General features: G+C 37.3%; 3 protein-coding genes across 3 annotated transcripts; all 3 read left to right on the top strand.

Moving 5' to 3' along the window:
* Positions 1-514: 514 nt before the first annotated feature.
* Positions 515-8124, top strand: TIPRL (TOR signaling pathway regulator). Its single transcript, XM_032220157.1, has 7 exons — positions 515-805; positions 2265-2444; positions 3179-3278; positions 3440-3571; positions 4114-4209; positions 4855-4917; positions 5868-8124. The coding sequence occupies exons 1-7, from the start codon at positions 705-707 to the stop codon at positions 6000-6002; spliced, it is 807 nt and encodes a 268-aa protein (XP_032076048.1). The 5' UTR covers positions 515-704; the 3' UTR covers positions 6003-8124.
* Positions 8125-11627: 3503 nt separating this feature from the next.
* On the top strand, positions 11628-26755 carry SFT2D2 (SFT2 domain containing 2). Its single transcript, XM_032219962.1, has 9 exons — positions 11628-11819; positions 13851-13937; positions 15429-15514; positions 15697-15778; positions 18699-18734; positions 18824-18882; positions 21856-21885; positions 22551-22593; positions 24155-26755. The coding sequence occupies exons 1-8, from the start codon at positions 11757-11759 to the stop codon at positions 22588-22590; spliced, it is 483 nt and encodes a 160-aa protein (XP_032075853.1). The 5' UTR covers positions 11628-11756; the 3' UTR covers positions 22591-22593; positions 24155-26755.
* A 7055-nt stretch (positions 26756-33810) lies between these two features.
* On the top strand, positions 33811-52755 carry TBX19 (T-box transcription factor 19). Its single transcript, XM_032220007.1, has 8 exons — positions 33811-34007; positions 39534-39798; positions 41857-41991; positions 43466-43527; positions 44068-44129; positions 46953-47138; positions 50220-50355; positions 51409-52755. The coding sequence occupies exons 1-8, from the start codon at positions 33811-33813 to the stop codon at positions 51635-51637; spliced, it is 1272 nt and encodes a 423-aa protein (XP_032075898.1). The 3' UTR covers positions 51638-52755.
* The last annotated feature ends 69141 nt before the right edge of the window (positions 52756-121896 follow it).

Here is a 121896-nt window from a genome sequence, read left to right as displayed (position 1 = left end):
TTTTTAAAAAGACACAGAAACCAATTTTTCCATTCTCTTAAGAAAAAAAAACACCCCAAATCTTTTCAAACCCTTATATGACTTATTATCTACAGAAGGTATCATTAAAGCTCGTTTTAACGTTAGGGATGCATATAGATTACACTCTTGATTTCAGCACTAGATAACGCAGGGTTTGGTCCCCTATCATTTCTGAAGTTTCCCCCCTTTTTTAAGTTTAATTTTTCTTTCTTTCTGGGTTTTGATGACCACAGACCAGCAACGTTTTCTTTTACAATATCTTCAGAAAACGTGCTGGAGAAATAACCTAATTGCCCTTTCGCTGCATAGATGCTTGCAGTTTTTCCTGCGGAGGGGCCTTAATTATTTCAATGCCCTGCAACAAGTACAATAAGGGGGAAAAACTGACGAATTCTTTTGAGTCAACTTTTAAACACGTGCTCCGCTCCTGAAAAGCGCCCCCTACAGAGACCAGGAACCGGAAGGCGAGTTTCTGAAGCCTTTTCATTTCAAACGGAGGCCTGAAAACCCGGCAGCGGAAGCGGCATGCTTGACTGGGGCGGTACCGCTGCTGCTGCTGCGTGTGGAAGAGGCGCTTGAGGTCGTTTGTTTGCGAGGTTCCTATCCGGGGCTTTATTCTTGTCATTTGCCGAAGGAAGCTTTCCCGTCTCTATGCTGGCCGCCTTGGGATTGACGCCGCCATTATGATGCCCGTCTTCAAAAGCAGCCGCCGCGACTTTGCCTTCGGGCCGTGGAAGCTAACGGCCGCTCGGACCCACATCATCAAGTCGGCCGACGCCGAGAGGTGCGATTGGGCGTGATTATTGGGGGTGGGGAGGGGGAGGTGGCGGCCCCTGTAAGAGAAAGGGGTGGGCGGTGGGCGCTTGCCTTGTGCTCGGCAAGCGTCACAAGAAAGCCGCTTGCTGCTTTTAGCCTGGTACAGATAGTCCTCGATTTACAACAGTTCTCTTCGTGACCGTCCAAAGTTGCAACAGGGCACTGAAAAAAGTGACTTATGGCCGTTTTTCACGACCGTTGGAGCCTCCCCATGGACACGTCATCAACATTTCACATGCTTGGCTACTGATTCACATTTATGACAGTTGCGGTATCCCTGGGTTATGGGGTTGCCCCCTTTTGCAACCTTCTGACAAACAAAGTCAATGAGGAAATCAGATTCACTTAACAACTGCGGTGTTTCACCTAACAATTCTGCAAGAAAAGTTGTAAAATGGAACAAAACTCAGCAAGTTTCTCACAGCAACGTAAATTTTCTGGCTCTGTGCTGTCAGTTAAGGGTGCTGAAGTTTGGAATTGTGCAGTCCAGGTTTGTAGTCATAGTTGCAGGAATAGTTTGGGTTGTTAAAGTAGCAGCTTCCCAAATATGAGGTGTACCACCCTTAAGGAGGTATAGGCAGAGTGCAGGGGAGCTGTGAAGAACCTTTGAGTTTCATAAATCTACCTCTGTCAAGATGTCATTGCTTCCCCCCCTCCACTTATTATTCATCTGTGTATATTTTGGTCTTTGATTTTTAGGAGAAGTGTGTACCTTAAGATTATACAAAAAAGAAGTGTGATGGTAAAATGTTGAAGAATCCCTGCTACAAATGCATGGCAATTCCCCTCCCCCATTGTAATTCTGCCAAAGATTTGTAATAATATGCAGTAAATGGAAAGTTGAGACATGGCGAGTGCAGTCTACCACTAAGATATTGATCCCCCCCCCCTGCTTCTTATCTACAGAGTTAGCAGTGAAGTATTTAGTATGATTAGTGGTTCCTTTGTAGAATACTTTTCAAACTTTTAAAATTAAGCTGTTTTGTTAGACAATTCTATAAAATCACAGTTTCTCTTAACTGATATCCCCATATCAATCTATTTTCAATATACTGTACTTTTCACTCTGTAGCGATGCTCTTTCTAAATATATGAATAACATTGTATATATGTTTTTGTGTCTATTTCCTCTTAAGCTGTTATTGACTTGTATTTGACAAACCGTATTAGATTGCTGTTTTGATTTTATATTTGTTATTAGAATTACGTACTAAATACACAGAATTTTTACCTTCCATCATCCCTAAGAGTGACTCACAGCTGTCTAGGATTTGGGGAGAAAAGAGGGAAGCCATCCATCTGCTAATTTCAAATATGCAATAAATGTATACTAAAATAGTCTATGGTAAAATAGACATCTTTATTTTAAATTGTAAAATTAAATTATAAAATCAGCTCCAAAATAATCTAATCTTGTGTCTGTGTAGGTTAGCTGAAGAACTGCACATGCCATGCGTTCCAGAAATGATGTTTGGTGACAATATCCTAAGAATTCAGCATGAACTGCTCTTTGGCATAGAGTTCAATGCAACTGATGCTTTAAAATGTGTAAATAACACCCAAGGAATGGTTAAAGTTGCTTGTGCAGAAGAGTGGCAAGAAAGCAGGTAATAGCATATTTATTTGTGGGTTTTTTAAAATAGTATAGCTTGATGGGCACTAAGGAATGATTTTGGAAGCTGTGTAATCCTTCAGATCTGATTCTCCAAACTGCTTCAGTTCTTATACTTATCTGAAATTCTTTTAAAGCAATTATTTGTATTTATGTTGTTCATTTGATATGTGATCTTGACAGTTATTTAGCCTTCCTGTTTTCCTATGTATTCTATGAATGGTACTTGTACTTTTAAAAATTAATCTTTAATCTTTACCTTTAAATATTTTGAAATTATGGTTAATCTGTTAACTCTGAAGCACATGTAGTCTTGCACAAATATAATTGTATAAATATATCAGATTGTCTGATGAAGAATCCTGATGAAATATCCAATATTTTGCTTCATCTTTGAACAGCTACCATATGATCCTATACATGTTATTTCTGGGTGATTGAAACTGAATTTACTTCCAGGTCACAATGCACATAATTATAAGAATAAGCATGAAAGCAGGAAGAAGTGAAGGGGGCTACGTTGTTTCTGTAGTAAAGATTTTTTTTAATAGTATTAAAAAATACTGCAATGTCTTTACCACATTTTCTCTCTTAGCACATTAAATCTATCAGTTTACAGATGCATATTGATTTATAGAATCATCTTTGATGTATTTTGTAAAATAGATGTGTAGCAATACTTTTTGCCTGGTCCTGTATCTAATATGCTATATTTGTCTTTTCCTGTAGGTCGGAGCCCGAACACACAAAGGAAGTTGTTAAACCATATGATTGGACTTACACAACAGACTATAAAGGAACTCTGCTTGGTGAAACACTAAAGTTAAAAGTATGATTGTGATGGTCAACTATTTGCAAGAATGAATTTTAAATCTTTTTAAATCTTTTTTTTGAAATAATATTTTATTTACTTGGAATTATATAATTGTTGAACAGTTGGGGAATCAATTATATAAGAAAGAACATTTAATTTTTACTGTATTGTTCTAGGTTTCTTCCACAACAGAACATATAGATACAGAAAAGTTAAAAGCCAAAGAACAGATAATGTTTTTTGAAGAAGTGCTCTTGTTTGAAGATGAACTTCACGATCATGGGGTTTCAAGTCTGAGTGTCAAAATTGTGAGTCCAGTAATCTTTTACATGCTTCTTCCATAATTGTATAAAATGCAGAAAAATACAGAATTGAGAGATTCACAAAGTTAATATTCCTTAAATTTGTTTCTTTGGGCCGTTTTCCTGTTTAAATTTCAAATAATCTTTTATTTACTTGGAATTATATAATTAAATAATTAATTAAATGATATGAGGATATAAATGAGTCATTGCCAACATGCAAAATATTGATTTTAAGATGATGCAGGAAACACTTTCTATACAAAAATTTATATAATACACACACTACCTGTATACTAAAAGTAATATCATCGTTGCTGACATTTTCCCAGACTTATAAAAATACAAAACTGATAAATTTTCCTGATCATGTATTTATGCCTGCAGGAAATTAAGATCTATTAAGATTATCTTCTTAAAAGTTATTGGAAATGTAATACTATTGACTAATGTAGGCTTTTAAGACATTTATCATGTTTTTAATTACCTGTTAGAGTAATCTATTTTAAATGTGTGCAAGTGCAAATTATTCTTGCTATGTTTGACAGAGAGTAATGCCTTCCAGTTTTTTTGTGCTGTTGAGGTTTTTCCTGCGAGTTGATGGAGTTCTTATTAGGATGAATGATACAAGAGTTTATCATGAGGTAAGAAAATCTTAATGTGAACATTTGGTTGAAAAAGTCATAAAAACGGGGTACACCTTGATGTGAACTGACATTTTATTTGCTAATACACGTACACTATTGTCTCTAATTTTAGAAATATGATAGTTGCAGCTTTGTTAGCCGTTTTTTGTATAACCAGTTGAATAGACTTCTATAAATCCCAAAGATCTCTCTGCCTTGTTCTCTGTACCTGGCTTTTGTTGAGTAGGCCTAAAAATATTAGGAATGAGATATGCAGCTATTAGTTTTTTAATTTATATAGTGTCTGTAGTACAATTATTGTAATACTGTGTACATTCCATCTGTACAGTATATTTTAAAATACAAATATTCAGTATATAGAAATATACTACCCAAGTACATCCTGTATGGATCTTACCAGATTTAAGATGGCATGTGGATCCACATATGTTATTTCCAGCATGAATGTAGTTGGCTTATTAGTATCTGTAAATAATACTAGATTTACAGCATCTTTATTGGATATCATAACAGGATTCTTTGTTAGTGTTGCAATAGATTACTTTTGTACTACAGAAATGTCATTTTATTTGAAACAATATGTACATATTAAATCTGTTTCACTGTTATGAAAATACAATTTATCTGCTTTCTTTTTAATAGGCCAACAAATCATACATATTGCGGGAATATACTTCTAGGGAAAGCAAAGTATCAAATCTAAAGGTATTAATATTTTTGAAAAATAGAAATATATATTCTACCTGATATCTTAAAACTTCTAGTTATATTCTATTGAGATTACTGAGTGGGTCCATTTGTATGACTTGAACAATTCAACCATTTCCTCTTCCAGTTTGTTTGCTTTTGTGTAGCAACTGGCATGCCACATGGCCTCCTGCCCCATTGTGGCTGCGAGCAAGCAGAAGTGGGTCTCCTGTACATGAGAGAAAAATAAGGCATCCTCCCCCCAATAAACCTTAGTGCTTATTTTGGAGTAAAATATATATAAGACTGGGTCTTATTTTTGGGGAAACACTGGTAGTAGCTCTTCATTCTTGTGACCACTCAAGTGTATTTGTGTGTGCAGGGCTAGTATTTATTCAAAAGATTCAACTTTATTTCCTGTTGTAATTATTTATTCCATTATTTAATCTCAGGCACACAGCTGAACCTCTAAAATTATATAACATGGGAAAAGATTTGGTAAACAAATTCTTACAATTCATATGATTCTGTTTCTAGTCAGTGGTGTACATTGCTATTGTGACATTAATACTAAATGTCTATTGCCATCACTGTTCCTTTGGTCTACTGGCTGTGGAACAGTGCATGCTAGGTATTGAGGCTCATTTCTGCTCTCAATCACCTCACAAAATTCCAGAAATTCCTGTTCTAGCACACCACTGTCCCTAGTGTAATAATTTGTTATGTAGCACAATTTCATTCCGAGTTGTAAATGCAAATTGGGAGACTATATAAATAAGTAAGCAATTTCATTTCACTTTTCTGTAGCTGTCCGGTTTTCAGAATAGAAGAGGAAACATTGGAAAACAAAAATCTGTAATTAAAACAATATTTGCCAAACATGTTAATGTAACATTAACCTACATTTATATTTATATATACTTTCTCTTTTGTTGCTCTCTAAATACTGATCTCTCTCCTATTTCAAGCACATTCCCCCAACACTGTTCACGGAACCTAATGAGATTGCTCAGTATTTGCCTGTCAAGGAACATATTTGTGAGAAGCTGGAATTTCCTGAGAACTCATGCCGTGAATCTGCAGCTGCACCAGAAGGCACTTAATGAGATCGGCATAATCTGATGAACTTGATATAGATCCTGTTCTTATCTTCTTGGCCCTTAGCAGTGAAGATGATGGGTAAAGAGGCCTGGCTAAAATGTCTGTAGCCTTGGGAGTTTTTCCTGTACCTTCATTGTGTCTCTGTTTTGAAAATGCTCTGATGTAATAGCAAACTGCCGTTTCTGATATTGGAGATTAAGATCCCAAATCAGGATCAGTTATATTAAAGTATGCAACATTTCAAGAAACTGCAGAGATGTTCAAAAATCAAAACAACACAATAGTCCTTCATAAGCGCAGTAACTTTTAAGGATGTTGTTTTAACATAGTCTTTTGTTATAAAAGGACTTGTGTTTCATATAGTGTGAAAGAAAATAATTATGTTTCTTCTCTAGGTTAAATTTGATTACTTTGTTGAAGATCATTGATGCTTGAAATTTCAATTCATTACATTTAATGTATGTAGAATGGTATTAATAATCCTCATTTGCTTGCTGCCTGTCTTATCAGATATGAGCTTTGTTACCTTCTAAACAAAGCTAAACCATTCATTAATTGTGAAACAAACAAGCTACATAATAAGTTGACTAAGTACAGATCACAATAGGATCCATTTTTGCCTGATTCCTACCATTTGGTCATAAATTAGATGTTAATATGGTATCATAGATTAAAATTGTTAATGCTCCTTCTTGTCAACCTGAAGTTACCTCCTTTTTAAAAAATTGCAAGTTTATATTGATTACATTGTTAACAAAAAGTAAACTCATAATATTTGTAACAATATAAAATACTAGTATTGGCTATTGCAACTCTGACAGACATGCATACTTTCAGTTATCAGTATTTTTGATAAAAATTATTGCACATATATTTATAAAATAGTTATCAAACTGCACCATTCATATATTTCTTATAGAAGATAAACTGAACTGTTGTAGAGAAGTTGTTTCATCAGTTTATTTCTAAAACTCATTTTCAATTCCTACATTTTGGTATATCCATCCTCTTATATTTGACACAGGGAAAATAATATTTGAGATTTGGTAATAACAGAATAATAAATTTTAGGTTTGTTTTCATATAGTCTCATACAAATTCTCAGTCTGATACAGTGTAAATACATACATTTCTCTGATATGATTTTTCTTATCTATTGCCTCAAGAGAGAAGAATTTGAAAATCAATAAGACTGCTTGTTTCATCCTTTTTTATTCTGTGTTTCAATTTTCTTACTTGAAAAAGCCAAATAACTAACCCTTTCAGAAGTACTAATATAAGGCAGTCTAATTCAGTGTCCATTAAATTAGCAACAAATTGCATTGGGCCTTATGCAGTCAGTGTGTTAAGATATTGGTTAGCTTCTAGGTTTTTAAACTTTACTAAGCCTTACCTGAAACATTGGATGTTCACTACTTTAACATAGATGCATAGCTAAGAAATCAGCCAGGCAGGGATTTGTTTTGTTTTGAAAAAGAGTATTTTTCCCAAATACATATGTTGACTACATAATTTATTAAGAAAAATACATCAATCCTATATTTTGAGAGAGCTTTAACTGTTTATACTTCATAGCTAGTCATGCTTGTTGTCATATAACAAAACAGAACTGATGATTAGACTACAAAAGTGATTGGGATAAAATAGAAGAAGAAACAAGCAAAAAGATTTCAAAAACAAGGGCAAACAACACTTAACAAATATAAAATTAGTCATATTTTAAAATTTTTCAAGAAGCTAAATTTATTCTATTTGTCCTACAACAATAGTTGCATATAACAGACCAGAGAGGGAGAGAAAACTGGATCCTTATCCCTGGATCCTTATCATGCATGTTCTACTTGACATTTAACAGTAGTGAAATCTCCTGTGTGGGATTTGTTCTTGTAAACATTTCTTTGTGAAATTAACCAAATTCATACCTTCAAAAGGTACAATATACCATCAATATTTACAACTTTAAAGTTAATGGAAGCTATATTGTATATCCCTTCATTTCAATAGCACTTGTGCAGAACTATTGGCTAAAGTTGTACTCTTGTAAGCATGAAAAAGGCTTATATTGTTTAGTCAGAAACATGTAATGGGTTTGTGTTCAGTCACAAAATAAAAAAGTTGCATTTAGCATCTCACTTTCATTTTAGATATTACCATAAGAAAGGGGTTTTTTAACTTAAAAAAATATTTTCTTCAGATTTGTTGGCATGTAATTCCTGTAATAGAGAACCAGTTTGGTGTAATGGTTAAAGTATCAGGCTAGAAATTGGGAGACATGAATTCTGGTTCCAGCTGGGTGACCTTAAGCTGGTCACTTTCTGTCCATGCTAGGAAGGAAGCAATGGTAAACCACTTTTGAAAAACTGCCAAGGAAGCTACAGGGACATCTCCAGCCAGTCTCAGAATTGGACACAATGGAATGGAAGAAAAAATTGTTTTAAGAGTCAGGTTGATCTTTAAGCTTTAGTTGACTTGCTCCTCGGCTGTCCATGGAGAAGAAACTTTTAACTCACGAACTTCTAAGTGAGTTAAGATGATCAATATTATTTTGCTTACTGGATGTTCTCAACAAGCCTAGACAACTTGGTGAAGAGTCATTGATGGGGAAGGCCTTATGTTACTGCCAACCTATGCCTTAATTCCAGAATGGTATTCCATTCCCTGGTTTGTCTCATTTTACCCTGCTGGCTAGAGTAGAATTAAGTTTAATATCCTCTGGAGAACTCTTGCTTAATTGTAGCTAACCTAGTTCTACAATATTCAAATAGTTATTGATAAGAATTTATACAATATGTGAAGGTAGGTTACACTAAGTATGGAAAATCACCATACTTGTTTCTCCCATACACGTCATTAATATATAATTATGCTAGAACTATTGATTACATCAAGAGGAAAACTCACACCATCATTGATGGGTGTTGAAGAGACTCAATGGGATTTCAGCTACAGTGTTGCATTTGAACATTGAAAGTACTGAATGTTTTTCCGGTAGGACTGGTCTATCAGGGCAGCCTGATCTACCCAATTATGGGGCGGAGCATACTGCTTCAGCTTTCACCTTTCACCCCCAATCCAGAACCCTTCACAGGCAGTCGCTTTCGCGCTAAACTATTTTTGTGTTGAATTTAAGTTTACCGACAAACGTGGCGCAGTGGTTAAATGCAGCACTGCAGGCTACTGCTAGATCAGCAGGTCAGCGGTTCAAATCTCACCGGCTCAGGGTTGACTCAGCCTTCCATCCTTCCAAGGTGGGTAAAATGAGGACCCAGATTGTTGGGGGCAATATGCTGACTCTCTGTAAACCGCTTAGAGAGGCCTGAAAGGCCTATGAAGCGGTATATAAGTCTACTGCTATTTCGGTTCGCATCTCAGAAGGGTACACAGCTAGCTGATGATAGCTAAAAAGCTTGAAATAGTTCTATACTAGTCACCCTTTATTTCTTTGTCAGTAAACATAAATTCAACATTGAAAGTACTGCACACATTTTATCTATTTTCCTTGGACTCTGCTTCAATTTTCAGATAAAATTGAAGATAAAAACAGATTAAAAATATGAAGGGACTCCATAGGAAAAATCCATTCAGCGTGGGAATAGAGTATTACAGTATATTAAAGCTAACCATGGCTTAGTGACCCTGTGTTCTTTCCTTCAGTATGACATAATAAATCATGAATATGTAAAATGAACAATAATTTTGTCTTGGAGTATAACCTTATTATAATTTGTTGGATAATCCATCCGTTATTGTGATTGTCACCAATGGAGAAAATTTTTATATTACAGCAGTAATGGTGTAAATTTTTGATGCTAGTAGTCTCACTAAAGAATATAGAGGTGTCCATCACATTATTCCCTTCAGGGTAAATAATTTTAAGCAAAGCACAGAAAAAGGAAAAAAAAATAGCAAGTTTCTGTAGTCCTCTCCCCTAATGTTCTATCCCATTGCCTCTCCAGCAGTATCTGCTGCCAAACCTAGAAGAAAAGCCCTTTTCCATATACCTGCTGACGTATTTTTAATACTGTACTTTAATTCCACCAAATCTATGTAACAGCTTGCTTATGATTCTTTAAGGAGTTCAAACTTTTTATTTTTTGCTGTAATTGTCTATATGCCTAAACTGAGCACGTAGTCAGACCATCAAGAAAAAAAGCATCCTTGACTTTGCACATAAAAATCTCATGTCACTTTGTCCTTCCACAATGTAGTAAGAAAAAAAAGTTAACACTAGGTTATACAAACATATGGTTTTGAACAATGCAGAGTCCTCTTGAATAAAAGAGTTTATAAATTCATAAGTATCACTTCGTAAATGTTTATCTTTACAGATCCTTATTTTATCATAGCTGCTTCTACCATAACTTAATCACTGTTTATTGTTTCAAATCTAATGGAATATTGAAAATAAATGATATACAGTAAAGTACATTTGGAACTCTGTCAGTGGGGTAAGTCTCCCAAAACAGAATGGGAGCAAATTTGGTTCAGGGGGAGAAACTGATAAAAAGTATGAATATGAATATATCCCAATAAATAATGCAACATACAGAAATAATACATCAACCTTTTGCTCTCATTTCATAACATTCCAAGTCAAAATCAGTGTAATAATTGAAACCTAAAACCAATGTTTCATTTTCTTAAATTTTGAGAAAAGTCAAAAAAAGTTTCTAATTAGAAATAAAAACTAAAACAGTCAATTTTGCCATCCCTCCTAACTCCATCACCTTTACCATCCATTGTGAGAAGTGTGTCTCTCTTCATTTTTGTAGTAATATAAGATTCTTCCTGCTCTAAAAATAGATAATAACAACATTCCAAATTTCCTTTCTAGTTGTTTATCCATCAAATAAAAAAGGAAATCTGGGCTCGCCTTTATATTTATTTATTTCTTCTGAATTAAAGATTCAGTAACAGATTCAGTATAACAGTATTGGATGGGACCTTGAAGATCTTCTAGTCCAACCCCATACTCAACCCTATACCATTCCAAACAAATGGCTTTCCAATCTCATTTTAAAAAAAATCCAGTGATGGAGCATCCACAACTTTTGGAGGCAGGTGCTAAAAAATTGATCCCAGGATATTTTTAGTTTATCACAAGTCCATCAGAGGTTATCAAATCTATTCTTTTTACAGTTGTACTTCCAATATTCCCTTATACATTTTTGACAATTTATTCTTCCATATATAGCTCTCACAGCATTCTGCAATTAACCTTCAATTCATATAAAACATTAATCTTATTCTCTTTATCATAAACTTTGTCTAACCAAAGCAGTCAAAATAAATGCGCTCAATTATAGTCCAGAACATATACAGTACAGTGTACCCATTTCCTCTTACAAGCAAAGCCGCGTCAGACAAACCAGTGTTTGTCAACCTCAGCAACTTTAAAGTGCAGATTCCGGCACTTAAAATTCACCTGTTAGCATGCTGGGAGTTGAAGTCCACACATCTTACAGTTGCTGACGTTGAGAAACACCGCGCTAAACGTCTGAAGAAAAGAGCATTGTCTTCAGGACTAAAACTTCTACGTGCATAAGTGGGAAACACCCCAACTACATTTCCCGACCTGCATCGCAGCGGCGGGACGGGAGCTCTGAAAGGCACCGGGCGGAAGACGGAAGCTTAAGGAATATCTGAACGTTCTGTCTGCTGGGAGCTGTAGTCTTGCGAAGCTGGAGAAGGTGGTTTGGTGTGCGTAGAATCGACATCGGAACTGGCGAAACTCGGGAGTGCCTGGATCAGGAAGAATGGATAAATTAAAGCGAGTTCTCGGTGGACAGGACGCGGAGGACCCGGGACCTCTGGCAGAGGTAAGCTTCTCTTTATTTCAACAGGTTAAGGCGATGCCAAGTTACCACCTGAGTCGTCGTCTTCTTCCGTTTAGGTTGTGTTGTCTTTTGGACTGTCTCCTTTGTCTGTTTCATCGTGTTTTGCTGCTTCTGCCCACCGCCAGTGCTCCGTGTAGTCTCCCAAGTGAACTCTTTCTTTCCGTCCGCCTCCTCCTTTACTTTTCCCAGAGCTTTTTCTGAGTCTGTTTCTTACTGCTTGATACTGACAGCTTTTCTAACTAGGCTGGCAGGATATATGATTTACATCATTCCAGCTGATATGGTGAAAGTTGTAATCGAAAACCTATTTGCAGGTGTCATTCACTTCCTTCTGAAAGTTCTCATGCTTTTAACTCTAGTGTGATCATCCTAATTTTAAATAAAGCCATTGTGCTCCCACACATCATGGGTGTATTACCAGGATGTATTTGAACCATTAATAGTCCACCTTTTAGCCTAGCATGCTGAGTAAACACTTCCTCCAGTTAGTTTAAGGTACTGAATGTACTGTATTTCCAGAAAAAATGTGAAGGGATCGTGATTAGTGATTAGGGTAAACGTGGGTGAGTCGTATATGCACACATTTCTGTCAATGCTTTTACTTGTTTCTTTATTACACTTCCAACGTTTTTAGTTTTTCTCATTACAGTATAGGTTTTTTTTTTTTAAAGACAAGAATTGTTGCTCCTTAGTCTTAGAAAATATGCCATTTCTCCTTTAATACTTTATTTTGGTGAAATGAATGTCTTTATAGTTTTACAAGCACTGAAAAAGTGCAAAGTCCCATTTTGATAGATGTGACTAGAGAATTAAAAAAGGGTTTTTAATTTTTACCAAATTTAAAATATGTCTCTGGTATACTGAAGAGGTATCTGAAGCACTGAAAACAGGATAGGATCTCAGGGGAAGAAATTATGAAAAGGTTGTACCAGTAACAAGCAAATCACTCTGAGCAGTATTTGCAAAGCACAAGCACATAGGAACAAACAAACAACGAAAGGCTTCACAACTTAAATTGATTATGAAAGTTATGGCTAAATTTGTGGTTTAATTACTCAGGGGAGTTGTTTAAAAATTAGAGCCTATGTATAGCAATGATTAACCAGTTTGACTAGCATCTGGAAAACCCAGATTTGAATTAGCTTTCAGCTTTGGAAACATAATGGCTTTGGTCAATCTTATATGATGGGCCACAGATCTTTTCATGCCAGGAATTAGAAATGAATAGTATTAAACACACAGACACACACACACCAACCTTACTTTGGACTACTTTAAATACTGTACATTTATTTACTACATTGTTAGATGTAGTATTTGTACAATTCAAAGTGGTGTACACTGCTGCCTCATGTTTTCCCCATTTCTCTATCTGGAAGATATTTTATTTTTTCAATTAAAAATTAGAAACTCCAAAAATGTATTTAGCAGGTAGCTTCTAGCATTATAAAAAGCATCATTTTAAATTTAAGCTAAACATTAAAACCAGCAGTGGTTGGGCATAGCATATAAGCAGTAAAATAGCAGAAAGAGAGTAATTTAATTAATGTTGGTAGTTTGTAAGTGTTAAAGTGTTAATCTTATTAGCCTAGCGGGAAAGAAAATCCAGGCAACAATTGAGAGTATTTTAGAACTGAGAAAGTCACTAGTAAAACAACTCAGTCCAGTGTTACTACCCCTTAGCATGGATGGAACTTAAAATGGAACCATTTTATTTTTAAAACTTTTTAAAGATGTTTGATACTTCCTTCTGTTACTAAACTGCTAGGAAGAAAATAGAAAGCAACAGCTACTGTGTTGCTTGACCCTGATCTTTGCTTATTACAAAACTAAACAGAATCTCCTTGGTAATGCATGGGAGACCTAGGACACTTGGCTATACTGGAAAATTGAAAAACAATCCTGGAAGAAGAAGACAGTGGCAAAACTCTGCCAAGAAAGTTTCATAGATGCATTCATCAAGAACTGAATTGATTTTTTTATCATCGTTATTTTACCTTGTAATATTTCCAGATAGCTGATGCCACTTCCTTAAGCTGGAGTACCAGACTGAAAGCCTTCATAGCTTGTTTTGCAATAGGAGTTGTGTGTTCTATTCTGGTAAGTATTTAATTTCTTCTATTCTTATCATAAAATTCTGCTCTTTTGGGATATTTGTCACATGCAGTGCAAAATATTGTGCTGACACTTATTCTCAACTGCTTGTTACTGTACATCATGGGTGTCAAACTTGCGACAACATGTTGTCATCACATGAGGTATCATAACTTTTCCCCCTTTGCTAAAATGGGGGAGGGCATGGCCGCATGATGCATCCGGCCCGCGAGTTTGACACCTCTGCTGTACATGGATATACCCTAACTGAAGTAACACCTGTGTTTTGGTGAGTGAGTTTTGATTTATTCCCCATATAATTTTATATTAGTTAAACAGTTGCAAACTTATGCATGTACATTGAGAATTGATATATTTTCAACTTTTATAATTTAACTCAGAATAGCACAATTTCCAGATTTAGGACTACCTGCAATCTCTTAAAGTAAGAATTCATCGAAAGGGTGCTGTGAAATCAGTTTAATCTAACAAAAGATAAAAATAAGGATTGGATAACATTGATACACAGACCCTACACACACACACACACACACACACAAACACACACACAGACTCCTATAACTTTTAGCCTTTTTTAAAATTCATCCTGCACCCTAGCTTCTATGCATTTATTCATGAGTTCCACTATACAAAAGCAGACCACATCAAATATATCCTTGATGTTTTTCTTATTTTTAATGCCAAATATCTTTTTTCTTTCTTTTCACATTCTTTTTACTATTTTCTACATTCTAAACTGCAGTTATCATATAAAATAGTCCAAATAAAACTTGCTTATTGAACATTAAAAGACTTTAAAGTTTAATGCCCTGGAATTAGGATTCTCTGTACTGAAGGGACGATAAAGCACATGCTATGCTTATTTGCTGTGTACTGAAAGGTCAACAAACAAAAAAATTATAAGCAAACAAAAAATAAATTGTATTTCAGTGAGTGCACTCCCAAGTAAGTATACTCTGCAGTATATCATCTTAGCATATTTTTTCCTAGCCAAACCATACCTCTTTGTTTCTTGAAGAAAACTAAATTAATTGCCAAATAATTAACTGAAGGCATGAATCAGAGGTGCCTGCAGAATACTTTTTTTCAGCCTTCTAGAGACTCTTTTCTATTAACTCCCTGTTTGTGATTGCTGATCAGGGCATCTTCGGTGTCCACAAGGTGTAATTAAAACCAAGTTCCCTCTCCACCCACTTGTACATGGATTATGCTATTTTGGCTAACCAAGGATTAGCATTCAACAAGTTTGAGTTTGTTATTATATGACATTATATGAAACTATATTATATTAAAACAAGACTGTGCATTATACATAGTAATGTTGTCTTAAGTTGCTTTATTTGAATATTTAGTGCTATAACAAACAGACTCTGATAATTAATAAGAGAATCTGAATTTAATAGCCCCTTATACTTTTATCTACAGGACAATATATACATTTTTTACAGTCTCCTTATTTCGTTTTCTCTTTTTTAGGGTTCATGTCTACTATGGGTTCCCAGGAAAGGAGCTATCTTGTTTGGAGTATTTTACACCCTGGGAAATATCTCCTCCCTTGGAAGGTAAAAGATTCTTATTTTGAACTTGTAGATGATAAAAGACTTTCAAATGTGTTAATGAGATTAGCATTAGTAATACTTGAAATACATAACTCTGTTAATTTCTGCTGCTATGTGATTAAGTCAAAATATTTTTATTCTATATATTTGTGGAAGGTTATGTTAATCCTTTTCTTCTTCTGTAGTACCGTCTTTCTTATGGGACCAATGAAACAGTTAAAAAGAATGTTTGAACCCACTCGTTTGATAGCTACAATTGTTATGCTTGTAAGTCATTTCTCTTTTTTATTTCTTAATGACTAATAAGAATGTTCAGTTCAATATTGTTTGTACAGAGGGATATACATGGCTTCAAAGCTACTTTTTTCTGGTCTTTAAAATCTCCATTTCCAATAGCACTGCATAAATTAAAAATTTAAAAAAAGAAGAGCTTTTGCAGAAAAAAAAATCAAAATTGTAGTATTCAGTCTTTAAGAGGTTTATATATTTGGCATATCATTTCCTTAAAATGACAGAAAATCCCACCACCCTATGATGCCAGCACCATAGTTCTCAGAGACAGGTTTTTTTTTAAGTTCATCTCTTTGCCCAAAAAGTTGTCCCACATTTTTTAAAAGAAGTTTAGATAAACACCATTTTGCTTTTTAAAAATTGCTTTTGCTCATAACTATAAACGGATATAGATTATTGTAATTGTCTATGGCTCTTCAGGGTTTTATAATACATGAGGCTTAATATAGGAAACTGTCTTTTTTGTTGTTGTTGTTTGAAAGAAATATACAAGATTTAGATACAGAATACACTCTAAACCATGGGAATCCAGTTATTAAGAATAATTGGGATCTTTTATTTAGAAGCTGAATTTGGGAAAAACAATCTCTTTTTAGTTCCATCTAGATTTCAGATGAAAAGTTATTCTAAGAACAAGTGGGGGCAGTATAAAATCTTTTACCTGGGGGAACAACCAGGAATGGGCTTCAAAAATTTCAGCAATGGGTTTCCAGCCTCCAAGTAGCAGTGTTATTGTTGTAATTTTCTTTGTTTCTTTTTGTATCTTTTTTGTATTTCAAGTTAAAAAAAGTCCGATTCTTGAATGAGTTAGAAGAATACCCACAGTAATGAAAGAGGAGAATTTTAGTCCATAGGTTACAAAGAATAATAAAAGAAAAAATAGAAGAAAACTTAATCCATTCGTTTTAAAAGGCTTGCATAAATTCCATCCATAAAGATAGCATTTAAAAAGTAAGATAACCCACTGTCCAAAACCATTCCAAACGTAATTCCTCCACTTATTTCTTCTGTTCTCCAATTTAAATTAATTTTAAGTTTTTTATAGTCTCTTTTAAAACGGTAAAAATTCTTCACCAGCTGGAAACACTTTCTCTTTCCGTATCCTTCCATTTTGGAGCCGCCCCGACTTCATCAGCCTAATGGTTGGATTTTTTGTTGCCAGCTTGAAGAACTTTTCTTGGATCGATCAGGGACTTTGCGATGTCCCTGAGATCAGCAAGACATATTCTTCCTGTTCACCGTCTCTGCAGGACGGTTTAGGTCCGATTGGACCACCAAGCGCCAAAAGTATCGGCTGTGGTCTCGGAGCATCGAGACCGCACGTGCGTATCATCGCAATGTTGGCTCCTCCTGAACCCGGGCGAACCCATAGCAACCCACCCTTGGGAACAACTATATCAATACACTTTAGGACCATGGAAAGAGGAGGAATATATATTTTATTACAAAGATTTATATGACTACTAAATTCAAATAATGTGACTCTTGAGTAACATACATCAAAATTAGACAACCTGTAAGAAAAAAAGGAATCAAAACTATAGAGCTTTAAAAAATAACCCATATATTACATAGCTAACAATACACTTCCTCTAAAGAACAAAGAAATTTAATTTTGCCACCTATGTTTTAGCAAGCAGCATGCATGTTTTAACATGCAGCAGCTGCTATGAAGCAAATAGGGAATCTGCAAATAAGATATGTACTATATCAAAACGTTACAGAAGAACATAGTTGAAAGGGACATTGGAGGTCTTCTAGCCCAACCCTTTGCTCAGACAGGAACCCCTAGAGCCATGAGAAGGCCTAGAAAACCTCCAGAAAAAAACAACAATTTTTTTCTGTATTTCCCATTTGGGGACAAAAATGGAAAAAAACCCTATTTTCCCCCAATTTTTCTGAATTTTTTTCCAGGCGTTTCCATCTCTATTAACGGGGATAGAATCAAGATCATGTGAAGTATTAATACCACTTTATAATGACTTGCTAAGACCACACCAATGCTGCATCCAACTTTGGTCACTACAATGTAAAAAAGACTTTTAGACTCTAGAAAGAGTGCAGAGAAGAGTAACAAAGATGATTAGTAAACTGGAGGCTAAAATATATGAAGAATGGTTGATGGAATTGGGTATGTCTAGTTCAGGGGTGTGAAACTCGATTTCATTGCGCGCCGCATCAGGGTTGTGTTTGATCTCAGGTTGGGTGGGTTTATCCAGGGTAGGCATGGCCAGCTTGGTGTCACTCGTGTTGGGGCGCCTTTGGTGACCTGAGTGCTCTGCCAGCAAAAACAGGCTCCTGAGCTCAATTTCTGGCTATGATGGCCTCCTGCATCCTTCTGCCAGGGAAAATAGAGCCTGGGAGGGCCATATGTGGCCCTCCCAAGCTCCGTTTTTCCTGGCAGGGGCACCGTAGGGTGGTCCGCTGTTTCCAGGGCAGCCCCACAGGCCAGATCTAAGCACCCCATGGGCTGGATCCAGCCCCTGGGCCTTGAGTTTGACACCCCTGTTCTAGTTTAATGAAAAAAAGGACTATGAGTGACATGATAGCAGTGTTCCAATATCTTGGGTTGCCATGAAGAAGAGGGGGGTCAACCTATTTTCTAAAGGCAAATGGGAGGTTTTAGGTTAACCCTAATTAATTTAGAACTTAGAAAGAACGTATTTGCAAAAAAAGAAAAGTTAGATTTGGCCTGATCCAGAGACTTTTATGTTGTATGGGGGTAAAGAACAATTACAAACACACTTGCTTTGTAATTGTTTACTTCAAAATTAACTATTACTATTAAAGCAATGCTTATACACTTACTTAAATAAATTAAATTTATTTATTTCCAGCTATTAGGTTAGATAGCATTTCTTATTCAAAGACTTTCTCTCTGTATATTTTTTTTTAGTTATGCCTCATATTAACTCTGTGTGCAGCTTTCTGGGTAAGTAAACAAATTTACAATGTCACTGATATGTCTTAATAAAATCTTTTGTAAATAATTATTGTCTAAGTCTATTTTTTTCTTTTCAGTGGCATAATAAGGGGCTTACCATCCTCTTTTGCCTTTTACAATTCTTTGCCTTGGCATGGTATGTATACCTCATTTTTCTTGGCTTGTTTTTCATAGATCTTTGGCAATAATTTGAAGTTCTTGTGCATCTAGGAAGAAAAGCCTTTCTTATATCTTCATAGACATTGAATCCTTTTCACATAAAGGGTATTATAATGAAGCCAAATTATTTTCTCCTAATTGCTAGGAATTTTGAAGGCATTGCCCTAAGTAGCTGTTTTCATTGGATTTCACATGAGAAACCATGCCCACATTTGCATATAATGCAAAATGATTTGCAGGATAGCATGAACATTTGATCTCTTACCTGATGAGATATGACTCATTCTACATGTGAACTCCTGGTTATTCCGGGCATATGAACCTTAGTTCTAAAGTTTTATTAAAGAGTCAGTTTGTGGCAATACTTGTGCTCAATCCTGATAAGACTGAGTGGCTTTGGATGTTGCTCCCGAAGGACTGCTTGGACAGTCCATCCTTAACCCTGGGGGGTGAAAATTTATGCCCCTCAGAGAGGGCTCGGAATTTGGGAGTCCTCCTGGATTCACAGCTGAAACTGGAATATCTGTCGGCTGTGACCAGGGGGGCCTTTGCCCAAGTTTGTCTGGTGCACCAATTGAGGCACTTCAAACGGTCACTCACGCACTTGTCCCCTCGAGGCTGGATTATTGCAACACGCTCTACATGGGACTATCCTTGAAAAGCGTTCGGAGACTGCAGTTAGTTCAGAATGCGGCCGCGCGAGCGATATTGGGTGTGCCATTACATCTGTCCTCCGTGAGCTGCACTGGCTACCAATTGGTCTCCGGACTCAATTCAAGGTGTTGGTTATCACCTTTAAAGCCCTACATGGCTTAGGGTCAGGGTATCTTCGAGACTGCCTGCTGCCACATACCTCCCAGCGGCCAGTAAGATCCCACAGATTGGGCCTCCTTCAGATGCCATCAGCCAAACAGAGTCAGCTGACGGGCCCTCGGAGGAGAGCCTTCTCTGTGGCTGTTCCGACTCTCTGGAACCAGCTACCCCCGGAGATCCGGACCATACCCACTCTCATGGCCTTCAGGAAAGCTGTAAAAACTTGGCTGTTCCGGCAGGCCTGGGGCTGTTGACCTCACTGTTGAGGTCCAGCCCGGATTAGAATGAATGTATGAGGGTGTTGCTGTTTTTAAACTGTTTTCTTTCATCGTTATGTGTTTTTTTTTCTTATATTTTTTGTAAGCCGCCCGGAGTCCTTCGGGATTGGGCGGCATATAAATATATTTAATAAAATAAATAAAAAATAAAAATTTAAATGCAACAGCTTAGAAACTAGAAGACTACTCAGCCTTAGTTATAAAACCAGCTGGATGACTTTGGGAAAGTCACTCTCTCTGACATTCTCTACAACCCTAGAAAAAAGGCACTTCCAGAATCTTGAAGAAGAAAAACCCCTACATGGATTAGACCATAGTTTATTAATTTAAAATCTTTAGTGTTTTCCAGTAAAACAAATAGTTTGTGGGATTCAGAAGGGGAAAAACTGAATAGTAAAGCAGATTTCAAATAAATATATAAGCCATTTCCAAATACTTCTTGTAGTAGTTAAAAAGGCAATAACCTAGTTTAAGGTACTAAACCCATTTGCGCCTATGTTCATTAAAAAAAATCTGTTATAATCTTTACGTTACACTCATCCAAAGTATGAGTTTTTCTTGTAAACAGGTCTCAGAATTAAACTTCTACCCTAAATCCTCCAAATATGTTTAGTAGACTACTAGGATAAAAGGAACTCAGTCCTAGCTAAAAGAGAAATCAAAATCCAACCAAGATTTTATGAAGATCAAATAATTTTTCTATTATAGTCAAACTTTTTTATTTAAAAAACCACTTGAATACTAAAACTATTCCCAGTGATAGCAAGGAAAATCCAGGAGATTAAAATTTCCTTTTTCATATGAAGATGGTAATTCAGTTAAAGAAAACAGTGAATCTTCTAATCCCATTAAAACTTTCTCAATGGCTTATCAAGCTTCTTAAAAAACTGAAAATGAATTAACATTGGATTTCATACACCTGCATATGCATGTATGAAAATCAGTTTAGAGGCTGCATTCATTTTAACATTTTTCTTTTCTGTAAACTCATTAGGATATGCAGCTATCCATACAAATATGATGACTCAAACATTTAATAATGTTCAGCTCACCAAAGCAGTTTTTATTAGAATTAATATTTGAATATATTTAAGAACATATGAATAATAAATCCATTCTTATAGATTTCTTAAAACAATTTGGATTTGAATGAAAACATATTACTTATTTCTTTGAATAACCTACTAATTTAGCAATGTTGAACCAAATATACATTAGTAACCTGTGTTTAATTCCAGTCACATTGATACCCCAGATCTTCTTTGATTATCTAATAAATAGGCCATGGTTCCACTATCAAATTTTATGTGAATGGAGATGAATTACTTTCTTGAGATAGTTTCTCATTCCCACTCACTCTCTTCATCCAATATAATGAAAAATTCACATCATCTCTATAGAATGAAAATCTATGGAAGAAATAGTTGCGTATAACACTTACATTTCTGCTTACATATCCTCCCACTTGCAGTGATATATGATATTACAAATGTTCTGACCAAGTTCATTTCTTGAATGCACAACATTTATCTTGTTGATCAGCCATGGCCAAAGTGATACAGAAAAAGTTATGTTGCCCTTGTTCCCTGGAATTTCCCCTGTCCCTGTGGTCAGTCATTGCTACCCTAGAAGTCATCCATATGTAAATTGATTTTAAAATTAAAGCAATGCTTAGTCTAAGTCTAAGTGTATTTCAGCATGGCCTAACTTGGCGCAATACAGTGTGTGTGTGTGTATTTGTTGCCCGGCATCTGTGTTTAGCCATGTCTAATGTAGAGTGTTAACAATGTTGAATTGTGAGAGGAAAGTGATTTTGTTTGTTCTTGCTAATAAAGGAATTTGTGCTATTCCTTTTCTAGGTACAGCATTTCCTACATACCATTTGCAAGGTAATCTTGATTGCCCGCATTTTGTTCATGGGACAAACACATTTCCTCTGTGATCCATATGAGTTGGAAAGTCAAACTAATTTTAATGAAAACCTGTTCTGTGTGCCAGAAATCCAAGAATTACTTATAAAAACTATATACTTTCTGGCAGGAATGACAGGCACATGATTGTTTTAGTGAAATACTGCCATCAGTATAGAGTTGCTTTACAAGTGAATGCTGAGAAGTTTTAATGTGAATGCCAAAAAGTTTTAATCTATATTATGACAAGGGAAGTTGAAGAAAGGAAAGAATATTGAGACCTATAAATATGTGATTGGTATGTATAGGTAGCATTGGACAATTCTAGTTTGAATAAGAAAAGAATTGACAAATATACAGTTATGATACTAATGACTTTCGGGATAATAAATATCTTCTTGTCAGGATTTCATGGAAGATATGAGTTTTGAGATATGATTAAAAGGAAATATAGAGAGAGTTTGTTTAGTGTGGTTGGCTTAAATGATGCAGTTCCTAGGTTCATATACTGCCTTAAGTCATAATATGGATCATTGTGCTTAGCATAACTTATCAGTTGTGACTTTGCTAATAAACTGTGTCTAAATATTTTGGTCTTGTCTAAATCTAGTCACTCTTAGCTTCATCAGCATTTCTTTCCACAGGGATGCTGTGAAAAAATGTTTTGCTGCATGCCTCACATAACAGGTAAACAAACAACCTAATAACGTCCAGAAAATACAGTGACTGGTATGTTAGAGTAAAATGGTTATATCCTTATTTTTAGCTGTGTTCATCTTCATTTATAGTAAAGAAAAGGACTCTACAAACATTTGGAAGGGCCTTGAAGAGATGTTTTGACATAACATGCAGCATTTTTAAGGTAGTTTGAAGATGTTATGGAAAATTCAGAAGTACAGAACAAAACCATATGTATTGCAATATCCTAGGGCAGTGATGGCTAAGCTTTTCTGGACTGAGTGCCCAAAGCACATGCCCAAACCCCCAAAATTCAATGTGTGCAGCCCTCCTTGCATGCGCTCTGCCTGCCCGCACCCGTCCCCTGCACATGTGTCCCCTGCATGCATGTGTGACCCTCACATGCCCCCCACAAATATGTGGCAGAGACCCGAAGACCAGCTGGCCAGCAGGAGGAATGCATACATGCCCTGTGGAGCTGAACTGGGATGACGCCCCACATGCCATCAGAAAGGGCACTGCGTGCCACGTCTGGCACACGTGTCATAGGTTCACCTTTGATACGTGTCATAGGGATCTGATTTGCTGTCCAGGTTGGGGAAGATGGGAAAGTCCTCATCAATGTTCCTTGGATAAGTTCTATTAGGCAAAGTGGCCCTTTCAGGAGAGCAGCAGATTTGGGGAAGTCCATTGTAAAGGAGATAGAATATTGAAGTGATCAGATAGCAAGCAGATGGAAGGTTGGGGTGTTTTAGTTTCTTACTATGTTATGTTCCTTTATTAGGACTGGTCTTGGGCTGTTCTGTTAGCTGGCAAGGAGACTTCTGCCCTCTGTTTTAGGTGGGAGCTTTGGGGCCAGAGAGGGTCAATTTGAGTCTGATGGAATTAGGCAAATTCTGGTAATGTTCAAATTCAGGAATTTAAAGGATGCATCCTCCATTTTGTTAGTTATATTTTCTCCACTCCAGAGAACATGGAGTTTAGGATATGTTTAAAAAAATAGTTGGGAAATACTCCCCAATTCACTGTGAGGATTAAAATGATATCTTGAAGTAAAACAGGTTTATTAAGGTGTAGATTCCTTTAATTAACCTCTACTGAAATAAAGCAGTTTTAAGGATGTTATAATACCTGTCTAAATGTTCCCATTTTCTTCATTTAATGCTATGGAATAAGCAATTGAAGATATGATGTGGATATTTTACACTCATATTATGGGGGACAGTAAAAGCTAAGATATTTCTAATTAGTAAACTTTTTTTTTTCATTTTCAAAAGCTTTTCTACATGTGAGTTCCAGTCTGAGGACTTGTAACAACAGCTGAATTACAAACTAAAGAACAGATTGTTGGAGGGATGCATTTTTTAAAAAAAAATGACTATGCATTTCTGCTTATTCCCAAAAAGAATGCCTTCTGTTACTGCAATTAATATATTCTACCACCAACAGTATTCCCATTTGAAACTGCAATATACTTTTTAGAAAAACAATTTTCTGCCTTTCATAAGATAAACCAGATAATTAATGGAGAAATTACTTACAAAACTTTTGGTTTGGTTACTTTTTGCAGGCTAAATTGGCTATCTTCTTACACTGAGAACTACAACACCTGCACAACCAAATGATTCTTGAAACAGCACACAGCTGCCTAAGAACAAAGCATTAACGTGTTAGGTTAACATGTGACTCAGAAGACAAAGCTACCATATATTCTCCTGAAGATAACACATTTTATGAAACTTTCAAGATAAATTATGTCTCGTCTTCACTTGCAAAACTAATACTTAATGTATGCCACAAAAAAAATCTTTTTTTCAGATGATTTTATTTTGGAAGTAAAATTGATATTCTAGTAGGGATGGGATTTCTATTAACAGGTTTCTATCAAAAAGTCCATAGGACAGATTATATTTTTGGAAATATTTGCTAAGCATGTAGTAAATTCTTTCATTCTTTTAGTTACTTGCTACCAAAAGACCATTTCTAAATGTCTCTTTTTCCATTCTAAAAATCATGATTGCAAATTGTATGAGGAAAGTTCCTGGAATTAATTTGTTGTCTTAACAGGATACCAATTATAATTCCTTTCTTTAAATTACATGATTTAGTGTCTGATAAGCAAGAGAATCAGTAACTGGAGAAAAGTAGGAATCATAAAATTAGATAAGATGATTTCTCCAAGCATTTCTATTTATGGACTTCTACTCATGTGGCCTTGGAATGAAATAAAATCTAGACTTCTGCCTTTATTGGTAACTTATATTCTGAAAAAAATTCTCCTTATTGATGCCACTGCAGTGCCTCTCTCATTTTTATTTTCATGTTGGTCAGATATGGCTTGAATAACTCAAAAGTGTACCATAATCTAACTGGGGAGACAAACATCTAAGATTTTGAGTATCTTCTTTTCTCATCCTATCTTTTCTTTCAATATGTTTCCTTGTATAATCACTGTGTCTAATCTTATTATGTTTCATGCTTTGATTTCCCAATTTACGGATGCTAGCATATTGGCATTTTTTGTTGCATTCCTTTTTTCTCCTATTTGCATTGGCATATTCCTTGGTTATTTTTCATAAGAAGTAAAATTAGTGTGTGCACATGTTAAGAATTATTTGAGAGTTTTTGCAGTTGGTTATCTTGATATTGTGCTATGCTTATTTAAAAAAAAATCCAATAATTTTGCCTTTGGTGGAATTCATGAACTGTAAGCACTTATTGCTAAAAGAAAAAAATATTTACTATCTATGTTCATTATACTGCCTGTTCTGCTCTCTTTTGCCTTTTGAAAGAGACTAATACAGGATATCAGAGCACAGAAATTTTCCAGTGAGAAGTAGCCAAATTAACTCTTATTTTTTACACAATGGAACCAATGTTTGTATCTAACTAGTTTAGTATAGCTAAATTGTTGGTTGTTTTACTCCAGAGATCTTGGAAAGTTAATTGTATTGCACTGCTTACCAAACAAACATATTTATAGATTTGTAAACTTGGCATTTGTGAAATAATTCACTTTTATTATAACTCTCATTATGAATGAAGCACAGAATTGTATACACTGATTTTAAATGAATACAGGTCACTCTAAGTAATGTATTAAAATTAGGTCTGCAAGACCTTGGTTTTAAGAAATGAACAGATATGATTTTTTCCTACATCTGCTTTTTGAGGGAGCATTTAAAATTATCACTGCTTAAAATATAAAACTGCCCAGATTATAAATTTTGAATATATTCTATAGATATTTAAGTATATATATATTTAATAGGTTTTTATAGTGAAGCAATGTGTAGTGCTTAATGATAGTGGTAATTGCAGACTCTCTCTTATAGTGGACAGTTGTGACACAAGGAGGCTTCTGAAATACAAAAGTCAAAATTTTAAACTTGATGGAGTCTCTTCCTGATGTATTTCTGAAGCATTGAAAAAGACAGTGGGGACAACATTCTAAAAGATACAAATCTCTTACTTGTTTCAGGCATAAATTGTGACGAAAAATTTAAATATAAGCATCATACATTCTGTCTTAGTTTTAAGGTCACTTGAATATAAAGTGGTGAGAAATTATTGTATAAACTTAAAGGATTTGGTGAAGCTTCCTTGATTCCACCCTTGTGCTCCCCCCTCCCGATTTCCTAACTATGTGACTTCTTTCTTTTGAATACCAGCTGAGATAATCTTACAATTTTCCTTGTTGATGTCTTCAGAGAATTGAGTTTAAGGTAACATGCATTGCTGCTACTGATGTGCAATCCATCTTACGTCTATTTCTGTTAGAGTAACAGAAGGGTAATCATATAAATGCTGGAAGATGCAGACATCCACATTAAGAAATTTATAACTCTATGCCAACTACTGAATTGAATCCCACTGAGTCATACAGCTCTCAGTTCCTGCCTTTACATCTTGCTGCTTCATGTTAGCCTTTTCCAACTTGATGGTCTCCAAGTTGAAACAAAATTTCCTAAGTTCTTAATCAGCATAAAGTCCTCATGGAGTTGTCAAATTGGGAAACAGTGCTTAAGAAATGTAGCAAATGAGAAACCCAGCTTTTTAAATCTTGGAAGAAATAACCTTTTGTTACAATATGTCTGTCTGAAGTAGGAGGCTTATTTTGGGGAGAGACTAAAATAATTCTCACAAATTCCAGTTGCAATTATCTCCTTGCTTACAGAATGTGAACCCTGCTAGGCCAATAGCAAGATCTTGCATTTTAGACAAACAAATGTTCTATCTTGTCTGACTCTTAAATTATTACAGTACATATCCAACACTAATTGAGTAACTTCCAAGTTTTGATCTTGTTGAATTCTTGTTAGGGATATTTTTTATGTTTAATAAATGAGCCGAGGTGGCGCAGTGGTTAGGGTGCAGTACTGCAGGCCACTTTAGCTGACTGTTATCTGCAGTTCAGCGGTTCTAATCTCACCGGCTCAAGGTTGACTTAGCCTTCCATCCTTCCGAGGTGGGTGAAATGAGGACCCAGACTGTGGGGGCGATATGCTGACTCTGTAAACCGCTTAGAGAGGGCTGAAAGCCCTATGAAGCGGTATATAAGTCTAACTGCTATTGCTATTGCTATTAATATAATATTATTAAAGCTATTGAATGTCTTGTAAGAATATCATCTCTGAGTTATTGTTTTTCCCTGCTAACGTGTATTAAGGAAGCTGTCTTGATATGGTTATATGGCCTTTCAATAACTTTTTCTCTGAGCCAATGTTCAGCCTTTATGTTGTGGCAAATATAGAATAAGATAGCTTTTCTTGTAATTTTTCCCACCTCCTCACGTTGTCAGTTTGTTAAATCACTTATCTCTGTGCATTATTTCTGTACTCTTATGATAAACTCTGCCTTAATTGCAAGTGTGCTATTGCATCCTCTGAAGTATTTCCACCACTAAATATAAATAATGTGAATTGTTTGAGATATATGTTTATTTGAGTGGGCATGGGAAATGAAGTGCCTATCTCTATAGACTGACCCAGTCATGTTAGCAGGGATTTCCATAATAGAGTTGTGCAAAGTGTTCAAAAGAGTTACTTTTGAAGAGTGCACAGAATGCAGAGTGCAAATGAATCACCCTCTTCAAACTATTAAACCAGTTTGTGCAAAGCTTAAAGACAGAACTTAAAAAAAACCTCTTTGACTTGAAGCAGTCATAGAAGACTTGTTAAAGATACGACTACTTTAATAAGCCAAAAACTGGTTCTTATTTGTGTAACAGCAGATAAAACACATTTCTGTGTTTTGCAGAACCCTTGTAATAAGCTATTGATTTTTTTGTTTGAAAAAACATTCCATTTTTGTACACTGGCTTTTGTAACCTTTTCTCTGTGCTGGAAATTTGGTTTGCCTTAGAAGAAAATATCTTTTGAAAGGAACTCTTTTTCAGTACTATGTCTCCTGTAATAAAAGTGTTTTCACAATGCATGTCTGTATTGTGTTTTTCCTAAAGTCAGTGTTCAGAGTTGTGAAACTGGAGCCATATCTTCTGAGAACACATTGCTGTTGTCAATATACTGTCATAGAGATTATAAACATTCTTTGAATTCAACATCTATTTTGAAGCTGAAGCTTTGAATTTCTCTTTTGAATTTGAAGCTAAGAAATGAAATGTAGAATCTAGAATCAAGGAAAAAAACACCAAATAGTAGAAAAGATGAACCAAATGATTGGCATCACTGTACATTATGTGTTTTATTTAATATTATAACATACAATTTTCCAATTGTGAAAATTGAGGTAAAGTGTTTTAGAGTCTCTTGGAAATAAGGATACATTTTATGAAAATTCTTATTTTGTCTCTAGAGAAAAGAGAAACTTGTCAAAAATAATGATGTTGTTGATGTTGATGTTGATTTTATTTATATGCCGCCCTTTTCCCCGAAGGGGACTCAGGGCGGCTCACAACTCAACCAGGGAAGGGGGATACAAACAAGAATTTAAACGACATAAAAAACAATACATAATTAAAACACAACAGTCATACCAATTCGAGGTGGGGGCAACAGTTCTTTAGCCCCAGGCCTGTCGGAACAGCCAGGTTTTAAGGGCTTTGCGGAAGGCCTGGAGGGTGGTGAGGGTTCGAATCTCCACGGGGAGTTCATTCCAGAGGGTCGGAGCAGCCACAGAGAAGGCTCTCCTCCGAGTAGTCGCCAGTCGACATTGGGCGGCGGATGGAATTCGGAGGAGGACTAATCTGTGGGATCTAATCGGTCTAGTGGAGGTAATTGGCAGCAGGCGGTCTCTCAAGTACCTAGGTCCAATACCATGAAGGGCTTTATAAGTGACGACTAGCGCCTTGAAGCGTATCCGGAGACCAATAGGCAGCCAGTGCAGCTCGCAGAGGATAGGTGTTACATGGGTGAGCTGAGGCGCACCCACGATCGCTCGGGCGGCTGCATTCTGGACAAGCTGTAGTCGCCGAATGCTCTTCAAGGGCTGCCCCATGTAGAGCACGTTGCAGTAATCCAGTCTAGAGGTCACAAGGGCACGAGTGACTGTTGTGAGAGCCTCCCGGTTCAGGTAGGGACGCAACTGGTGCACCAGGCGAACCTGTGCAAATGCCCCCTTGGTCACAGCCGACAAGTGGTGTTCAAAAGTCAGCTGTGGGTCCAGGAGACTCCCAAATTGCGAACCCTGTCTGAGGGGCGTACTGTTTGACCCCCCCAGCCTGAGAGATGGAACACTTGGCCAATTAGTAGGAGGGAAGCACACCAGCCACTCGGTCTTATCTGGGTTGAGTACAAGCTTGTTAACCCCCATCCAGTCCCTAACAGCTTCGAGGCCCTGGCACATCACGTCAACCGCGTTGGATTACATGTGTTTACGAGATGAGCTCCAGCCTCATGTTGACTTTCATGTTTATGAGTTGGAATATGAATAGTTGAAATTATCCTGAAATTCCTGGTTCATAAAGAGGATTATGTGTGAAAATAGATCCATTAAAGCCCTCTGGATTTTGATTATATTAAAAAATGATATACAAGTATGTATATGTGTGTGTGTGTGTGTGTATGTATGTATATGTATATATATGATGTATATATATGTATATATATATATGTGTGTATATATATGTATATATATGTGTATATATATATATATGTATGTATTTTTTTAAAATTTGTGCTGATAAATAAATAAAGGGAGACTAGTATAGATCTATTTCAAGCTATTTAGCTCTCATCAGCTAGCCACACCCTTACTGGGATTCGAACCTGTGCTGTATTGCATCTTAGGCAAACATCTTAGCCATCAAGCCACAGGTCGTCTCCTTATCAGCTGAAGCCAGGGAAGAAGGTATATATTAGTGTCACAACCCCTGGTAAGCCCCAATTATGGGAGGAAGCTAACTGCTTCCATATGTATGTATGTATATATATATACACAGTGTTAAAACTTTATATAAAACCTTTTCAAAATAAAATTTCATAGTTTAACAATATTTCAAATCAACATTACTAATTTTGATTGCATATAAACTAGGTATAAATGAGGGAATTAAATGATGAATTAAACTGAAATCTAAGTTGTTGCTATATAAAATTAAACTTAAAACAATTGGACAACAATTGGTTATAATGCAAATTTGTCAGTAAAGCCTAATGCTTCTGTGAAAGTAATTTAATTTCTGCATAATACTTAGTTAACTTAATGCTTAATGCAGATATGTGTTAACTGCCAGTAACAATCTTTAAAAGCCTGTGACCTAAATTTAAAAAGTGGATTTTAATTTTTTTAAAAAATATTTAACCCGAAGCTGAGTTCTGTTTCTACATAATTGCTACTCCATGCGATAGCCAATTTGGTGTAATGGTTAAGGCATCACAGTAGAAACTGGAAAACTGTGAGTTCTAGTCCTGCCTTCGACATGAAACTGAGTGACCTTGGACTAGTCACTTTCTATCAGTTCGAGGAAGGAGGCAATGGGAAACTACTCCCAAAAACTTTGCCAAAAAAATTGAGAGATTTTTCTAGGTAGACTCTGACAATTGAAAACAATTGAAAGGAAGAAAAAAAATGAACATGTTCTGAACAAATAGGTCTCTTAATAGTTTACACTTTGAATATAAGAATTCCATCTTGATGTTCAGTTCATCTTAGGCAAAAGTGAGTGAGGTTTATGTAAAATACTGGAAAATCAAACCCAACCTCTGGCACTTTTATATACATGGCATTGACCATGTAATTTATTTATTTTTTGCTAACCATACAGAAAGGATTTGCCACTGCCTCATTCTGGGATGCTTTTCAATTTTCTAGTACGCTTTGGACCATTGATTTTCTCTGCTGTTTTGGCAAATGCTAACGAAGTTTACCCTGCTTACCTAGCTGGTTGCACCAATGCTCTGTAATTTATTATTATAATAGGATGAGAATACAAAAAGTTTGTATCCAGGATACATCTTGTCTTAGTCATCCAAATTATGTGTCTGATAAGATCTAAGCAGAGATCTAATTTGCAGAGGATTTTCCCCTATTAGATTTGTTCAACTATTTGTCACTCATATAGTTATAGCACAAACCTGATATATGGAGTTTTATAAGTAGATTGAGGCAGAGAAACATTTTCGGACATGTGTTTGGCTTGGTTCAGCAGAACCAAGAAATAATCAACAAATCAATCTGAAACTCTTTGACGCTAACAGCTGCTTACAGGGAAAAAAATCGTAAATGACATGTTTCCTCTTTAACTGATATTTAACAGCTGTACTTTCCTACAAGTCTTTCTACTGACTATAATAATATAATATAAAATTCTTGGTCAAATGAAATCCATGAGAAGCTAACTCATTCTTTCCATCTCCTGTCCCGTTTGAATGGATTCTCTTCCCTGAACATTCAGTTCCAGAAGCTAGGAAACTAAATATCTATCTAGCCATGACATCCAATGCCGAGTCATAATTACAAAGGACAAAAAGACAGCAGGTTTTCTGGTGTTCTTTAATCAAGGTTTGACACCATCAGTAATTATTGGACTGGAAGTGATTTAGAAAAGATTAGTCTTTTCATTACTTTAGCAGACATATTCAGAAAAAGGATCAATTAACTTCTGCTGGTGGCCGAGATTCACAGACAGCAGGGCTTATGTATAGCAATAATGTATAGGTAAATGTTAACAGCATATAGAAAATTCTATTTTCACAAATTTCAGAGAAGTTGACAGAGTCTGGATGAACCATCAATCCACTTATTTGCATAAAATCTGGAAAGTTTGAGTCTTGCCAAATACTTACTTTTGATTCATTCTGTTGTTAAGGAATACTTTATCCACTGAGCTCTAGAAATTAAAGGCTATTAGGTATCATGCTGATAAGCCTAATTTAAGACATCCCATTAATAATGACAGGTGTTGCAGAGTCCAACCAGTGGCAGCATCTTGCCAGCCTTGCTGATTTCAAGAAGCTTAGCAGGATTACAACTGATTAGTACTTGGATGGTAAAACCATCAGGAACATGAGGTCAGTAGGCTTTATCAGGAAGTTGAGGAATCATCTTGAAAAAAGACTGTAGAACACCGTTTTCACATTGTTCTAAGACACCTACATCATTATAGCATCACTATTATGAGCATAGTCTATTGCTATTTTCAGGAAAAATTATTTCTAGATAGGTTCAGCAAATATTGATTCTAAGTCTCCCCTCAATAAAATGTATGAAGAATCAGTAAATCCAGTTGTTAGTACCAATATTTGATGCCTCTTTAGAAAACAGCTGTCCTACTCATTAAAATAATAATTGGTAGGCTTTCTTAGTATTTTTGGTTTAGTTTAGTTTGTGATGTAATGATCAGAGCAGTATTGAGTGCAAAATTATTTCTTTTACATGGAGAGCATGATTTCCATACAACACCCTTGTGAGCATTGGGTAAAGTTTTAGGGACAGAAACAGTTTATGTGAGGTAGATAAAAATATGTTGCAAACAGCATTCAGTCTAGAATCAAAGGTTCTTAATCCAACAGACTTATCAATTCATTTTCCTTAAGACTTGTTCACTTGAAGTGGTTTATCATATTCACTTCGTATATTAGATTCATATATTTCCCCCTGCTTGCTACTACACCAAGCAGCCAGAAGCAGCATATTTAGTTAATGCCCAGATATTCAATAGAAGAAATCCAGGTATCAATTTTGAATGATACGTAGCATGAACAAGAAACATTAGAATATATCATCCTCTCTTCTCTCATTTTGTGGTTGCAGTCTCAATGCCACATGTGGTCTAAGATCACTTTCTTTTGCTCTCACCGTGGTATTTTTCTTCTGATATAACTCTGTTAGCAATCCAGATCTCTTGGTGAGTGGCAGCTGTACTGTATATACTGAATAAGTAAAATATTAAATTTGCAAAAGCTTAAAATTCTCATCACTTTAGATGGGAAATAAATGAAAACTGTGGTGTAAATCAATAAAAAAGAGTTTTACATTTTTAAAAACATAGTAATAAGTTGGAATTCCTGCTAACACAGAAAAAAACAGTATGGTGGTCTATTGTATGGCAATATCCTATTTGTTTTCTTCCAAATACTGTTCATAGTATCCCTTACATTTCCCAAAGTACATAAATTGGTCATTGCCACCCTAGAATTTGGGAATCTGGCTTGTAAATAGGAAGCTCCTATGAATTGTTCTCCAGCGTATAAATATAGTTTGGTGAGGAACATAAATGTTTTTCTTGACAGTGATATAATGAAACGGGAATATACACTTGCCTCAAGAAAGGCTAATATTGTATATCATACAGTTTGCTTTTCAGTGCCATTTGTATCTCCCTTTTCAGTTTGATTTTGCAAATCTGCACAGATTTGCTTTCCATTCATTGTTTCATTTGAGACATTAAACCATTTTCATTAATGGGAATATAGTTCTTGAGCAGAATAATTAGACCCTTCTCAGAAAGATAAAAGCTTAACAAATTGAATGGAAGATCCGTCTTCAGAAGCAGCCAATTGCCTAATCAGACTCCCTCCCACCTGACTGTTGGTAATTAGGACATGGTTGTGTGTTCATGTTAAAACCTTAACATGCAGGTGTCATCATCGTGTTGGGATGTAGTGGAGGAAAGAACAGGTCTGTGGCAAAAGGCTGAGGTGGGCACTTTTGTTCCATTGTGGCTAATTAATTAGTTTGGGCTTAGGTTCAGAGAGGGGATTGTGAAGGCTTCCCTCTTTCATTTTTTTTAAAATAACCTGAGAAGTTTCTGACATTAGAGTCACCATGACTGATTTGGGCTGTAAGAAACACAGTGATTGCACCATCTCCAGGCTGCTCAATGTGGTGGAAAATGAACTTCTGGCTGGCAGAGACAAAGGAGACCCTACTGAGAAACAACTCCAGGTTATCTTGGAAGACTCTGCCCTGTGGCAGAGGTTCAGAGAAGTTACAAATGAGATGATTGTCACCAAGAATGGCAGGTGAGTGTTAACTTTCTCTTTTGCTACAGTGAATGGTGAAGTGAATTTACTACATAGAAAAACAACTGTGATTGATTTGCATTTCATTGGAGATGTTCTTGAGAAGATTTGTAGAAATAAATAAAAACTGCATGAGAACAGGGTTAAAGCCTTGCAATTATTCCACTTCTTTCAAGTGAACTTGGATAGTTTGCTGGCAGACTGCACCTGAATATTTTTTTATATATTTGTGTATAAATAGTGAGCCCTTTTGAATATTAGTGGTTGTTAAGAGATGCTTTTATTGGCAGTGTGGAAGCAAGTGAAATATCTTCTTTATGTGTATCCAATGAATGTGGATGCAGAATATTTACATATGCAAGTTTCTTAATAAAAGAAGCAAGGCTTCATCTTTTTTCTGAACCAAATGTTCAAGTTCTTTTCTGAAAGACTGTGTCTTATGAGAGGGTGTCAATGGATATCATACATTTCCCGTATGATATAAGAGATTAGTGTTGTGAATAGTAAATACATATTTGCTCTTAAGAAGACTTAAAAGCATTATAAACTTCAAAATGCAAAACCAACATAAATGACATAATATAAACCAATTAAAATTATTTTACCTGTCACACATGCAGATCATGTAAAGCTCTGATTAGTTTATAATGCATTCTTACAATATTGATATATGATAAAGTTGTTGTGCATGGATTTGTCCAAGCATATTTAACATTGTGTCCCGTTGGGCTGTTTGCAAGTCATTTTTGCTGGAAGACCTTGCACTCTTAATTGGCTTCTCTTCTAACTCTATCTTCTCCATTACTTGTTCCATCACTTTTCTTTCCATAGAAAAAAACTCTTTGGGGTGAAAATATGGAACTATGTCACAATCCATTTTGTACATTTTTTTTCTAATAGTGACTTAAAGCGCAATAGAGCCAACAATTCTGAAATAATATAATGCCTATGCTTATTGCTGTCATGTTGGCCTCAGAATGAATGCATGTGAATAGAAGATGCTATAAGTCACTAGTGAGTAAATGCTAGATAGTTCTAGAAGTTCCCTATCGAAAAGAATCCAGGAACTATGCTTTTCTAGTAGTTACAATAAGAGAGAAAACATTATATACAGATCTCAGTTCCAGTAGTCAGTATCATGGAGAAAATCTATGTACATAATCAGTAGAAGTTGATGGCTTGATTGTACATAATCCATCAATCAATACAATTTGTATAGTTTTGCTTATGTAAACAGTAAACCCAGTCACCTGTATAGCTTTAGGAATAATGACACACAAAAATACCCTTTTTTCCCCGAATAGTTAAAAGAAAAAAACACTCTCTCCTATGATATGTAATTATAGACAGAGTATGAAACTGAAAACTGTCTTCTGTTCGGTCTTCATTGATTCTTGACAATCATCTTTCTTCAACAGACATAAATACTGAAACACCAAATTCAGTGCTATCTTTGATACTTTAGTTTACTGATTCCCAAGTCGATTCCCCCACCCCCTTGTTGAAGGTCACATTTTCTTAGATGATCTTTTGTGGTCTTTATGTTGGGAGATGGAGACAGAGCTATGTACAAATGGGAACTCATGTAAAAAATGACAAGATCAGTCATATAGTAAAGGATTATTTTTTTGCATTGTCACATTTTAAAGGGAAAGTTGAGTAGAATCTGTAATATATCCGAAAAGGTGCTAAAGAGAATATAACAATTATGCAAAGCTACTTAAGGAATAATGTGTATCTGTGTGGGAGGTCTAAGAATTTCTTTAAACTGCTAAACTGTAACTTGTTGTATTTTCATTATATAAAATTCTGGTTGGGTTTGCTAACAGTTGCATTTCAGCAAAATCAAGCGTTTATCTTCCAAAGTACAGGATTAAACATTAGCACAAATTATAAAATGCAAATTCACTCAGATTTTACCCTCAGTTGGTAAATCTTTTTTCTAAGAATATCTTAGTTGACTAAAGGGTTATGAAATATTATAGCTGAGCAAGTATTGATAATATAATGGATAAAAAGAAGAGGGGTCTTCAAGCAGTACAGAAGTCAATTACTTTCACTTCAAAGCCCTGTTGTCATAGCCCATGGGTATGGAATTTAATAGCTCTGATTTGGTTTGTGCTATTGCTCAATGTTTTCTTTCCCTAATTTTACTTCTTTTCTGATTCACCACTATTGCTTTTGCTAACTTGGTTCATTGGCAAAAATATATATGCACAGATGAATTTATGAACACTATGTTCACTAAGTTTTGCATAGCAGCAAAAGTCTTCACAATGTTTTTCCAAGAATTATAAAGAGTGATGTTGAAATAGATACTTTTTTTATATCAAGATTTAATACATAGATTGGGTTTTAATTTAAGACAGTCTATAGATTGCATCTGGGTTCAACCAAGCTGTCCCAAGAATATTATATAGAGCCGGGATGGTGCAGTGGCTAGAATGCAGTATTGCAGGCTAATTCTGCTGACTGCCAGATGTTCAGCAATTCAAGTCTTACCAACTCAAGATTGACCCAGCCTTCCATCCTTTCGAGATTGGTAAAATAAGGACCCAGATTTTTGGGAACAATATGTTGACTCTGTAAAGCTTAGAGAGGGCTGTAAAGCACTGTGAAGTGGTATATAAGTCTAAGTACTATTGCTATATGTTATTATTAAAAAGCAACAGCAACCCAACCCAACTCAACGAAATCAAAACAAACTAAGAAAGAGTTTGATGTTTATTTATCTAAGCAGTCTTTCCCAATTTTGAGCTCTTTATAAGTGCTAGGCTACAACTTCTACCATCTCTGACTAATATGATGGAAGATTTAATCTCAAACTAGCACAAGGCTAGGAAAAAATGGCCTAAAAGATCTCAAATCTTCTGACATTGAGTACTTTTTATTTATTCTTGAGTTTTATATCACATTTTTCTTCTGAAAACCAAAGGCAACATCCATAGCCCTCTTCAAAATTTCCCCCCAAATAAGAATTCTGTGGGATATATTGCTTTAGGAGAAACAGCAAAACCCCATATAGCCGGTGAGTTTTCATGACTCATGATGGACATGAATCTTCATCCTTGTTTCTTCATCCTCATCCCAGACCTGCTTCCAAGTATGATGTAAATGTTTTAGGTGGAGTAAAAAGAGAAAAGAGAAATTCTCTAAGTAAGTTTATACATAAATCAGACTAAACCTGTTCAGAAATATTTCTAGAAATATTCCCACAAACTTTAATTAGTGAATAATGGAACACAAACAATGCAAAACAATCAATTTGAAGATTACTAGTATAGGATAATCAATGGACTAATAAAAGGGTATTGTCGTTGGCCATATTTATCCTGCCTCTTTCTTCTCCATGCTTATCAATTTCAAGGCATAGAAGGTTCCCCACCCCCATAAACTGGTCCCAGGAAGCATATTGGTCTAAAACAGTGGTTCTCAACCTTCCTAATGCCGCACCCCTTTAATACAGTTCCTCATGTTGTGATGACCCCCAACCATAAAATTATTTTCGTTGCTACTCTATAACTGTAATTTGGCTACTGTTATGAATCGTAATGTAAATATCTGATATGCAGGATGTATTTTTATGGTTATAAATTGAACATAATTAAAGCATAGTGATTAATCACAAAATATGTAATTATATATTGTGAAATATTTATTTCTAATTACAAATAAATGAAATTTTGTCTGGAAAGTTTAAGAGCAGGCTTCCGGCTCTAAGTGGAAAGAGTGCCTTTCTTTTAAAAAGAAAAAAAGGAAAGAAAAAACAAAACAGCCACCAATTCTTCCTTTCTTTCTCTTTCTCTCTCTCTCTCTCTCTCTCTCTGTGGCGCTTTGTCTCTCTCTCCTCCCTCCCCATCTTTGTCTCTCTGTATGTCTCTGTTTCTCCCCTCCCTTCCTCTCTCTCTGTCTCTCTCTGTAATTCTCTCTCTGTATCTCTGTCTCTCTCTCCTAACTCCCCCATCTCTGTCTCTCTGTCCAGGTTGTCTATTTCACTCGCTCACTCACTCACTCACTCACTCAATCACTCACTCTTAAAAGTACCTGGCAGTACCCTCGGAGGGCTTCAGAGAGCTTCGGAGAGCTTCAGAGGGCAGCTTTTGCAGAAGCCCGGGCAAGTCAGAACAGGTTCCCACCATTACAAAGTCTCAGAGGCTATAACTGTATGTGGTGTGTGCACGGACCTATATTTTCCACAGTGTGGACCAGTGGCGACGCTCTGTGCAGCCGGCGATGACTCCGGAGCCCATCGGTGGGGGATTTTGGGGAACATGCGGGGGAGTCTAAAGTTTAGAGTTCCAATGGTCTTAGTGACCCGTGTGAAAAGGTCATTCGACCCCCAAAGGGGTCGCGACCCCAGGTTGAGAACTGCTGGTCTAAAGGCTGGTTGTTTTTGGTAATGCATTTAATTGAATCTATTTTTTTTCTCTTTTTCTCATTGGCTGTTTAAATAGGTCAACAGATAGGATGTCTTATCCTATATTGTGATACAACAAGTAAAGCCAATGGAATTGATTTTTATCTCTATTTTTAGCTAACACACATATTCATTTTGTAAGTAATGTAAATAAAAACATAATAGACAATAAATTGGCCAGGACTCTCACCCATGGGAAGAAGAGGAGGAGGAGGAGGAGGAGAAATAGTTTTTCTCCAGACATTATGAAGTTAAGGAAAGGAAAGCAAGTTACTAGGTAATTGGAAATGTAGTTGCAAAAATACTGAAAACTGAAATAAATTGAGATCGACAATAGTTGGAATAGGTTTTGAAAAATGGTTCACATACATAATAGTAAACACAAAGAATATGAAAAATATAATTCTTTAAGCCTCTAAATGTTGTTGCATTACAACTAACACCAACCTTACCATTGAGAGAAAAACTGAGAACTACATACATTATTTCAAAATCTAGACAATCACAGGATTCCCATGAACAGAGTGTAAACAAATAAATGCATGTACAGTATTTTTCCATTTCCAAAATGTTAACACCTCTAATTTAAATATTCTGAATACTGTTAAAATTGTCTTTTCTTCCTGCCTTCCAGAAACTGCTGCTTAAGAAAACTGTGAAAAAATTATTCCCATCCTTTCTGAAAATAGAAAGTTAGCCTTTCAGTGCTTTAATATTGGTTCTCCTCTTTCTGGCAAACAGAGGGAAAAAATTAAACTCACTACCAAAACCAACCAGCCTTTAGACCAATTATCATTATGTAGCATATCCTTGAATGTAGTTTTCATTGAAGGGACTATTGGATAATGAGCCAAATATTTGTGATGACAATGTTCCCTAGTCAATTGTTTTAGGAACAGAACATGCTGTCTTGATTGCAAGACCTCATACTTCATAGCGCTATCCATGCAAAACAGAAGAGGAATGAGTGTTATCTGCCTCTCTTACTGAAAAGATGTTGTGTCATTATGTGACTCATTAATATGTTAATTTAGAAAACGAGCAATTAAAACAAATTATTCCCCAAATTTAAAAAGACTTAATTTCACATATAATTGTTTCTTATACAGGCGGATGTTTCCAGTTTTAAAGATCAGTGTTTCAGGATTGGATCCAAATGCTATGTATTCTTTTCTGCTGGATTTTGCTCCAACTGATAGCCATCGCTGGAAGTATGTGAATGGAGAATGGGTTCCTGCTGGAAAGCCAGAGCCATCGAACCACAGCTGTGTCTATATCCATCCAGACTCACCCAACTTTGGAGCACACTGGATGAAGGCAACAGTATCTTTTAGCAAAGTGAAACTTACCAATAAACTAAATGGAAATGGGCAGGTATGGCACCATGTGTTTTTTTTGGTAGGCCTCTTGGCTTGAGTCATTGGCTTCTACCAATCAAGAATGATCAAGGGTGCATTTACGCAATTAGAAGGGCCCTTAGAGGCCTCTTCACCCACAGATGCCAATTATTCCATGGAGTCCAAATGTAAACAGGAATAAACAGGCTTTAATTGGAGCTTTCAGATTTTAATGGACTCCTTGATGTCAAGAGAGACAGAGTGTGCTGTGGTTTAACCATCAGGGATTTTTACCTCCATAGTGTGCCTTGTATGCTGAGTTTTTACATAGGGCTTCAGAGAAGGGAAAATGATTGGGGGGTATTGAGCCTTTGTTTTCTCTCCTTTGCCATTTGGTGTGTAAGTGGGATGTTGGCAATAGTCAGGTACTCAAATAAAAGGCTTCGTCTAAATGAAATAATTACTGTGCTTGCTTTTGCCTCATGATAATTATCAATATTCTATTGAATCATCTTTGGCCTTTGGAATAATAATACAAAGTATGTACCTGTACGAGAAAATAAGTGCCATTCTCTCTGAAGGCCCTTAAAAATGAAAGAGGAAAGTTGGCTTTGTTGGCTTGTTTGTTTAATATGCATCTAGGACTACAGTGATGAACATTTTCTTTGATTTATTTTGGAATGCAGGATTAAATCTGAAAGCAAATCCATTAGCAAGCAAAGAACGAATTTCCAGCTTTGCATATTATTTACATCCATCCTGACCTGTTTATGGCCATTTCTATACTTATCTGGGGCCCTCCAGAATTTACACGAAGAAATAAAACTGGGAAAGCATGGGCAGCAGGAACTTTGATTTTTATATGTAGCAATTGTTTAATACAGATTTTCAAAGAAAGATGCTTCACAACAACAACAACAACAACAACAAAGCATTTAGATAGTGCCTAGATTTCTGTTTCATTCCCAAACTGGAACACTGTAATTTTACTACAAAAACAATATGTATCTTCCCTACATTTCAAAGTCCAGAACATTCTAATTATTGCTTAACTATTAGTTCACATTAAAGAAGCATCCTCAACCAATCACCTGAGTTGTTAACATTTAAGATACCTAGGAAAGGGTTTAGGGTGTCATTGTGACCATAACTGAATCGTTTTTCCCCCCAGTTCATATGCATACAGTTTCTCCTGTAGGAAGCCTAAAAACTGTAAAAGATTATCTTCAAGTTATCTTTTTGTTCTGACCCAGATCTTTTAAAAAAATGAAAGGTTAGATTTCATTGCTTCAATTATGAGTAAGTGCAATGAAATTAATACAATGCAAGATTTCATTGTTTTAACACTGAATCAAACTGGAGGGTCATTTCCTCTACCATTCAAAAGGTATCAGCTATTTCTTCTGTCTTCCTTAACAAATTTTCTCTAGGAAAATAAAAGGTGGAAGAAGTGGCCTGAAAAGGCAGGAGGATTTGAAGGATGTTGATCTCTGGAGCCTTCATAAAATCCTGAGAATAAGACAGGGTAATCATGTATTAAAAACCTAACCTGGAATCCTTCTTATGAGTTATGGACCATTTCTAGTCAACCTGGTTTCCATCTCTCAACCCTTCTAATTCTAAAATAAAATGTATTCAAAATAGACTCAGTTGGCTGTTACTGTTTGCAGACGTGTTCTCTGTTTTATCTACTTTGCAGCTGTTTGTGCACCTACAGTCTTCCAATTAAAGTGACTAGAGATGAAATTGATCATAGTTCATTTGCAATAAACCAACTATTGCTGTTATTAGTAATTTATTTTCACTCTCTCCCTTTTTGAGAGTGGTGTGGTAGAGAAAGATGACTGGTCAGATCCATATACGTATAGCAATAGGTCTTAAAATGAAAGGTGCCTGACCTTGGAAATAATGGGAGTATATCAAAATGTTTGTTTAATTGCAACACTTGGCAATTATTTCAATACCAGGGGTCTCATCTTGCATCGAAACAAAAGTTACTACAACTTTGCGTAAAAACCTCCATCTATCACATGTTTTTGTAGAATGCAAAACAATATCTCTTCAATTATTTTCTCTCCCTTTTTTCTCATTCTAGATTATGTTGAATTCCCTACATAAATATGAGCCTCAAGTTCATATTGTTCGAGTAGGAGGCCCACATAGGATGGTAATGAATTGTTCTTTCCCTGAAACTCAGTTCATTGCTGTGACTGCCTACCAGAACGAAGAGGTAAGTGGCTATAGTACAAAAGGAATGTATTTATTAGTTGTGTGAATTTCTTTAAACTGTCCAGATGAGCACGGGTAAAGTTGGTGATCCGGTGTCCTTTTTAAAGTATTGTTTGATCTTATCAAAAAGGATGTGTTTCTTGTATGCTTGCTATTCAATAACCATGGAAGAGGCATTCATACAACACCAGAAGTTATCCTGCTGGATTTGAAAGTTAGTTTTTTTCAGCTGCAAAATCGAAGGTTCTGCTTAAGATAGAAATTGGCTAGGCTGCCACAAGACAACTGAATGCCCATAGCAAGCAAAGTTTATGCAATAACTCCAACCAAATTGTGTTCCTCAGTATATTGCTTCTGATAGTGTGGGATAATACAAAATTATGATGTGATTGATTGCTTTCTCTCTTTGAGAAAATTGCTTAATATTCTTTTAAAGTTATCCAAATTAATGTCATATACTAAATAAAATAAAGGTAAAGGTTCCCTTGCACATATGTGCTAGTTTTTCCCGGATCTAGGGGGCGGTGTTCATCTCTTTCAAAGCCGAAGAGCCTGCTCTGTCTGAAGACATCTATGTGGTCATGTAGCCCACATGACTAAACACCAAAGGCGCTGTTACCTTCTCACCAGTTGCAGGATTGCAGGCGGTACGCCCCACTATGGGTATACTGGTGCTTGTCCGGAGAACCGGGTACCATTCTAGTACGGTGCTCTGGGGGGCCCAACCGCCCGCCCGAGCTCCTTACTTGTATTTGAGCTCTTCGGTGCTTCTGCAAATGTGCAAAGAGCACACAGTGCCTGCGCCATGCTCCACTGAGCAGCTGGAGTATCGCGGAGGCTCACAGAGGCATCGCAAGAGTAAGGATGCATTTATATGCTGCACATGTGTGCATGCGTGCTGCACATGTTCATGTAGTGGACACAGGGCCCTGTTGCAACTGTACAGTTGCAAAAGGATCCGGAACCCACCACTGCTTCTCACAAAAAGTGGTTCGTATTTTTCTACTTGCATTTTTACATGCTTTCAAACTGCTAGGTTGGCAGAACTGAGACAAGTAACAGGAGCTCACTCCGTTATGTGTCACTAGGGATTTGAACTGCTGACCTTTCTGATTGACAAACTCAGCATCTAGCCACTGAGCCACTGCGTCCCTCTCATATACTAAATAGTATTCAACTATTCAACTATGAAATAGTTTTAAATCTTTCTTTTAACTTCCTTAAAAAGTACCAAAAGTTCCTCTTCACACCATGCATTGTTTAATAAATATCAGAGCTCTACTAAATTATCTATAGTATGAAGAAAACTTTATGTCTTTTACATTTTGTGCCTTGCCCTTGTACAACTTCTTGGTATAATATATTTGAATGTGAATTGTCTGTGGCTAATTAAAACCCATTGAACCTTATGTGGGTAAATGATTGACCGTCACCTTTAAAAGACTTAACAGAACCTTTCTTTCTTGAACCTCAAGATTACAGCTCTCAAAATCAAATACAACCCTTTTGCCAAGGCATTTCTGGATGCAAAAGAAAGGTAAGTTCAGTTCTTCATCAAATGTATGAAACTTGTTAGTGATAGAGGAATAGCAGCTAGTTTACTCTTTTTCATTCTTGGTTTGTTCTCTGCATTAGAAATATAAACACTAATCTAATGTGTGCATTATGACTACATTATGCAACTTAGAACTGAGGAGAAATTTCCTCACAGTTAGAACAATTAATCAGTGGAACAGCTTGCCTCCAGAAGTTGTGAATGCCCCAACACTGGAAGTCTTTAAGAAGATGTTGGATAGCCATTTGCCTGAAATGGTATAGGGTTTCCTGCCTAGGCAGGGGGTTGGACTAGAAGACCTCCAAGGTCCTGCCAACTCTGCTATTGTATTGTATTGTATTAAAAGAGATCATAATAATTCTTTGGCAGATTTTAATGACAAAAAATGTAAGAGAGCTTTGTGAAGTTGATTAGACTTGTAAATAATAATTAACCTACAGAACTTCATGATGGAATAAAGAAAAGTCATTGGAAGAATAATTTTACTGGAATCAATGAAACCTTAATCTCATTATCCCTCAGAAACCAGTCCAAGGATGCTCCAGATATTGTCTCTGAAAGTCAACACATGACATATTCTCACTGTAAGTTATATAATAGCTTGTGGCTTATTTTAAATTGATAACATGAGCTTACTGGTGATTATTGCTTTAGTAACATCTGTCAGTGCACAGTATTGGATGGTTCACAGATGGAAAAGTATTTTGAATAATAGGCAATAGTATGAAACAATATTTTTTTTCTAGTTTCCTGCAGCTGTGATTAGAGTTTTACTCAAATGTCCTCATTTCCACTTCTCTCCATGGACATATTATTATGAGCATCTTATTTCACAGGAAGGCAAACTTTAGAACTAGTACATACATTGTTTTGAATAATCTTATAATATCACTGCCATGTTGAACCTGCCTATGTACAAATTGCTACCATGATGGTCATGGCCAATAATAAAACACCTACTTAGAGAAAGCCAACTGTGGTAATATTGCCTCATTGTCGCTCCTTGCATGCATTCCTTTTTTATTTTCTCACTTCACATTTATCTTTTTTTCTGGCCAAGATAGGCTTTCTTCCAGTGATGACACAAACAACACAACACACATCTCTATGGGAAAACCTTGTTCCTCTTTAAAATTTAAATGTCCGTTGATGTCTTTTTACATGTGTAGTGTAGATGCTTAATTTTACAAAAGAAAGCTGTAATTCAACACTGACTTTTTCTCAAAGATAAAATTATTACAAAATGTACATTAGTCCAATAACAATAATAAGAAATATTGTATAGCAATAACGAAAATTTCTTAAAAGCAAAAATACTTAATTTCTCTTTTAGAAAAGTTCATTTATTCTTACTCATTGTTAAAAGATAAGTTCACTTTGAATCAAACTCAACTACTGATAATTTTGTGAGTGGTCCATGCAGTTTTCTTGGCAACATAATGGGAATAGTGTAACATTGTATTCTTCCATAGTATAGTTCTAGTATTCCTTGGTAATTCCCCATTCAAATATTAACCAAGCAACCCTCCTGATTAACCTTTGGGCCTACTGGCAACGTTTCGGCGAGGTCTCACTCGCCATCTTCAGGCTGGGTTTGGGGCTTTAGCTAAAGCCTAAACCCAGCCTGAAGATGGCGAGTTAGATCTCTACAGGAAAAGACCCGAATATAACAAGACCAGCATGCATATATATATATATATATATATATATATATATATATATATATATATATATATATATATGTGTGTGTGTGTGTGTGTGTGTGTGTATGTGTATGTGTATGTGTGTGTGTGTGTGTGTGTGTGTGTGTGTGTGTGTTATCTTACTTTTATTATTTTATAAGTAACAAGGTGGCTAGCAAACACAATACCTCCATCCACTGAGGTAGGTTGTACTGAGAGAGTAACTGGCCCAAAGTCACCCAGCCAGCTTTCATGCCTAAACCAGGACTAGAACTCTCAATATCCTAGTTTGCAGGTTAGCATCTTAACCACTAGACCAAACTGGCTCTCTGTATCAACCTCCAAGGGATTGCAATTTTAATCTGGTGAGGGAACTCAGTCATTTAAATGATTCTCATAATGATGCCCCAAGAAGCTTGCACTCCTAAAAGTGCTTAAGCCCCTTGTGAGTAAGATCATGTGAAAGCTAAAGGAAAGGCCAACTGATAACAGATATAGGGCTCTATAGGCATGAGAAAAGCCAAGCCATCTAGACAAAGGATTTCCAAATTCAAACCCAGAAGAATGCCAATGGCAAACAATTCCAACAATGTTGCCAAGAAAGCTATGGAAAAGCTGAAACATTAGGACAATCTAAATAATAGTACTAAATAATTTGACACACACACAAAGTTACAGGCACTTTAATTGCTGAGGAAGAGTATTCATTTTTATGAACAGATTCTGAAGTGATAAAACCTCAAGGAAGCTTGATCACTGATTGAAAAATAAATTCATTATTTTACAAGGATGCATACAATTAAGATTTAAATTAGTTTATTTGCCTGTCATAGGTAAAAGTGAACTTAAACATATAAATTATGGATCCCAATGATCTATTAGTCCTACAGGTGGATTTCTTGATGAGAAAATGCTTGCTTAGCAGGGACTAGAAGTACATAATTATACTGCTGATAGAAAATAGTTTCCCTTCCAGTCTTCTAATATCAATGTTTTAGCTATCAAAGAAGTCCATTTGTTTCTGCTAATTTCCAAGGTTGGTATATTATGCATGGAATGAAAAAAATCTACAAAATAATTGCATCTTTCAGAATAAAATTAATTTGTGAAAATTTGATCACCATATCTATGTCTAATTAACTGAACCATTAACAGTAATTTTACTGATAATAAAATATGTGACATTTATTTTAGAAATTTTAATTTAAGTAGTCAAACAACCATTCATAAATAATTAGTATATGGCTATTACTTTGTAAAAAAAAACATGTTAAATGCTCAAGTACTTGAGTGGATGGGGACTATTGATACCTTCCTTGATAATTTTGATAAATCAAAGCTACTCATTTCACATTTAGGTTTATTAATAATGTATTCAGAGTAGATAATGTACTGCAGGCTATTTATTGATTTTATATATTTTAATATAGAAATGCCAATATCATATACAACTTTATGATCCTTACCTCTATATACCAAACAATGAACTTCACTGCTGTGCCTAATTGCCCAAGGAGAGCAACCATCCCAGTAAAATGGATTTAGATTAGATGGTTCTTATTTCCATTCTTTTTCTTTGAGGTGCAAAGAGTAGTTATCCTATGTTTTTTGAGTATTTTAGTCTGCATGACAGACTAAAAGATGTGTGCGTGTGTCCGTGTGCGCATTCCTGTTTCCCTATTTCACCTTTTTAAAAAAAAACCTCAATTCTCAATATTTCTGCAGTGGGTGGTTGGTTGATTTCCAATCCTGATGCTGTCTGTGCAGCAGGAACTTCCAATTATCCATACACGGGGAGTTTTTCTCTGCCTGCTCCACATTCTCATCATGGCTGTGAACATTATTCAGCTCTACGAGGTCACAGAGCCGTTCCATATCCTGCTTCGTACATGCAAAAAAATAATTATCCAGGCAAGTTCTTGCATTTAATTTATTTATCAAAAGCAAATGCCAAATTACAATCATATGAAATGATTAGCAAGTGAATCACAGCAAAAAGATTTTGAAAGGGTAAATGAAGATGTATAACTATTCTAGATCTCAGTCAATAAATGCTCCTTTTTAAAAAAATGAATAAAATATATTGAATAACCACAGAAGGGGAAAAATTATTAATACACAGAATGCTCTTCTTTTCTGTATTATTTTCTTTCACAGCTGAGAAACAGATAGTGGATCTTGGCTGATTTTGTTCTAAAAAAATAAGAAGGATTAGATTTGATTAGTACTGTGTTTCCCTTAAAATAAGACAGGGTCTTATTTTCTTTTGACCCCCCCCCCCCAAATGTTGCTTGGGCCTTATTATGGGGGGGGCTTATTGGTTTGGGGTTGCTGGGTGGCTGCTCTCTTGCAAGCAGGCACCCGAAGAGTCGGGCACAGCCTCAGGGGCAAACGGCTGTGTTGCGCTGTCGCAGTAGGCAACAAAGCCGCCATGAGGTGACTATGCTCATGAGCAGCTGCCCAGAAATCCCCCTTTCTAGCCAGGCAGAGTGCAACTCACCAACCCAGTAATATCCCAAAGGCGCTAAGGCGCATGGTGCTCTGCCTGGCTGGAAAGAGAGGTTGTGTGAGTACTTTTCCTGCCTCCAGCGTGCCTCCCAGCCTCACCATGCCCAGCTCTCCCTGCAGGGCCAGGCTAGGGCACCGCCATCATGGTCCTGCTGCTGCCGCTGGCGCAGACCCACTGCCGCCACCATGCTCTGAGCATAACTGGCTTCTAAACTCCGGAGATCCGCTGCTGCTCTGGGACTATGCCCTATGGTTGTGGGCTGGCACTGCCGGAAGACTTGGCAGCGGATCTCCAGAGTTTGGAAGCCGGTTATGCTTGGACCATGGCAGCGGTGGTGGCAGCAGGGCTGTGATGGCGGCAGCGGGGCCACGGCAGTGCCCCAGCCTGGCCCTGCAGGGAGAGCTGGGCATGGTGAGGCTGGGAGGCACACGAGCTGGAGGCAGAACAAGTGCTTGCGCAACTTCTCTTTCCAGCCGGGCAGAGCGCCATGCGGCTTAGTGCCTTTGGGATATTACTGGGTCTGTGAGTGGCGCTCTGCCTGCCTGGAAAGGGGCATTGCTGGGCGGCTGCTCGTGACAGCAGCTGCCGGGCAACCCCCCACTCCAGCTGGGCACAGCACCACCCACCAACCTAGCGGTATCCCGAAGGCGTCAAGCAATGTTAGCAGCTTTGCCCCCCCTCCCCTGGCTCCTGCACCTTTGTGCCTCTGGGATATCGCTAGGTTGGTGAGTGGTACTCTGCCTGGCTAGAGGGGGGGGGTTGTCCAGGGGGCTTATTATTGGGGGAGAGCGTATATTTTTGTCCACAGGAAAAATATGGCATGGCCTTATTGTCAGGACATGTCGTAATTTCAGGGAAACATGATATTTTGATGGGAAATACCACTAAGAAATACTAGGACTGTAAATTAAGCTGTGAAATTAAACAGACAAACATAGAGAACAGAAACTATGTCTGTATTTTGCCAAGAAAATTACACCAATGATATCTCCAGGTGTCAAACCAGATTCCAAGGAGACTTCATTTTTTGGCAAAATTAATCAGTGAAGCTTCTGCTTGGAAAGATAGAGCATATTTCCAGGAAATGCTTTTCTTCACTCTTGCTTCCCCATGAGGTTTCCAGAGAAGCAGCTCTTTAATGGCAGAAAACAATTGAGTAGTTTTCCTTTTCTTTGACAAATTATTATAATATTTTTGGGTAAAAAGATTAAAAAGAGTAGAAAAACATGAAGCAAGATTTGATACTATCAGGAACCTCATAAATTTATATGAAGAGAGAAAGCCATATAGTAATATAAGCCTCATTTCTAGGATGCTGACCATGATACAAGCAAAGTATGTACACTAGAACAGAACTATAATTCCTTCCTGTCAAGAAATACTGGAATATAATTGGACAGCAAGAACATAATAGTCCAACTGTCTTCTTCCAGTGATGCTCCATTTAAAAGTAATAGCACTTAGAATTATATATCACTTCAGAGTGCTTTACAACGCTCTCTAAGCAGTTTACAAAATCAGCATATTGCCCCCCAACAATCTGGGTCCTCATTTTACTGACCTTGGAATGGTGGAAGGCTGAGTCAACATTGAGCTGGTGAGAATCGAACTGCAAGACTGCTGACAGTTGGCAGAAGTAACCTGCAGTACTGCATTCTAACCACTGCACCACCACAGCTCATTTAAAGGTCTCTTCTTATGTCCCAGTTAACAGGAAGCAGATAGAATAAACCAGGAATTGGCAATGCACAGGCTGAGGTCCCTTGACACACAGCATTGCAAAATCTTAAATTGAATTGTACTACAACATTACATAGAAATATAGTTGCCGTACGCTAAATAAAAATAAATAAAATAAAAAATCTGAATATGTGAAATCCTAGTTGTTCGTTATTCTTCAATGAGATGTCATAGATGAGACTGCTGATATCTCACAAGATCCTGGGTGTTTTTAATATTTTGTTTGTTTATTTCATTACGGGCCCCAAACCAGTGGTGGGTTCCTATCAGTTTGGACCGGTTCAGCCAAACTGGTAGTGGTTTGGCAACCTGAGTTGCTGGAACTGGCAGCGACCCAGGCCTGCCATGCCCGAACTGGTTCTCCAGGGGGCGCCATAGGCACCACCATCTTGTTTTTTGCTTCTGCGCATGTGCAGAGCAATTTTTATTGCACTGCGCATGTGTGCGTGAAGTGTGCATGAGGCACGGCCACAAGTGAACTGGCAGTAGTGACTGCTGGAACCCATCCCCGCCCCAAATCATAATTGCTGGATAGTTCAACAATTACTGAAAAGAGTCATATTCTCAGCCAAACTGAAAAGACAAACTGCACCTTGTGAAGTTTGGAGGAGTGAAAGAATAAAGACTGTCCATTCAGCTCAAGTTTCTGCCTTTTTCTGGTTTTGTTTAATACTCAGCCTGATTTGGTAATGTAAACATAATCTTGCAATGGTGCTGAATCCTTTGTGTTTTCTATTCTAAAGTGAATCTGACAGAAAATGCCAACAGTGATTTCCAAGTGTCCCCAAGCCATGAAGGTTGGCCTACAGGACCCTCCAGTCACCACAGCAACCTGCTCCCAGTGCCACACAATAGTGGTACTACCGCTCCGGGGCCCAGGTAAGCAAGCATCTCTTCAGTGTGTACGTTGTCCTAGCAGCAATGCCTCAGCAGTCCCAGCAGCCCTTCTTGTATATAACGAGGAAAAAAAATAGGTCAGATTTTACTATATACCACCTTTAAAGACAAGTAAAATAAAACAGTTATGTTAACTTCCTGTATGACAAGAGATGACTTTAATTAGGAAGAACAATTACATTTTGCTGATATAAATATCAGGTGAATTGTATGTAAGTATTATTACAATTCAGATAGCAGCCAAACCAGTATTTAAGACTGGTTTGTCTCTGAGGGTGGAATTTAAAACTTGGTCTCAGCTCAAAAGCAAAACAGGCTCTGGTTAGTACTTGGATGGAAAACCATAAGAAAATAGAGGTGCTGTAGACTAGCCTTGGAAATTGGAGGAAAAATATTGTGGAAGATGATAGCAACATATTTTTATACTTTTGCCAAGATGAAGTCCATGAAGTCACCAGGAGTTTGACTAGATTCAAAATACACTCTAATTGTTGCAAGAAGTGTTTTACTGTGAGGATTGATTTATCATACAGCTGTGCTGTAAATTGTAGCCCAATCAGACCATTTATTCTCAAATCCAACAAAGGGAGGGTTTGGTTTAAGTTCTTAGATAAGAAGAAATATGGATAAAACAAAATGAAATAAGTTAAAGTTTTGAATGTTATATTCCTTTATATCAAGTGCAGACTATCATGTTAAAGGCTTCATGTGGTTTCTAATTTTTTTTAAAAAAAATTATCTTGAATCTTGGAGCTTTACTAAATTGTTTCACCACAATAGGCTGGAGCACCTAAAGCTGCAAGAAATTTTTCCCAACCTTGCCCTGTTAGAAAAAAAATGAAAAATGGGCGCTATATACTTGCATAAAATCATAATTGTGGAGCCCTATTTCTTTGCAAGACAAATAATGCATTGAATAAAAAAAAAACAATTTTCAGCCAAAAAAATGATTATCTGTTCCTGTCGTACGTCAAGCAATGATAACGGTAGCTGCAAATTTCAGTTGTGGTTTTTGTGTCTGTTGCTTTGTTGCAGTCACTATCCTTGCCTCTGGACTGTCAGTAACAATGCTGTCAACGTTTCTAATCTGGCAAGTGATGTAAGCAGCAGTTCCCCATTTCTGCGAAGCAGCATTGCGTTGCCTGCCACATCCTCATCTGGTTTATCAGGCACAGTTGCCAGCAACATGGACACACAATTGGAACCTGCTTTCTCCAGATTAACTGATTCAACCTGGACACCTGCCACCTCTCGTTCTTTCTAGTGGGCTATGGGAAGGAGCACATGATCACCCGACAACAGAACTGGAGGCTGCCATAGCATAGGAAAAAGCCACATCTAATAAGAAATTCTGGTTTTGCACTATCTGTTCTTTTTGTTAATGAAGTAATTAATCAATTATTATAACATTATTCCTCAAGAATGCATAGTAATAGATAAAGCAAGCATGACTTGGTGAAGTCTTCAAGTTCATTTCACCCCTTATAATACCGTATAGAAAAAATATATTCTTTGTGGCACAACATGTTGCTTTGAGATTAAGAGTGGCAAAAGATCATTTATGTTCCAGATGAAATTGGAAAACCAGCAGAGACTGATAGCCCTATTTGTTATAGCAGATATACTAAAAGTAACCAAAGAAAAGCAAGTACAGCCATCTTTCTGATTCTAACCCAGCCACTTCTGTCTTGACGTATCTTTTTTTTCTAGGGGTGAATGAAATTCCATAAGGCAAGAATTTAATCCCCAAATGCTTGCTTGCCCCTGCACACATTCAATTTGTCATGTCAATGAAAAGAGGGAAAGACACAGGGATGCTATTGATGTCAACTTATTGCAGGATGCAACAATTTTGTTGAATTGGGTTATTGTTCAGGACAGAGAAGATATTATATCTCAGTAATTTTCTTAAATCTTCATGAGGAAATTATCTTTATTCAGAACGTTCATGGTAAATTATAAGAGTGCCCAAAGTAGTAACAATATTTTTCTTTGAACTAATTCATTGGTGAAAAGCTATCCAATCCAGCATCATCTTTTTTTGCCCTTCCATTGTAGACTGTCAGTCCTTTAGTAGTGCTGATAACTCTAAACTCTATTGGCATTCAATAAATGTGTAGGAATAATCATTAAAAAAGGAATATTGTATTTTTGTTGCATTTTCACTGACATCCAATAAGACTTCATTTGATCTATTTGCTGGCTAGGAATTCTTGTTGTTTCACATTCTTGGTAAATATTTTATGCTGTAGTTTTTCTGTGCCATTTTGGCTTACTTGAACATTATATAGACAATTGTGTATGTGACCCCAGAATGCCAATTGACATTTCTGTGAGTCTATCATTTCTCAGAAAAATAAACAGAAAAAGTCAGCAACCACATAACTGCATTATTAATGGATGAATAAAATTAATCATATGGATTACATGTGTGATTCTTTTAATATGTTCTCATACAAAAAGGAAAACGTGTGACTTAGATTCTTCTTCAATGTTACTTTGTTTTCTGTGTAATCTTTATTAAACGTACCATCCATAAAATTACTACACCACTATAAGGAGTGCACCACCAAACACTCCATTCAGATTTGCCCGGGCAAGTCTCTCCGGCACAGCAGGCAATGGGATGCATGTACACGGCCGGCGTGAAGAACAGATTGCCGATGGCAGCTGCTTTTTGGGTGTGTTCAAGACCTGCAGTAGTTTTCGGTGGCCTCCAACCAGCTGCCGCTGATGGGAAGAGGCTGGCAAAGAGGTGACAGCTGGGAGGCTTCTTGCAGTCACACCAAAAAAAGAGACCTTGCCTTCCGGAGTCTGGACCAGCAGCTGAGGGAGGAAGGTAAGCCCAAAGAAAAAGGCAGTGATGGGGGAGAAAAAGGGCATCTTACAACAAGGGGGTGAGATGCAGGCTGGTGGGGAACCCAGCGGTGATGGCTCACCCCTAGCTTGACTTCCCTTCTGCCACCAGCCACAGGACAGGAGGATAAAAATAAACCCGTGGGGAGATTAAGTAAGGGCCATAGCCTTTGAAGGAGGGGAAACGGGGCAATGCATGGTGAGGGGAGAGTGGGAAGCATGCAGAGGAGGTCCCGGGAAGGCCATAGCCAGGAAATGATGCATTTCCCAACCTAAACAAGGTGGCAAGCAGGTGGAGGCTCCGGGGCCTCAGGGAATGGTGCATCCCTGGGCCCTGTCCCTTGATCCAAGGCGAAGGGCAAGCAGGTGACATGCTTACCTTTGGTGAGCTGATCAGAGCGGGCGAGGTGCGGAGGCGACTAGTGAGGTGATTAGCTTGACTGCATGGTGAAGGCAACATATATAGGGCTGGAATGGGTGGTGTGAGTATCGAGTGGGCAGTCAGGATGAGCGAGTGTTGAGTGGGTGGGCGGGGCGAGCAAGCATTGAGCGAGTGGGCAGGACAAGTGAGTGGTGACCGGGTTACTGGGCAAGCTAGGATGGGACCAGCCAGAGGTTGCTACCGGTCAGCGAACCAGGTCAAATTTCTCCTACTGGTTCACCCAAAGTGGTGTGAACCAGCTGAATACCACCTCTGAACAATACTGAAATACAGACAGTATCACACAGAATAATTATAAATAACACCAAGCTATTGAACTGAGGGAGATGAACTCCTTGTGTCCTGCAGAGAGGATCAAAGTAACTTCATTAAACATGCATCTTATTTCTAAACCTTAGTACAGCATATATTTCAGTAATCCTACCCCCCCTTACAAAAATGGTCACAGGAACAGCTATTTCTGCAGCTTTCCTGCCCACCCCCTTTGCAGTTCCTTACTTTATCATTCAGTTCCTTACTTCATCATTCAGGGATGAACCTAGTCCCATCTGGCCCAATAACTCCAATTTGCTTCCTCTCCTCTCAGTTCCTCCAATCTTTGAAACCAACCTAAAACTATATTATGATGCAGTGGTGCTATCTGTAATTAGTGATTGGATTCATTTAACTAATGATAGGATATTGAATATTGAGGAATACGATCTGGTATATGGTTGGCACGCCTACCTGTTATTCAACAAAAAATTGGACAAGAATTTTAAAAGTCATATTTTAAGAAATGCTTTACTGCGGGTCTGGAAAAAATACCAATATAAACTAAACGACAAGATACCCATGTGGGCAATTCCTAGACATGCAATTGAAAATATGAATATAGCACAAAAACAGGATAGAATTACTTACAGACAGCTTCTCATTTTGGAAAGGGGGGTACTTTCCAAAGAGCCAAGGTGGCGCAGTGGTTAAATGCAGCACTGCAGGCTACTGCTAGATCAGCAGGTCAGCGGTTCAAATCTCACCGGCTCAGGGTTGACTCAGCCTTCCATCCTTCCGAGGTGGGTAAAATGAGGACCCAGATTGTTGGGGGCAATATGCTGACTCTCTGTAAACCGCTTAGAGAGACCTGAAAGGCCTATGAAGCGGTATATAAGTCTACTGCTATTGCTACTACAACTAAAATCCTTAGAGGTATTAAAAGAGGAGAAGGCAGTTCAAACATGGTTCCAGTATGGGCAATTACAGGCCAGGTGGAAAATAGATCAAAAAATTGGTTTTATCCAAGTTGAGGATAATCTGTTTAAACAAATAAGAGATCAAAGCTTAATGCATATAAAGAGGATATATAATATATTAATACAGAAGCATTCGGAAACAGAATTAGTTAAAGATTGCATGATAAAGTGGGCTCAAAATATCGGAGAACCAATAATGTTGGATACATGGGAAAGAATCTGGGTAAGAAATGTTAAATTTACACAAGATCAAAACCTGAGAGAAAATTTTTATAAGATGTTCTATAGATGGCATTTAGATCCTAAAAAGCTGACTTCTATGTATCCGAATTTACAACCTAAATGTTGGAGATGTGGTTCTCTCGATGCTACATATTTTCATATATGGTGGACTTGCCGAAAGGTTAAGGCATTTTGGATAAAAATATGGTGGATTATGCAAAATATCTTTAAAAGAAGGATAAAGTTTACTCCTCAGTTATTTTTGCTAGGTATAAGTACTGACTTTACAGTGGTAGAGACTAACTTGATTCTGCACTTAATAACGGCAGCAAGACTGTTGGTGGCGCAATACTGGAAGAAGGAAGACTTGCCTACAACTCAAGAATGGACATTGAAAGTTACAAATTTAGCCGAGATGGCTAAAATATTGGCATATCTTAAAGACCATTCAAATGAGAGATATAAACGAGACTGGAAAAAATGGATTGACTATATACAAAATAAATATGGGACTAAGAAATTCCAGATAGCCTATGCTTAAGATCAGGAATGAATTAAATTGTTCAAAGTTAGCTTAGCAAGAAGAAGCTAAGATCAATGTAGAGATGTTATTAACTTTTTTTTTACTTCTTTTTTCTCAATATATTTTAGACTGTGTTTGTTAAAAATCTATACTGTGTACGGGTTCTGGGAAGTCGGGGGGGGAGGAGGTGGGGAATCAGGGGGAGGATGGGGGGAGGGAGGGATATATACCAGGTTAGACACGATGTGTTAGATCTCAATGTAATGTGACTTCACATGTATACTGTTTTTCTTTAATTTCTCTTTAAAAATAGGATAAGCTAAGTACATTGACATATAGTGGAAATACTCCAAGGGGAGGAGGAGTGGGAAAGAAGAAAGATGGGTAGAGAGGGATGGGAGAGAGGGTGGGAGGGAAGGTGAGAAGGAAGGGAGGGAGTGGATCAGGAGAGAGGAGAGGTAGAGGGGGAGGGGAAGTAGGGTAGAGGGGAATGATGGAGGGAAGATGGAAAGTTGGAGGGGGGTGGAAGAAAGAGGTGTATGGAGAGTGGAAGAGGTATTTTGGGTTTCTATTTTCTGGGGTATTGTTGACAAGAGGAATTGCTGCGATTATTGTTTAATGCTGTATGGTGTTGGCTATGCACAGTATATATGTGAGTGTATGAAAATGAAAATGAAAAAAAAGAAAGAAAGAAAGAAACCGACCCCACCCCTGGCCCCGTTCAAATGTTGACGTCTTTATACTGATTCCATGTAGTCTACCAGCATCCCTTTTATTGCCCCTAATTTCTTATGGGCCTTCATGAGGCTCTTCCATCCAATCAACCTTACAAACCAAGGTCATCTCAACAGAGCCTGAGGGGAGTTGCCAAAGAGATGACCAGACCACCTAATTGGACAATGTGACCTATGACCACGAGGGAGGGAATTATCTATTCTTTAATTATACTGAAACCGCGGGAAATATTTAGAACTGGTTTTGTTTTCATTCATGCCAAAATGATGTACTCAATAAAACAGCTCTTTGAGAAAGCTGAAAGTATCAGAATGCTGAATTGCTTGAGTTCATTAGTTGGAACCTTGACACTGGGATAGTGTGGGCTGTTGTTCATTAAACATGCTTTTCTAATTTGCTCTAGTTTCCTCTGCTGATGAGGATATCCAGGGTATTGTTTTCTTCATCCGCTGTGAATTTCCTTTGACGATGTTGTTGATTGTTTTAAGTGTTTTCTCTAGAGCAGTGTTTCTCAACCTTGGTGACTTTAAGTCCTGTGGACTTCAACTCCCAGAATTCCCCAGCCAGCATAGTCACCAAGGTTGAGAATCACTGCTCTAGAGCATGGCACTGGTATGTAAATGATACTTAGTCGTAAAAAAGAAGCCACAGTAAAGGCAAAATACACCAGAGTTGGCAGCAACTGGGAAAAAAAAGGTCACCAGGCTGTTAAATCCACTTATAAGAAGCAGTGTTTGAGATAAAGAAATATAAGAACTCAACCTAGTGCTCACTGTGAGGGAAGACATAAAAGGAAGCAAAGGCAAAAGGAACAGACACATATATTTTGAAGAGGGCCTTAATAAGAATGAGAAAAATTCAATATAGATATTGAAGTGAAAGATAAAAATAAAAATATATAAAATACTAATAACACAATAAAATTATTGAAATTATAGGTAATTAGAACAATTGTTATAGTAAATCAGTATGGAAATATAATGTAATCATATACATACATAGATATTTATTTAAATATAAAATATATACTCAGCTGTATAGAGCAAGATTTGCATAAATTTTGATAGTGTACTTATAAACATAAGCATTAGAACAGGTTCAAGGAAAGACAAGAAGTATTTGCTTTTTACCAAGTACTGGTTCTATTGATATAGGAATTGTAAAATGGAAGTTCTTTGTAATTTGTGGCCTAGTCTTGCTCTACCCTACTGGTATTTCAGTTCAAAGAGTTGCTATTTTAAGGAGTATTTTCACATTTTATTCTAACATTTTCGACACTAGATGGCAGCCTTGGTCTAAAAAAAACCAAGAACAGTGCTCTCATTTAGTTAATACATTTTTTTCTACACATGCCTTGACAATAGGTTCCTTTGGAGAATTAATAATAACTGATTTTAAAAATCTGTACAATCACTGGACATATATTATCTAGTTTTTCTTCAGTCAGGAAAACAGATTGGTTATCTTTTGGACTGACCTCAATCTTTGCTGTATTTTGAAATGTTTTCTGTTGCTCTCATATTTAACAGCAGGCATTTATTTTATTTTTAAATGATTTGGCTGAAAGTTGTCTTCACTGGTTGATTTTTTGGATGTCCTTTGTTCCAGATGTAGAAAGGGTAGGCCAGAATAACATGCAATAATGGTATGGGGGAATTACCTTGAGAGGCAGGTGGAAAAGCTGCAGACTAGAATAATGGTCTGGAAAACAAAATTTGACTCCACAGAAGGAATGTGGGCATAGCAACCTTCTCAGAAAGGGCTGTAAAGGTGAAGGAGGGGACAGAGATACTTTCAGACTTGCAAGGTTAATGTCAATATTGTGAGGTAAACCAGACAAGAAGAACACCCAGGGGTGCTAGCTCTACTTTATTATAGGGTTTATTAGCAGAATTTGAATCTGAAAGTATCTCTTTTCCCTACCACTTTTACAAACTCTTCTGGGATGGGAGATGTTTGCCGTGCCTTTCTTCCTTCTGCAGACTCAGTTTCATTTATCAGATGTTGTCCAGGCTGCGGCTCCTTCATCAAGGACATTTTCACATACCATGACACAGCAGAGTGAGATGAGAACAGTCAAACCAAGAGGTTGGGATATAAGGGAAGGCACCATAGAAGGAAGGAAGGCGGGCATGGCAAACATCTTTCTACATTTGCATAGACTCAAAGTTAGGGTGGAAGGCAAAAATCACAAAATTGTGTCTCATTTACTTTTGCCATGTCATGTGGGGGAATTCACTGGATAAAACCAGGAATGGAATCCTACCGGTTTAACAACTGATTTGCTGAGCGCATGCTTCATGCTCTGCTCCACCGATCAGCTGGGCTTTGGAAAAGGAAATATAGGTAAGTGTAGCACAAGGGTGGGTGGGCCCACTTCAAAGTCAGAGTGAACCGGTTTGCTCCCAGCTGATAGTCGTAGCTACCGGTTCGCCCGAACCAGTCCAAACCGGTAGCATCCCAACCCTGGATAAAGCAATTATATTTGGAAGAGTTAATGGTAAAAGGAAACCAGGCCATCAAAGAACATAGTGGATGGACACCATCAAAGCTGACCTCAGCAAGAGCATAGAATAACTCAAGGAAGTAGTGCAAGATCAGAAGATGTAAAAAGACCTGGCCCATAGAATTGCCAAGAGTTGGACATGATTGAATGGATAACATCAATATCACCACCACCATCACCACCATTGGAAGATGGATAATGATTCTATACCTGCCATCTCCCTTGTTGCACAATTATAAAATGCCCAGAGTCTTGTATCTTGCTCAACATGTCCACTAATGCCCACATTTATGCCAGAATGGTATACTTCTTAGGTCAATTACATGGGGGCCATTTTCTTGGAAATTTGTATCATTCTTTCTTGCTATCCAACCCTTCTTGGAGAATCCAATAACATTGCTTCTAGCACAGGATGTCTCTTTTAGATTAAAATTTAACTTGAAGACACATGATGAGGACAATATGTCTGGAGATCAATTTCTTACCCCCCTCTATCCTCCACCCCACACAATATGGGGGCAATTTAGGATAATGAGCAATAGTTTAGCATCACAAATAAAATCATTAAGTCTAAAACTTTATGCTTTTCCTCAAAGCCTTGATGTACCAATGAAAGCATGCAGTATCTCTTTGGATCCATAGACCATTAATTCTAAGAAGTGGTTAGCAAGGATGAAACCATTAGATGAACCATGCGCCAGCAAAGTGAGCACACAGCAGTATAATCAATGGCCAATAGATAAGAGCTGAAAGATCTTAAAAGGACCACTAGATAGAAACAAAGAAATACTGCAGTCCATCTTTAGGCTGTTATCTACTCATCACTTAGAATATTGCAGTCCAAATCTAATAGCCATTCCCAAGTACAAATTTGTTGTTAGCATACTGTACTCTACAATTATAATAACATGTATTTTGCAACTCCATCCAATAGGTCAATAAATTCCCTAACTATGAGATATATACATACATACATACATACATACATACAGACATACATACAGACAGACAGACAGACAGACAGACAGACAGATGATAGAAATAACAAGAGTATCTATTATATTCTTATTGGCTTTTATTAATGCAAATTAAATAAGCAAAAGAAATAATTAGCCAATCCTGCAGGATAACTCTAAGTTCAAGGACGAAATATGCTATCAAAGGCATTGTGGCTGCCAGAGAAACCAAAATTATGCTAACTCTGGGCCATGGCATAACAGGAAATGCTCCATAAAGGTTGATTCCAAATAAAAGAGCTCTGACAGTTTAAATCAATTGGAATTTACTTCTGGATAAACATTTCTTGATATCTTAATGCTTGTGTTGTGTGATATTAAAGGGGAGTAAAGTGCCATATTTAACACTGCATGAGACGATAAAATTAAGCCTCTGTCTGGGTATATGCTGATGAACAGCTGCCAGCAATATTAAAAATCTTTATTATAGAAATGATTTTGAACTCTGCCCAGGACAAGAAAATATACTCAGAACTATCTTGCATCATCTAGAATACAAGTGGGATATGTATATACCCTAAACACCTTAAGATTAAAAAAATGGCTTTAATGTATTTGGGGATACTGTAAAATGCAAATTTTGGGCACAACATTAAAATACAGTTTCAAAGTTTAAGAAACCAGACTTGACATATTTGCAAGAACGAGCAACTGAAAGACAGACTTACTGACAGGTTCACTAATCTCTAATTACAAAGCATGTTTCAACCACACATCTGGTTTTATTATCAGTGCCTTTATTGAGGTTTACAGTGTGTAATTTGCTCTGAACACAAAAAGGTGGCTTCCTTTCATGCTAACTACTCTGAGTAACCTAATGGAAATATGACACATTGCTTAGATTGAGATTGTAAGATGAGACCACCCACAATCTGGAAAGATGACAGATGAATGTAGGAGCTTCTCAGGGTGAAGGGGCTTGAAGGAAGATTGAAGAGGAAGGAGGGAATGGAAAGCTTCATGTGTACATATTTTCTGAGTAACGAAAGCAACGAAAACCTCAAAATTTTGATGGCTTTTCTTTCAGGGTAAAAAACGTTCTAGCAGAAGGCCACGTCTTCCTCCTCTGATTCTCGCATGCACCAACATGGAGAAAAGGCCCACAGGTTTACACTGCCTGCCCCCATTCATTTCCTGCTACACCATAGGTTTTCAAATACTTTTTTTTTTGTAAATCTACATTCAAGTGCAAAAGACAAAACAAACTAGAAAATATTATGATTTATTTAACATTTTCCTCACAGAGTATTAAATTATTTTAAAAACAACCTTGCCATAAATAAATAAAATATGAAAGTAGGTTGCCCAGTTGGAAATATGGGTGAGTTTGCCCATGCTGTATTTGATAATCTTAGCTGCATCTCAAATGATTGATAGCCAATGTTATCAGCAAGCCAGCTATGATTCATCCATCAGTTGATTCCTAATACTGATCAAAAGCTTATCTATTTAACATTTAATTCTTTATATACACACACATATACAGTATTTAGCTTGGATGCCAATCATGAATGGTCTACTTAGTACTTCTGGATTGTTGTCTATTTCTTGTAATTTTCCCCTCAATATATAATTCTGAGTGCAAAAACAAGGGCTTGGGAAGAAATTTTGCTTCTTTAAATAAATCATCTTTGGAAGGGCAGGTAGGCTAAATGGTCTTGCTGTAGATCTGCAGTGCTTCCAACAAAAGTGCACTGGGTAATTTGAACAGAAAATATGTGGAGAGAATAATGGCTGATGCTTTGCTTGCGCAGTCTGCACTGCTAATGTATGACTCATCACTGTCCAGAGAGATTCCTGCAGCAAACAAATGGAACAACTGAGAATTGCAATCTGATTACTTTCACTTTAGCAACCTTATTTCCTTGTATGTTTTTAGAGGGAAATCGGTAAAACCAGCATGAACAGCTAGTAGGTAGATGGGAAAGGGTGTTATTATTTGGGTGAAAAGGGTGATTGAGGAGGAGGAGGAGGAGGAGGAAGAAGAGGAGGAGATTCAGCAAAATCAAACCGGTTCTGATACTAAAGAATTACTATATCACAACTGAAAAACCATTATATCTAATGCCTTTTACTATGATTGCAATACATTCTCCTAAAGTTTAGACTCACATTCCCCTGGAAAAATGATATATCAGTGTGATATAAAAGGGAAAAGAAATGTCCTGCTGGTGAAAAATGGTAATTTACTACTAACTGCTTTCCTTTGAATGCATGTGAACACAAGTAATAAAAGATGAGTATTTAATTTGAGTAATTAAGAATGATTCAGTTCTGTTTAGTTTATTTTCCTTGGCATACTGTTGATCACTGATGCTTCCCTGTGCTTTCCAATAAAACATAAATTAGCACAGTCCAGTTATCAATTATAACAATGACACTAATAATAAAATAATAAATAACGTTAACAGTTCAAGCCAGCATTTAAAAGTATACACACAAATATGTGCTGTGAGAGTCTTTTAAAAAGCTACTAGACAACCCATGCTGTACTGAGTCATCATTTCAAAGATATTTCTTTACCTAAACAAACAATCAGAGTGAACAAAAGCAGTGGAAATGGAAATGACTTTTGATTTCCTGCCGGTTTTTCCATTGACATTCCTTGTAGGAAACTGGCAGGGAACAATGGAAATGATGATCACATAATCTTGTCTTACTGGAGTAGCACAGTAGTTAGGTAGAATGGCACCACTGAAGCAGCAACAATTTTGCCAAATTCAATCCAATGGGAGTAATGTGTCCCAGATTTTGGACACATTCTTTAAATTAATCCATTTGAGGTATGTTGAGTCAAAAATTGATGCCCTATGATGCATTGTTTCATCCAATTGAAGGTTACAAACAATCAAACAGACATGAGAGTTTTAGTAGCTATTGAGCTACGGTATATAATAATTATGAAAAATACTATAGCAATAGCAATAGCAATAGCAGTTAGACTTATATACCGCTTCATAGGGCTTTCAGCCCTCTCTAAGCGGTTTACAGAGTCAGCATATCGCCCCCAACAATCTGGGTCCTCATTTTACCCACCTCGGAAGGATGGAAGGCTGAGTCAACCCTGAGCCGGTGAGATTTGAACAGCCGAACTGCAGAACTGCAGTCAGCTGAAGTAGCCTGCAGTGCTGCACTCTAACCACTGCGCCACCTTGGCTCCACTACCCAGAACAATAGCTATGGTTTGGTCCCTTATAGATTTTTGTTACAGCAACCTAGGTAGAATTAATTTTTTCTCTTCCATAATAAATGTCTAGCAATACATTAATAATATTATTACGAATAACATTATTAATTTGATTTGCATGATTGCATGCAATCATGTAAGTGATTGTGCGTGGCTCAGATTAAGTAAAAACAATTCAATTCAAGCCAGGTGAAAAAACCAAATATACAAACATAAAACTATCATTCATTTTCAAACAAAATTAATCATGGCCAGAGGCAGAATCCATCAGCTCAACACAGATATTGTAAAAGCTTCCCACCATTGCTGGATCCTAAAGGCCAAAAAGTTTGAGTTCAATCTAGGTTCTGAGGGTGCCACAGCAGAAAAGATTCTTCTCTTGGATCCTGCAAGAGGACACTCTTTCATAGACAGGGTCTGTAATGCTCCTCTCCTGCTGTTCTGGTGTAACTGGGGAGAGGCACTACTTCAAAGAACCCAGTCCCGTATCATGTAGGTCATTTTCAGACACTTTGAATTAAACCTGGAAACATGCTGACCACCAATACAATTCACAGATTGAGTTGTGCACATAACTGCCGTTCCATTTTGCACTAACTGCAGCTTTTGGCTGAATCCCATATAGAGTGCATTACAGTAATACATTCAAGAGGCGATCAGGGCATGAGTGACTGAGCAGAGCCTCCTGGACTAGAAATGGTAACAACTGGCACACAAGACAAAACTCAAATCAGGTTTAGTTAAAGCCCATGCACACCCTGATGGTCTCCAAACTTTGGGACAAGATATTAACAGCATCACTTAATTCACTGGGATGGAGACAAAATAGGGTATCATTAGCATAGTGATGATATGTTATCTCATGGCAACAGTTGATTGCCATGTGGTAACATATCATCAGGGGCAGCCCCTGAAGAGCATTCGGAGACTTCAGCTTGTCCAGAATGCAGCCGCGTGAGCGATTGTGGGTGCACCCCGGCACACCCACGTTACACCTATTCTCCGCAAGCTGCACTGGCTGCCCATTGGTCTCCGGATACGCTTTAAGGTGCTAGTCGTCACTTATAAAGCCCTTCATGGTATTGGACCTGGGTACTTGAGAGACCGCCTGCTGCCAATTACCTCCACCAGACCTATTAGATCACACAGAGTAGGCCTCCTCCGAATCCCATCTACCGGCCAATGCCGATTGGCTACCACCCAGATGAGGGCCTTCTCTGTGGCTGCTCCAGCCCTCTGGAACGAGCTCCCCATGGAGATTCGGACCCTCACCACCCTTCAGGCCTTCCACAAAGCCCTTAAAACCTGGCTGTTCCAACAGGCCTGGGGTTGATGAGTTCCCATCCCCGCTCGAACTGTGTGGTTGTTGATTGCTTTAAAATTCTTTTGTAGTTGCTTGTTTGTTGTTTTCCCCCTTGTTTGTATTCCCTCCCTTGATTTGTGAGCCGCCCTGAGTCCCTCCGGGAATAGGGCGGCATATAAATGCAATAAATCCTAATCCTAATGCTAATCCTTGATGTCACCCAGGGGCTTCATATAAATGTTAACCAGGAGTGAGCAATACTGCAGAACTTCACAAAGCAGAAGACCTTTCCATCCTATTCAACACTGACTGGTATTACATGCAAAACATGCTGGTAGCAGTCCTTACTTCCCATATCCTTAGGTAGCCAAAACATATCAGCCACCCTCAAAACACATGCAGCATCTGTTTGGAGAGATCAAAGTTTCCTCTTACTTTTTAAGGTAAATAAAATAAGTGGAAAATGTTTCCTAAAATTGAAACCTGAAGAAGCCCAGTAAGTGGGAATTGACCGTTCAAAGATGGCAAATCCAAGAGGAATAGAATGAAGGACCTATGGACAAGAGCTTTAATCCATCCAGATATGCAGCCAGTTGTTTCTGTAATGTAGACGTTCCATCAACAGAAGTCTTTCAAGTCTCTACAATTTCAAAGAATCAAGATTTCCTTGATTTCAGTTCCTTTATTTTCAAAATTGACTCAAAGCAGAAACTAAGCATGAAGTTTAAAAGATAACACCCCCATCATCCAAGACAAAATCTTTAGTCTTTGCTTCTTGAAATTTCCATTAGCCTTTGAATGTTTTCATGCATTTTTTTTCTTGTTACACTCCAGCAGATGGTGACAGGTGGCAGTTTAATGACTCACACTCTGGTTGATCGGGAAAGGAGTTCGTTCTGGCAATAACAAAACTGAGAGACATTCATTGGAGGCTGTTGATTTGGCAAGAATAGATGTGAAATACAGAAGATGATTCAGGCAACTTAATTTCATCATTTTCTTAATCAAATGTATACTGTAGATGGGTACTTAAGCATCCTATGTATATTTACACTGATAATTATAGTTTTATATTACAGAAACTGGCTGACCAGCAAAAAAATGCTATAAAATTCCGGGACACTAAACATAGGTTAGCATGCATATATGTGTGTACATATATATGCAAACATATAAGTCTGATGTTTACATGGACTTGAAAGCCAGTTCTATTATATTCCAATAAGTGTATATGTTAAGCAGTAACATATCAATTCCTGCTATTTATTTTTATTTGACTTTGTTCACGACACTTACCTGATATTTAATTTGTAGTCAAATTACCTTCATGGAATTTTCATACCCAAAGACAGCATAGGCCAGTGATATTACTAATTTCAGGAACACAGTGGTGGAGTAAGGAGATTGTAGCTTACCTTGAGGGCTTTTTGAAGGCATCTGGTTGACTTTTGCAAAGAGCAGTGTTTGGAATTGCAAAGGTCTTTTGATTCAGTTCAATGGGGTGAAACCTGCCCCTCCCCAACAAGTATAATTAGTTGCATTATCATTCCATTGTGCCTAACCAGATATTTTTCAAATGTTGTAATTCAAACATCATAAACTCCAATAATTATGTATTATTGGAATTACTTTGCAGATACATAATAATTTCTTTGCAGATAGTGTATCTTCTAATTTGGAAATGAGTGGAAACAGTTGCTTTCACATTTGCATAAGGAAGGAAAACAAAAGCATTCTTATGATTGAATTGCTATAATGAATTTATATTGGTGAATAAAGGACATACAGAAGTTGATGAAGCAGATTAGAAGAGACAATTGCTTAATCATAGTTAAACAAAATGCATTCAGATTGATTGTGCAATTCAGCTCAGATTTCATATATTTTCTTTCTTAAAAAACAATTTTATTTGTTTTTGAACAAGGATAAACAAACATAAAAATAAAAAACCCATCTTCTATTACAAATTGTAGAAAGTGTGTCAGTTGGTTATAGTATTTCCATGCATCTCTTCCATAGTCACCACCTGCTTTTCATATCATATCACATATTTTAAATTCACCTATATTCATGTACTATAGCACAATTATTATATATCAACCTTAATTTGACCATAATTGTTTTTACATCCTTTTATATATAATAATCAAAATCTAGAATAGGATTATATGATCATTCCATTAAATCATCCTAAAATCATCCAATCACAATACATCTTTATAACATATTCTAAGCTTTTAAACCTCCTCTCATAATCTCCATATATTGCTTATATAAAATTTCATATTATCAACTAATATATCTATATGTATTGTTATCATTATTAATCATTATTTAACTATAGGTATTGTCACTTCATTTTATACATACTACTAGTAAACTAAATTTAGCTTATTTTTTTTTACACATTTTCATTGCATTAACCTGTATCCCTCCAGCAATAGAACGGTCTTATATCTCTTGCCATTTGTAGCATTATGTTCTAGTTACTTTCTTAATAAATCTTGTATAAATCTCCCTTGGCAACATGCTGTTCCGTTCGTATCTCACAAAAGCTTGAAACCCAACATCTGCTCTTTCTATCAGCTTTTCTTTGGTTATCACTAGTGCTTCTATTAAGATTTCTCTCCTTAACTCTGTCAATTTTTCTCTCTTTTCTTCTGTGCTTTGAAGTCTGGGGTAGAGTTCCAATCCATCTATCTCCCCTTTCCATATTCTGCTCTTGCCATTACCAACCACGCTCACTTTGTTGTCAGTATCCACAGTTTTCTTATCTCTTTGCTCATTTTTTTCTTCCATCTTTTGAACTCTGTCCTCCATTTTCTTCATTTGGTAAACATTAAACATCCTCAGTTTCTCCATCAGAGTTTTCTGTTTTGTATTCCATATTCTCCAATCTCTTTTCAATTTTCTCTGTCACAACTAATAGATTTTGAATTTCAAACATAATGATTTGCAATGTTACAGTTTCTTTTTCCTGCTAAGCCATTCTTTCAATTTTGCAGATACTATCACTATAGGGTTCAAGGCTATTTTAATAAACGTCAAACAGGTTCATTTATTATCTTTCAAGTCAAAATGTTGTCTTCCCTCCAATAGCTAGTGACAGAACCTCCAAAAGTCACCTGTATAAACAACTTGTGCTCTTCCTACTATCACTGTCAGTAAGCAAGCTGAAATAACCTTGACTCTCAAATGATCAAAGAGAAAGAAGAAAAAACAATGTATCCAACCTCCAGCCTCTAAGTGGCAGTGTAACTGCTTTTTCTCCTGTTGTTACAATCCTCTTTATAATCCTTCTTATTATCTTCTTTATATTCCAAGCTTAAGAAAGAAAAAAAAATCCTTAAATGGAGATCAAAAACAACCCAAGCAATCAAATCAAGCATTATATAAAAAAGGAGAATTTTAATCCATAGGTATAAGCGAAAGTGAAAAAAGAAGAAGAAAGAATTAATCCATTCAGTTTAAAAAATAGGGAGCCCCTGCAAAAGTTCAATCCGTGAAAAACAAAGAAACTAGAAACTGGATAACACACTAAGTTCAATGCAGATCAATCTCGCCGCCTAGAGTCTTTTGTCTTCAATATTAACTTAAATTTTTTTCTTGGGTAGTCTCTTCCTCTAATAATAAAATTTCTTCACCAATTCAACACACTTTCTCTTTCCACTTTCTTTCTGTTCTGGAGCTTTCCCAACTTCAGCAGCTTCATTAGCTGCCACCAGAAAAAAAGCTATTCCTGGATCTTTCAGGAACTTTGCGGTGTCCCTGAGATCAGCAGGAGGTGCCCTTCTCAATCACCGTCTCTGTGGTCCAAATGGACCGTCCAGCACCAAGATGGCACGTTGTGCCATTGCGACGTCAGCTCTCTTCTCAGATTTCATATTTTTCCATAGAGCATTAGGAAAATAGTTTGCTAATATTCTCCAAAATTTTGTGAGGGAGGCCATTAAAAAAGAAACATTCCTCAAAATAAGGCAATTTTTTTTGGAGGAATTTCAGCCTGTTTTATAATCCTGCTCATTAAGAAAGCAAGCAGGACTGGGAAATTTATTTTCTGTCTGGTTCCTCCTTAACTTGACTTCTTAAGACACTGTGATTCGATTACATTTTTGTCTAAAACAGAGATCCCGCCCAGGACTTCCAGGGTTTGGCTCACTACTGGGCCTTGAATTGTTCAGAACTGAACTTCAGAAGTGGTGCGCAAGCATTTGAGCATGAGCACATACCCACTTGTGCGAGCAGTGGGTGACACCACACGCAAGTACTCCATTTGTGCAAATGGCAGGTACACATGCCCGCCGCTTGTGGAAATGAAGCGATATGTGTATGCAAACTTGCCCACCACTGGCGTTGAACCATCCCCTCCACCCCACTAGTCTGCAAAGCTAGAAAAATTGGGGAACTCTAGTCTAAAAGATTTAGACTATATATTAAATATAAAATGAATTATGAAAAGTCCACAAACTGTATTATTACTTTGTTGTATGTTCAATCAGTATGAAACAAAGCTAGCTGTTTTCAAACGTTTTATTCATTTTCACGTTGAATTGTGGGTACATAAGCATAAAAGATGAGAGAGCATAGAACTAGTTTCACATTAAAGAATTAAAATCCTACTTAGAATATCAATCTTTTGATATTTACAATGTGGAATAATGGGATGATTAAAAAATTGAAATAGCAATCTACACACACATATGAATTCATAAAATGTGTTCATGCTCATATAATTGATTACCTGATTTATGAAAGCGTATTTTTTTCTGATGAAATTTCACGTGTCAAAAAAGAAAAAAAATAATCTACAAGAATCCCTGTTTACCAGGGGACTCAGGATTGATGTGGAGTTAGGGATTTCATGACCCTCCCTCTCTTCCTCTCCCACTCTCCTGTTTTGGATACAAACTCAAAGGCAGAGTGGAAAAATAGTGAGAAAGAAAATAATTAACACCTTGTCCCACATCCTCCATTCAAACTGTAGTATTTTGTGGTCAATGTTCATTTTAAAAAATGGTTTAGGAAAATATTACTACCTGTTAGTTTGGTCCCTTTCTTCCTAGAATCTCTCTACAATAAAAAGCAATAAACAACATTATCCTGGGCCAATCTTTCAGAATTTCATAAATTCTTTCAGAACTAGATGGTCACATGGCTGGCAAGCCACTCCCACCCGGTCACATGGTTGGCTAGCCACTGCCACAAAGCAGGCTACACCTACAAAACAGGTTCTAAAAATTTTTGAAACCCACCTCTCGTATATTCCCTTAATCATAGTAATCAGATGAGTGATCTTCTCACTATTATTTTAGCTCATATGTTGCGCTTAGCTTATTGTTTAAAGTGTGATGTGAAGAGACATTTGATCAATTCAAATAAACCTAAATTAAAACCTGCCAAGTTTCACATTTCCATTTCCTTTTGATGTCCTTTGCCTTTCTGGAATTGTTTTGGAAAGAATGAATGTATGTTGTATTCACCAAAGTTTCTGAGTGAACACTGGATTTAGACATTTTGTTTTTAAAACTGACTCAGATTTAAGGTAAACAACAACAACAACAGCAATAATAATCAACAAACAACAACAACAACAACAATGACCTGGAAAGGTGATGTACAAAGGAGGGCTAGGTTTTGCTGATTCTTTCTACATCTTCATTGATTTTCTTCTCTCCATATCAGTTTATATGTTTATATTAAGATACATTTCTGTATTGGCCCATTTTGTATATGCCTGATTGTGATCTGCCTGTCACGGTATAAGCATGCATATATCCAAATCTAAAGAAACAGTATCTCTTCATACCAACTGTATGGCATTAAATCTATCTGCTTTAAAGCTTTTCAAAGAGATTATGGACTTCTTAATTATATTGTTGCTACCTAGAGATTTCAGCCAAAATCTTACAATCGTTGGAATGTAACTCAAGAAAAATCTGGAACCTTGTCTGTCAGAATATTCAATGCAATTTGTATTATATTGCATTCAGTTTTGAAATCCCTCCCTCCCTCTCCCTTCCTTGAATTTTGAACCCATTCTGTAACTTAGCCCATTTGAGGTATTTTGGTTCAAAACCTATTGTCCCATAATGCAGTTTCATTTCCTTCCTTCCTTCCTTCCTTCCTTCCTTCCTTCCTTCCTTCCTTCCTTCCTTCCTTCCTTCCTTCCTTCCTTCCTTCTGTTGAAAGAAATGTCCTTCTGGATTCAGCTCCAAGTGGGAAAAAAGACACTGGAGGCTGCTTAGAAAGGTGGTTTAATGGTGGACAGGACCACATGGCTTGAGTCCTGAACAGAAAAGGTGATCACATGCTTCAATGTTGGGTGAAGAAGAAGAGCATAGAAAGGACTTGCAGGGTTTTTTTTTATAATCTGTTCAGCCCCACCTGTTTCCTGTTCCTGTGTAAGAAATGCATTCTGATTGGTTGTAAGATTCCCATGGGGCAATGCAGGGGCAACTCTCTAGGCTGTTTTGGATCCAGGTTTGATTGAGTTCTCAGATGCCATGTGGTGAGTGGGTAAAATGCCTTAATCCCATCACCCTGGAGCTGAAGAGGAGAACTCTTTATTATGTAAATAGACTGGCTTGGGCATCCCAATGGCCCATTGACAAAGAGCGTGGGCAGGAAGCTGCAGGGAGCTACTTTGTCTTTAAAACATGTTTCTCCTTTTTCACATCCGGGGAAATATAATATTCTGCCTTTTCAATATTTCCTAGGATATTGCATTTTTCTAGGAGAGGGATCGGTTCTAACTTCCTACAATACTTCCTTCCTTCCTTCCTTCCATTTTATGATGAGATGCTAATCTATATCTATAGGGCTGGCATTGCAAGGAGTTGTTAAATCCAGTAGTGACGTCATCATAACAACACGTGTAGTCTGAATGAGCCTGTTGCAGTCTTAATCAAAAGAAGAGGGAGAAAAAAATCCTGGTGTAGAATTTGAAGCCTGCCTGGCATGTTTTAAATGCTTGGTAGGAGTTCTCTGACTTGGCTGCATTATCTACCCAGCTCACAGTTTTATAGGACCTTTGGGCAGACAAAATTGATCAGCAGCAAGAGGAAAATTGCTGTTGCCTCAGCAACCAGTAGATGACTCATCCTAGGTAGCAAGCAGTTGAAACTGAGAAGCTGCAGTAATTTTCCAGATTCTTAACGCAGCCTTTCTTCTTTGGCTTGCTTCATTTTCTCTTGTTCTAAAAAAGCAGGAATCTCATATCCACCTTCACTTCCCTTAAACCTGCACACTCCACATTCTTCTGTGATGCGGCATGCAAATCCTTCATAGAGGTGACCTAGTCACAAGGTCACTGTGAAAAGCTGAATAACACAATAGTCTCAATAGAATTTAAAAATGCCCAGGAGGTGCACAGTTCTCTCCAGGCCAGCGGTGTAATGTTTCTAATAGACGATCTGGCCAATCCATCACTTAAAGCAGTGTTTCTCAACCTTGGCAACTTGAAGATGTCCGGACTTCAACTCTCAGAATTCCCCAGCCAGCTGGGGAATTCTGAGAGTTGAAGTCCGGACATCTTCAAGTTGCCAAGGTTGAGAAACACTGACTTAAAGTTTTTAAAGACAATTACAAAATGGGGAAAAAAAAACTGCCTGTGTTGACAGAAACTTGGCAACAGGAGGTAGATGTCTAGACTAAGTAGCCTACCCTGAACCCATTAAGCCATCGTGTTGCCTTGAAGTGGAAGAGTCGTTCTGTCCCACTTCATGTACTGAAGTGAGGTTCGTATAGAAATTGAGTTTGCATTTTTAAATGTTGTTTACTATCTAGGTCTGTGGTGAATCTTGGATGCAGGGTTTTGATTTGTAGGAAGATAGCACCCACTCAAATGTGGGTTGCTCCCGGTTCGGTCCGGATCAAGCAAACCGGTAGTAGCAGTGGTGAGAGGCATCTGTAGAAGCATTGCGTATATGCAGGCGCGAGGGCGGGGGCGCACCTGAACCAGTATTAGAAAAATTGGCAACCTACCTCTGCACCCACCCCTCTCCTAGAAAAATGAAATATTTTAGAAAATATTAAAAGGGCAGAATATTTTTCCCCAAAGGGGAGGCAGAAACTCAGTCCCCCCTCCACCTTCGTTAATGAGCCATTAAGGCCTGGGCCAGCTTATCTACAACACAAAAGACATGGCCTCCAGGATATAATAGGACCCACCTAGCAACAGAACTCATCCCATGGCACCTGGGAAGATCACATCACCCAGCAAGGCTCAATCAAGCCTAGGACTCGAAACACAACCTACAAAGTTATCCCTGCAGGGCCCTATGAGAGTCTGACAGCCAATCAAAATACAAGCTCAAACTCAAAAGCCCAGAGAGTGCATAAAACCCAGGCACTCTCAGCATCTCTTTCCTTTTTTGCCCAGGTCCTCAAACCATGTGATCCACCATTAAACCATCTTTCCAAGCAGTCTCCATGTTTCCAGTGTCTTTCTTCCCACTCAGAACTGAACTCAGATGGACATTTCTTCCAACAGATTCAAAGGCAGTGTGATTGATTTACCGTATTTTTTGGAATATAAGACACACCTTTCCCCCCCATAAAGAGGGTGAAAATCTGGGGGTGTCTTATACACTGAAAACAGCATTTTTGGCCTCCCGAAACCCCACCCCATTTGCAAAAATGGCAGTGCATAGCCTTTAGGAGGCTTCCAGACTGCTCCTGGGGGCTGGGAAAGGCAAAAATGAGCACAAAATGGTCTGTTTTTTGCTTGTTTTTACCCCCCCCCAGCCCCCATGAGCACTCTACAAGCCGCCTAAAGGCTAGGCATGCCTGTTTTTGACAAAAAATGGACCCCCTTTTGCAAAAAATGGGCCGTTCTTGGGAGGTCTGCAGAGTGCAAAAACTTTTTTTAAAAAATTGCCTCTTCAAAATCTTGGTGCATCTTATACTCCGGTGGGTCTTTTACTCAGAAAAATACAGTATCCCTTTAAATCAAAGCTTAGAACGTAACTACTCAATGAATTCAACTCAGATTCAATGGACTTTTGCTAAATTGAATTGAATTTTGGAATTGAAATGATTGCACAAATCAACTTTTTGAATTGAATAAAAAATTCTGATTGGAGCTTGGCTGATTTGCACATCCCTATTTATAAAGTTCCAGCCTAATTAGGATTAAGAAGATAGTTATACAAAAAGTCATCTGCCAACTATTCTGTTATCAGTGAAAAAACAGCCTACTTACCGGATCACAGGAATGCTCTAAAAAAGAAACTAACTAATTTTGTATTGCATAATGTTCTGGGAAAAACTCTACTAAACACTTCAGTTGCTGAAATGTATATTAGATTCTTTGGCAGTTGCCTTAAATGGAACTCCCTTCCCCCAATATTTTCACAAAGCTTTTTTCAACCACATTTATTGAAATGTAGGGGATGGGGAATATGCAAATTACAAATGAAGAGCCTACATATAGACGTTTGGATATAGTTTAATCATATGCTTTATAAAGATTTAGCAAGAGTTTCAAATATATAAAAGGTAAATTGCAGAGACATAAAACAAGTGGAGAAACAGAAACCAAACAGCTGCTTGCATAGAAGAGGAAAGATCCTTCCAATATCCAGTGATTCACTACTAATTCATTATGAATAATAAAGTCAGACTTTCCTATTTAGGTTTTCTGTTCAATTTCTCTGTATTAACATTCAAATGCAGAGACATTCACTGTTGATTGTGGAATATTTCACAGGGGACTGGTTGTAGCTGTTCTGCACCGTAGCAATGAAAGGGAAATCTTTTTCTCCCTGTTGTAGTTCTAGCCAAAATAATTTCTCTAAAGTGAATTCAAAGGGAAAATCTTATTGGCACTTTTGGAATTTTTTCTTGTGATATATAAACATTTCAAAAAAGGTATTTTTGCTTGGGCTTTTCCAGAGGAAGAAAGATGGATGTTTTTGTTTCACAGGCCATATTTAAGCTACCCTGGAAACTATTACTTATACAATATATAATCCAGCCCAACACATAACATCATTGATTATTAGTTGATTTTTCTTTTCTTTTTTTTGCAATTTATGAGATGTTTAAATCACATTATTTATTCTTTTTAGCTAATTAATCTGCTTAACATTCATGTAACCCTGTAGCATGGCATTTTGTAAAATCAAATTGCCTTACACTTTTTCTGTGTCTGTCACAGTTTCTGTTCTTATTTGAACAGTTGATATGCTAATAGATTAAGTATGAATAATAGTGTGTGTGTGTGTGTGTGTGTGTGTGTGTGTGTGTGTGAATGAGAGAGAGAGGCGGGGGAGAGATTTCAGCAGCATCTGTAGGTTGCAGGTTACAAATTGCTTTGTAACCCTTTTTTTAGAATACTTTATTTGGCCAAGTGTGATTAGTCACACAAGAAATTTGTTTCTGGTGCAGAAGCTCTGAATGTACATGCAAAACAACATAATAATAATAATTGTAAAATGATACCAATAAGGGGAGGTAGTAGAGAAGATGAGAAGGATAATACTACAACCATACCACATGGTAATTATACTTAGAAGTAAGACAGTACTGTGGGAATGACATGTTCAGCAGAATGATGGAACGAAGGAAAAAACTGTCTCTGTATCTAGTTGTTCCTTTCAAATATAACAGGTTTGTATAATTTTGATATTATACATCCAAGTTTGGAATACAAATTAATCTCTTGCCTTAATTCCATTTTCTCTTGACATTCTTTCCCATTGTTTTTCCCTGACTACATTTATTGTAGACTTTAAGGTATTTTTTAAAGCAAAATAAAAGACAATTCAGGCCAACATCATTTTTTAAAAAACAGTTTTTTCTCCACCCATAGTTCACTGCTTATGGGTATGTATACTGAACATCATGCTTTTCATAATAAGCAGCTTGTATAACAGATGTGAGAAGATATGTTTTATTGTAGCCACTAGCAGAGGTGACATTTTTCAGAGTTGGCTGGTTATGCAGCGGTGTGAAAGCAGGGAGCTAGAAAAGCACTTTAGGGATTACAGTAACATACATTATTAGTTGTCCTTGATAGGCACAATGTTCTCAATTTTTTTTTCTTAGGGAAAGCTGAACCAATGCCTTTCTTCCATGAAATAATATGTTTTAAATTAAGCACAATGTGATAACTGTGCTTAATTAGATGGATGCAGAGCTGCTCTCTTTCATGCTGTTCATGAAAGTAGGTAGGATAAAACTGGAAGGGAACAAAGAGAAATGAATGCCTGTAACATTCCTTTAGGAATTCACAGGCTCTCCCCTGTTGTAATTTTATGCAACCAACTACATAACACTGATCATTGCAGAATAATAGATAATGAAACTAAGAAAATTCCTATTGCCAACCACTCCCTCCTGAGGAGAGAGGACTTAGAGAGTTACCTGCTGCGTTGCTATGAGGAATATGTGAGGCATCACTTGGATAAAGTCCTCCAAGTTGGACTCTAGTAGCCTTGAACCAGGTCCTATGGAGGTGATGAAGGTTCAGTCTAGCTTTTTGTTAGAGAATGGGAAAGCCAGAGATAGGATGATAGTTACATTTTGCTGGCTCTTGATTTCTTGGAGTTGGAGAAAAAGTAACTGGCATCCCCCCGTCCTCTCACTCTGAGTAAAATTGTTTCTAAGTCAACCTTCAGTCCTTTCCATGACTATTTTGGCTAGCTAGCTATGGTAAGAATCCAATCTACAAGTGGAAGGATTCAGATATGTATAGAATAGAGGTAGTCCTCGACTTATAACAGTTCATTTGTTCAAAATTTCAATAGCACTGAAAAATGTGACTTATGATCGCTTTTCACACTTAAGAACATCACATAATCAAAATTAGACGCTTGGCGACTTGTTCATATTTATGACAGTTGCAGTATCCCGGGGTCATGTGATTTCCCCCTTTTGAGACCTTCTGACAAGCAAAATCAATGGGGAAGTCACTAAACAACTGTGTCACTAACTTAACAACAGCAATGATGCATTTAACAATGGTGGTAAGAAAATTCATAAAATGAGGCAAAACTCATTTAACAAATGTTCTCGTACTGTGGATCAGGATCAGTCCCATGAACTCAGGATTAATATGGAGTTAGGGATTCCATGACCCCTCTCCTCTCTTTTCCTCTCCCTCTCTCCTGTTTTGGATACAAACTCAAAGGCAGAGTGGGAAAATATTGAGAAAGAAAATAATGAACACCTTGTCCCACATCCTCGATTCAAACTGGTAGTATTTTGCAGTTGATGTTCATTAAAAAAAATGGTTTAGGAAAATATTACTACCTGTTAGTTTGGTCCCTTTCTCCCTAGAATCTTTCTATAATAAAAAGCAATAAACAACATTATCCTGGGCCAATCTTTCAGAATTGCATAAATTCTTTCAAAACTAGAAAAGTAATTTTTCAAGAAAATATCATTTTTGTCCCCAATTTGTAAAAGCAGGCAAATTGAATGATACTATTCATTTTAAAATATAAATTCACCCACTTGGCACATGATAATGAAACTGAGGTGGGCTCTTGCTTCATACTGAAGACCAAGCAAATGCCCTCCCCTTTTTATTTTGAAGAGTGTTACAAAACCTCTTGGAAACTTGCAGAGCCTGACTGAGTCCTACCAAACAAACAAGCAAAGATATTTATTATTGTAAAATAACTTTAATAGAACATGTTTTGGAAGCACAACTCCCCTCCATTCACATGAAGAAAAGCAGAAAATGAGAGACTTCTAGAGAGAGTCAGAGGTGTGGTTGCTGAGGATGATATTGTTGTTCTATATCAGCACGGTCATAGTTATGGTATAGTCCTATTATGAAGAGTAAAATGAGTTATAAAATGGTGGCAAGAAAAATCGTAAAATGAGGCAAAACTCATTTAACAAATGTTTCATTTAGCAACAGAAATTTTGGGCTCAATTGTGGTTGTAAATTGAGGACCAACTGTATACAAAGCATAATCTAGAGCAGATAGGGGCTAATTATGTTATTATGTTTTAAATGCATCATCAGACTTCCAAAAAATGATGGCAATTTATACCAAATGATATGCTGTATACTGAAGAATAATGCAATTAACATATATTTGTTATACATGGAGAATGGTAGACAAATAGTTCTTCATGTCTACATATACATATGAGGAAATTTTTTAATCAGAATTAGCAATGCTTTTGCTAATTATGCTTTTGAAATAACCTTTTTTCTTTCCATATTGAGTTTCTTCCTGAGTGGATTGATGAATTAAAGATATGCCAAAGAACCTGGCAATCATATGGCAAAGATTCATTAGAAATGAAAGAATAATTTTTCTGTTTTGTGCATCTGCAAAACATTTCTTTATTATGTCATATCAAATGTAGATGGAGTTTATCTGTCTCCACTACTGCTCAATATTTTATCGTTATTTGGTTAATGGTTTGTTATTTATTAGTGTTATGTCATAATCACAGAGGCTGCTTCATTCAAGTCAAGATTTTACCTTGATTTTTATGACGTCAAGGAATCCTGATAAAAATGAATCATATAATATCTGTTATTTACTTTATGAAAAAGTCTCAAGTATTGCTTTGCACAAAAAACATTTATTCTCTGGAAATAAAATGTTCAAGGATAACATATAATAAGTGTATCTAAATTCCAAACTTGTTTGTCAGTTATGATCCTAGTTTCTAAGGGTATAATGATTGTCATAGTATTTCTTCCCAATGCACATAAAAATAATACTTAAGCCTCTAAAAAGCTGTTAAAAATTCTATCAACTTGTTATGAAGTTTGGAAATGAACAATCTGTCAGATTTTTTTAAAAGATCGTCCTTTCTTCTTAGATTACACAAATATTTTAATTGCACATTTTGTTTTTATTTTCTTTGCTTATAAAAATAAAATGTATATTTTAATATTTGCTACATTGAAATCATCATCTCCACTGCCACTACCAACCACACTATGCAAAGGTTTTTATTAAAAAGAATGAAAGGGTTATTTTGACAGAAAAGATTTAGCTAATTCTATTATAGAAATTTCTAATGATCTGAAATTGCACATTAGTGCATAGCACAAGTCTTATGTATAGCAGTTCTATTTTAGTCATTGTGGGTTTGCTAGGAAATTGGAAAACAATTCATAATATAATGATGAAAAAGTCCCAAAAGACTAATTTATCCAACTATAAAATGTTTCCAAATGCATTTGTGCATAGATTTTTTAAAAAAATAAACAAATTGGTAAGATAGCAAATTAGGAGCTAATATAGTCCACTGAATAATTCTGAAATGGCATAAAGAAGTTTAAGAAAAAAAATGCTGTCTCCCAAATCTATGTTATGAATGTCTGATGAAGGGAACGTAATCAGCCTACGTGTTCAACAGCAACATTTGCTTTCCACATATTCTAGTTTAAAGCTTTTTTTTTTTCATTTTAGGAGAACAGACATTAACTGCTACCCTATAGAAACTGAATTGACCAAAAATCCAAGCTATGAAATTGATTTTCAGTTAAATATCACAAACTGGGTCAGCCATGACAAAAAAAACCCAAAAAATCTGCTCAGGAAAAGTTGAATTAAAAAAAAAACTTTTTGAGATGAGTAGTACAGGATTGCCCCCCCCCCTCAAATAATCAGGGAATTGTGCTGAGACTAACCTAATCCATCTTCCAAAGCTGGAAGTCCAGTACATTTGTTTAATTTAATGATTTAATTTAATCATTCTTTTCTAACTTTCTTAATTAAACACTGATCACAACCATTGAAATACAAATACACCATAAAACAAATACACCATAAAACAATCTGTAAATCCATAGATTAGAAGGAACCAGGAAATTAAATTCAAGTTTTTGTGCTCACGGGGAACACAGAAGATTGTGGACCAGAAACAATATGAAGCACACATTTTATCAAAATGTAATGGTGTCTGACAATGTTTTTTTTTAAATGTTCAGCAAGAATTTTCAAGTATGCATGTGTAGAAGGGAACCTGAAAATGTATACACGTTTTCTCAGTGTTTGTCAAAAGTTAAAATGACCAAAAATCATTAACGCTGGTGCTTTATGTACTGTTTCCAACAATCATGACTTCCAAGTAAACCTAACTTTACTCTTTCTCATAACAATTTTTTTGTCATATGGATGTTTTCAGAGAACATAACAGTTTTAACAAAGAGACAGGCTTCTTTTCTCTTAAATCTGCTAATCCTAACTAGAACAGTTTTATGTTCTGATATTTTCCTTTGTTTGTAGCTTTCTCAATCACTTGTAGCTTCCTAATCTCTGCCACCATGTTTATTTTCTTGCACATCTGAATTTAATGAGCATTTATTATAAATACAGAAAAGCTGACAATATAACAATCAGTTGACCCATATGGGGAAAGGGAGGGAGAGAAGGAAGGAAGGAAGGAAGGAAGGAAGGAAGGAAGGAAGGAGGTCTGAAAAAGATATAAGGGATCAAAACCTCATTGTACCAGGAACTGCTTTATAGAATTGGCACTGGCATATTTTTAAAAATCTTGTACAAGGCGAGAAGACCATCTGATCATACTAAGAAATATGCTTATTTATCACATAATTTTATCAAAAACACAAAGATATTTTGTTGATTCCCTCTAACATGCTGCTAAATGAACTTTTGATTGCTTGAATACCATGTTGATACTATCCAAGCAATGTTATTGATGTTAATGACTATTAATATTAATACCGGTAGTAATAATAATAATACACTGTTAGGTCCTACTCAGTATTTTAATTTTTCTCTCCACTAAGAAAAATTATCACTTCAATCCAAACTGACATAAAGAGAGTATCTCTTGAAGCAAGGTCTGTTCCTTAGATACCAAACCAGTAAGCATTTGTCAGTAGAAATAATATTTGACATGGAGACCATTGAGAAAAATAACTGAGAGGGAAACAAGCAAATAATGGAAAGTTCTGCTGCATGAAGATTCAGTGATTAGGAAATAGTGACTAGTAGTTCAAGCCAATATTCAAAAAATAAATAACAAATTCTTATTCAAATAAGAAAATGATGGGCTTTCAAAATGGATTTATTTTTATTACAGTCACTGTCATCAACACAGGAAAAGTATCATACGTATAAAAATTGCGCAATATTTGAAGAACTCATCGAAGGAAAGATTTCCTATCTGAGTTTCCCTATTTATTTTGTGGAATTTAACTGATAACCAAATTGATCTAAATTAAATACATACTCCTACAATTTTCTATATGTGGTTAAACTAAAACAATAATAACAGATTTATGTTATGGAGCCTGGTGACAATGGTATGCCAGATCTGAAGTTGTTGCGGAAGAATTCCCTTTATCCTGCACAATCTTCTACCAATTGTGCCTTACATCCTCTTCCCTATCTGTCAGTACTATCTTTTGAGCTTGTCGTGTACTAAACAGATGTGATCTCTGCTTAAAGATCTGAAGTGTGATCTGATTGTCAAAATGCTTCTTGCAACAATCTATATACTATGCTGCATACCCATCAGTTGATTCCTTTTTGGGATAAGGAATATTAAGTAATGTAAGAAATCACAAGAAAAAGCAATTAAAGTATCTTGCAAACCGTTGATGTTTATATCATAACCATCCTGGTTCTATTATTATTATTTAATTTATATATCAACAACTTGCCAGAGTTAATTAAGGATACCATGGTACACATGCCAATGATACTAAATACCTACTGTAACAGATTGCTTTATGCTGATATATGATTTATTATCATATTCACTAGAAGGATTATTAAGGCTATTAAGAAGATTCAGCTCTTATTGCTAGGATAATGTCCTAGTCATCAGTAAATCTAAATAAAAAATAATGGTGTTTGGAAAATACTATCAGAGACATAGGGGGCAATTAGATGGTGAACCAATTGAACAGGTTAACAACTTTGTGTATTTAGGTGTAACTTTTTCCAAGTCTGGATCTTGGGCTTGCCATCATCAACGGAGTACAGTTAGAGCAAAAGCCTGTTTGAATTTACTGCTTAAACTGAAGAATTGTAGTTACCCAGGTTCCATAGCCCCATTAATTAAGGTTTATAAAGCTAAGGTTACCCCTATGCCCTTGTATGGAGCAGAAGTCTGGAATCTATACTTAACCACAGCCCTAGAACAAACACAGTCCCAGCACTTCAGATGTATTTTAGGCATAGATCCAAGAACATCTGCTGCAGCAGTTAGAGCTGAATTGAGAATTCATACCATTCATGCACTCTACAAAATTAGAGTGTGTAACTACTAGTGCAAAGTCAATGAAATGGAGACTGGATAGACTTCCCAAGTTATGTCTACTAGAGCAAACAAAATTACAATCACAAATCTCCTGGATCACCAAATTAACAAATTTTTGTAAGAAGCTGTGGCCTTCCTGTCTCTTGCATACGTAACAGGAGAACAATTCAAACAAGAGCTGCCCAAAGAATTAAGGATATAGAAGCACAAAATGATATAGCTATCCTTAGTAAGGTGGGTAACTTGAAATGGCTAAGTAAATACAAACATACTTTTCAAGTAGACAGCTATTTGAAGTTACAACTGCCAAAACATCTTAGGGAGATATTTATGTGAGCAAGATTTGAACAGCTTGACACAATGGTCAGATATGGGAAATTCCATTCTATGCCCTACAATGAGCATCTCTGCATTTGCAGAGCAGCAAAGGTAGAAGACCTGCTCACATCCTATTTGATTGTTGCTTGTATAAGGGGGGGTGGGAGGTAGGTACTTTGGTCTATATATCAAACAAATGAGCCGTTGGGATCCCCATATCAAAACAACTTACCTTATGTGCGGCCAGAACCAGAAAATAACATTTAACACAGCGCAGTACTTAAACAAAATGGTTCGGTTAAGATCTGCATATGTGGAACTGATAGGGGTAGATTGCAGGGGTGACACTGAAATATAATTTTATCATATTTTATCTACATCTTAAATTATTGTATTCTATTCCAATTTCACTTTAGACTGCATTTTATAAAATTTCATTTTAAATTGCTTTTTATCAAATGTTATTAATAATTTGTTTCTGGAACTCTGCACTTTGATATGGCCCAAGGGCTAATCAATAAACACTTGATGCCTCAATACATCATAACAATGTATTCAATTCACACTCATTCATTATCCACCTGCCCACCCCTCCATCGTTAACTCTATCCCTATTTTACTAAGGAATATGTTTCCCACTTCTGTAATACAATTCACATCTATTGTGCAAATTTGTTTGCTTTGTGTCTGTTTATCTGTTATCTGATTGTAATCCATGCAGTGGTTCAATATCACAGCAACCCATGGGTTGTTTAACAACGCATCAAGCTTGATTTGGAGACTTATTGTTTTCTTACTGAACAATATTTCTTCTTATATCATATTCTTCAGAGCCAAGGTGGCGCAGTGGTTAAATGCAGCACTGCAGGCTACTGCTAGATCAGCAGGTCAGCGGTTCAAATCTCACCGGCTCAGGGTTGACTCAGCCTTCCATCCTTCCGAGGTGGGTAAAATGAGGACCCAGATTGTTGGGGGCAATATGCTGACTCTCTGTAAACCGCTTAGAGAGGCCTGAAAGGCCTATGAAGTGGTATATAAGTCCACTGCTATTGCTATATTGCTATTGCTATTCTTTCTGTTACTTACTATTTTTTAATCTTTTTTTGAGTTTTGCATAGCACTGTATGCACCAAAATGGAATGGCACAGCAGATTTGTATGTACTGAATAACCAGTTAGCTGTATTGACACAACTGAGCTATGCACTTATTTCTTTTTTTAAAAGGTAGGGATGAGTTCATACAACATAAAAAGCTTAAATCTAACACATTTTATTGTGAAAATGTTGTCTGAATACAGTGTAAATCTAATTATTTTCTTTTCCCTTTAGCAAATAAATTGTTTTTCTACTAGTCCTATAATAGCAATAGCACTTAGACTTATATACCACTTTACAGTGCTTTGCAGCCCTCTCTAAGTGGTTTAGAGTCAGCATATTGCTCCCAACAATCTGGGTCCTCATTTTACCGATCTCGGAAGGATGGAAGGCTTGAGCTGGTGAGAATCGAACTGGCAAACTGCTGGCAGCCAGCATTCAGCAGAAGTAGTCTGCAGTACTGCATTTTAACCACTGCACCACCATAGCTCTATATAAACAATATATAAATAATTATTTTACTAATAAAGGAGAATAGTGGTAGCTCACGATTGAAACAAGGGCTCTTTGGTGCTCTCTGAGCTTGGTTCTTTTCTTGCAAGATGTTTTATTACCCATACTAGGTAACATGACTAGCAATGAGGATGTTATCTAGTTTGGGTAATGAAATGTCTGCTAGAAAACAACCCAGCTCAGAGAGCACCAAGGACCCCATAGTTCTTTCAAATCAACCATCTTGTAAAACGATTAAGTCAAATGTACTCAGAGGAAGAGGTTTTTCACCATCGGATATTTCTCATGAGCAGCAGCATTGACAGGGTGTGCTAATGGCGTGATCTCTGTTTCTGCCTCCTATTCTTCTTTTTAAAGCCATATTTCAAGACTGCAGGCAAAGCATTCTAGGCCAGGGGTGTAAAACTCAATTTCATGGAGGGCTGCATCAAGGTTGTGTTCGACATTGGGGCGGCCAGGATGGGTGTGGCCAGCTCACATGTGTCGGCACCTGTGGTGGCCTGAGCGCCAGCAAAAACGGGCTCCCAAGCTCTGTTTTCATCATTCTGCTCCTGTTGCCTTCTCCTCTGCCATAGATACCACTAAAATAAACCTTCTATGCCAGGAATGTCTTTGAAAGCTGTCTCAGCTACAGGTTTTCAGTGTTATGAACAAAGTGCATGTCAAATAGGCTCCACTCTTCAGAGCCAACAGTCCAAAATCCATTTTTCTGTGTAGTCTGTCTTGTCCATGATGCCTCCATCCTGATTTTCTTGTCCAATTTGTTTTATTGTTCTATGCCAGTGATGGCTAAACTTTTTGATGCCAAGTGTCCAAAGCATGCACAAAATGCAATGCAACTGCCCCTCTGTGCATGTGCCCCACACCCTTTCCCATTTTTGGCTTCCAGGTTGGTGCAGGCGGCTTTCCAGACCCAAAATGGGGTACGCCCTCCAAATGCAACACAAGTGCTCACCACACATGCGCCCCCCATGCATGGCAGAGACCAGCTGGCTGGCAAGAGGCACACACAAATTCATGGTGCAACTGGGTTGCGGTGACAGCTAGCGTGCCTGCTGAGAGGGCTCTGTGTGCCATCTGTGGCACATGTGCCATAGGTTCTCCGTCACAGTTCTATGCTCTTCTTCTTGACTCTGCTGACCATAATCTCTGCTGGTTCTACTCTGAATAATCTGCAAGGGAAAATTCTGCTTTCATGTGTGCCCCTACGTTGCTTCCCTCCCTCTCTTTTGCAGTGGAGAGGGCATCCCTGCTGGGTTGGTTTGCTGTAAGGAAACACCCTCTGCTTTCTCCCTTCTTTGTTTACTTGATATATCTGCCCTAATAAAGATTCAAGAGGCCAAGATGTAAAAACCAGCTAAAATCACCAGTGAAAAGCCCCATCACTTGTGGGATACATTACACAGATATTCTGAATATTGTTTTATTTTGGCTATGTCTAAGATCGTTATGGTTGACAATCTTAATACATTTTTAGAACCTTTATTGGATTGTAATAGTACCTCACCTAAATGTAATTCTCATAAATAGAACATGTTATTAGATTTAAGTCAGAGTTTAATCCATCCAAGGTGTCCTCTGTGAGATAAATTTTGTTGTTGTTGTTAGTTGCAAAGTCGTGTCTGACTCATCGTGACCCCATGGACAATGTTCCTCCAGGCCTTCCTCTCTTCTACCGTCCTCTGGAGCCCAGAAATGCTATCAATTCCTAGAAGAAATTGATATCAATGTTTTCTAGATGGCATATATAAATAATTTTTAATGGATTTGCTTTTTATAAAACAGATGCAGCAAAAGTATGAACATTTTTTTCTTTATAAACATTCTGTAAATTTATTTACATATTTTTGCTTATACTTTGTAAAAAATAAAAGAACCCAAGAACATCTGTGGGAAAAAAATAAGTAACTTTAGAAAGCATCTGCAAAACAATCTATAACAGAGGTGTGTCATTATACAATCAATCATCAGAATTATGCAATGTTTTTATGAGTATTAATCAGGAATCCATTTCCCTCTGGGAACAAGATATAAGACATATTTGTCAGTTTCTCTCTGTTGCAGCAATAGCATTTTACTAGTAAGAATGCCCAAGGTAACATTTTAAATAGTTTATATCAATTAATCATTTAAAATATTCTCAACTGTAATATAAAAACAGAAAATTATTTTTTAAATATAACACAGTTCTTGGTAATATTTTGCACAATCTGTATATTAACAAACATGATCAAATTAATAAAAACTGGAAAGGTTCCACTTTAGATGGATATAATGTTGAATTGAATAAAAATGTATTCAGCTCTTTGTCCCAATGTGTTAGGATCAACAATCTTGTTTTAAAAAAATTCTGACCTCTTTCATTGAGACATATATTTTGAATGCTGGTGAAGTTCCTTCTGACTGTCCAAACTATTGTTTCATTTTCTTATTAAACTCACATAAAAACATTGAAAGCAACCCTGATGGTATCCTTGGTTGTCCTCCTTGTAAAATATTGTTCAATAAAGATGAATAAATATGTACCAATATACATTATTAACTGATATTCTGGACATACTCAGAAAAAAATGAGATCAGTGTTGTGGTCTCATTTAGCATGCAAAGATCTTTTGAAATTATGCAGTGAAGATTTCTGAAACAAAATTTGAATTTCCTTGGTTAGATACCTCATTTAAATTGATACTTCCTCAACTATATTTTTTACAGATTTAATTACTTCCTAACTTTTAAAGAAGTCTCATGGAACTCATCAAGGACATCCCTTATCTTTTCTAGTATTGAAACCAAGAATCTACTTTATTAGACCAATCAAGAACATTTTAGCTATAATCATGACTGAGTTTAATATAAACTGCTTCTATATACTGATAATATGTTAAATGCCATTGATTGCTATATATTTTCTGTAACTAAACACTTATATCATGCAGTGTTTTTGTAATTATCAAGTTATTCAGTTAACTAAAATAAGTCCCATAAAGGTGTCATAGACTTAAATATTTCTATGGGCATTTGTAATAATTAATAATTGGGATTTCAATTGCTTAAATTCTTTAAAATATGTCTTCACTTGTGGCTATAAATATATCAAAGATTTTGAAATTGAAAATGAAATGAAATGAATGAAATTGATTTAAGTGAGTTTACATGAGAAGATGATTATAGTAAACATGAATATTACTTCACAATTGATGCATATAAGATATATTTTATGTTAATAACTAAATTATTTCAAGCAGAATGATAAGATGTTAAAATATTGTTTTAGTGGAAGGAAAATCTACATTTTATTTATATAAATGATTTTTATCATATGATGATGCAACTTCAACTTTCCTCTTTCAGCTTTAGCAATTTTGACTTCCAACTACTGCCAATTTTCTTTGGGTATATTTAATATTTTAACTGCTGTTGATGCTGACATTACTTACTAAAGTTTGAAATATCTGTCAGCAGCAAGGACACATCATTTTTCTTTCCAGTTCAAGCAATTGAGAGGAAGCAAAATTCTGTAAAATGACAGCCATTTCATCACTGCTGTGCACAGATGCACTGAGGAAGGGACACAAAATATATACCTACCATAAAAATTAACAGTCATGATACCAGTCTTGCTATCAATGGTTTATTCTGCAACCCTAACCCCAACCTTTGGGAATCCAAAATCCCTATGACCCATATGCTCCAGTTGTTTAATTCTCTAGGAAAATCAGACACCAATATGGGAAGGAACTCACTGGAGCATATCATCAAATAATTCCTGTTCCAGGAGAAGATAAGAATATATGTTCCAAAGTAAAGCCAAAAAAGTTAAATCTGAGACCTTCTTGGAAAGTAGGAGATAGCTTTTTAGTATCCCTCTATCTTTCACTTTTAACCTTTATATCCTGAGGCTTGGCTGCAAATGAGTCAGAAAAGTTATCCAACAACTGATGGTACCATATGATTTTTTTCAGTTCTTACTGTAGTGATCCTTCTAGCAAGCTGAGGAGACAGCACAGTTTAATTCCCATTTTATGCTTGGGGCACATAAAATGAAATGGAGTTATGTTTTATGAAGATACGATAAAAAATAAGTTGGTGCAAGGGCAGCAGTGTACAAATGTCTTGTTTCATTAATTTTCAACCTTGATTCTTTAAAATTAAAAGCAACATTTATATGGTCCTGAGAAAGCTAAATGTAGGGAGAAGAACTGCTAAGAAATAAATGGGGAGATCTGCAGATGGGAAGATATGGTAGCTAAATATTTCCCTCTATGTAGCTTACTGAATATTCAGACTATCACTATATAACTCGATATTGGGGTTTGATACAGCATATAGGGCTTTCCCCCACTTGCATCTAACCATAGAATGAACATACCTAGTGAACCACATGTCAGGCCTGCAGTTAATTTCCTTTTGGGATTTTTGGCCTGCCACACTCTCTATTATTTTTCTATGCTGTCTCATTAGTGTAGTAATTGGGAGGGGGAATAGAAAGGAGTAAAATTGTGGAATGTGTTATTGTCATTCCTTTCTAGAAGTCCAAGGTCATCTTTCGTCTCCGCACCGCTGCACCTGACTGGAATCAGCTTGGTGGAGATGCCAGCGTGGCCGAAGAAGATTGGACCATGTGATGGATTTATGGGTGTGGTGATAAGATCATGAACTTTCAACTGGGTGGAATCCCAGGAAGGGTTAGATTTGGGATTCCATAGTCGTTGACAACATGTCTGTCTTATTAAATTGGAACTTTAAGGATAGCTCTGCCTTGGACTCTGATTTAATTCTGCATGATATTTGGAACACTGACACCACATTTATCCTCCATGTCCTCATAATGTTGCTGTCATTGGTCCCTGAATTGTCCTATTCGACAGAACCATAAGTTTTCATTAGCTGCTCTGATGTCATCAGCTATTTTATTGATAGTGTGGCAGATCACTCGTAGGGATTGGGAGCAACTTAGCAATTATTGGGCATTTCAGGCTGGAGTGTGCTATGAAAGAGAAGAGAGAAAGACACCTCCTGCAACTCTTTCAAATCCTTGTTGAGTTTATAAACTATTGAGACTGAGACAGATTTCCTGATGAAGATTAATCCATAGATTTGGTGGGAGCCTTTTCTCTCTTGGCCTGCCTATCTCAGTGACTAAGGCCACAAATGGGGTGAAGTAGCAGTGAAGAGGAAACAATTTCTTACAAATGTTTAAACCTGCAGGTTTACTAGTCTCTCAAAACTCTCTCGGCAGCGGTGTGATTAATGGGTGGTTTTCCTGCTGGTTGGTGATTTTGAAAAGCTGTAGGAGAGGCAGACTTCCTGCAAGGCAAATAAGAAATGAAGCTTGACAGCTGAGTTTGGCAATGCAAGAGCAAATATCTATGCCAATTTAATTTTTCTGCTGGCTCACAGATAAGAGGGGAGCGCTGAGCCATACAAAAACCGAACAGAGCTGATTGTTAACCATAAATAGAAATTCTGTGACATTATTTCCCATTACTGCAGTGTTTCTCAACCTTGGCAACTTGAAGATGTCTGGACTTCAACTCCCAGAATTCCCCAGCCAGCGAATGCTGGCTGGGGAATTCTGGGAGTTGAAGTCCGGACATCTTCAAGTTGTCAAGGTTGAGAAACACTGCATTACTGATTTTAATTTGATCTGATAAAAATAATTTGCTTTTAAATTAGAACAAAATTTTAGAGATTTTTTTTTTAAAGAATGGAGTAAAATGTTCTGGTACTTATTTAGAGGGTAGTTAGAGGTATTTGAAATTTATATCTAAACGTTAAAGCTGTTTTCTTAAGTTGTCACATTGTGTAAAAGAAGTACAATGGAGCTCAGGTTAGGGGTTTTTCCCCTCCTAAATACCCATTTGAGAGGAAAAATGAAACAAGGGAAAAAAATTCATGGTTCCGATAAAGAAAAGAAGAAATACCCCTTGGCATTTCAAGAATGATAATTAATGGGGTGACACCACACAAAGAAAATTTAGAATGAGCTATTTATAGAATTTTTCTTGAAGTTGACTTCATTACTATGCTGCTGGATGTTGCATTTTACACCAGGCAATAGCTACTTCTTGATTACTCTTTGAAATCCTCCAGTTCTTTTACCTCAAGGAAGTTGAAATGCACCAGGCCAACAAGATTTGCAGGAAGAAAAGTAATAAAAAAACAGTAGAGAAGAAGGCAATAAGACAATGATTGATCCTGTAAAGCTGCCAATCTCTTGGGAAGGGCCTATAGAATGTTGGAATCTTTACTGCAAACAAGTGTGCTGAAGACTTTCCAAACAAAGAATAAAAATGTTAAATAAATCTTCTGAATCACCCTGAACCTGTTTGTGTTGCTCAACATTTTTGTTGAGGGCTATAACAAGATTTCAAGAAACTGCATTTGGTCTATCCAAACATCTTGTGTATTGGATTTTGTTCCCTCCCCCTGTTCTTCTAAGGTTCTTAAAGTTATTGGTATTGTTATATTGGGTGAATGGATGAGACAAGATTCATGCTTCAGTTACAAACAGTTCTTTATTGGACAACTATTTACAAATTCAGCATTGGCCTGTCTGACAGCGAGCACTTTTATAGGGAGCTGTCAAATGGCTCAGCCAATCGGCCAACTGGAATGGAGGACCTTGGTGGAGCCTTTTGCTCCAGTCTCAATATGTAACAGGTAGCATGACAGTTAGTTTGTTTTTGTTGAAATTTGCAGCTTAACCAAATGTATTTCCTGATGTAACAACTATGTGTTGCTCAGAATTAAGTCAAGAATAGCTTCCTCACTTACATCTGTTTCCAAGAAGCAACACTTGGCGAATACTAAGAATTATTAAACCTGAAAACTAAAAAAAGTGGGAAAGTATTTTTAACCATGTTTCTAATCCTCCAACATGTTTTATCATAATTGTTATAAAGAAACTCTAAGGTTGAAACATTAGAACATCAGTAGTTATCTGACACTTCTGAGATCAGTCAGACATAATAAGTAACTCTTAATTAATTGACCTTTGATTCTACTCAAATTTATTCTCTCTGCGAAAAAGTCATCAACTTAAACCTTGCTGCTTCTATAATTTTTATGATCCTGAATTATAATGACTCTACTATGGAACATAAACTGGGAAACAATGCTCTTCTTAAAGAGCAGCATTATTCTTCAGAAGTGGTGGGTATCTGGGTATCTTCATAATGTGTGGAAAATTTACGACAGCATGAATAATGCTAAAAATTCTGAAATTCAACATTTTGCAGTGCCATAATTGGGAAATTCTATACTTTCAGGTGCTTCCTAATTCAGAATGGAAGGAAAATTTTCTCATGAATGAAAGTACATGTCCCAGGATAACATTGCAGAACCCAATCTGGATTGGTCACTGGAACCAGAGGTTTTGTCTGTCAAGCTTTTGAACTCGTGCTGGAATCCATCCTCCAGAGAAGTTCCATGAGGATGCGCTCCAGCATGAATCTGAAAGCTAGGAAGGCAAAATCTCTGGGCCCAGTGACTGACCCAGATTAAATCCTGGTAATTTTTATGCTAATTTTCAGCAACTAGATGGACCTCCAGGGCCCATATGGTCTTGGGTTTTAAAGTAGACCTTTCTTTGGCATAGTGCGAAGTTTACAATAAATTAATTCATAATCTGGAGAGATATTCATAGCAATTCAGATTGATGGAATAATCAAATCTTTACCAACTTTTTGAAAACGAGATATGAAGGGGCCATTTCAACACAGATTTTGTTGGGGCAACACTGAGAGATAGAAGAATTTGGATAGAATTTTATGAAACCAAACGTTTAATTATTTCATTTAAAATTAGTTTTAAAACCCAGTTTTCAAATAGATGAAGTCACAGCATCTTTGAAACCTTAGTAGGCAAGCAAGTATCATCAAGGTCCCAATTTAAGCGAGCAATTATTTTCAGATTAATATATTTTTCATCAAAGCAATACAAGCAGTACTATACAAAAGCAATTAAGAACCTTTAAAGTGGAATACAGAATGGGGAGTGATCATTTAGAATTCCCCCCCCCTGCAAAAATGAATGTTGACATAAATGCTATACATCTTCTCACATCTTCCTTCCTTCCTTCCTTCCTTCCTTCCTTCCCTCCCTCCCTCCCTCCCTCCCTCCTTCCTTCCTTCCTTTCTATTGATTGGAAAAAAGATCTTTTGAGGATCTTAAATAAACTGCCCTTTGGGTACCTATCATGCCCAAGTTATTCTGACACATGCTTCCTTTCTTCAGCTAAATCTGGAATGTATTGTTATATGTTCATTTAATATTGGGAGAATTCTACAATGTCCAGTGTCATAACTTAGGTAACTTCTAAAAAGTTGTTTTAAGCATACACATCCAGCATGAATCAGAGACTTTGTCAAGCAAACAAAATACCAAATGGAGTTTAGATGATTTATGGACATGGATTGATGGGCTTCGGTTTCCAAACTCTGACCCAATAGGACCAAATAACATGTTGTCTGGTTATAGCAGATGTCTTTTTTTAAAAATAAAACACTCATATAGCTTCAAATAATTTTATTTGATTGGTTTTTATTGATCAAATCTTATTTTTATTCTTTCTCTCTCAAGTTGTCAAGTTCAAAGAGATATTTTTACAATGACAGGATCAGGAATTTAATGTGTACAGTATGAAAATATTTTTCTTTGCACCAATGTATGCTGTTGTTAAAAAAAAACTACAGTACTGAGAATACATTGACTTTTTAATGGTTCCTTCATGAGATTACATTATATTGATATGTTGTGTGAAGCTGAGGTTTTTCTCTGTTTCTTAATAAGGCCATTGTTATTGCTTAGTCTATAGCATAAAGGATTAAGCTAATCATTATCAGACCTTAACCCAATGGTTTTTCAAGGTTATTGTGAGAGAAGGTAGAAAGCATATAATTGACAATTATAGCCGGACAATAATATATACAAAAACCATAAAAATAAATTAAACATTTGGAGGGCAAATGTATAAAGCACAACATTGTACATTATGTTTAACATGGATTCCACACTATGAGCTTTTATGGTTGGGATTCCACAAATCTAGGAATCAACCTTAGCTGCTCATTCCTCAAAACCTGGAAAAAAGATTTAGCATCTGCGGTATGTTCAAAGTGATTGGTTTGATAGATGGCTATTTAAAGCAGGGCTCTCCAATCTTGGCAACTTTAAGACCTGTGGACTTCAACTCCCAGAATTCCTCAGCCAGCTGGCTAAGGAATTCTGGGAATTGAAGTTCACAGGTCTTAAAGTTGCCAAGCTTGGAGACTCTTGATTTAAAGCACCCATCTATGGTAGCTCGGACCCTGCTTCACCACATATTAAATAAAATAATTATTTATTTTTCCATTTTAAAAGATAATTTCCTTGAAAGGGAAACAAAGGCAGGAAAGCCCACCAATTGCTTTATTTCTTTGTACTGTACAGGCAGCACTCTCAGTGGCCTTATTCCCGAAGGGCTCAGTCATCGGATAACAAATGGAATGCCACAGGGATGGGTTGCTGTTGGTGTTACTGCTGGTTTGCTGCACGTGATCAGTTGCCTGTAAATTCTTCTGCGCATGCACAGAACATTAAAAAAGGACTAAAAAACATACTGGCAATGATTGGGGAACCAGCTCGTGGCCATGGCCAGCCTGCCATCCCTACCAGTTCGGCAACCGAGTCCCAGTTTCCACTACTGGTTTGCCCAAATCAGTGAGAACTGGTAGCCACCCACCTTTGGTATGTCAGTATCCTTTCCTGTCAGCTATTCTGCACTCTGATACAGTCATTCAGTTGTGACCATAAAGACCTTCCACAAGATGATTGAGTGCTGCATAGTTACCAATGGTGTTGGTAAGTCTTCCAGAAATGTCATCAACTCCCCCCACCACAGACACATTGTTCCTAAAAAGCCTTTTATATTCTGTTATTTCCCAACTCTAGGCGGAGGTACACATTTCTGTTTCAAAGCCGAAGAGCCAGCACTGTCAGAAGACGTCTCTGTGATCATGTGACCGGCATGACTAAATGCTGAAGGCACACGGAACGCTGTTACCTTCCCATCAAAGGTGGTCCCTATTTTTCTACTTGCATTTTACATGTTTTCGAACTGCTAAGGTGGCAGAAGCTGGGACAAGTAATGGGAGCTCACTCCATTACGTGACACTAGGGATTCCAGCCACCGAACTGCTGACCTTTCTGATCGACAAGCTCAGCATCTTAGCCACTGAGCCACCATATCCCTTTTAACAATAATGTGTTTGTGTGTGTGTGTTTTAATAAAGTATATTTTGCTATCTCACTTCAGCCAGTAGTAATCATGGTTTTCTTCAGCCTATGCTAGTTCTTGGCTGTATCTCTCTAGGTTGAGGTGAGCATATAAATGCCAACCGGCAAATGCTGAAATCTATATAGATCATGTCTGGGCTTGTGACCTTAACAGTTCAAGAAAGGAATGCTTTTAATCTAATGAAAAGAAAGGAACAAAGTTAATGAAGCATGTCTTACTTTGAAACCCAACTCTTCTGCAAATATATATTTTTTAGGAAGGGCAAATAATTCCTGTGAAATAACTGCTGGATCAGTTTGCTTGAGCAAAAGAAGTGAAATATCAGATGTTTCTTGAAAGGTGATTACTATGCTGAACCCACTTTTGAAGAAAAAGAGGAAGAGAAATGATATTCATTTTTTCTTCCAAGATGGAGATCCTGGCCAAAGGTATGTGTGTGCAGGTTACTAAGCTTTTATCAATCTCTGTTACAGCATCTGAATGTCCAGTGCTTGCTCAGTGTTTGGAGGCTTTAAAAATCTAAATGGGAAGAAGCTGGTTGTGACTCAACCTAGCAAAATAGAGTGGTTGTGGTTCTTGGATTTCCAGAGTCAGGAGAGTAACATTCCCCTAGACAGATTTGGGGTGTAGGTTGGTTATTTTTCTTGACTTGTAATTCCTGCTGGAAGAGCACATGGTAGCCCTGGATGGATATGTCTTTGCACAAATTCATTTTGTGTGTCAGTTGCACCCATTCTGTACCAGGAGGCCTTCCTCACAGTCTTTCATGCTTTAGTCATGAAAATTTAGAGTGATTTAGCAATTCACTCTACATGAATCTACCTTGAAGCTACAACTAGTCAGAATTCAGCAGCATATGTAATTCTGCATGGTCCACTATTCATTCAATTACACCACTGCTACACAAACTGCACTAACTCCCAGTTGCTTTCTGGATAGATATTTAGGTTTTGGTTATCACCTATAAAGCCCTATGTGACATATGACTAAGTTATTTGCAGGACCGCCTCCCTGTGAGGCCATCTGCCTGTCCCATAGGTCTGATAAGATGGGAAGTTTTCAGGTCTTTTAAATGCTGTTATTTAGTGGGACATTGGTCTATCTGTAGTTGCCTAGCCCTTTAGAATAGTCTCTTACCAGAGATTTGAAGAAATACCTTGAAAATCTGGCTCCCCCACCCCCCAAAAAATGTTGGGCTAGGAAAAGAGTTTAATTTAGAGGCTACATTCTGCATAGTCAAGGACCTGGAGGGAAGAATTGTTTTGTTTTTATGCTTGTTTTTATTTGTTACTGTGAGCTGCTAGGATCATTATATAGATAGGTGCAGAGATGGGCTGCTGGTGGTTTGCACCGGTTCGGGTGAACCAGTAGTTAAGATTCTGCACAGTTCAGTGAACTTGCAAATCCCAGCACTGGCTGGCCCCGCCCCTGCTCATTTTTGGCTTGTTTTCCAGGCCATTTTTAGATCCATTTTGGCCCAGCTTTTGGCCATTTGGGGGCTGTTTTTCAGGCCAAAATGGTGCCAAAACAGCCCAAAAAACACCCTGAAAGTGCCCCCCAAATGCCCCCAAAACAGGCTGAAAAATGGGTGGGGGCAGGGCCAACCAATGATGGGATTAGCCCCAAGCGGTTGAATCCTACCTCTGCCTTTGGGGCAAGTGTCCAGTTTGCTTTGCTAGACTATTATTTGAAGGAACTAATCCTGGCAACTGGATGTTTGTGAGTGATGCGCTGGGAACTATTCTTCACATTGAAAAAAAGAGCCATAAGGAAGAGCCACCAAGATAAACTGAAATGTGATGCAGTTAAAATGGGTTTACATTAAAAAAAGCCCAATACATTAACCATCATAGGATGACTCCCCTTTCAAATCATAATTTTCTTTTGTTACCTGAATAATTAGAATTAAGTGATAACCTTTGAAGAGACTTGGGTTGTATACCAGAGCTCTGGTTGCCTCAGCGGTTGTGAGAGTATAGTCCTCTAATTTGAAACAGTAGATTTATCTAACATTTTGTGAAATAAATCATATTTTTAAATGAAAGAATCTGAGGGATACCAGCAATCTATAAAATCAACTGTTCATGGCACCTACAGAGAAAGTTCAGAACCAGAAAGACCAAGTTCACTTAATGTGAATGTCAGGAATGGCACTGTAATGATAAATTCATTAAAAACTACAGATGACTGATAAATGGAGGTTACGTTTGCAATAGGATGATCACCTGAACAGCAATTTTAAGATAAGCAATAAAATTATTTTTGTGTAGTCACTAAAACAGCTGAGAGTCAGATGAGTCATTGAGCAAATATCCATTCTCTAGAGGTATTTGTCTGGTTGATTAATTGGAGCTCATTATCAAGCCTAAAATTCCCAGAATGCCAGTATGTTTAGCCTGACATTTCCAATAACAAGCATCTGAATCAATCTACTATTTACTATTGATTAATAATAAGAGGGGGAGAATATTTTATTAGATAATTGGCTTGGCCAAAGGCTCTGAAACACAACCTATATTACAACACTTTTGTATTATTTGGTAATTGATCCTGAATACTAACACTTCATTCTATATCCATAAATGCTGATACAGGTAACCCGATAATTTGAAAATCATTAAAAAACCAGAACAAGTTGCCCTATGCTTTGTAACATGTAATTATTTAAAGTAGATCAAATATTTTACTTGATTTACATAAGATCTGACTTAACTTTTGGAATAAATATATATAGTTGGTATGGCTTATCATTTAATGGTATACTTTTAAAAATGAATTATTATACTTCTTACAAGATACTTGTACAGTATCTAAGGACTTTTATATTTAATTAACAGTTCAATAAACATAATCAAAAGTAATGAATATATGTAGTTTTCTTATTTGGATTGTAATGGGATTAGTTAGCTATTATTACTGTGGTAAAACAGGTTCTTGGAATGCAGTTAAAGATTTAAAATGTTAATGTTTTGTTAACTTATCTCTCCCAAATCTGGAATCTTTCAATCTTAATGAAATTAGTCAATTCTTAGCTTTCAAATACAGGTAATTCTCAACTTACAACAGTTCATTTAGTGACCATGCAAAGTTTCAGCGGCATTGAAAAAAGAGACTTATGACCATTTTTCACAGTTACAACCATTGCAGAATTCTTTTGGTTATGTGATTAGATTTCAGATGCTTGACAACTAAATTGATACATGTATAAGTATGATACTGAATTCATACTTATAACCATTGCTGTGTCCAAGGGTCATGTGATCACTTTTTGCCACCTTCTGACAAGCAAGGTCAGTGGGGAAGCCAGATTCACTTAACAAGCAGGTTACTAACTTATTAACTGCATTGATTCACTTAACAATTGTGGCAAGAAAGGTCGTAAAAAGGGGCAAATCTCACTTAACAAATGTTTCACTTAACAACAGAAATTTTGGGCTCAGTTGTGATCGTAAGTCGAGGACTACCTGTAAGCTTTACAATGAAGATACAACACTGAACAATATGAATTTGATTAGCTGGATTTAATTTATTCTTTATAAATTGAATCCTAATGATGAAATTGAAAATTATACTATTATAAATTACCCATCCATCCTTCCATCGACTTATTAAAATTCACTTTATAGGCTACCCCCCTGCCAATCCTGTAATTTGCACAGACACTTACTGATAATTAGTGCAGTTCTCAAAAGATAAGTGTGATGCCACTGAAACAGCTCTCGCTACCAACATATCTGTTGCCCTATTCCGCACCACCTTCCAAATCATTTTCAAAGACAGCACATTATATTAGTGGAATCTTGCCATGATAAGGGTGTGAGTCACTGTCTGGACTGCTGTTTCAAAAAGGGGCTGGAAATGGCTTAGAAGTCAAAGCTGATCCAAGATATTCTTGGCCCTAGCCTCCACCTTCACCATTTTAATAAACAACAGAAGTTCTGCTTGTGCAGGATCCAAAGTGATTTTGAATCATGTTCAAAATGCAAACAGTTCTATTATTTGCACTTGTGGGAACATTTACAAATGCGAAATGGAAATCTGATTATCTGTAGAAACAATACTTCCAACTGTTTCTTCTTGGACAATGTAAAGAATTAAGTCCGATTTTGAAGATCAGTGTCACAGATGTTTTTGGTATATAAAATATTTATTGAGAACTTTTTTTTCTTTATTATTCAGACAAAAAAATCTACTTCTGCTTTAAGCAACACTCCTTATAAATATTATTTACAGCTAGATAAGCTTAGTTCTAACTCTCCCATTTTCTCCTGCCTATTTCTGTATTAACAGGAAGGAAATTATGGTTTTAGATTTAAAGTACACTATGTAAATGAAACTCTTTCACTCTAAATGAACATTATGTTCTCCAATAGAATTAATATATATTCTTGTCACATTGGTTTAATATGTACGTATATATGCACCACTGTTCTAAAGATTCTGTCTATTTAGAGTTATGGAAAAGACTAAAGATATTGATTCATAATCTTTTCTCAGGCTGGTCAATTTCTGACTTGTGAAATTTGGTTTCTGTCATCTTGTCTCCAGGTTCTCTTCACAGAGTCCGTTGTGCCGCATATATTCTGTCCCACACTTGTTCCTACTTTTCTTTAGTGTACATCTGTGTATTGTGTCCTGCTACAATCTAAGGCTTTTCGGTTATCTTGAACTAATACACTTTTTTAAAATATTTTTTTTATTTTCAAACAAACACAAACACATAAAACATATAACATAAAATCCTCTTCAACTACATGCAGTGTGTCGATCAATTGGTTACAAGACCTTTCTGCGCCTTTTCCATAGTCATCACTTGAGCTTTATCAAAAATCACATATTGTCAATCAAATATCTTTGCATATATTATTATTGTACTTCATTTGTTTAATTATCACTATTGTTTCTCCATTTTAAACAACGTATTCTAAATATGTATCCATTTATATTATGATGATTCATTATATCATCTTCAACAGTGTAGGTGTTAAATAGGAGGGAAAATGAACTGAGCCCTGAGGCATATCATAAAGTAAGGGTTGCGGCTTAGATCTCTCTAGACCTATCAACCCTGGTTGAAACCGGCCCTGGATGAAGGAGAATCAGCACTGGCCCAGAAGATACCACGATTGATAGTTTTGAGTACGACTGAGAGGTCAAGAAGAGCCAGGATGGACGTACTAAGTCCATCCCAGTCCCACCAGAAATCATCCATGAGTATGAACACTACTTCTTATTCCTAAACCCTGGTCTGACTCCTGAAAGGAGTCTTTAGTTTGGATAGGGTTGCTCTTCCCTAAACAGGACTCATGTTTGTTTGTTTATATTTCATATTTCTTAACCACCCATCTCCCTCAGTGCATCTTATATACCAATTATGCTTTTTTAGATTGCAAAGGCCTTGCTGTCTGTTATGCCTTGGTCCTCTTCCACCTTGGAACATATTCTAAATAAAATTCTCCTTGAAGATGTCCAAAATGTTCCAGCCGATCTAAAATGTAGCAGTGCAGATAGTTATAAGTGTATCAAGATACTCCCATGTTATAGTCCTCTTTTGCAAGCTGCAGTGGATTTTTATAGCTTCAGTAGGTAATTCAAAGTGCTGGTTATAAACCCATAAAGCTCTTCATGTCATATGGCCTGGGTCCAATTGTTTCTGCTCACTCCACAAGATTTGATACAGTGGGAATATTTTCCTCTATGAAACAATGTCATCTCATGGGATCCAAAAGGTTTATTTTGTCTGTCATCATCCCTGACCCTTGGAATAGTATCCAGATGAGATTCAAATGGCTCCAGGGCTATTGGCTTTCCATAAGGTCTTAAAAACCTTTCCCCCCCCCCCACTCATATTGGATTGGGATAATGGACATTGGATAAACAATTTTGGAAATAGGATATGCTGAGGCTTGTCTTTAGTTATGTTTTTTTTTCAGGCTGTCTTTGTACAGTCTTTTATGTGTATTGGTTATATGATCCTGTGTTTATAAATTCCATAAATGAATTAATCAAACTTCCAATAGCCAGCACTGTCCAGATATATTTTAGTCTCCTAGCCATCATACCTCCTATTTTAATGTTATCACCAGAACTCCTTATATATATTTGAAGTAATTGTTTAATTGAATTATAAGATTAAACTAATACATTATAAACAGAACATTTGTAGCTCAGTGTTTAATTGTGAGATCCCTGGTGCTCTATGAGCTTGGTTGTTGTCTTGCAGATGTTTCATTATCAAACTAGATAACATCACCTCAGTGCTACTGAGGTGTATGTCTTTAATCTAGCCATAGAATCTGTTTTTAAGACTCTGCTTTCCTTTGTCAGCTCCTTATCTGTATCTCTTAAGAAACTAACTTAACTCCTGCTCCCAGGTCTACGAAAATAATCTTCACTAAAAATAATGTTTCTTTGAGTATCTGACCTTACTTCATATCTCTATGACAAATTTAGAAGGAGGTATGGCCTCTCATTTTATATATTGGCGTCTTGCTCTGTCTATGTTGGTGAGAGTAGTTTTGGTAGTTCCTTGATTAGGCTACTGTTTACTGTTAGCTTGCTTGACAGAACCTTTACTGAGCTTCTTGATTGTGTGCTGGTCTGCTGTTAATCTTGATATTAATCTTGCTCTTGTGGGTGTTGAGTGCTGCTGGGGAGGTGTTCTGATCTTTTTGTTTTCTTTTTGGCTTTTTCATTGTCTCTTCATAGATGTAATTAATATCTATGTACCTGTTGATGGTTGATTTGTCAGAGTGCCAGGCTTCCAGGAATTCTCTAGTGCAGTGTTTCTCAACCTTGGTGACTTTAAGTCCACAGGACTTAAAGTCACCAAGGTTGAGAAACACTGCTCTAGTGTCTTTGAACTTGGCTTGGTCTAGGATGGTCAGAGTTTCCCAATTGAAACTATGATTAAGTCTGTCCATATGCTGTGAAATTAAGGAGTTTTCATCCTGTCTACTGACTGCTAGGTGACGTTAATGGATACACTCTGCTGGTCTTCTGCCTGTTGCTTGAATTATACAATTAAAGTTGAGTGTGCCATTGACAGACAATTGCAAAATGCATTAAATTGTCTTGGAATATAAAAAAAGATTTTGATTTGATCTTAATGAGATTTTCACTATATTGTTATTTGTTATTGCTTATAATGGTTCCACCACAAAACCGCGCTCGACTAAACCGCGTCCGACTAAACCACGTAGCTGACGTCAACAGGGCGACAACAGCACGGAGACAGAAGCATGCTGTAAACCCTAAACCTAAAATTAACCCTTAAACCTAACCCCACTAAACCTAATCCTAAATCTAACCCTAAACCTAACCCTTAACCTAACCCTAAACCTAACCCTAAATCTAACCCTTAACCTAACCCTAAACCTAATCCTAACCCTTAACCTAACCCTAAACCTAACCCTAACCCTAACCCTTAACCTAACCCTAAACCTAACCCTAACCCTAACCCTTAACCTAACCCTAAACCTAACCCTAAAGCTAACCCTTACCTTAAGTTGAATCGGCTTGCTTTCAAAGCGCTATTTAAAGCCCCCTTCTTTCTCCGCGCTGGCTGTTGTCGCCCTGTTGATGACATCAGCGACGCGGTTTAATCGGGCGCGGCTTAGTCGAGCGCGGGTTTGACGGGTCACGGTTTATAATTATACAAAAGAAAAAGAAAGAGAAAGGGAGTTAAATATTTGAATTCTGATTTTCTTCTTTATATTCCAACCAACTTGCAGTATATACAAACATACTTCCTTAGAAACCCTACTGTGATTATATCTACCTTGCTGAATGATGCATTTTGTGTATATGGAAAAAAAATCTTGTCTAAGTTTGATTAAGTTACTATTTTGGATATATGATGTTAATTTAGCCATTACTGCATGTTCTCCAAATTTAAGTTCCCAGTCAGATATCAACATTGTATCTTTCCTACAATATTGGGGAAGATTACTTTCACAGCCATGAGCGTTTATTTCAATAAATTATGCTGGTTCTTGTTATAAACATATATTCTGGAATTAAATCTAGTAAAAATGTGATTTCATTTCAAATTTAATTTCTAAAACTCCCCAAATAGTGCTATGCATATCTTTCCAATACTTTAAAGTTTTCTGCATATCTACCACATGTGGTAAAATGTTCCTTCTGTTTCCTGGCATTTCCAACATTTGTTACTGTATGATATTTGTATCTTGGAAATTATTGGCAAAGTTGTGCACCATCTGTAAAACATTTTATGCTAATTTTGTTTAAGATTATAACTTGGATTAAATTTTGAATGTTACTGATTTGATCTATAGTTCCTGTTCTGACCTGGCCTTCGCAGAAGCAAGAAATAGACTCCCCACAAAGAAAAACCCTGCTTTATTTACACATTGGGAATTAACTGCATTGACCAACAGAAAATCCAGGCAAGAGTCCTGCAAGAAGTTAACTGAAACAATAGCCCTTATCAATTTGTTATGATAAAGGCAAGACTGTGAGCTCCCAGCCAGGAGGCTGCAAATTAAGTCAGTTCAAACAGAGAAATAGACAAACTTCAGTCGTACAAAACACATAACGAGCAAACTTTCCAGAAATGTGAATGGTTGTCTGCAACAAACAAACCACTCCCCTTTCTTCCTATTTATGCCCCAGCCAGGGAGAGGCCAGTCAGCATCCACATTTGTTTTGCTTCCCAAGCCGGCTCATTGTCTTCTGTTGTTCACCTCTCCTATTTGTTCTGCGCCAGAGGTGAGTTCCTCCCGGTATGGTACAGTACACCAGAAGAGGTAGTGAAAATCTGGAGTACCGGATAGGACCGGTAGTAATGGTGGCTTGGTCATGCCCCCGAACCTGTTTTAGAAGCTTTTTTTAAAAAAAAGTTTTCCCCCCTACCGGTTCAGGCAAGGGGGAAAAAATCTTTAAAAGGTAAGATAGAGGGGGGAGGAAGGAAGGAAGGGAAGGGAGAAAGAAAGAAAAAAAGAAAGAAAGAAGGAAGGAAGGAAACTCACTTTTCAGCCGGGAGATTCAGCAAAGGAGAAAAACAAATGCTGTCACTTTAAATTGAAACTGAGCATGTCTGGCTGTGGAATTCTGGGAGTTGAAATCCACAAGTCTTAAAGCTGCAAACTTTGGAGTCCTGCTTTAAATTGAAAATCTGCTCAGAAGGAGATTTGCAAAGTGACATTCAGCAGTTATTTGGGGGGGGGGTTGCTTCCCACAGAGGGAAGGGAAAAAGAAAGAAAGAAAGAAAGAAAGAAAGAAGGAAGGAAGGAAGGAAAGAAAGAAAAGAAGAAAGAAAAGCAACACAGCAATTTAGGGCTAGGAGGCTACTCAGAGGTCATCTAGTCCAACCCCCTGCTGCAGCAAGAAACCTTACATTGTCTGGATTATTTGGGTGCCTCTAACAGAGAGGAAAATTGCCAGAAAGGAGAAGGAGTTTACTAGGACAAGACTGCCATGTAGAGGAAGGCAGAGATAGTCCTTGACCTATGACTACAATTGAGCCCAAAATTTTGGTTGCTAAGCAAGAGTGTTGCTAAGTGAGCTTCACCACATTTTACCCAATCGATGAGATCTCCTGGTGACTGACATCAAGTTGCCCATGCCTACCCAGTCACATGACCACCAAGCCACACCCACAAAGGCCACACCCACAGAATAGGTAGTCAAAAGTTTTGAAACCCACCCCTGCTCTGTACATACTTGCATCTGGAACAGGCACCAGCTGTTCCTCCTCCTCTCTCATCTCTGACTCAGAAAGCAGTTGTCTCTCTGGCTAGGAAATGCTGGATGGCCCTGGCTCTATCTCTGTGACCAACCCTCAGCATCTACCAGAGCCTTCCCCAGGTTCCAGAATTGGCCCAAGTTCTTCCCCAATCTCCTCATTGTTCGAGTCTGCCACCAGCTCCTCTGGCAGCTGGTGGGCCACAACAGTTCCTCTTGTTGTTGTGTTGTGATTGTTTCTCTAAAGTTCTGCATCCATTTTATCATACATTATTTATTTCCCTTTGTGAAAGTTCAGTAGGAATTTATATATCACGCTGATTTTTTAAATAAGTTTTAATGACAGTTTCACTTGAAATGACAGATTCCGTCATTTTTCTCAGTGGTCCCATCATTCTTAAGAGTAGATATCATCATTCCAGCAATTTGTAACCACATCAACTATGGTACCTTTATTGAATAATCTTTGCTGTGTCTTTAATCTATTTGTGGAATATGTTTTTTAGACTCTGCCTTTCTTTGCTAGTTTAGTAGCCTTCTTTATCTGTATGGTTTTTATTGTATAAAAAACTAAATAAACGCCTGCTCCCAGTTTCTAGTCATTTCTTTACTAAAAATAATGTTTCGTTGGGTGTCTGAACTTCTTTCATGTCTTTATGATACATTTACAGAAGGTATAGCCTCCTATAGCTTTACTCAGTTTCAAGCAGGGGTAGGTTCTGCCCGGCTTTACTGCTGGTTCATTCATGTGCACGCTGGATGCGCACTGGATGCGCACTGCATGAACATGCACAGTTCAATTAAAACTGTTCTGCGCACATGCAGAACTAAAAAACAAAATGGTGGTGGCAACGTCAGCAACCAGAGAACCATATTGGGGGCGTGGCAGGCCTGGGTTGCTGCTGGTTCCAATGACCCAGGCCGCCATACCACTACTGGTTTGGCTGAACTGGGTCGAACCGGTAGGAACTCACCACTGGTTTCAAGTATACATAGTACAGACTTCTTATGTGTTTTATTACTTACTAAAGTAATACAGTAGTCAAGAAATCAAGCAAATAGACAGTACACGTTAGCAGAGTCATAGCAGCTTTTTAAAAAACCTTAAAATGATCCCCCCCTCTGCTGTGTATGGCCAATTATAAACAAATATAAATGTTTAGATTTCCCAGGATTCTGAAAACATTATCAGGTTTGGTGTAAGTTTAAAAATCAAGTTTCTATTTGTTCTCCTATTTTCAGCAATTCCACAGCATTGTTGATATGAGTTGCAAAACGTCTGCCTCCACTAATCAATTCTTTTGATCTAATAGGACATTTCCTAATAGAGGGGATGACCCGAAGACAGCAAATCCAACACTTGAGATTTGTGCCATTTTTTTTGCATTTGATAATAAATGCAGTTGTTAAATGTCTAATTCCTCTTCCTCTGCTAAATGTGAAAGTAGCTTTCTAGCATGTGAAAGTAGCTTTCTAGCATAGAATATCGCTACAGACAGAAATGATAACAACAAAGCTGGATTTATGAAGATTAGTACTTACTTTATTAGTAAAAAGTCCAAGAGCAATGGAGCAAAAAGTTATTAGCATTGCCATAGTATGCCTATGTCACACCTCTGTTACATGAACTGCAAGTTACAAGTTGGTTTCTGGATGCTGGTTGTCACATATAGAACCCTTCCTGGCCTGGTATGTAAAGGACCATCTTTCTCCTATCATGCCAGTCCATATTATAATATCTAGCAGAGCCAGTATGCTTCAGATTCAATCTATCAAGCAATGCTATGCCTTTCGAATTTACCAACACAATCCTTGAGGTATATTGGGCAGAGTGTGACTTGCCCAGTCACCCAGGTCACTTCCATACCTAAGAGAAGACCAAAACTTCTGGTTTCTAGTCCAGCATCTTAACCACGGCACCAAACTAGTTCTTACTTAATACGCTTTTTGTCTTAGCCAACTATTTTTTTATGGTTTTGATTATTGTTTGACATTATTATTTTAATATCTACACTTCCCAATATTCTGAATTATTAATAAATGAACAAAAGGTCCTGGAATCTTCTAGTTTGTATAAAATGTGGCATAGTTGCTATTTCATTACCAATGGAAAAACATAACAAAATCATGGAAACTGAAAGTGATGACAGTTCTGAGAATATTAATCTAGTCAATGAGAAGCAAAAATTTTTTAGTTGCTAAGTCATGTCTGATTGTTCAGGACCCCACGGACCATAGCACACCAGGCTCCCTAGTCCTCTACTGTCTCCCAGAGTTTGCCCAAAATCATGTTCATTGTGTTGATGATACTATCTAACTGACTCACCCTCTGTCGTCCCCTTCTCCTTTTGCCCTCAATCTTTCCCAACATCAAAATCTTCTCTTCTCAGAGGACAAAATATTTGCGCTTTAGCTTCATATCTGTCCTTTCAAAGACCAGACAGAGTTGATTTCCTTTACGATGGTAATATAAATATCTGATATTGTTGCAATCTGTTTTCTGTAAATTTTTAATAATTTCCAAACCATTTTAATGTAGCTTTTCACACAATAGTTTAGTTGAGAAATAGCAGAGAATAGTTTCCTCATTGAAAACTGCTGTTAGGTTAGTTAGTTGCTCTTTACTTCTGTTTTCCTTTGTGACTTATAGAGGAGAAGCATTTTAATAGTTCTTAGTGATGTCATCCAGGAACCAAACCAACAGATTCTGGCAGTGCTCAACATGTTCTCGCCTTGCTGTCTGGTTTAACCATAGTTTAATTAAATAACAGTCATCGCTAGCAATTTGTAAAATCACCCAGTCATTGCTATGATTATACAAAGCTGTCTGTATTCATGGTTTATTGCCTCAGCAATGGATGTTATAAATTGTTGCCTTGGATAGGCTAAATAAAAGTTTCTGAACTCTTTAACATAAGCATGACAGATGAAAAATGGAGAGAGAAATTGCTTTAGTTTGAAACTTGCTACAGTTCATAAAAGGAAATTGTGGTTTCCACTTAACTTTAGGCACTCATACCTTAAAAAAAACTTAAATAGTAGCTTCACATTATCTCAACTTTATGCCATGTTGCTCCTCCTTTGATTTTTTCATTATCTTCTTCAGCTACCCGAACCCTACCCATCTCCATCTACTAACTGTTACTGTTTTTCACCATTTTCTACTGGTAAGAAAGAAGGAGATATGGATGAGTTGTGTATATATTCAGTAGAATAATTTTTGTGTGCATATTTAGTTGGGCTATTAATTAATTGTAATTAATCATCATTAATCATAATAATTAAATTAATTAAATTCATGTCATTATTGTAGCCCTGCTCTTCTTAGCTGTGCAGCCTAAGGCACCGATGTGATGGTGTATGGGAATGACCTTGGGAGAGAGGAAGAAGAGCCACAGACTAGAAAAATAAAAAAAGATATCTCAGCCCACGAAAGGAGAGGGAGTAAGAGAAATATTTCAGATGAGATCTTACCAGGGGTGGGTTGCTGCTGGTTTGCTTTGCAAGCACTTTGCGCATGCACGTGCACAGCTGACTGTAAATAGTTCAGGGGCATGGCCAGCCTGGGCTGCTGCCGGTTCTGAGACCATGGCCAAAATGCCCAAATTGGTGCGAACCAGTAGTAACCCACCTCTGGATCCTACCTACTTTTCTGGGAGAGGCAAAAATACTTTCAGTCTTGCCCGAAGTCTGTTACTATAATTTTACAATGAAAATAATATTGCTATAAATACTTTATACTTTTTATGTAGACTACCTTGAAGGGCTCACAATCACAGAGAACTCTATGTCTTATATACATGATTAATTGGAGAAAAGAAAACTTCAGCATTGATTTCAATTGGAAATATCTGTGTTACATAATCTCAATCTTTCCCCAAACTAGATGGCATGCCCCTGCCAATCTTTCTAAATAACTGATGATATAGTACATGAAGTCAACAACCTATGACCTCAGTTGGGATCAGAAGCTTGGTTGTTGAGCAAGGGAGTTGCTAGGTGAGATGTCACATGACTGCTTCTTCCAACAACCACTTACTTGCATGGAACCTTTGGCAGGCATCTCTTTCAGTCAGCTTCTAGAGACAAGAGGGAATGCTCTCAGCAAGTGGCAGCAACTTGCAATCTTTCCTGATGGCTTCCTCATTGTCTTTCTAGGAAAGCCTCCAGAAAACATTGCAAATGGCAATTACACATGATTGTGGAGCAATTAACAAACAGTCATCTATGCAAACAGGTTTGCACCCTGTGCACCCTGATTACATAATGACAGGGGGGTAAGTTGAGATGTTGAAAGTGCTTTGCAGGTAATAAAGCACGCTTCCTAACACCATTATTAATTGAAACTGTTGTTAAACAAATAGTTGTAAGTCAAGGACTACTTGTAATCTTTTCTGGTGTCAAACTGGTCTTAGAACATTGAAGGCCCTTGCTTAAAATTGCTTTGATAAGCTTCATAAGACTGATCACCAGAAAACAAAAATAACTATATTTGCCAAGACATTTAGATTAAGAAGTTGGCAAATTCAAGGTAATAGAACCAAATGGATACTGTGTTTAAAATATCTATCCATATTTACTATGTTTAAAATAAGTATGCATGTTTACTAAGGATCAAGTTAAATTTACTGTGTTGTTAATGCAGAGAATTGCTACACAACCTGAGATTCTTTAAAAAAAAATTTTATTAAGCTTTTGACAAAACAAAACATAAAAACCACATTCTACATCCATTCTTCCCATTCCTAAGACAACAGTATATCCCACTTTGTTTATCATCATACATGCTTTCCATTCATTTTACCTTTGTTATTTCCTCTTTACATTTATAATTCCTATAACCCAGTGATGTGTGGTGAAAAAGGCGAAAGATTTATACTATCTGAAGAGAAACCAGAGGTGAAGACGAGGAGGAGTGAGGCAGCGGCGGTAGCTCCTCAGGGACGGTGACAGAAGGGGCACCGGATGCCTGCGCCATCTCCTGCCCATCTTTCGAGACTCGCCCAGCCCAGCGTGCGGCACTTTAAAGTGCATGCCACCACCCCGGCCATACAGCAGGACCTGCTTTATGGCCGGAAGGGACACTGGCACTTTAAAGTGCATGCCGCTGCCCCAGCCATACAGTGGGCTGTATGGCTGGGCCCGGGGTGGTGGCATGCACTTTAAAGTGCCAGCACACCTCCCGGCCTTAAAGCAGGACATGTTTCGCTCTATGGTGGGGCGAGGTAGCATGCACTTTAAAGTGCCAGTGTGCCTTCCAGCCATTCATCAGGACTGGAACCCACCTCTGAGTTACAGATAAAATTGGCAAAACAATCTGAGTTTTAGGTTCTAATAATCTAAAATATCATAGTTGGAATTATAGCAATAGAGCCTGCTAACAATCCCATCATTTTAAAATAGCCAAAATATTGTATAGCCTTTCTTTGAGCCCACTTTAATTTTCCATTTTGTTACTGGAAGGCTAATTCCACATAAGGAAGACCTGCATCAGTGAGGGTCAGGTGCAACTTTACTGTGAGTATTATAGGGGAGATGTGGACTAAATTTACTTCACTGTTTTTATCAAAACATTCAAGTCACTCAAATGACTGCTGTTTCCTTATTCTCAGATCAAGATATAGCCACATTACATCCAGCTCAATATGAACAGCAGGGTCTTTGTAATAGTTTCTAAAAATAATGAATTTGCCTGCATGTGATTATGAAAGAATTAATATCCTACTGTTTTAGTACTGTCCTTGTTTTCCTCCATCTTTTATTTAAAGTTGCTGTCTTGCTTTATTGTGTTTCAAAGTCTTTAATTTTCATTCTTTCTTTTATTTAAATACAGTAGTCACAGTGGAGATGGTATCTCAGTGTCTCCTGCTTCTTCCCTTTCTGACAAGAAAGTGGATTTCTATAGATTCAATGACCAATTATAGAAGTTAAAGCCCAATTTTTTAGAGGATATCAGCTGGATGAAAGCTGACATATGGAATAACTGAATTCCATCTGTACCTCAGCAACTTGGTTAGACACCATACTTTTATATTGCTATCAGGAGTCAGAGAGGATTAATCATGCAACCCGATTAATGAATTTTCTTGGAAAATAAAAGGCACACTATAGCTTTCTTTAACATAAACATTCAGACAAGAAAAATATGATATTAAAAATGAAATATTAAAGAATATTTACTGGGTTAAAAAAAGATCTATCATCTATATCTGTCTGTCTGTCTGTCTGTCCGTCCATCTGTCCATCCATCCATCCATCCATCCATCCAAGAAGCACCAAGCCGAGCAAACAAGCCTGAAGATGATAAATGAGACTTCGTCGAAACGTCGCCAAGACACTTCCAATTTTACACAGGAGAAAACCCGAATAACCAAAGACCTATATACTAATACCCACGAAAACCTCAGAAATATATATATATATATATATATATATATATATATATATATATATATATAGATAGATAGATAGATAGATAGATAGATAGATAGATAGATAGATAGATAGATAGATATAGATATAGATATAGAGATAGAGATATAGATATAGATATAGATATAGATATAGATATAGATATAGATATAGATATAGATATAGATATAGATATAGATATAGATATAGATATAGATATAGATATAGATATAGATATGTATGTTGTATTTGTGCATATTTGGGCATAACAGGGGTTGTGACTTTAAATATACATACATACATACATACATACATACATACATACATACATACATACATATATATATATATATATATATATATATATATATATATGTTGTATATATGTTTTTGTTGTATTTGTGTTTTTTTATTTGTGCTGATAAATAAATAAAGGGAGACTAGTATAAATCTATTTCAAGCTATTTAGCTCTCATCAGCTAGCCATACCCTTACTGGGATTTGAACCTGGGCTATATTACATACTAGGCAGACTTCTTAGCCAGTAGGCCACAGGCTCAACAAAGGCAACAGTAAAAATATTGGGTTTCTGTCGTGATGGACTCTTGTGACAAGCCGATTGACAGATGATGGAAGCAGTTAGCTTCCTCCCATAATTGGGGCTTACCAGGGGTTGTAAAAATCTAATAGATACCTTTCACCCTGGCTTCGCTGATAACGGATAAGACCCTGTGGCATAATGGCTAAGAAGTCTGCCTAGTATGTAATATAGCCCAGGTTCAAATCCCAGTAAGGGTATGGCTAGCTGATGAGAGCTAAATAGCTTGAAATAGATCTATACTAGTCTCCCTTTATTTATTTATCAGCACAAATAAACACACACACACACACACACACACACACACACACACACATATATATGGATTCAATTTTTTTTACTACTGATTCTGTGGGCGTGTCTTGGTGGGGGTGGCAGGGGAAGGTTACTGCAAAATCCCCATTCCCTCCCTATCAGCTGGGACTCAGGAGGCAGAGAATAGATGGGGGGTGGGGCCAATCGGGGTGGTATTTACTGGTCAAAATGCCACCAATTTTCCTTTTTACCATTGTCAAGAAAACAATTCAAAAAAGCCTTGAACAAAGTTTAAAGCTTTGCTTTAGTTTGTATATGTGAAATTAATAACTACCCTGGCAATATTCAATCTTTCCTGTTTGTACATTTCCTAATCTAGCCACACTCTTCTCTTTCAGGAAATCATTATCTAGCATTCAATCTAACAGTTAATCTAACTCTGCTCAGGGTTACACTTGTTATTATCTGAAGAAAAGGTAGACATACAGTATAGCAGTCATATATGTTTATCTGTGTGTGAGCCTCTTTGGATGCATACAGTTGCAAGAAAAAGTATGTGAATCCCTTGGGATTACATGGAGTTTTGCATGAACTGGTCATAAAATGTGCTCTGAACTTCATCTAAGTCACAACAATAGACAAACACAGTCTGCTGAAAATAATACTACATAAACATTAGATGTTGCCATGGTTTAATTGTACATAACATGTAAACATTCACAGTGCAGGGAGGAAAAAGTATGTGAACCTCTAGCCTAATGACGTCTCCAAGAGCTAATTGGAGCCAGGAGTGAGCCAACTTTGACTCCAATCAGTGTGATGATATTGGATGTGTTGCTGACAGCTGTTCTGCCCTTTACAAACACACACCTGTTGTGGGTTTACTGGTTTCAAGAAGCACTGTCTGATGTGAACCATGCCTCGCAGAAAAGAGCTCTTAGAAGACCTACGATCAAGAATTGTTGACTTGCATGAAGCTGGAAAGGGTTACAAAATTATCTCCAAAAGCCTTGATGTTCATGTGTCCATGGTAAGACAGACTATCTACAAATGGAGAAAGTTTAGCACTCTTGCTACTCTTCCTAGGTGTGGTCGTCCTGTAAAAATGACTGCAAGAGCACAGTGCAGAATGCTTCATGAGGTAAAGAAGAATCCTAGAGTGTCAGCTAAAGACCTATAGAAATCTCTGGCACATGCTAACATTTTTGTTGACACATCTACAATAAGGAAAACATTAAACAAGAATGGAGTACATGGGAGACACCACGGAGGAAGCCATTGCTGTCCAAAAAAAAATATTGCAGCATGTTTGAAGTTTGCAAAAGAGCACCTGGATGTTCCACAGCACTACTGGCAAAATATACTGTGGAGAGATAAAACCAAAATTGAGTTGTTTGGAGAAAAAAAGGCACAGCACACCAACATCAAAACCTCATCCCCACTGTAAAACATGGCGGAGGGAGCATCATGGTTTGGGGCTGCTTTGCTGTCTCAGGGCCTGGACAGATTGTTGTCATTGATGGGAAAATGAATTCCAGAGTTGATCAAGACATTTTGCAGGAAAACGTACAACCATCTGTCTGCCAACTGAAGCTCCACAGGGGATGGGTGATGCAACAGGACAATGACCCAAAGCATACAAGTAAGTCAACACAAAAATGGCTTCAACAGCACAGAATACGTCTTCAGGAGTGGCCCAGTCAGAGTCCTGACCTCAACCCGATTGAAATGCTGTGGCATGACCTTAAGAGAGCTATTCACACCAGACATTCCAAGAATATTGCTACACTGAAACAGTTTTGTGAAGAGGAGTGGTCCACAATTACTCCAGATCGTTGTGCAGGTCTGATCTGCAACTACAAGAAACGTTTGGTTGAGGTTATTGCTGCCAAAGGAGGGTCAACCAGTTATTAAGTTCAAGGGTTCACATACTTTTTCCTCCCTGCACTGTGAATGTTTACATGTTATGTGCAATTAAACCATGGCAACATCTAATGTTTGTGTAGTATTATTTTCAGCAGACTGTGTTTTTCTTTTGTTGTGACTTAGATGAAGTTCAGAGCACATTTTATGACCAATTCATTCAGAACTCCACATAATCCCAAGGGGTTCACATACTTTTTCTTGCAACTGTATGTCAGTGTATGAAAGTCTTGGCTGGTACATTCTGCATTGATGCCATTGTGCTTTTTAAAAATATGAATTATATTTTATCCTGAGTTTTTATTAATAAAACTATTAATACTTCATGCATGGATTTTGCCTGTTTATTTATTCTGGTGAACAAATTATGTTTTTGAGCAATTGCAAACATAAAGGATGCTAATGGCTACTTCAGTCCAGGGGTGGGTTCCTGCCAGTTCTAACCTCTTCTATAGAAGAAGTTCCACAAATCTACTGTGCCATTTAGAATCGGTTCCAGCTCCCTCCCCCCCGCCTGTCCGCACCACGCTTGCCCTGCCCATAGCTCACTGATTGGCTGGCTCAGCAATCACCCGGCCCACCTCTAATAGTCCTATCTAAACCTTAAAGTCTTAAAGCTGTCAAGTTTGAACACCTCTGGGGTTTTTTTCTAAAGGGCTAGGGGTGCAAGGGTCTTGTAACTTGACAGCTTTAGGACTTGCACCCTTCAATGCCAGAGTTCCTGAGCCAACATGACTGGAGGAGGAATTCTGGGAGTTGAAGTCCACAAGTCTTAAAGCTGTCAAGTTTGAACACCCCTGGGTTTTTTTTCTAAAGAGTTAGGGGTTCAAGGGTCTTGTAACTTGACATCTTTAAGACTTGCGTGCTTCAAATGCCAGAGTTTCTGAGCCAACATTTTGGTTGCTCAGAAAGAACATTAAGTGAGTTTCACCACATTTTACAAGTTGGCCATGCCCACCCAGTCACATGACTGCCAAGCCACTCCCACCTGGTCACATGGCTGGCAAACCACTCCCACCTGGTCACATGGCTGGCAAGCCACTTCCACAAAGTAGGCCACACCTACAGAAGAGGTTCTAAAAATTTTTGAAATCCACCACTGCTTCAGTCCCACCCAAATCCAAGCATGCACAAGTAGGAGTTTTGTCCCTTTTTAAAAAACTGAACAATTTAATCCTTACCCCGTACCTAAGCTAGTGAAATGGAGGAGGTATTTGAAAGAAAAGAGAAGCTTGTTAGGTTACCAAATCGACCACTCTGGTTTTAACAAGAGAGGGTGTATAGCTACAAAAAGTATGAATAATTATGTAGATTTTTACTCCAGAGGCATAAGGTAATAGAACACGGAATAACGTGCAAAATATGGTCGAATACAAAATGTTCTATCCCCCCTTCAAATTTGAGTATCTTTTAATTTTCTAAAACATAGTTTAATTACTTTTAATTAAAATTTCAGTAAGCAAAACTCTGTGTGAATTCAGAAGCAACAGCCCAGCTATAGAGAAAAAAAATTAACTAAACTAGTATCTGAATGTGATTTCAGAAACAATAGTCTGATTATAGATAAAAACTGATCCTACCAGTTGTACACACTGCGTTTGTTTTTAATCACAGGATATTCAAAGATTGGCACAGATGGATTGAGCCATATTTAACATTGCACAATTGTTCCTTTTTCTAAAAAGACATATGACAAATTGGAGGTGTATATGTATCCGGAACTGTAAGGGGAAAAAGGACCTGCCAACAACTGTTCTTCAGTCAACTCCATATGGCTTCTCTAGATATGTTTTGTTAACCAGGCAACTTCAATTGCTTATCTGAGAAATGTAATATCAGATTTATGGCTTGTTCATTTGCAGAGTCTACAGTTGCTGTTCTCCGAACTACTCAAAATTTCCGCTACCGGTTCTCCAGAACTTGTGAGAACCTGCTGGATTTCACCCCTGAATAAAGGGATCCTTGAGGCACTCAATATCACCCATAGGGAAGACTCAGAGGACAAGTAATATCGTCTTTAAAAAGTTTTTAATTGTTGAACCAATTCATTGTTGAAATGATGGAAATATGAAGTTCTTAAAATAAACAGTAATATGCAGATTAAATGTCAAGAAACAAATTGGATGTTGGTGACTAGAGATGGTGTTGCTGGAACCATGTGCATCAAACAATGAACTGCTGGGTTAACCTTCAACCAATGAAAGTCTATCAGTCAAATATGAAAATACTACTTTGCAAGTAGAATAGGAACTGGAGATTGTATTGGTAGTGGCTGGGGTTGGGGCAAAAACAAATGACTTCTGTTCCTGCTCTTAAAAAAATGATTGGTGATCTGCATTGGCAATGGGTAATTTGGCAGTGCAGATAAGCTGTTAGATCAGCGTTTTTCAAACTTCACAATTTTAATATGTGAGGACTTCAACTCTCAAAATTCCTTAGCCAGCCAGGCTGCCTTAGATGAAAAAACATAAGTGGAATGGAAATAATTTTGATTTTAACAGTTGGAATTTATGCTCTTAAAAATGAAACCATTCTATAGTTTCCATATTTCTTCTTCCAGAGATATTATACTTACTAAGGTTCAGTTTACATATGTGGGCAAGTTCACTTCATCTAAGAATTTGAATTGGTTCACATTTGGTTTTAAAATCAGCCTCTGCTGATCCCATCTTTCTCTGACTTTTAATCCTATTGCTTAATGAGGAACCTGAAAGCTTTCAACTATTACAAAACTCCAGCTGAACTACTAAGACAACCATAGTGGATTCTGGATAAATTTTTTGCTTCATGGTCAAAAAAGCATGCTAGATCAAATTAAACAAAGATCATCTTCTTAGATAGTTTCTCCCTCCTAAAGGGAAAAAAACCCTGCAGTGATACACTTCCTAAAACGATAGAGGAAGGCAAGGCTATTTAAAGAAAGAAGATTCCAAATTGATCATTGGAACGCTTTCAGAATGGAACATCACAAGACCTTGTGTGTGTGCGTGTTGACCACTCTGGCGAATACTTCTCTGTAGAAGAAACATCATGTTTTCCTTACTATATAGTCAGTGAGGGTAAAAACAAGCCCACTGAAAGAAAAAAAACCCTGTTTCTTTCTGCAATGCAATTTGCTATGCTGAGCAACGTCATCTAAGAAAGAACTGCTTGCTCTTGGTTTAATACACATATCTCTGGCCAAGCAGGAAGTGGGTGTTAAATGCCCAGCACACTTAAGCCTGGGGGAAAAGTGAGGTGAACCATACTGCAGTGTGGTTAGAAGGTGTTGAAGTTCATTTTATAACACATTTTAGGTTATGCATACAGTACTTGGAAACAGTACTTGGAAACTTGTAAAAGTTGGGTTGCTTTGTCAAAGTTCCCTGCTCTCACAGGTCCTGGGCCTGCTTTATGTAAATGTTTTTTTTTTACTTCCTGTCTAATCTTAACCAGTATGTCCTTCTCTCTACTAACAAATAAAAAAGGTAGAAAATTTCTGCCACTGCCTTTGATAATGTACCAGGCGATGAATGAAATAAGTAAACATGGTAAGGGAAAGGACAATGGCTGCACTAAGGTGTGTAGTTCTTGAGTCTTTGCCAAGAGAAATAAAGAAGGCTACATTGCTATGGTGTGGAAAAAGAGAAAATGCATTCCAAGACCTTAACCAAAAATTAAGTTGTTTCTTAAGTTGAGATGATTATATAGCAAACTAAAAAGTGCCCAAAGAATTAATCCCTTGCACAATGTATTTCTCACCATGTTTTTTTTTCTTTTTTCTATGACCCTCTCATTTACTTTTTCTCCCATTACTGACTTGCAAAGATGAAGCTAAGCCTTTCCCCCAAGCTTAGGTGTGTTGGGCATTTAACATTCACATCCTCACTTACATTGAACGTAAATGATACGTTATGCTAAACATAAGCAAAATATTTCACATCTTAAACCAGTGATGACAAAGCAGTGCCTGCTTTGAACCCCAAAATGCAATTCACATGCTGCCCCCAAGCATGTGCCCCATGCATCTGTGCCCCCGCACATGCACATGCAGTCCTATATGCCCCCCACACCCTGTGCATGCGTGCATGTCCCCTGCATGCACCCCACCCTCACACATTCATGGGCAGCTCCTACATGCACTCCCCATGCATGTGCACATGGGCCCCTGCATGTGCCCTGCCCCCTATGCATACGCAGCAGAGACCTGAAGATTAGCTGGCTGGCGGGAGGCATGTGCAGCAGAGCTGAGCTGGAGTGACAGCTCACATGCCCGCAGTGAGGGAGCTGCATGCAACCTCTGGCATGTGTGCCATAGGTTCGCCCTCACGGTCTTAAACCATTGGCCTCCATGAACAGTATTAATGGACACAGATGTTGAGGGAGAGAAGTAGCATTGTAGATTTACTACTTCCCTGAATCCAGGTTTCTATCAGAGTGACAAAAAGAATTCACGCCACTGTTCCCACTGCCTGGTGCTGCACCACTCTTTTTCCTATAAGTGTTTCATAAGGAAGGAAAGAGAGGAAGTCACCATTATAGGTTCCTCATTGTCAGTCAACATTAACAAATCTGGAAAGCAACACTTTGGGAAGGTTTTGATGATTGTTGTTGTGGAGTTTATTGTAAAATGTGATACTGTTATTAGGGCTAAGAAAACCTGGGTGGCTTCAAATCAGTTAAATCTTTTCTTACACTTTTTTGTTATTTTCAGAATGACGTTCTATTTTCCCCCATTATTTAAGGAACTTGTTGATTCAGCCATGTAAACAAGGGCATCATTGAATTGCAATTTAGTCAATGAATCTGAGCTACTGCAGCACTGAATGCATCTTTTGGAAAATTAAATCGATGAAAACTGGCAAAAATCCTGGTCCTGTGGTTATCCTATGAATGATATTAGACATATATTGCTTTTTTTGGCTCCTATATTATTGTAAATTTATAAAGATATTTTTTGAATTGTTTTCCCAACATTCTTCAGTAAGTGTTATACTTATAACTGTACACATTTATAACTGTGATCTTAAAGTTTGGTAGATTTCTCTGCAACTATTATCTGTATTAAATCCAACTCTGACACATAATATTACAGATGATATCAACCTTAATAGACCATCCTGTCAACCTGCCTTGATAAAAGGATGGCAAGCTTGAAACAATATTGGATTACTGGTTGACAATATGTGTATACTTTGACATGAATTGGAATCAGCACTTGTAATTTTATTTGGCTGCAGTAATAGGCTAAGCTTAGATGTAGGTATTATTGTAACTTAAGAATGAAGACAGAGGCTCTGGTTCGGTAACGCTGTAACCAATTTAATATAACAGTAACTATTAACAAAGTATCTAAGGAAGACCGGCTGTGAGCACGGTAGAAACAATTGTAACAAAGATTAGACCGGTAGTCTGTGGAGAAGAAGCAGCGAAGCAGTTCCAGGTAGACTGGTATGTTCGGCTGCCAGTTGAAGAATCAGTTGACATTCAGTATACAACAGGTATGAATTTATTCCTTTATTAATAGGATGAAAACGTGGTGTTCTAAACCTTTATCTACAATTAGTACAAAGAGAATTGTGTCTTTGTTTATTAAGATATCTCATGGAATTAGTCAAGGATGCCTTTTATTTTCTCTTTTATTTAGCTTGAAATCTGAAACAGATGCATATCTTTTTAAGGAGAAATCAAATGAACAAACAAGGAGAGAAAAAAAGAAAAGAAAAAAGTAACTCAGAAATATATTATCAGTAAGTAGACATAGTAATTACTGGATAGGATAAATAAGATTTTAAACTACATATAAAGAACTCTGGATTTAATGGGTTTGTACCAAACCACATTGTTCTGTTAAAATGGATATAGTGCACCATTCCTGATTTATAGTATGATGCCTTTGTACTTTCAAGCTTATTTTCTATCAACAAAATTGAATCCATATGATTCTGTCTTCTCAAGGATCAATGTTTCTGTAGGCTGAGCCTGCAGACTAAAAGTTTGGAAGTCTCAGCTATAGTTAGAATTGCCCTAAATGGATCTACATCACTTAGCTCCCACTTTCTGCCTTGTGGAACAACTTGATAATGATCAGAAAACATAACATGGAGCTTCAATTTAAAACTGAATTATTTATTGCACATGCAGTATGTTAATATGTTTTTATACTGTTTCCTTTTACCTTGGTTTAATTGTTTCTGTTTTCTCTTTGCAATTTGTATTTTTAAAAACTCTGAATATTCAATAGCAATAGCACTTAGACTTATATACCGCTTTACAAAGCTTTTACAGCCCTCTCTAAATGGTTTACAGAGTCAGCATATTGCCCCCCAACAATCTGGGTCCTCATTTTATCCACCTCGGAAAGATGGAAGGCTGAGTCAACCTTGAACCTGGTGAGATTTGATCTGCCAAATTGCAGACAGCTGGGAGTCAGCAGAAGTAGCCTGCAGTACTGCATTCTAACTACTGCGCCACCATGGCTCTGTAATGATAAAGCCTATTTAAAGAAATGCTAATATAGGATCATCATTTATTGAATATTTAAAATGGGAATTCCTATATAACCCTCACAGATGCATATCTATAAATAAATGATATATCACAAAAATGCCTCCTCTTTTTGGCTCACAGTATCTGTGACTTTGGTGTCACATTCCTTAAATATGAAGAAGGTCTCAAAATATATTTTGCTTTCCCTTGGTAATAAGTTAAACTGGGGAAAATTATGGTAAATATAAATATAAAATGAATATCTGATATTATTGTAATCTGTTTTCTATAAGTGTTTAATAACTCTTCCAAACCATTTTAATATAGTTTTTCACACAATACTTTAGCTGAGAAATAGTAGAAAATAGTTAGTTCCTTGAAAACTGGTGTTAGGTTAGATAGTTGCTCTTTACTTCTGTTTTCCTTTGTGACTTACAGAGGAGAAGCATTTTAATAGTTTTTAGTGATGTCCTCATTTCCTCATATTATTTGAGAATAATCCAGGAACCAAACTAACAGATTATGGCCATGCTCAACATGTTCTGGCCTTGCTGTCTGGTTTAATCATAGTTTAATTAAATAACAGTCATTGCTAGCAATTTGTAAAATCACATGCACCACCAAACAGCAACTAATACTTCACTTTTCAGTGTTGCATTACACAGATATCCAACAAAGCCAAGAATCCCTTTGAGTATCTATAAAGTTCTAATATTTCAAACCAAAGGAAATAAAACTTTTTGCCTGTCCCCCCAGAAGAACCATATCTTGTAAGGTCTATATCCGGCCTGCTGGTGCTATAATTAAATGACAGATCAGTGACTCATATTGATGATGTGTGGGTGAGATTTGGAGATTCCTCATCTTTAGTTCTGGATAGAATTGCAATTCTCCAGAGAGAACTGGCATCTAACTTGGGGCTCCTATAAGACTCATGGCTTTTGCTTGAAGAGCAGGTGAGAACTGTGAGCAGGTGAGCTTTTGCACAAGTAAGGTACTAATACCACCCAATAAAGCCTTAGTAAGACCACACATAGAATACGGCAACCAGTTTTGGTCACCACACTATAAAAAAGATGTTGATACTCTAGAAAAAGTGCAGAGAAGAGCACTAGGATGGTTAGGGGACTGGAACCTAAAACATATGAAGAACAATTACAGGAACTGGGCATGGTTAGCCTAGTGAAGAGAAGGACAAGGGGAGCAGGGTACCACTATTTGAGGATCTGCCACAGAGAGGAAGGGGTCAAGCTATTTTCCAAGGCATCTGAAGGTCAGATAAGGAATAATGGATGGAAACTGAAGGAGAGATTCAACTTAGAAATAAGGAAAAAAAATTGATAGTGAGAACAATCAACCAATGGAGCAGCTTGTATTCAGAAGATATGGGAGCATCATCATTAGAGGCTTTTAAGAAGAAATTGGACTGCCATTTGTCAGAAATGGTGTAGGGCAGCGATGGTGAATCTTTTTTGGCTCACGTGCCAAAAGCGAGGGGAGCGCAGAGGGGTAGTGCGCAGGCATGCCGCACCCATAATGCAATGCGCCACCACCAGTGCACATGACAGGCACTCCCCCTCTTCCCCCTTATTTGTTGCATGCTTTTTTCGTCCTCCCCAGGCTCCAGAGGCTTTATAGGAGCCTGGGGAGAGTGAAAACAGCCCCCCCCCTGGAGGCCCCCCGGAGGCTTCAGGAGCTTCCCTGAAGCGTTTGGAGTGCAAAAAATTGGCCCTACAGGCAAACTGGAAGTTTGGGAACGGATTTCCGGTTTGTTCGTAGGGCCGATTTAAGCCCTCTGGAGCCTTCAGGGGCCTTCCAGAGGCTTCCCTGAAGGGTCCAGAGGACGAAAAATGACCCTACGAGCAAAGCAGAAGTCACTTCTGGTTTTCCTATAGGGCCAGTTTTTTGTGCTCCAGAAGCCTCCGGAGGACCTCGGAGGTGGGGAGAGGATGTTTTCGCCCTTCCCAGGCTCCTATAAAGCCTCTGGAGCCTGGGGAGGGTGAAAAATGGCCTCCAAAAAGGCTAAAGTCAGCTAGCCAGCATGTGCATGCGCGCTGGCCAGCTGACAGGGCAATGCTTCGCGTGCCCTGACAAATGGCTCTACGTGCCACCTGTGGCACGTGTGCCATAGGTTCGCCATCACGGGTGTAGGGTCTCCTGCTTGGGCAGGGGGTTGGCCTACATGACCTACAAGGTCCCTTCTAACAGTTAATCTGTATCTGTAACTCCTAGACTGGGAAACCTTGCCCAAAGTCATTCGTGTTTTGGTCACCTGCTGCCTGCACTATCGCAGCAGGGTCTGCCTAAGGCTGTTCTTAAAGACCATCTGAAAGTTAGAGTTGGTTCACAATGTGTCAGTGCTGGAAGTTATGTGTTCACCACAGACTACATATCTAAAGCTACTTCTTGATAAACTGCAGTGGATTTCTATAGGCTCCAGGATACAATTCAAGGGGTAGTTATCACCTCTTAATACCTTCATAGCATGGGGCTATTTGTGGCACTGCCTGCCTTCAGTTATATCTGCCTAGCCACCAAGATTTGGGAATTTCCCAAAGGACTGAGGGAATTTGCAGAGAGATTGCTTCCAAATCCAGTTTTTTTTCCCTTCTCCCTTTTCCAGTCAAGTTGAAATCCCAGCAATGATATATAACCATGTTGGTGAACCTATGGCATGCGTGCCGGAAGTGACACACAGAGCCATTTCGCCCGGGACATGCAG

This window comes from Thamnophis elegans, chromosome 6 (genome assembly GCF_009769535.1).
Source record: "Thamnophis elegans isolate rThaEle1 chromosome 6, rThaEle1.pri, whole genome shotgun sequence".
Classification (NCBI taxonomy): domain Eukaryota; kingdom Metazoa; phylum Chordata; class Lepidosauria; order Squamata; family Colubridae; genus Thamnophis; species Thamnophis elegans.
Note: the sequence above shows the minus strand (reverse complement) of the source record. Positions and strands in the feature narration are given on the sequence as shown.

Bases quoted from the DNA above. Each gene is read 5' to 3' on its own strand.
- TBX19 (XM_032220007.1), top strand. From the start codon at position 33,811: ATGACTGATTTGGGCTGTAAGAAACACAGTGATTGCACCATCTCCAGG. The intron at 41,992-43,465 runs GTAAGTGGCTAT...TTGAACCTCAAG, and splicing joins CTGCCTACCAGAACGAAGAG to ATTACAGCTCTCAAAATCAA. The intron at 43,528-44,067 runs GTAAGTTCAGTT...ATTATCCCTCAG, and splicing joins TTTCTGGATGCAAAAGAAAG to AAACCAGTCCAAGGATGCTC.
- SFT2D2 (XM_032219962.1), top strand. From the start codon at position 11,757: ATGGATAAATTAAAGCGAGTTCTCGGTGGACAGGACGCGGAGGACCCG. The intron at 11,820-13,850 runs GTAAGCTTCTCT...TAATATTTCCAG, and splicing joins ACCCGGGACCTCTGGCAGAG to ATAGCTGATGCCACTTCCTT. The intron at 18,735-18,823 runs GTAAGTAAACAA...TTTTCTTTTCAG, and splicing joins CTCTGTGTGCAGCTTTCTGG to TGGCATAATAAGGGGCTTAC.
- TIPRL (XM_032220157.1), top strand. From the start codon at position 705: ATGATGCCCGTCTTCAAAAGCAGCCGCCGCGACTTTGCCTTCGGGCCG. The intron at 4,210-4,854 runs GTAAGAAAATCT...TCTTTTTAATAG, and splicing joins ATACAAGAGTTTATCATGAG to GCCAACAAATCATACATATT. The intron at 4,918-5,867 runs GTATTAATATTT...TCCTATTTCAAG, and splicing joins GCAAAGTATCAAATCTAAAG to CACATTCCCCCAACACTGTT.